This window comes from Scyliorhinus canicula, chromosome 1, assembly GCF_902713615.1.
Source record: "Scyliorhinus canicula chromosome 1, sScyCan1.1, whole genome shotgun sequence".
NCBI lineage: Eukaryota > Metazoa > Chordata > Chondrichthyes > Carcharhiniformes > Scyliorhinidae > Scyliorhinus > Scyliorhinus canicula.
In genome coordinates, this window is record NC_052146.1 from 125,869,548 (window position 1) to 126,012,217 (window position 142,670).

At 45.4% G+C, this 142,670-nt stretch overlaps 5 protein-coding genes across 10 annotated transcripts; 2 read left to right on the top strand and 3 right to left on the bottom strand.

The window, feature by feature from the left end:
• Positions 1-1,061: 1,061 nt before the first annotated feature.
• On the bottom strand, positions 1,062-20,590 carry tmem50a (transmembrane protein 50A). The gene is made up of 7 exons (XM_038799503.1): positions 20,463-20,590; positions 14,921-15,020; positions 7,356-7,468; positions 5,574-5,641; positions 2,847-2,939; positions 1,458-1,518; positions 1,062-1,325 (listed from the first exon to the last, which is right to left on the bottom strand). The coding sequence occupies exons 2-7, from the start codon at positions 15,017-15,019 to the stop codon at positions 1,280-1,282; spliced, it is 480 nt and encodes a 159-aa protein (XP_038655431.1). The 5' UTR covers position 15,020; positions 20,463-20,590; the 3' UTR covers positions 1,062-1,279.
• Positions 20,591-20,612: 22 nt separating this feature from the next.
• On the top strand, positions 20,613-22,049 carry snrpc (small nuclear ribonucleoprotein polypeptide C). The gene has a single exon (XM_038799487.1). It carries the CDS (start codon positions 20,665-20,667, stop codon positions 21,148-21,150), a length of 486 nt encoding a protein of 161 aa, XP_038655415.1. The 5' UTR covers positions 20,613-20,664; the 3' UTR covers positions 21,151-22,049.
• A 437-nt stretch (positions 22,050-22,486) lies between these two features.
• On the bottom strand, positions 22,487-42,285 carry mgst3b (microsomal glutathione S-transferase 3b). Its single transcript, XM_038799518.1, has 4 exons — positions 42,068-42,285; positions 26,364-26,486; positions 24,971-25,043; positions 22,487-23,519 (listed from the first exon to the last, which is right to left on the bottom strand). The coding sequence occupies exons 1-4, from the start codon at positions 42,221-42,223 to the stop codon at positions 23,419-23,421; spliced, it is 453 nt and encodes a 150-aa protein (XP_038655446.1). The 5' UTR covers positions 42,224-42,285; the 3' UTR covers positions 22,487-23,418.
• An 8,978-nt stretch (positions 42,286-51,263) lies between these two features.
• On the top strand, positions 51,264-61,059 carry rsrp1 (arginine/serine-rich protein 1). Of its 6 annotated transcripts, XR_005460954.1 has the most exons (7): positions 51,264-51,401; positions 52,759-52,811; positions 54,395-55,267; positions 56,104-56,252; positions 56,851-56,887; positions 59,183-59,890; positions 60,506-60,641. XR_005460954.1 is itself a non-coding variant. In XM_038799544.1 (6 exons), exons 1-5 carry the CDS (start codon positions 51,334-51,336, stop codon positions 59,231-59,233), a joined length of 1,194 nt encoding a protein of 397 aa, XP_038655472.1. In that variant the 5' UTR covers positions 51,264-51,333; the 3' UTR covers positions 59,234-59,235; positions 59,795-59,890. The 6 variants fall into 6 exon arrangements, 2 of the variants coding, with proteins under 2 accessions (XP_038655472.1, XP_038655457.1); XR_005460948.1 differs by lacking the exon at positions 56,851-56,887; XR_005460949.1 differs by lacking the exons at positions 56,851-56,887; positions 60,506-60,641 and having other exon boundaries at positions 59,183-59,638; positions 59,795-59,890.
• A 51,108-nt stretch (positions 61,060-112,167) lies between these two features.
• On the bottom strand, positions 112,168-126,942 carry syf2 (SYF2 pre-mRNA-splicing factor). The gene is given in 9 exon segments (XM_038782770.1): positions 112,168-113,037; positions 114,446-114,544; positions 117,891-117,981; positions 121,369-121,486; positions 122,587-122,610; positions 122,612-122,713; positions 125,142-125,206; positions 125,209-125,239; positions 126,925-126,942. Coding segments are annotated over 9 exon segments (714 nt in total). The 3' UTR covers positions 112,168-112,871.
• Between the last annotated feature and the right edge of the window lie 15,728 nt (positions 126,943-142,670).

Sequence of the window (142,670 nt, forward strand, 5' to 3'; positions counted from 1 at the left end):
AACGATGGGCTAGAGCAGAATAGAATCCCTACAGTGCAGAAGGAGGCTATTCAGCCCATCGAGTTTGCACCAACCCTCCGAAAGAGCACCTCAACCCTTGGCCCACTCCCCCGCCCTATCCCCATAACCCGCCCTAACCTTTAGACACTAAGGGGCAATTTAGCATGGCTAATCCACCTAACCTGCACATCTTTGGACTGTGGGAGGAAATCAGAGCACCTGGAGGAAACCACAGAGACACAGGGAGAACATGCCAACTCCATACAATCACCCAAGGTCGGAATTGAACCTGGGTCCCTGGCACTGAGACAGCAGTGCTAAACAGTATGCCACCGTGCCTGCACAATAGCTGCATCACTTAAATTCTCCAGTATACGCTGGATATTTGGATCGTCTCGCCAGCAGCATTGCAAAGGTTAATGCAGCAAACCAGTGGCGTCATTACTGCATTTACCAGTATGACGATGCCCTTATTTATCAGGTCAGAAAACTCCTCTAAGTGTCAGAAATGCCAAAAGATATTCATCGTTGTTTGTAGCTGAGTCAAGCAGTCACATGACCCCTCCAGGGTATTCATTCTTTGTCCTCTGAAGACATGAAGTGATCTCCTAAATGACCATGAAGCACCAGACTCTTGGAACCTTGCAGCTGGTCTTAGATCATAAAGATCTTTTCTTGGACCACGAGAAATGGGGTTATGCAGTCCACCAACCAATGCTACAAAGAATTAAGATTACAGGGCACAGAGATCATATCAGAGCCCACCAGAGGAGCAGTGCATGCACATACAACATATAGAGAATAATAATTGAGGACTGTGTGAAACTGTGCCCACACCTGGTCCTACTTCTTCATGTGTCCATGGAACAGCAAGTTTGCTGCATTGCGTGCAAGTTAGTTTTATAGAAATTATGGAACAAGTTCACATTGGGGAGATTGGTGACAAAATCTTGACATGGCTTGTCAGGAAATTCTGATCCATTTGTTTTAAAATAAAACGCTGTGATACTTCATCTACAATCCCCCATCATTTTGAATTCTGCTACGGCTAGGGGTAACAATTTTGTCTGTTCTATTTTATTTATGTCACTCATCCTGACAATGCCCATTAATAAAAAAAACACACATCAAAGTCAGATATGAGTGACAAGCTCCAAAAGAAAAGTTATAGAGTAGAGGCAGCATGTAAACTCAACAGCAAAAGTTATTAACGAATACAGCAAGACAGGTTGTATGAGAAAATACAAACTATGGTCAATACAATGCAATGCCTGGATATTTACTGCCACAGGTCTTCTGTACGTCCAAACTTGAAGACCAGACCCCTACATGAAAGAGAAATTTCATCAGTAAAGAAAGTTAAAAGGTTTGTACTTCAGTTGCTTAGAACTGTTTAGCATTTTAGTTTATCTTTACAAAAAATGTTTCAGAATACATTACCATTAATATATGCTTACCCAAAGAAGATAAATGCATTTTGGAAAAAGACAGCTATTCCAGGGTAAACATCTGGCTTTTCTAGAAAGGAGGAAAAAAGTCAAATCAAATTAACCATTAGCCCCTCACAGTAGATTTATTTGATATCGGATGATGGCAATGTTTCATTTTACTAAAAAAAAACTTGTATTTATACAACATTTTTTTACATTGTCAGGATGCCCCAAAGCACTTGACAATGGAACAAGTTACTTCAGAATTGTACGGAAGAATGAATGCTCTCCCCTGAAGCGGGTTTGGTGGCAGGGTGGCAGGTGGGGACCGCGGTGCCTTCTCGTCTCTGTTTTGTTTAAGTCTAGGGTGGAAAGGCTCGTAGAAAGCCTTCACACCTAATTGCGAATTACTTGCTCACTTAAGGGTCCCATCCCACTGCTGCTGGTATGGCAAATCTCTGTCGGATGAATACAAGAAGCCAGAAAAGCTCAAGTCTGCAAAAGCTTACAATTTCAGTTTCGGATGAAGAATAAATGTCAGTCATGATATGGAGCCAAGATGACACTTGGATAAATACACAAGAAAATAAATCTCTACTGTATTGATAAATAATGATGTTTTTTGGGTCTGCAAGAACTCAGTTTCCTCATCGTACCAAGACTAAGTTTAAATAAAAATACTCTTTCCCCCTTTTCAAAGTTACCATGAAGACAGTTAAGGGAAACCATTAAAATGCATTGCACTCAGAACTATCAAACAGAGATCAACGTGATTTAATGGCGAACATGGCAGCATGGTGGCACAGTGGTTTGCACTGCTGCCTCAGCGCCAGGGACCCGGGTTCAATACTGGCCTTGGGTGACTGTGTGGAATTTGCATGTTCTCCCCTTGGGCTTCCTCCAGGTGCTCCAGTTGCATCCCACAGTCCAAAGATGTGTGAGTTAGGTGGATTGGCCATGATAAAGTGCCCCTCAGTGTGGTTACGGGGATAGGGTGGGGGTTTGGACCCAAGTGGGGTGCTGTTTCAGAGAATTGGTGCAGATTCGATGGGACAAATGGCCTCCTTCTGCACTGTATGATTCTATGATGGTGAAGATTTTCTTTCTTGTCCTTGTATATTGTGTTGAAAATGTAAACCCTCTCCCATAATGTGTTTTCCAAAGTCCTGTATAGTACTCTTACTATAGTTACCCCAAAGTGCAATTTTAAAAAACATGCAAATATTGAATACTTAGGAAATAAACAAACAATGATGAAGTCCAATCTTAAATCTTTAACATTGACAGAAAGTGACCCAACAACACAAAAATTAGCAATAAGTCACAGCCAATTACTTGGGTTTCTGCATCAGTCAGGCATGGGAGTAAAGGGAGTTGCAAAAGGGCAGATCAGAGGAGTAACTTGTATTCACTTACGTGGCACAACATAACCACCAAAAAGGATCCACATGGATGCAATGAGAGATCCAAATGCCAACATAAAACCAATGAACAGCCAGATTCGAGCACCTGAAAAATAATTACTAATTAGGGCGTGCTGATAGTAAATCATCAGACTTTGATTAAAATATACAGTAGCAACTTCAAATTCACAGAATCACAGAAAAATACAGTGCAGAAAAGGCCCTTCGGCCCATCGGCTCTGCACCGATGCTGGTGACTAGTGGTGTGCCTCGGGGTCTGTGCTGGGACCACAACTTTTCACAATATACATTAATTTTCACAGTAACTTCATTGCAATGTTAATGTCAGCCTACATGTGACAATATTTTTAAAAAAGATTCATGATCTGGAAGAAGGAACTGAAGGCACTGTTGCTGAGTTTCCAGATGATACAAAGATCTGTAGAGGGACAGGTAGTATTGAGGAAGCAAGGGGGCTGCAGAAGGATTTAGACAGGCAAGGAGAGTGGGCAATGAAGTGGCAAATGAAATACAATGTGGAAAAGTGTGATGTTATGAATTTTGGAAGGAAGAATTTAGGCATAGCCTATTTTCTAAATGGGGAAATGCTTAGGAAATCAGAAGCACAAAGGGACTTGGGTGTCCTTGTTCACGATTCTCTTAAGGTTAATATGCAGGTTCAGTTGGCAGTTAGGAAGGCAAATGCAATATTAGTATTCATATCAAGAAGGCTAGAATACAAGACCAGAGGTGCACTTTTGAGGCTGTATAAGGTTCTGGTCAGACCCCATTCGGAGTATTGTGAGCAGTTTTGGGCCCCGATCTAAGGAAGGATGTGCTGGCCCTGGATAGGGTCCAGAGGAGGTTCACAAGAATTATCCCTAAAATGAACAGCTTGTCGTATGAGGAACGGTTGAGGACTCTGGGTCTGTACTCGTTGGAGCACAGAAAGATGAGGGGGGAATCTTATTGAAACTTACAGGATACTGTGAGGCCTGGATAGAGTGGACGTGAAGAGAATTTGTAGGAAAAACTAGAACCAGAGGACACAATCTCAGACTAAAGGGACGATCGTTTAAAACAGAGATGAGGAGGAACTTCTTCAGCCAGAGGGTGGTGAATCTATGGAACTCATTGCCACACAAGGCTATGGAGGCCAAATCACTGAGTGTCTTTAAGACAGAGATAGATAGGTTCTCAATTAATAAGGGGATCAGGGGTTATGGGGAGAAGGCAGGAGAATGGGGATGAAAAAATATCAGCCATGATTGAATGGCGGAGCAGACTCGATGGGGCGAGTCGCCTAATTCGGCTTCTATGTCTTATGAATCCCTGTCTTTATGAGGTGGGTTGCGAGGGGCTCAAGGACCCCTCCATTGGTAAGCTGTGGCATTGGGGGGGGGGGGGGGGGGGGGGAGAGATTTCAGATGCCATGGTGGGGGGTTCAGAGATCAGGGCCTGCACCGTCGAGCGGAGCTCGTTTATGCAGGAAATAGGACTAAGTGCGGCCTAGGCGGGGCATTCCTTGCCCAGAAATGAAGCACAGTCTAATTTAATAGCAGGAGTCTTCTTGCCGCTTCTAGCGCCAGGAAACACCTGGCTAAATGTGCCCAATATAGGACTCTTATTTCCATTAAATCGTGTCAATGGTTTTGTCAATTGTGTCAATACAAATAAGGATCCAAAGTGCATGTGTGTTCTATCCAGGGAAGTAGTAACAAATGAGGGGAAGAGGTGGTGGGTGAAAAATTGTTTGAAGTTGAGACCCAGAGTTAGTTATTAGCTGACAAATTAAAAAAAAGACAACACTGCTGTACCTGTGATACCTCGTTAAAAACACGCCAAAAACCCATGAGGCCGTCAGCCTTCTGGAGTAGCATCTCCCAGGAGTGCCTGGTACAGAGTAAAACAAGCATTTTGTTGCCTACATGTGCGAGGTTGGATGTACCATTTTCATAAAGATGAAGACGGCACAAAGGAACTGGCTGAAGTCTGCACCTGATATGTGCATTGCCCTCTCCTCCTTTGAACCTGATCCAAGTGAGATCTTGAGGAACAAGCAGGCTCCTCTTTCGCATTAAAGGTAAGCAAACGTGGTGTGGATCGTGATGGGTGGCCGGCTTGGGTCCCGAAGGTCGGATGGTTGGTAAACGTTTTCCTGGGAAAAACTTTTTGAAAAACACTGCTCTAATGGGCAGCAGATTCCAAAGAAAGATAGACATGGAAGCGCACACCTTCATTGGTTACAATCATGGTTGGGAGGTGATGCAGATGGGGGGAAATGATCAAACAATTTACCAACTTTTTGGGCGGCGCCGAGGACCCGGGTTCAATCTTGGCCCCGGGTCACTCTCCCTATGGAGTTTGCACGCCCGCCCCGTGTCTGCATGGGTTTCACCCCGACAACACAAAGACGTGCCGGGCAGGTGAATTGGCCATGCTAAATTGCCACTTAATTGGAAAAATTAAAAAATAAAATAAATAAATGTTAAAAAATTAAAACAATTGACCAACTTTTTAAACTTTATTTACTTTTTCATTTGTCTACCTAGAAATGGATTCTGTTAAAGCAGATATCAAACCAAGAGAATTCAGACAGACAACTTGGTTACAAGGAATCATAACCCATAAATTGGAATAGAAACAAAATGTCAAACAGCCAAGAACAAAAATAAACACAAAACCACCTCAGTGATCACTTAATTTCCTTCATATTACTGATTAGAATGAAAATAAATACCTGTCTGGCCCATACAACCTTCACTATAACCATCTCCACGGACCTGTCCATTTGAAACAGCGTTTATCCTAAAAAAAAGACATTTTCAAGTAAAGCTTCATTGCAGTATCAGTCTGCGGAGAGACAGTGGCTTAGTGGCAATGTCATTAATGCTCTGGTGTCATGGATTCAAAACCCACCACAGGAACTAGTGGAATTTAAATTCCATTGATAAAAATCTGGAATATAAAGCTAGTCACCATAATGGTGACCATAAAACTACCATCGATTGTCATTGAAACCCACCTAGTTCTCTAATGCCCTTCAGGGAAGGAAATCTCCTGTTCTTACCCAGTCTGACCTATATGTGACTCAAGACCCACAGCACTGAAAAATGGCCTGGCAAGCCATTCAGTTCAAGGGCAACTAGGGATGTGCAGCAAGCATTAGCCTCGTCAGTGACATCCACATCCCAAGAAAGAATACATTTTTAAAAAATGAATGACATTGAGAATTTATATAATTATATAGAGCTTTGGTGAGACGTCACCTGGAAAACTGTTTTCAGTTTTGGTGTCCTTACTTAAGGAGTGATATACTGGCCACAGAGGAAGTACATTAAAGGTCACCAAACTAATCCCTGGGATGGTGGGATTATCCTATGAGGAACAATGGAGGAGCCTGTATTTTCTGGAGTTTAGAAGAATGAGAGGTGATCTTACTGAAGCATACAAAGTTATTACAGGGCTCGACAGGTTAGATGCAAGAGGGATATTTCCCCTGGTTGGGGCGGGTCTAGAACCAGAGGACAGTCTCAGAATAAGAAGTAGCCATTTAGGACCTAGGTAGGAAGGAATGCCTTCAGTCAGAGGGTGGTGAATCTATAGAATTCTCTACCTCTGCGGGCTGGAGAGGTTCAATCGTCGAGTATGTTCAAAGTAGAGGTTGATAGATTTATAGATACAATGACTGCCAAGGGACATGGGGACAGTGTGGAAAGATGGCATTGAGGTAGAATATCAGCCATGATCTATTAAATGGCAGAGCAGGCTCGAGGGGACGAAAGGCCTACTCCTGCTCCTGACTGGAATGTCAGTCCTGGTGATGCAGACAATCTGAGCATGAAAATGTCAGATCAGGATCAAATAGACCACTGAGGTTTCAAACAGTCTGGTCAGCCCAGGAAAGTAGCCAAAGGTAGAATCGGCTTGTGTGGTAGGAGTTGCAGATAATGGTTTCGGTGTTTTCAATGTTTAATTGAATGGAGCTTTAGCCCATCCAGAATTGAATGATGGACAGCCAATATGACAACAAAATGATAGTGGGGAGGTTGAGAGAGGTGACAATGAGGTAGTGTTGTTATTATATGTCAGGAATCTAATGTCAAATTTATGGATTGAGTTCAACGAGAGGCAACATACAGATGAGAAATAGGCCAGGCCTAGGAAAGATACCTTCAGATCTCCAGAGGCAAAAAATGTGGAAAGAAAAGCCATTGCAAGGTATTCTCTGATTATGACTGACTAAAAATGGTACAGGTGAAGATCATTAGGATGAACAACAGAGAAGAGGCACGGAAGGAGGATAAATAGCAACTGGCTGAATAGTGGAGAAGAATGATGTGGGGGGGGGGGGGGGGGAGAAAGAGTGCACCATGTCAAAGTCAGTGGATGTTAAATGTAACTTTGATTAGGACCATTGCAGTTCTGTGGCAAAGGCAGAAGAGGGATTACAGGAAAGATAAGGGTGGATCTGGGTGAGGCCACACTATGTTCAAGACTGTGAAAGCTCACCTCTACTTACATGAGAAATGCAAGTGTTGCGATAACTCCACAGGCATGGTAGGAGTGGTTGAATTTGTCCATTTCAGGATACTTCACAGCAGCGTCAATGATAACCCACCAGCCTGTGAAAAACTAGAGAAATAAAATGCTTCAAAATTCCATAAGTGGATGGTTAAGTAAAACTGAATATCAAAATATCTTGGGATAATAAAGCAGAATAAGGCACAAAGAGAGTAAACCAACACAGAGAAGCTCTCAGATTAAATTCCTCCTTTATTCCAAGTTAGTTGCTTGAAGCCAAGGCAGCAATACCAATGTTACAATTTGCCTCAGTTGCAGAGGCTGGATTTATACAATGACCTCTATATGAAATATATATGTTCAATATTGGACAAGGATCGTATTAGGCTTCACTATGACCATCCCATTGTCGAACAGTCGGTGTTAAGGCTCACATATGAATATTAGCTTGAGTGACGTACTAGAGGTCACCCAGAATCTATGCAATTGTACACTGCAAGCTATTAATGTCTTCAGGAAGAAAGAGGGAAGTCATTTAAGGGTGGAGGCAAAGAAAGATTTTTAAAAATAAAATGTGGAGCGAGTAGGCTTCAAGCATTAGTCAACATACTGGACACTGAACTAACCCAGTAAACACCTTAGGTGCAATTCTCCCCCCCCCCCCCCCCCCCCCCCCCCCCCCCCGCCCCACGCCGGGTGGGAGAATCGCCAGGGCACCGGGCGAGTCCCGCCACGCCGCCCCGGCATTCGCACGCGATTCTCCCACCCCCCCCCCCAAAACGGCGCGCCAAGATTTACGGCAGGCCGCTCGGAGAATCGCCGCTCGCCATTTGTAACGGGCGAGCGGCGATTCTCCGGCACAGATGGGCCAAGCGGCCTGCCGAATACGACGGGTTCACTCCGGCGCCAACCACACCTGGTCGCTGCCGGCGTGAACAGCGCGCGAACGCTGCAGGGGCTGCCTGTGGGCGGGGGGGGGAGAAATCGAGCACTGGGGGGGGGGGGGGGGGGGGGGGGGGCGCTCAAAAGGAGTCTGGCCCAGCTTCCGGTGTGCACCATGGAGTGAGTGGTCACACACAAGGCAGCTCCTGCCTAAGGTTACAGAAAAGAGCTCTTTTTTAATCACTACGGGATGGAATTTTGATGAAAAGGCGTAGGTGAATGTTGGAGGAGTACTTTCCCCCAGGAATGGTATGTTTGTAACAGTGAAAGATTTGGCTGAAGCTGCAGCAAAGATAAAAGCCTCTTCCAGCATGCAGGCGGGGGAAGGGCGGGCTTAGAGGCCTCAAGCTGACTTGAGGGCTTTTATGAAAGCTGAATTCTAGCAGCAGATGGAACTGTGAAAATATCTCACCAAGGCCATTGAAGAAGCGGGCACGGGACTTCCGGATGCGGCGATGTGGACCTAAGCCGCACGTTCGGTAGCTCCCGCTACTTTTGGACTTTCGGGCTCTTTTAAGGGCCCGCAACGGCGCTGATTCGGCTTTTCCCCGGGTGGGAACGCAGCCACTGTGCTCAGCGGCCGGTGGATGGGCTGGACTAGAAGTGGAGCGGTCAAAAAGCCGACTTTGCAGCAGAAGAAGGTGCGAGGCAGAAAAAACAAGATGGCGGCGGGCGGGGAACCGGAGGCGTGGCAGCAGTGGGCGTGGGAGCAGCAGGAGCTGCTTCAGCGCTCCTTCAGGGAGCTAAAAGCTGAAATCCTGGAGCCATTTAAGGCCTTGCTGGACAAGCTCATGGCGACTCAGACCGCGGTGATTTAAAAGCTGCAGCAAAAGGCTTCGGAGAACGAGGACGAGCTCCTGGGCCTGGCGCTGAAGGTGGAGTCGCATGAGGCGCTTCACAAGAAATGGTTGGCAAGGATGGAGGAGATGGAGAACCGCTCCCGCCCGAAGAACCTGCGGTTTTTGGGCCTCCCGGAGGGGCTGGAAAGTTTGGATTTGGGGGCCTATGTGGTCCTGATGCTGAACTCGTTGATGGGCGCGGGGTCGTTCCGGGGACCCCTGGAGCTGGAGGGTGCCCATCAAGTGCTGCTGCGGAAGCCCAGGCCGAACGAGCCGCCCAGGGCGGTGCTGGTCCGCTTTCACCGCTTGGTCGACCGTGAGTGCGTGTTGAGATGGGCGAAGAAGGAAAGGAGCAACAGGTGGGAGAATGAGAACATTAGGATTTATCAGGACTGGAGCGCGGAAGTGGTGAAGTGAAGGGCTGGCTTCAAACGAGCGAAAGGAGTGCTTCATGGGAAGGGGGTGAAGTTTGGCCTGTTACAACCGGCTCGCCTCTGGGTCACTTACAAGGACCGCCAGCTCTACTCTGACTCTCCGAAGGAGGCCTGGGCTTTTGCCCAGGCAGAGAAATTGGACTCGAACTGAGGACTGGGGGGCTGGGGAAAGATGTACATTGTTTGGAGGCTCTGTCCTCCTTGGTATCCTTTTGCTTATATTGGCTGTGTTTGATGTTGCCTTTTCGTTGCTCTGAGTTTTCGTCTTTTGGGGCTGTTATTTATTTACCGTGGCGCTTTTTGGGGTTTTTTTCCACTGGTGGGGGTTGGGGAGCAGTTTGGGGTCCCGCTGGGTCATGTGCCCGTCTTTTTCCCGCGTGTTGGGTTGGGGGGCGGGGTTCGGGATGGAAGCGCAGGCTTTCTTCCCGCGCCGGAGGAGTTGGGGGCGGGGCCGGCACTGGGAAGGGGGATTGGTGGTTGTGTTGCATTGGGGGGGGGGGGGTCGTTGGTATGGCGGGAGTAGCAGGGGTCAGCAGGAGTCGGCTGACTTACGGAAGTACAATGTTAGGGGTAACGCAGCTGAGGGGGGCCCTAGCTTGGGGGTGGGGGGGGCTCGGGGGGGAGGAAGAAGGGGGGGGTACCGGGTTACTGCTGTAGGGGCTGTAAGGAAACAGCTGGTGAAGGGGGTGTTGGGAGGGGGGTCTGCCACCGTGGGGAATGGGCTTGGGGGGTTCCCTGGGCACGTGGTGGGTTGAGGGAGAGCTATGGCTGATCGGCGCGGATGGAGGGGGAGGACCCTCCAGATTCGGCTGGTCACATGGAACGTGAGGGGGCTCAATGGTCCGGTGAAGCGGTCCCGGGTCTTGGCACATTTGATGGGGCTGGGAGCGGATGTGGCTATGCTCCAGGAGACGCACCTCAAGGTTACGGATCAGGTGAGACTAAGAAAAGGCTGGGTGGGATAGGTGTTTCACTCGGGGCTCGATGCGAAGAACCGAGGGGTGGCAATCTTGGTCGATAAGAGCTTGTCGTTCGTTGCGTCCAATGTGGTGGCGGACAGTGCAGGTAGATATGTAATGGTGAGAGGTAGACTTCAGGGGGAGCGGGTGGTCCTGGTCAATGTGTACGCCCCCAACTGGGACGATGCGGGCTTCATGCGGCGAATGCTGGACCTGATCCCGGACCTGGAGACGGGGGTTTGATCCTGGGTGGAGACTTTAATACGGTGCTGGATCCGGCTCTGGATCGCTCGAAGTCTAGGACGGGCAAGAGACTGGCGGCGGCCTCAGTGCTGAGGGGGTTCATGGATCAGATGGGAGGGGTGGACCCTTGGAGGTTCTTGAAGCCGGGGAGTAGGGAGTTCTCCTTTTTCTCCCATGTTCACAAGGCTTACTCCCGGATTTACTTTTTTGTTCTCAGTAGGGCGCTAATCCCGAGAGTGGTGGGGGCGGAGTATTCGGCGATAGCCATATTTGACCATGCTCCACATTTGGTGGCTCTGGAGCTGGGGGAGGGGAAGGACCAGCGCCCGCTATGGAGGTTAGATGTGGGGTTTTGGCAGAGGAAGAAGTGTGTGGGCGGGTGGGTCCGTAGGGGCATAGAGGGGTATCTGGAAGCCATACACAACGGGGAGGTGCAAGTTGGGGTGGTTTGGGAAGCGCTGAAGGCAGTAGTCAGAGGGGAGCTGATATCCATTCGGGCGCACAGGGAGAGGGTGGAGAGGGCCGAGAGGGAGAGGCTGGTGGAGGAAATGGTAAGGGTGGATAGGAGATATGCGGATGCCCTGAAGGAGGGGCATTTGAGGAAGCGGCGCAATCTCCAAGCGGAGTTTGATATACTGACCACCCGGAAGGCGGAGGCGCAGTGGAGGAGGGCGCAGGGGGCGGTGTATGAGTATGGGGAGAAGGCAAGTCGGGTGCTGGCCTACCAGCTCCGGAAACGGGAGGCAGCGATAGAGATAGGGGGGTCACGGATGCAGGACAGAACTTGGTGCGGGGTGGCAAGGACATCAATGGGATGTTCAGATCCTTTTATGAGGGGCTGTACCGAGCGGTGCCCCCTAGGGAGGCAGGAGGGATGGACCGCTTTCTGGAGAGGCTGGAGTTCCCAAGAGTAGGGGATGAGCGGGTAGAGGGTCTGGGGGCCCAAATCGAGCTGGAGAAACTGATGGAGGCGCTGGGAAGTATGCAGACAGGGAAAGCGCTGGGACCTGATGGGTTCCCGGTGGAATTTACAAGAAGTTTTCGGATCTGTTGGGCCCGCTGCTTGTAAGGACCCTGAATGAGGCAAGGGAGGGGGGGGGGCTCTGCCCCCGACGATGTCCAGGGCAATTATTTCTTTGATCCTGAAGCGGGACAAAGACCCCCTTCAGTGTGGGTCTTACAGGCCGATTTCGCTCCTTAATGTGGATGTAAAGTTGTTGGCAAAGGTACTGTCCAGAAGGGTGGAAGATGTAGTCCCGACGGTTATCCATGAGGACCAAACAGGATTTGTAAAGGGGAGGCAACTGAATGCCAACGAACGGCGGCTCCTTAATGTTATGATGATGGCGCCGGCGGCTGCGGAGGCAGAAATAGTAGCATCAATGGATGCGGAGAAAGCTTTTGATAGGGTGGAGTGGAGTTACCTGTGGGAAGTGTTGAGGAGGTTTGGGTTTGGTGAGGGGTTCAGCAGCTGGGTGAGGTTGCTGTACAGCTCCCCGGTGGCGAGTGTGGTGACGAACGGGAGGAGGTCGGAGGACATTCGGTTTTCCAGGGGGACGAGGCAGGGGTGCCCCTTGTCTCCCCTGCTCTTCACGTTAGCGATTGAGCACCTAGCCATGGCACTGAGAGATTCGAAGAGTTGGAGGGGGATTGTGCGGGGGGGGGGGGACAGGAACGGGGGACACCGGCTGTCGTTGTACGCAGATGATCTACTGTTGTACATCGCGGATCCGGCTGAGGGGATGCCAGAGGTGTTGAAGATACTTGAGTACTTTTCGGGTTACAAGCCCAATGTGGGGAAAAGTGAGCTGTTTGTCCTGCACCTGGGGGATCAGGAGAGGGAGATAGGTGAGCTCCCGTTGAAGAGGGCTAAGAGGAGCTTTAGATATCTTGGGGTCCAGATAGCTAGGACCTGGGGGACCATGCACAGGCTTAACTTTTCGAGGCTGGTGGAGCAGATGGAGGAAGAATTCAGGAGGTGGGACGCGCTGCCGCTCTCGTTGGCGGGCAGGGTCCAGTCGATTAAGATGACGGTGCTCCCGAGGTTTTTGTTTCTTTTCCAGTGCCTCCCCATATTGATCCCAAAGGCTTTTTTCAAAAGCCTAAATAAGTCTATTCTCGGGTTCGTGTGGGCGCGGAAGGCCCCGAGAGTAAGGAGGGTATTCTTGGAGCGAAGAAAGGAGGTAGGAGGTTTGGCGTTACCCAACCTGTGTGGGTATTACTGGGCGGCGAATGTGGGGATGATTCGCAGGTGGGTGACGGAGGGGCAGGGTGGAAGAGATTGGAGGTGGCGTCCTGTGTGGTACGAGTCTGGAGGCTTTGGTGACGGCTCCACTTCCACTCCCCCCGACAAAGTACTCCACGAGTCCGGTAGTGGTGGCATCCCTCAAAATCTGGGGGCAGTGGAGGCGGCATGGGGGGAAGTGAAGGCCTCAGTCTGGGCCCCGATACGGGGCAATCACCGTTTTGCACCGGGGAGAATGATGGTGGATTTGGGAGTTGGCACAGGGCAGGCATCAGGCAGATTGGGGACGTCTTCCTTGATGGGAAGTTCGCGACTCTGGAGGAGCTGGAGGGGAGTGGAACCTCCCCCCTGGGCACGCTTTCAGGTATATGCAGATCAGGGCATTTGTTAAACGGCAGGTGGCAGAGTTTCCGCGGCTGCCGCCAAGGGGGGTGCAGGATAGGGTGCTCTCGGGGATGTGGGTCAGTAAGGGGAAGATCTCGGCAATTTATCAGTTGATGCAGGAGGAGAAGGAGGCCTCAGTAGAGGAGCTCAAGCGAAGTGGGAGGAAGAGCTAGGGGAAGAGATTGAGGATGAAACGTGGTCGGACGCCCTGGAGAGGGTGAACTCGTCCTCTTCTTGCACACGGCTCAGCTTAATTCAGCTGAAGGTGCTGCATAGGGCACACATGACAGGGGCCAGGATGACCCGGTTCTTTGGAGGGGAAGACAGGTGCGGGAGGTGTTCGGGAGGCCCAGCGAACCACACCCATATGTTTTGGGCATGTCCGGCCTTGGAGGGGTTTTGGAAGGGGGTGGCGGGGACTTTGTCTGAAGTGGTCGGGTCTAGGGTCAGGCCGGGCTGGGGGCTCGCGATTTTTGGGGTAGCTTCGGAGCCGGGAGTGCAGGAGGCGAGAGAGGCCGGCATTCTGGCCTTTGCGTCTCTAGTAGCCCGGCGCAGGATTCTGTTACAGCGGAGGGACACGCGGCCCCCGAGTTCGGGGGCCTGGTTCAACGACATGGCTGGGTTTATCAAGTTGGAGAAGGTTAAGTTTGCCCTGAGGGGATCGGTACAGGGGTTCTTTCGGCGGTGGCAGCCCTTTCTTGATTTCCTGGCGAAGGTGTAGAGGGTGGTCAGTCTCAGCAGCAAACTGGGAGGAGGGGGAAGGTACGGGGGGGTGGGTTCGGGGCTGGTTAAGGGGGTTTGTTTTTGCGACGGTGGGCTTGTTATTTTCTTCTTTTTTGCATTGTTGTTTGTTATTATTTATTATTCTGTTTTTGGGGGTGGGGGGAGTTATTTTCTTGTTTTGGTGTAGAACCACACCTTGTCTACTTTAACTGTGGGGAGAAAATTTGTTGTTGAAAAACATGAATAAAAATTATTTTTAAAAAAGGAGTCTGGCCCGCGATCGGTGCCCACCAATCGGCGGGCCGGCGTCTCTGAAGGACGCACTCCTTTCCTCCGCCGCCCCGCAAGATCACTCCTCCATTTCTTGCGGGGAGGACAGCAACCGCGCATGCGCCGGCCAACCTGCGGATGACGTCATTTACGCGGCGCCGCAATGACACGGCACCGCTCCTAGCCCCCTGGGGGTGGGAGAATAGGGGGCGAGAAGCGGCCTCCGACGCCGGAGTGGAACACTCCGGTTTTCACTCCGTCGCCGGCACTTAGTCTCCCGTTGGGAGAATCCCGCCCCTTGTGTTTTACTTCTAGCTCTACTCAGTTGTATCAACACAATCAGGTACATTAACTTCAGTGATAAAGGTGCTATTGAATTGTGGAATATAAACAGAATAATTTAAACAGAACAAGATGCTCGAGAGCTTGGTTACATCAAGTAATTAGTGCTTCTTCATTACATACAAATCTTGTACCTACTCTATTCCAAATGATCACTTCTATAACTTTGTAGGGATACATACCAACACGCCAGCAGCCATTGATGCAATGGCATTCCGTTTCTCACTCCAGTCAATGCATTCACATTCTGGACATCTGATGTTATCTAAAAATCCCGACATCCTATAAGCCAAAAAAAAAGACAAAGTCATAAACATCAATTTTTTCTTTTTAAAAGAAAACATACAGAGATGCAGACTTGAAGAAATTGCAGAATTAGAATGGTACAGCACAGAAGGTGCACATTCAGCCCCTCGAGCCTGTATTCATTCCTTTGAAGAGTAATCCAGTTAGAACCACTTCCTTGCTTTTCCCCATGTCACTGCAATCTTTTCACCTTTCAGCATATATCCAATTTCTTTCAGAAGGTTATTATTACATTTTTATTATCTTATTAGGCACTGCATCCCAAAATCTAACCACTTGCGCAAAAGCATTTTTACTCATGTCGCCTCTGGTTCTTTTGACAATTTTCTAAAATTGATGCCCTCTGATTACCAACCCTTCAACCATTGGACACACTTTATCTTCTCCATCTAAATCCTTAATAACTTATTTTTAAAAATACAGCTTTCAGCCTTCACTACTCAAAGAAGAACAGCCCAGCTTCTTTAGTTTAATCACTGAACTGTAATCACTGATTCCTGCGGCATTCTAGTACATATCTTTCGTAAGGTGTCCAAAGTTTCTGATCCTTTCTACACTATACTCCAGTTTGATTTGATTTATTGTCACATGTACCGTGAACAGTATTTTTCTGCGGCCGAGGGAACATAGACAGCACATACATAGTAGGCAAAGGAATAATCAACAGAGAACATTGACAAATGGTACATCGACAAACAGTGATTGGTTACAGTGCAGAACAAGGGGCCAAACAAAGCAAATACATGAGCAAGAGCAGTATAGGGCGTCGTGAATAGTGTTCTTACAGGGAACAGATCAGTTGGGGTAATCTAGTGTTTAAATAGATTTAGCACAACTTCCTGGCTTTTGTACCCTGTGCCTCTATTTATAAAGCCCAGGACCATATATATTTCATTAAGTTAATAAAGTAATTTGTAGTAAATAAAGTGATAACCCTTTGACAAAGGATTATCTGGACTCAAAACGTTAGCTTTTTTCTCTCCCTACAGATGCTGCCAGACCTGCTGAGATTTTCCAGCATTTTCTTTTTGGAAAGTAATTTGTAAAATTGATTGAGCCTCAATATATTAGATCTGAGGGAGAAGACAGAGGCTGAGATTTTCCACTCCCCTACAGCACAAAGTTTTAAATCAACAGGATGGCTGTCAATGTATTACCATGCTTTGGTAATTAAATTGTTAAACTAATTGCATTGTTAAAGACAGGCAATGTTCATTGGCTCAAACTCCCAAAAGAATATAAATCAACACAGCTAGGACAGTTAGCTGTATGAAGAATAAATTTGCTGAAGATAAAAGACAAGCTGCTGTATTATTCCTCCACCATAAACAATTACTGATCGGAATAAAGACCATATTAAATTGTGCTGAACTATTCAAAAGTAAACCTAACGACAAACAATAGGGAATATTTGGAATGATACAAAACCAGTATTGTCAATCCTTAATGATAAAAACTTGTGTAGTTAATCAACCAGGTCAAGAAATTAGGTAAGAGAGCACATCAAGCTCAATGAAAAAGGTGAACAAAAATGCAAGGAAAAGCAGAAGTCCAGCAGACTGGGAGAGTTATAAAAAGCAACATTAGGATATGAAAGATGTAGGAGACATAAAAAAAGAGAGTATGAAAAAAATTGTGAAGCTAAAAGCAACTTTTAAAAAACTATTCACAAAGAATGGTAAACGGGAATGTTGACAAAATTATAATGGAGAAGGAGAACATGCCAGACCATTTATTGATGAATACTTTATGTCCATTTTCACAGCAGAGGAAAAGGACAAATTACCAGTGACACAAAAAAATCCTAAAAACAATACAAGGGGTGCCACAGTGGCTAGACCAGTACCAGGGACCCGCGTTCAATTCCAGCCTTGGGTTACTGTTTGTCTGTGTGGAGTTTGCACATACTCCCAGTGTCTGGGAGATCCTCCAGGTGCTCTTGTTTCCTCCAGGTGCTCTTGTTTCCTCCCACAGTCCAAATATGTGCAGGTTAGGCAGATGGGCTATCCTATAAATTGTCCCTAGTGTCCAATGATGTTCAGATTAGGTGGGGTTATGGGGAGAGGGTGGGGGAACAGGCCCAGGGAAGGTGCTCTCTCAGAGGGTCAGTGTCGACTTGATGGGGTGAATGGCCTCCTTCGGCACTGTAGGGATTTTATGAGGAAGTTAATTAAAGGTTAAAAAAAGGTAGCTGGGAAAATAATTGGACTCAAGATAGACCATCACCCAGTACCCCAATTGTTTAGAGTAGATCATACCTGACTAATTGAACTGAATTTTTTTTTTAAAAAGAGGTTATGAGAATGCATATTGGAGTTTGTATATGGACTTCCAGAAGAAATTTGTTACGGCTCCATAAAATAAATTAGCAAGAATAAGTTCACATGGAATTGGAGATAATTTTGTGAGATAGGTTGTAAGATAGAAAACAAGAGTTAGGATGACAGGTCCACTTTCTGATTCGTGGGATGCTGCCAGATAGCGTTCTGTACTAGGGCCTTGGCTCTTCATACATTAATGACTTGAATAAAGGAAAGGAGTTGTGTATCCAAGCTTGGAGGTGACAATAAAGGGGCACAGTGAGAAGGGTGGATGTGAGGAGGAAGTTTCAAAGGGATGTACATTATGTAAGATGGAAGTGAATGTGCAGAATTGAGTTCAAAACAAACAATCATGTCTTCTGAATGATGACATATTTGAAGCAGTGGAGAAGTAAAGGGATTTAGGTGATCATGTATGTGAAATCATAAAGCCAATGCAGAAATCCAAAAAGTAAGAAGCTAGGACCAATAGAATGTTCAACTTGATTTCAAATTGAAAAAAGTTAAGTTTGAGTTATATAATCTTGACCAGATCAAACTTGGGCACTGAACCTCTTTAAAATGATTAAATACTTGATAGTGGAAAAAGGGTAGATCTTGAAAAACTGTTGGGGACATCCAGACTAAGAGAGCATAATCTTAAAATTAAAGCTAGACCATTTAGGAATAAAATCTGGAACTATCTTCCCACAAAGATTGTAGTGGATATCTGGAATTTGTTCTCCCCAAAACTTTGTGAATGCTGGGTCAATTGAAATAGGACTGATCTTTCAGTCATGTGTATTAACAAATAATGCCACTGCAGTATAAACAACCACAAAATGGAAAATATTACAGATGTAAATACTAAGATATTGTCTCACTGATGCATCATATTTTTAAAAAAAGAACTTGCACATCAAGTATCATAATGGCTAGCTGAATGACTATTGGGAAAGGAGCTATTCAGGGCCAAATTCTCTCCACAGCCCCAACTTAAATTCAGCCTACAGCATCTCCTTTCAATACCACAGCAGGCCATACAACTTGAAAAAAAGACAGAGAGGATAAAAGGAGATGGGGGAAGAGGGAAATAAAGGATAGGAAAAGTAGACAGGATAGAAGAAACAACAACAAACTTGCATTTAAATAGCATAATTAATATTGAAAAATATCTCAAGTATAGAACATAGAACAGTACAGCACAGAACAGGCCCTTCGGCCCTCGATGTTGTGCCAAGCATTGTCCGAAACCAAGATCAAGCTATCCCACTCCCTATCATTCTGGTGTGCTCCATGTGCCTATCCGATAACTGCTTGAAAGTTCCTAAAGTGTTCGAATCCACTATCACAGCAGGCAGTCCATTCCACACCCTATCCACTCTCTGAGCAAAGAACCTACCTCGGATATCCCTCCTTTATCTCCCACCCTGAATCTTATAGTTATGCCCCTTTGTAACTTCAGAAGCACTCAAAAATAGCCAAGGGGTAGGCGAAACCAAGAGGGATGGCCAAAACTCGGTAAGCACTGGGTTCGAAGGAGGACCTCAAAGGAGAGAGAAATGGAAGTAGCAAGATTTGGCAAATTCCACAGTCAAGAGCCCAAATAATAAAAGTACAGCCACCAATGGGTTGATAATGTACAAATGAAAGGAATCAGAGAATGGCTCCAGTGCTTGCAAGAGAGACTGTAGGACTGAAGTAGGTTACACAAATAGAAAAGCTCAAGGAAATGAAGGGGTTAAACACACATCAAACTTTTAAACTAGTGGTATTGGAAGACTGGAAGTCAATGTAGTCAAACAAAGACAGGAGTAGGGTGCTAGCAGTTTCTTCAATGAGCTAATTTGTATAGGAAGTATAGAATAAGGTGCTGGAGCGAATTGGAATAGTGAACATAGAACATATAGTGCCGAAGGAGGCTATTCAGCCCATCGAGTCTGCACCAACCCACTTAAGCCCTTACTTCCACCCTATCCCCGTAACCCAATAACCCCTCCTAACCTTTTTGGATACTAAGGGCAATTTAGCATGGCCAATCCACCTGGCCTGCACGTCTTTGGACTGTGGAAGGAAACTGGAGTACCCAGAGGAAACCCACGCAACATGGAGAGAACGTACAGACTCCGCACAGACAGTGACCCAGCGGGGAATTGAACCTGGGACCCTGCTGCTGTGAAGCCACAGTGCTATCCACTTGTGCTACCGTGCTGCCCAATTTGAAGAAATCTGGGACATGACAAAAACCACAGATGACGTTTTCTGTGACAGATGGGCTAAGGGAGGGATAGCTTGGTCATAACACAGAGAATGAGATCATAAACTCAGCTAAGGATTGGGCAGGATGTTAGGATTGTAGCAGTTGTGTTTCAGGAAGAGACAGAGGCCGAGGGGAAATCAGTGATAGGATATAGGGTTTAGTGGAAGGGATTTATGCTTTATGGTCAATTCAACAGGAGATCAACTGGTTGAGATTATAAAAATGAGTAGTTTAAATGCAGTAATGATTGCACAATAGTTTGGTGTCACTGAAGGAGTCAGAACAATTCTGGCATTCCAGCATATTTTTAAAGGTACGTACTGCACTTAAAATAAATCAATGCCAACTTCCTCCACTTTAAGCCAACACTCCTAATGTAGTGAAATAACTGCAACTTTAAATTAATGTAAACCATAAGTGTAGTCAATAAGAAAGGTTTACTATTTGCTTTAACGACTACCAGTACCCACTTGCCCATTCTTTGAAGAGGAGATAAATTAATGGCAACCACATCACTGGAGCATGTAAAAGTGGTCACCAAATTTTACTGAGACGCGCCTGAAAAGTGAAAGGCTAGGCCCTGCAGTATTCTCGGGATTTATAGTCCTGCAGGACTTCCCCCTCCTTCCCTCAGGCTGAAAATCCAGCCTCCAGAAAACTACATCTCCCACTCCGGAAGGGATGGATGTGCGCTTGCTCGCTGCACAGCTGCGTCGGCCCTTTAATTCGATAGCAACGGCTCAGTACATCACCCGTGCACAACAAGAACGGCTCGCACACCGTTTACTGAGAGAAACAGGGCGAAATGAACATTTCTACACTTAAGGGAGGCAACCGATCGAAGAAACGAATCCATACTTGCTCGGTCACCGATAAACACGACAGCAAAACAAAGCCCAATCCTCCCTCGGCAGCGAGCTGGGAATGCGCGTGCGCGCGCGCGCGCGGATCATCATGTGATCGTCCAGTGACGTCAGGGCGTGTGACGCACAACCGTGGGTCTATAAAAGGCGGGTGAGCAGACAGCGCATGCGCGCAGCCCCGTCGCGGAACCGACAAGATGCCCAAGTACTATTGCGATTACTGCGACACTTACCTGACGCACGACTCCCCGTCCGTCCGCAAGACCCACTGCGAGGGCCGCAAGCACAAGGAGAACGTGAAGGACTATTATCAGAAATGGATGGAGGAGCAGGCCCAGAGCCTCATCGATAAGACCACCGCCGCTTTCCGCCAGGGGAAGATCCCGCCCACCGCTCCCTTCCCGGCGCCCGCAGGCCCGCCTCCCGCCGGGGCCGCCATCCCGCCGCCGCCCGGCAATGTCGGCGTGCCTCCGCCGCGGCCTGCCATCCTGCCGGGGCCCCCGATGGGAGGGCCGCCCATGATGCCGATGATGGGCCCTGCCCCACCCGGGATGATGCTGGTCGGCCACGGGATGAGACCGCCGATTGGGGGCCCGATGCCCATGATGCCGGGGCCGATGATGGGGCCTCACCGGCCCATGATGGTGCCTTCCAGACCCGGATTAATTCGTTCGGGAAGATAAACGGTGACTTAAGGAGGGAGGTTTACTCAGTGCAACTTTTCATATCCCCCACGAAGCAGAGGAGGACAGGGTCGTCGTTTGAAGATCAGATTTGTAACTGTCTTTTTGTTAAGAAATTGCAGCAAGTCGCATGTTAGCCGCCATCTTCCTCACTTGGTGATTGTGAGCGGATTTCTGCTTGCCCTTCAGTGATACCAAATAGATTACTCTCTGAAATCTCCATTCATGTTTTAAAAAAAGGGAAACGTCCAGTTTGGAGAAAGTGAATCACTGATTCTGGGTTGCTCTAGATTTTGCAGAAAACAGACCGCTCCTGTAAAAATTTTCCCGACTTTCGGCGATTTGCTTCATTGTATTTGGCAGTTAAAATGCATTTTGGCTTTCTAATTGTCCATTTTTGAATTCTAACCTTCCCGTGCCACATGTCCTTATTTGGCTGGAAAGCAGATGGGTGGTTGGAAATCCCTTTTTTTTTTGCCGGTCTGAATATTTTATATCGAAAAGATCCCAAAGCCCACTGTTGTGGTTGACCCATTCGACTGTACAAAAGTATTGAGCTATAGCATGTGGGTTAAATTATATATAGAACTTATTATTTCTTTCTCGAGAATAGTTTTGGGTAACTGAACCAACCGGCTGAAAATCTTAACTTGAAAGTGCATTGATGTTGAACGTAACTCGTTTTGTTGCATTTTTTTGCAATCCTTTAAATTGGTGGTGCAAATAGTAACTTTTTTACATCTATGTAATAAATGTCATACTTTGGACATGTTTTGGTTTCTTTTGCTGTCTTATAAAGATTGTAATGAAATGCATGGGTCTGAAACTTGGTGTGTAATTTGAAGTGTTTTTAAATCCCTTCTCAGTTGAATAAAGCTGCATTGCCCCATTTATAATACTAGAAAGTGGGATATAATTTATGAAGGACAAGCTAAATTTTCATAATTTTGGGAAATTAGCAGCTTTAGCATTATCAAACCACCAATTAGTTTATTTACCAAAGTTTGTGCACGTGAACAGATAAGTGCAAAATGCAGTTCTTTTTTGAACCAAATTTGCTGATTATCATTTTGTCTTTTAACTTGGTATTATGAACTGTATGTAAACCAAAAAAATTGAGTTTTACAAGCCAATGTCTTGCTGCAGTTTGTGAAAGTGTCGGCCATTTGATTTACTTTTTATAATCAGCGTATAGTGTGAATTAAAAAGTAGCTTGTTAGTCTATAGATAGATGGATTGGGCTATACAGAAAAGTTTATTTAATGTGATTGCTTTCCTTTTGTGTGTAAAGGCATTGTTCTTTCCAAAGTGTAACTTTAAAAAATAATCCAAAACATTGTTGTTGCAATTATCTTTAATTAGAAATAGTGTAGCGAAACATTTGAAGCTACATCAAGAAGCACACAACCTCCCCCTCACAAAACAAAGTGAAAACTAATTATAGTAGGATCGTGATAACTGGCTTCATTAAGATTTCCATAGAAAACAAAACAAGACCAAATTATACCTCAAGGCATCATTATTTAATCTGAATCCAATTAATGGACAACTTTTAATAGTTTCTGAAAAATCTGATTTTAAAATCAGATGCTGAAAACGTACATGTCGATGAGTATTTCAATCTTTAAGAGGCAACTATAAATGTGTGGATATTCTGATGAAGCAACAACACCTTCCCCAACTTTTTCTTCCAAATGCTCGTCAGCCTGATGTACACTTTACCATGATCTGTTCAATTGATTTAATTTCAAGACATCATAATGCATACAGATGTTGAGATCAAATTGAAAACAGCTTGAAATATTGAGCACCCTTACAAATGGAAATGCACATAACTGAGGGGAAAATGTTGCCCTGAGTAAGATTAAAAATTCAAAATAAGCTACCAAGAATTACATATCCTTCACTGAAGTACGGACAATTCTAAGCTTATAGCAGAGGATGTAACAGCAAGTTGTCCAATTATTTATAAAAATGTTTGGAATGTAATTTTTCTACTGGAATTCTTTTATAATTGCAATGCATCATATTTTTTTTGTTCAATGGAACAGAAAACCGGTTTTGTCCCACAAAACACAATCAAATGGAATGCTAAACATTGAAGAGAACTCTCATCAATGGCTGACAATTGAACAAATAGCAGGAAGTGGCTAAGATAATACTTATTTCAAAATGGCTGAATATGTACAATATCTGAACTATTGCTATGTGGTCAGTCAGTTATTTTCCTACATCCATCATATTGATAGGAGGCATAATGGCTGTTTATCATGCTGAAATGAGGGTTCTAAAAGCAACAACTGTAGACAGAAAAATGACTCCCAGTAGACCAATGTATCCATAGGTACCATTCCGTCTTTTCTCTGGCACTGTGAAGAAGCAGAGATAACATAGCTGAACCAAAGTGCAAAATCAAAAACAAAACATGGTTTCACTGAGATAGCTAATACTACATGGAACATTTCTTTCTAATTTTATACAGTCTACTGAAGTTATCAAGTACAAATTTTGGACCATGTACAAGTGGGAGTTTTGTTGCTTGATAGAGAATGGTCCAGTGAACTTCATAGCTAGATTCTTTGTGTGAAGGACGCGAGGCTTCAGTACAATTTGGTGAATGTTTAGTGGGCAGAGGAAAAAAAACAGGACTGTGCAGCGATAAAAGAATTGAGCCGGAAAGGGAAACTGTGATATTTAGGTAGATTTTTTAAAAATTAGCACAAAAGTAACATACTAGCATTGCTGCCTACGGCGCTGAGGACCCGGGTTCGAATCCCGGCCCTGGGTCACTGTCCATGTGGAGTTTGCACGTTCTCCCCGTGTCTGTGTGGGTTTCGCCCCCACAACCCAAAGATGTGCAGGATAGGTAGATTGACCACTCTAAATTGCCCCTTAATTGGAAAAAATAATTGGGTATTCTAAATTTAAAAAAAAACAAAAGTAACATACTGAAAATACACAGCGGGTCAGCCAACATCTGTAAATAAATGAAATAGGTTACGACTTAGCTGTCACTGTTCATTGGCGAAGGGATAGCAATCAAGCGGACTGCGTTTTCCAGGATGGTGTCAAGCTTCGTGATGCTGCACTCATCCAGGCAAATGGAGAGTAATAATAATATTTTTTTTGTCACAAGTAGGCTTACTTAACACTGCAATGAAGTTACTGTGAAAAGCCCCTAGTCTCCATATTCCTGCCCCTTTTTTGGGTACACAAAGGTAGAATTCTGAATATCCAATTCACCTGACAAGCACACCTGGAGGAAACACACGCAGACACAGGGAGAACATGCAGACTCCGCACAGTGACCCAAGCGGTGAATTGAACCTGGGACCCTGGCGCTGTGAAGCAACAGTGCTACCCACTGTGCATTACACCCATGACTTGTGCCTTCTAGATTGTGGACAGGCTTTGGGGATTCAGGTGAGTGACTCTTTGCAAGATTCCTAGTCTTTGACATGCTCTGGCTGGTCCAGTTCAGTTTCTGGTCAATGGTAATCTCTCGGATGTTGATGGTGGAAAAAAACACCTTGCTTTATGTAGTGTATATAACAAAAAAGTTGACATGGCACTTTGAAAAGCTGTAATCAAAGAAAGATGGAGAGGTGAGGAAAAGCTTTGTTAAAGGTTTTAAGGAGGATCTCCCAAGGGGCAGATGGAAGAGTGGTTGTTCGTGGAAGGAATTCCAGAGTGGGATACAGAAATTAGTGTCTTTCCCATCAATATTATGGTACTTTAAAATAACATTGTTGAACACATTTATCTCAATTTTCTTAAGTATAAATTTGTAAACAAAAAAGGGAATTTCAATACTATGTACCTCCTGAGTAATATCCCCATGCATATGTAAATCGGCTGGTTACCCAGATGATACCAAGCACAGAAGCAGTGATCTGAAATGAAGTAAATTAGATTATTTCATTATATAGTGGGTGTATATGAACAAAAATTAAGTCACAATGAAGGATATAATTGAGATAAAAATCAATTGAAAATACTCAGCACGCTAGGCTTCATGTGCATGTCTAAAATCAATACTTTGTTATACAGGAAATGGCTGCTCAGTTTACACCAAAAGTCTCTACACCTCAAAAGCATGTACAGCATTTTGAGATGTTTCTAAGATATAGTTCAGTGTTATGCAAATAGTAGATTTTCTTGAATTTCTTTTTTTCTCATAAATCGGTACATAAATCCAAGAAGAAATTAAGGAGAAACATCTCTAACCAAAGAATGGTAATAATTTGTGTCAACCATCCCAATTTTACCCCTATCCTATCAGTTTTATTTTTCAGCAGAGAGATAAGGTGGTGCACAGTCAGACTTGACCATAGTCTGTGGGACAGAAAGTGTTGGTTTTAGTTGATTCTGGGGTGGGGGCAGCAACATTCCCTCTGCGAAGCAGAGGTATGCTGAGTTGAGTGATAGTACACAACTCATATTTATATTTTTAGCAAGCTGAAATTAATGTCAATCAGGTAATTGTTGAAGAACCAATTTTTGGCATCATTGCACATAAAAATCAAGTTGAATTATGTATTTTAAATGTAGTTATTTATGGAACCAAGACTGCTGGTTATAAAATCATGGATTTTACAGTCCTTTTGGATAAAAGGTGAAGAATGATCACACTTTCAGTAGCACAGAGTTATCTTACTGGCCAAACTTGCCATTTATCGGTCCAGGCAGCAGGCGACCAAGGGGGTCGTCTGGCCTGACTCTGCCCATTTTCCGCAGCCGGGTGTCCCTGGAGTGGGAGCATGCGGTGTTCACGGGCACACTCAAAGCCTTCGCGCTCGGTGGGTGCCGCAGGGGTTTGACTGCCTTATCGACCCTGATTTTCACACTTTGATTTGATGGGTTTTGTTAAGTTTTCGTTTTCCTTCTCGTTCGTTTTGACCCGTGCTCCGGTCATGTTTTGGAGCACTTCCCTTTTTTGTTTTTTCCATCAGTTACTTTGTGTTCTTTTCCTTAGTTTACACACCGAGCATCACGCCAGTACAACTGGCGGATGCCGGATTAACTCCTGCTACATGTAAATAAATATAGCCGGTCTTCACTTCAAAAAAAGTGCAAAAATGGAAAAACAAATTCTTTCTTTTTGGCCCTAAATTATAGTAGTTGGACCCTTAAAAAAAAAAAGGCAACATGGAAAAAGATAGCACATATTATTTATGACCGTCTATTGAGGCACAATGCCACTTCATGTTTACCGGATAGACAGCTCCAGCTATCAATTGGAAGATCAGCCATTGAGGGTATATCTCCAATGTGTTTAGATGTGCTCGTTGGATGCAGTTGAATATTAGGTCCTTATCACTGTACATGCTTGGATACTGGAATGGAATGCAATGTATTATTACAATGCAAATGAACGACTGCATGACTCAATTCCGGAACTTTTGTGAATGTTTCATCTTCAAAAATACATTGTTTAAAACTGTCAAAGGAAAATTAATCCCAAACATTCTTTGTTTGGCGAAACAGATTTAAGTATTCATTGCACGGTTCATGGACTAATGTATTTTAGTGGCCGATCGAACTGCCATGCCACTCCTTTTTACTTACCTAAGTTTAGAGCTGGACGTTTCTCGTCTGATCTTCCGTCCCAGGCCTGGGGAGAAATGTGCAGCACAGCAGCTCCAAAATCTTTTCAGTAAAGGGGTTTGTCCCCCACAGCAGTAGCTGCTGTGAACCAGTAAGTTTAAATAGCCCCAGCCACTTTTGACAGAGAAGGACTCTGGGTAGCTCAGTACCATAACCGAGGAGTGGTTTTAATACTTCCAACTTTTATGCTTGGAGTGATGGAACTATACAAAGTCTTTGATTTAAATTGGATGCTTCTAGGTGTAGGGTAATTGCCCACTGGAAGTTTAAACTTTGTCAATCCTTGCATGGGAGCTTTCAGTGGGGCTGTCCCCCAGCACATCTTCTAGGATACTTCATGGGTATGACGCCTGGACACGGGGAGTTCTGGGTTACTGCATCTTCCAATTTACCAATTACGAATTCAAGTAATATTTTCCAACTAAAATTCTCAATTCTAAAATTAATAATTCCTATTGTTATGATCCCCACCAAAATAACTAGATTTACTGAATGACCAGCAAAGAAGGAATACAAACAAGATTCCAGTCTGCAACTTTTACTTAACATGAATCTGAATCAATGTAAATTGAACACAAATTGACAAGTATGTATTGCCACTATTTCCTCAGAAAACCTGATAAAGAACATCTCCCTCCTGTAAATGTATGCTTTACTTGTTATCAGTTGTTTCATTATTCCTTTAAGACTAAGACTTGACAGATTTCTACATATAAGAACATCAATGGATATGGGGCTAGTGTGGGAAAATAGTGGGAAACTAGATCAGTCATTATCTCATTAAATGATGGAGCGAGCTTGAAAGGCTGAACCTTCTTAAGCAAATGATGCTTCAAATAAGATGGTAAATTTAACTTTAAATAGTCAATTCAACAAAGATGCATCTCACACAAGCATTTGCATCACGACAAATGTTACACAATATGCTGTTCTTCATGTAGGGCACGTCAGGAGTCATATCCTGCAACAGCTTTCACCTTTAAGTTTCACGGGTATGATTATCAGCAAGGCACAATTTTACAAACTCTCTCTCTCTAGTCACAACAGTCCAGATGGTGTAGCTTTCCAGAATTACTTTTCAACCAAGAGATAACACCTGTCTCAGAGTTTAGTCATCCCTTTCCAGGTTTTAGCTGATCATATGATTTACACTTCTCTCAGGAATTCTCTTTCCATCTCTGCTTTCTCTCTCTCTTTGCATCTGGGTCTTCAACCTCCAACTCATCTGCTTGTAGAGCTCCTTTGAGACTAGGGCTCTCAGCTGCTCCTTCCTGTTTGCACTGCTTCCAGATCAAAAGTCACCAGGTCACATGGACCAGTATTTCTTATGCAAGACAATTACAATTGATATGAACAGTTTAAATTCTGTGGACATTTTAAAGAAATTACAAAATCCTGAAATAATCATGGATTATGTTACCTTACCAAAAGGACCTGTCAGAAACTGTCAAAAATGTGTTGGCTTTATAAACAAAGTATCCACATTGCATATTAGCAGCTGCTAACTGATACTAAAAATTAGTTTGTCAATGTACAGAGATTATAGATAATCAATTCACAATTGAATTAATATTTTGGGATGTGTCTTAATTTAATTATTTCACACTATTAGGAAGACTTTGCAAGAATTTTTCACACTGCCACTTAGTCTCTTGATGGACTTTCACATTATGTGTCATTGTCACTTTGGAACACATAGTACCTTGAGATAGGACTACCATACCATGCAAAGACTGAAGAAATATAGTGGCGTAAACACTTTCTAAACTAATTTCTAGCTTAATTGTGTTGTGTGGAACTAACACTGCTGAATGAGATAGATTCAGAACAAACTTTGCTGCTCAAGTCTGGGCGTACATGAGAAGATGTGGGCTACCAGTAGCAACAGAATTGTATACCACCACAATTTGTTATCTCATGGCTCTATGCAAAATCTAATTCTGTTACCATCAAACCAGTAGATTAACCCTGATTTAACAAGCACGCAAAGTGCAGCATCAGGTGTATCTAAAAATGAGGTGTCAACCTGATGAAGCTACAATGCAGAATTACAGTTATGCTAAATAGTGAATGCAGCATGCAGTATTGACAGTGGTAAGCTATTGCACAATGAATTAATTGGATTACATCTCTTGAGGCCCTGCCACATTTATTCATGAACGGTGGTGAACAATTAACTAACGGGAGACTTCATGACTTTACCAATGCAAGTATGTCCAAAAAGCAGAACAACTCTAATCTGGCCAATTGTCAACCCATAAGCCTACTCGTGATCATGAGAAAACAATGGATGACATCATCCACAGTGCTATCAAGCAGAACCTATCAATCATCTGTTCAGTGACATTCAGTTTGTGTTTTGTCACAATCACTCAGCTCAATATCTCTCAGTCTAGGTGCAAACATGGACAGAAGAACTGAATTCCAAAGGTGAGATGAGAGTGACTGTCATTGGCATCAAGTTTTTATTTGAAACGTGTGACACCCAGGAGTCTTCATAAAATTGAAGTCAATGGGAATCAGGGTAAATTCTCAATGGCTAAAGTCATACCTAGCACAATGGAAGATGTTTGTGATTGTCGGAGGTCAATCATCTCAGCCTCAGGGCAGTGTCCTATGCCCAAACATCTTTAGCTGTTTTGTCAATGACTTCACCATTAGGTTAAATATGGAGGTGTTCACTGATCGTTGCAGTATTCAGTTCCATTTGTAACTTTTTTTTATAAAATGTTTTTCTAGGTTATCTCATTTTTATGTTACACATTTCAGTTGGTACGTTAAATTACTAGTGTGATGCCCGATATTTCCAGTCGAATTTTCTAAAAGATTTAAGGATAGGCTGGCGTTGTTGATGGTGGGAATGTTTGAGGATGCGATGGTCTTGCCACAAACAACGGGGCAAGTCTCCATCTCACTGTTGCTAAAGAAGGACAAGGATCCAGTGGAATGTGGGTCATTTACGCCCATTTCTCTGCTAAATGTCGATGCCAAGACACTAGTAACGGTGTTGGTGTTAAGGTTGGAGGTTGCCTCCCAAAGGTGATTGGGGAGGACCAGACGGGGTTCGTAAAGGGAAGACAGTTGTCCTCGAATGTGAGGAGGTTGTTGAACATGGTGTTTTCTCCGGCAGAGGGTAGGGAGCCGGAAGTGGTGGTGCCGTTGGATTCTCAGAGGGTGTTTGATTGGGTTAAGTGGAATTATTTGATGGTATTAGAGAAATTTGGGATTGGGCCGAAATTTGTGGCGTGGGTGCAGCTGCTTTATTTTGAGCCGATGGGGAGTGTACACACAAATAATATGAACTCAGGGTATTTTGCATTGCACCGGGGTACGAGGCAGGGATGCCCCATGTCCCCCCTTCTGTTTGCATTGTCTGTAGAGCCCTTGGCAATAGTGCTGAGGAGCTCGGGAATAGTGGGAGGGGTGGAACATAGGGTATCCTTGAATGCTGATAACTTGTATATTTTGGGGCCAACTCTTCAGTGGGGAGCATAATGGGGTTGATCCAGACATTTGGTACATTTTCAGGGTACAAATTGAATTTAGGGAAAACTGAGTATTTTGTGTTCTTCCCTCGGGGAGGGGAGCAGGGTTGCGGGGGCTGCCATTTCACCTGATGGCATCTCATTTTAAGTATTTGGGGTGCAGGTGGCCTGGGTTTGGGCAGGGCTTCAGAAGTTCAACTTCACTAGCTTGTTGGGGAAGATTTGCTGAGGTGGGACAATCTCCCTCTCATTGGGGGCTGGATGCAGGCAATAAAGATGAATGTTTTGCAGCGATTCCTGTTCTTGTTTCAATGCCTGTTGGTCTTTTTGCCGAAGTTGTTTTTTAGAGGGTGGATAGGTGGATAGGCTGATCTCCGTGTTTGTTTGGGTAGGGAAAGTGGCTACGATTAGAAAGGTGATACTGCAGGGGGATAGTAGGCAGCGGGGGGGGGGGGGGGGGGGGGTTGGCCTCCCAAATTTGTTGTATTATTATTCGGTGGCAAGTGCAGAGAAGGTTCGGAAGGATGGGTGAGGATAGAAGTGGGCTCTTGCAGGGGGTCGGGGTTGTGGGCGCTGACATCGATGGCACCAGGGAAGTATATGATGAGTCCAGTGATGGTGGCCACATTGAAGATCTGGAGGCAGTTTGGACAGCATTTTAGGTTGGGAGCTGGGTCGAGGGGGTTGGGGGAATGCCAATCGGGGGCAATCATGGATTCAAGCCGGGGAGGATGGATGCAAAGTTTTGGGGATGGGAAGAGAGGGGGATTAAGGAAATTAAGGATTTGTTTCTGGGAGGGCGACTTGCGATGTGGAGGAGTAGGACGAGAAGTTAGGGCTGGTGCTGGGTGAGAGCTTTAGGTATATGTAGGTGCGGGACTTTGAGAGGAAGGTCTTCCCCACCTTCCCGACAGCGCGTGCCTCCTCATTGTTGGAGATGGTGTTGTCAGCAGGGGGTTTAGAGAGGGGGTTGTCTCGGTGATTTACGGGAGGACCTTGGAGGAGGACAGAGTCCATGAAGAGGGTTAAGGCAAAGTGGGAGGAAGAGTTGGGGGTGGTGCTGAAGGAGGGTCTGTGGTGCGTGATATTGTGGAGGGTAAATGCTCGACATCATGTGTGAGGCTGGGACTGATACAGATGAAGGTAGTGTACAGAGTGCATCTTACAAAGACTAGGATGAGTTGGCTGTTCGAAGGGATGGAGGATGTCTGTGAATGATGTGGGAAGGGCCCTGTGAAACATGTACATATGTTTTGGTCCTGCCCGAAACTGGAAAGGTTTTGGGAGGATGGTGTTCAGCACCACCTCGGGGATTTTACGTGTGGACATGAAGTCCGGTCCCCGAGAAGCCATATTCGGAGTGTCGGACCAGCTGGAGCTGCAGGTGGGCGCGGGGACAGATGTTTTAGCCTTTACCTCGCTGATTGCTCATTGGCGGGTCTTGTTGGGGTGGAGGTCAACTTCTCCACCCTGTGCCTCGGCGTGGTAGGGGGACCTGCTGGAAATTCTGACCCTCGAAAAGGTGGTTTGCTCTAAGGGAGGCGCGTGATGGGTTCTACAATTGTTGGGGTTTGTTCATCATGCATTTTCAGGAGTTGGTTACCATTGACTGTTGGGGGGTGGGCTGGGGGGTTTTGTGAGTTTGTTCTGTATTGTAAAACTGTTGAAAATTTGTTGTATAAAAATACTTTAAAAACAAATTACCAGTGTCATAACTGCATATATCAAACAAAAGCAACTAAGGCAAAATTAAAATTACAAAAGAGAGATAGACCAAAGAGTGAGAAAAATAAAACACAAACAAACGAGGATCACTATAAATATTTATATCTACATGTTTTGCCTCCTCTCTGTGGCCGTGGGCCCCATTTGGCCAACCTGCCTCAGTTGCCCTGCCCTGCAACCTGCCTCAGTTGCCCTGCCTAGTGTTGGCCCCAGCGTGTATTGCTGCTCCCTCCAGTTCTCCGCTTTCCATTGGGCCTGTCCCCTGCGGCTATGGCCCTTGTGTCCCGTGATCTTGAGGAAGCCCTCTTCCAACCCCAAGGTGGCAAACAGGTCGGCCAGCCAGTCTGCAGCTTTGGGTGGTGCTGCTCGCCAACCGCGCAGGATTCTTTGGCGGGATGATTAGGGAGGCAAAGGTTCAAGGGTCGACCCTCCTCCCCATAAAGAGTTCTGACTGGTCTGATAACCCGAAGACTGCCACTTGTGGGCATGGCTCCACTCTCACCCCCACAACCTTGGACATCGTCTCGAAGAAGACTGTCCAGAACCCTGCAAGTCTGGGGCAAGCCCATAACATGTGGGTGTGGTTAGCTGTGCCTCCTTGGCACTGTCCCTTCTTCTAGTGTCGCTAGTCGATCGTCCAAGCAAAAGTCACTGTCAATGTTCCCCCCATTTCTGTCTCCACCTTTTAAAGATGGCATTCATTGTGGCTGGGGCGAACCTGTGATCGTTGCAGATGAGGGTCATGGTGTACATTTCGGTCAGGCCGAAGTGATGTCTTAGCTGGTTCCATGTCTGGAGCGTGGCTATTACTATTGGGCTTGTTGAGTGCTTGGCTGGCGGGGATGGGTGGGCTGTTGTGGCAAGGGCTCGGGGGGGACGCCCCAATGCAGGAGCTCACCTCCATACTTACCCATTCTGCTTCCGGCTCCCTTACCCATCCCCTTACTCTTTCTGCTGTGGCTGCCCAATGCTAGGTAGTGTTGCAGATTTGGGAGGGCCAGATCTCCCATGTTTCTTTTTCTTCGCAGGACTTTTTGGGGATCCTTGGATTCTTCCCTGACCCACAGAAATGCCTGCATCAGTTTTTCTACTGTGTTAAAAAAGGCCTTGGGAATGTAGATCGGTCTGGTTCTAAACATGAAGAGGAAACTGGGCAATACTTTCATCTTTATCGTCTGCATCCTCCCTGCCAAGGAGTGTGGGAGTGTGTCCACCTCTGCAGGTCCTTCTTTACTTCCTCCATCAGACTTGTCAGGTTCCATTTGTGGATCCGTGTTCAGTCGTGGTCAATTTGGATCCCCAGGTAGCAGTTTGAATGGCAGTCCCTCCAACTCTGCCCCTTTCCCTTGCAGGTTCACCGGGAATATTTCACTTTTGCTCAGGTTGAGTTTGTAGCCCGATAAGGTCCAAACTCTTTCAGCAGCATCATGGTGCCCTCCATGCTGCTTTGGGGGTCCAAGATGTAAAGGAGCAGGTCATCCGCACAGAGTGGGACTCTGACCTCTATTTCCTCTCTGGATCCCCTTCCAATTTTTTGCCGTTCTGAGGGCAATCGCCAGTGGCTCGGTTGCCAGGGTGAATAGAAGCATCCTGCCTTGTGCCCCGTGCAGCTGGAAGTATATAGAGCTGGTGGTGTTAGTCCGCATGTTTGCCATGGGAGCGCTGTACGGAAGTTTCACCCATGCAGTGAACCCTATCAGGTACTATCATTTGACTCTGTCGAAGGCCTTTTCTGCATCCAGGGGGATGATCACCTCTGGTGTTCTCTCCCCGGATGGGGTCATTATCACGCCCCTGATGTTCGATGTTAGCTGCCTACACTTAACAAAGCCCGTCTGGTCCTCTGCTACCACCTCTGGTACGCAGTTCCCCAGTCACTTAGCCAAGATCTTGGTCAGTATTTTAACATCTACATTGAGCAGCAAGATTGGTCTGTAGGATCCGCATTTGGTCTCATCTTTGTCTTTCTTGGGTATCAGTAAAATTGAGGCTTTTGCTAGCGTTGGGGGTAGGTTGCTAGTGAGTCTATGAACATCTCCCGCAGGTGCGGGGCCAGTGCTGCCGCGAATATTCTGTAGACGTCCGCCGGGAATCCATCGTGTCCTGTTGCCTTCCCCACCTGCATGGCGTTAATGCTCTCCATGACTTCTCCCAATTCTCATGGTACTTCCAGCCCCTGTTTCCTATCTTTCCCCACAACTGCCATGTCCAGTCAAAGATCTGCTTCATCCTCGAGACCCCTTCGCGGGGCTTGGAGGTGTATAGCCAGTAGAAGGCCTCAAAAGCTTTGTTGACCTTTTCCGGCTCGGCTACCAGTCTGCCGGTGTTGTTCCTAATTTGTGCTATTTTCAGCATGGTTGTCTGTTTCCTCAGCTGGTGAGCCAGCAGGCAGCTGGCTTTGTCTCCGTGTTTGTAAAAGGTCTCCCGTGCCTGGCGGAATTGGTGCACTGCCTTCCTCGTGGAGAGCAGGTCAAAATCCATTTGTAGCTTTATCCTCTCCACCAGAAACTCGATGGTCGGGGACTTGGAGTATCATCGGCCTACCTCTAGTATGGAGTCAACCAGTTGTTGCCTAGCCACCTTCCCCTGCCTGTCTCTATGCACTTTATAAACGATAATCTTGCCGCTATCCACAACCTTCAGCCCCTCCCAGAACGTAGAGGGTGAGACCTCCCCATTCTGGTTATAGTAATAGTTCCAGGTGACTATTCTAATGGGGAGGTTTCTTTCCCCTACTTCTTGCGGGATCAACCTTGTGTATGTGCGCCTGCACTCTGGGGTTTCCCTTTGTTCGAGGACCATCCAAGATGGCCGCGGTCACCGTCCTCACCATGAGGTTGGACCCCTGTGCTCTGGGGTGTCCTTTGTCCAGGGGCCACCCAACACGGCCTCCAGCTATGTGCATGCCGTGCGGGTGAGCCCCTGCATTCCGTGGTTTCCTTTTGAGGACCCTCCAAAGTGGCTGTCTGGTGCCATTTTGTTTCTTGTTGCCATGTGCAACCTGTTGTAGCCAGCCAGTCTCCTCCCACCTGTTTACTCCCCTGACTATACCCCATCGGTGGTGTATACCCCTTGTCGCCAGGCACACTCTTCCCCGGTGGGAGGTGCACTGCGGCCCCTCCCTCCCTCGTACTTCCTGGCACTAGCTTTCCTGCTAATGTGGTGGTCCCCCTCCTGGGGTCAGAGTAAGCCTACCCTTCACCCACTACTTTTGCTCCTTCCTTTTGTGCGTTTTAGCTCTCAGATTCAAAGTGAGCGATATAGTCCCATGCAAATTATCTTTTAGTATTTTAGTCTCTCCGGGTGACCTTTCCATCTTTGCCTCTGTTGCTGCCTTCCCAGTCTGTTCTCTTGGACGGATTTATCTGCGTCCGCAGGGGTTGTAAAGTAGTGCTCTCTGCCCTGGGAAGTGATCCATAATCTGGCTGGGTACAGCATCTCAAACTTCAGCCCACTTTTGAACAGCGCCACCTTTGCTCTGTTAAACTCCACCTGGCGCTTGGCCAGGTCTGCCCCAATGACCTGGTATTTCCGAATCTGGTGTCTCTCCCAGTTGCAGGTCTTTGTCTGCCTGGCCCAGCGCAGGATGCTTTCCCAGCCCCAGTGTTGGTGCGCCTTGGCGATTATGGCCCTCAGCTGCTCCCCGGCCCTGGTTTTCGGCCGGAGTGACCTGTGGGCTCTGTCTGTATCTGATGGGTTTGGGAAGCTGTCCCTTCGCACCAGATTTCCCAGCATCTGGGCCACATAGTCTGTGGGGTCCTGCCTTCGGCTCCCTCCAGCAGGCTCCCTATCCTCAGATTTTAGGATCCTGTGTTGCCACAAACCTCGCTATCTCTGCCTTTTCCAGCTCTTTGATGGTGTTCCCCTGGGCCTCTCATTGCCTCTCTGCCTTGTCCAGGTTCACCTGCATGGCGGCCAGAGCCTTACGACCACCAACTTGACCGCTGCCTTTACGTGGCCGTGATATCCTCTTTCATAGAATCAAAGAATATACAGTGCAGAAGGAGGCCATTCGGCCCATCAAGTCTGCACCCGCCCTTGGAAAGAGCACCCTACCTAACCCCACACCACCACCCTCTCCCCGTAACCCCACCTAACCTATTTGGACACTAAGGGCAATTTAGCATGGCTAATCCACTTAACCAGCACATCTTTGGACTGTGGGAGGAAACCGGAGTACCTGGAGGAAACTGCAGACACGGGGAGAAGGTGCAGACTCCGCACAGACAGTGACCCAAGCCGGGAATCGAACCTGGGATCCTGGAGCTGTGAAGCAGCAGTGCTAACCACTGTGCTGCCATGCCACCCTTTGAGCTCCCTGGTGAGGAACGTTTTCCATCCACCCTCCGGCGAGGGGGAGCTTTGTGTGCAGCTTATTGGTCCCTCTCTTTCGCGTGTGGCCGCTACACCTTGTGGGTCCACCTTCCCATTAATTCTCTAGCTATTATTCGGCATAGCTCTTTGTATTTTGATTGGAGAGGGTGAGAGGATGCTTTTTTTCCTGTTCTCGCGGGCTATTTTGGCTAAAAGAGTCTAATTTTGAATTCTTAGGAGGACAGCCACCTTTCATGCGTCTGCTCAGCACATCTCTTGTCACTGCAAGTCGCAACTTCTCAGATAATGAAGTAGTCTACTCACAGGCAGCAAGACCTAGGCACCTCTCTGCCTACGAGGCTTGGGCTGTTGATTGCCAAGTAACATTTTTCTTAAATATTGATTCCTGGGATGTGAGTGTCACTGGCAAGGCCAGCATATAGCGCCCATCCCCTAACTGCTCTTGGGCAGGTGGGGATGTGCTACCTTCTTGACCTGCTGCAGTCCATGTGGTGTTGGTATGCCCACAGTGCTGTTACGAAGCATTCCAGGTTTTTAACTCAAGGACAGTGAAGAAACAACTTTACAGTTCCAAATCAGGATGGTGTGTGGCCTGGAGAGGAACTTGCAGTATCAGGCAATGACCATTTCCAACAAGAGAGTGTTTAACCACTTTCCCTTGAAATTAAACAGCACTACCATTGCTGAATCTCCCACCATCAAGATTCTGGAGGTCACAATTGACCAGAAATGTAACTAGACCATCCATGTGAATAGGGCAGCACGGTAGCATTGTGGATAGCACAAATGCTTCACAGCTCCAGGGTCCCAGGTTTGAATCCCGGCTTGGGTCACTGTCTATGGAGTTTAATGCGGAAAAGTGTGAGGTGGTTCACTTTGGAAGGAGTAACAGGAATGCAGAGTACTGGGCTAATGGCAAGATTCTTGGTAGTGTAGATGAACAGAGAGATCTCGGCATCCAGATACATAAATCCCTGAAAGTTGCCACCCAGGTTAATAGGGCTGTTAAGAAGGCATATGGTGTGCTAGCCTTTATAAGCAGGGGGATTGAGTTTCGGAACCACAAGGTCATGCTGCAGCTGTACATAACTCTGGTGCGGCCGCACCTGGAGTACTGCGTGCAGTTCTGGTCACCACATTATAGGAAGGATGTGGAAGCTTTGGAAAGGGTTCAGAGGAGATTTACTAGGATGTTGCCTGGTATGGAGGGAAGGTCTTACGAGGAAAGGCTCAGGGAATTGAGGTTGTTTTCGTTAGAGAGGAGAAGGCTGAGAGGTGACTTAATAGAGACATATAAGATAGAGGGTTAGATAGGGTGGACAGTGAGAGTCTTTTTCCTCGGATGGTGATGACCAACACGAGGGGACATAGCTTTAAATTGAGGGGTGATAGATATAGGACAGATATCAGAGGCAGTTTCTTTACTCAGAGAGTAGTAGGGGTGTGGAACGCCCTGCCTGCAACAGTAGTAGACTCGCCAACTTTAAGGGCATTTAAGTGGTCACTGGATAGACATATGGATGAAAATGGAATAGTGTAGGTCAGATAGGCTTCAGATGGTTTCACAGGTCGGCGCAACATCGAGGGCCGAAGGGCCCGTACTGCGCTATAGTGTTCTATGCTCTATGTGGAGTCTGCACATCCTCCCCGTGTGTGCGTGGGTTTCCTCCGGGTGATCCAGTTTCCTCCCACAGTCCAAAGATGTGCAGGTTAGGTGGATTGGCCGTGATAAATTGCCCTTAGGGTCCAAATTGCCCTTAGTGTTAGGTGGGGTTACTGGGTTATGGGGATAGGGTGGAGGTATGGGCTTGGGTAGGGTGCTCTTTCCAAGAGCCGGTGCAGACTCGATGGGCCGAATGGCCTCCTTCTGCACTGTAAATTCTATGAAATCTATGAAATACTGTGTCTACAAGAGGAGATCAAAGGCTGTTTATCAATAACAATTAACTCACTTGCTTATTTTTTGTACAAGGCACAGTGGCTGATTATGGATTTATTCCTGGGCAGTTAGCTGCCTTATTATCAACAAGTATGCATTCAAATGTTGTGTGTCAATCAGAGGGTGCATTTCTTCACCTTAATTATCCTGATCACCCACTTTCACCTATTTTCCTTGTTCTTAATGATAGCTAGGTGAACAGAATTCCAATCCTCTTCCATTGACCCTTTACCTGCACATAGATTATTTTCCAATGAAACAGCAGTAATATGTTTTTCTGAATTATTTTGAAATTATCAACCCCGTAAATATTTTATCAAAAAATAGGTTTGCCAATGTTTTTTGCCATGAAGATTTTTTTCTGTCTGTAACTGGTTGAGCGGAGATCTGACAGAGGTGTCCTGTGACAGCTTTTTATAAGGCAGACAAATTAAAACTATTCCCATTATCTGATGATACAAGGTCTACGGGGCAGATTTATGGTTTGGGGCAAGAGATATAGGGAGGGATGTGAGCAAGAACTTTTTTTTTTAACACAGTGACCACCACAAGGGTAGTGGAAATGAGACGATCCATCAGTTCAAATGGAAATCGGATGGACATATGAGGGGAATAAGCATAGGGCTAAAGGGATCGAGCAGAAAAATGGGACTGGATAGCCCAATAGAGATCAGGTTGTGCCCAATAACCTCCCAATGTGCTATAATATGACTGACAGTGAAGAAAACCCACGTTCAGAACCTTGTGAAATAACTCACCGAAAAGTGTTCATTTAAAAAAAAATAACCAAATGCCTCAAAAAGAATGAGTACTCTGGGGCATGTCAGCCTAATGAAGGAGGAAGTGTTGGGTATCTTAAAATGTATTACGGTAGACAGGTCCTCTGGGCCGGATGTGGGAGGCAAGAGAGGAAATAGCTGCGGCCTCAACAGACATCTTTGACCAAGAGGCTCCAGAGGACTGGAGACTAGCCAGTTTAATAAGGGAAGTAGAAATAATCCACGGAATTAAAGGCCGGTGAGTCTAACGTCCGGGGGGGGGGGGGGGGGGGGGGGGGGGGGGGGGGGGGGGGGGTGTGAGGGAAGCAGCTGGAGAAGAGACTGAGGGACAGGATTTTTTCACATTTGGATGCAAATGGACTTGTTAGTGATAGGCAACATGATTTTGTGCGGGGAAGGTATGACTTACCAGCTTGATACAGTTTTTTGAGGAGATTACAAATTTAATTAGTGCCACAAGTAGGATAACATTAACATTGCAATATGTTATTGATGAGGAAAAGGCTGTGGATGTCATCAACATGGACTTTAGTAAGGCTTTTGAAAAGGGTCCCTCATGGCAGATGGTACAAAAGGTAAAAGCAAATTACTGCGGATGCTGGAATCTGAAATGAAAGGGAAAGTGCTGGAAAATCTCAGCAAGTCTGGCAGCATCTGTATGGAGAGAAAAGAGCTAACGTTTCGAGTCCGATGACTCTTTGTCAAAGCTAACAGACAGAGAAAGTGGGAAATATTTATACTGTGGAGTGAGAATGAAAGATGTGTCATAGCCACAGAAACCCAGGGAAACCGGGTGCTAATGGCCACAGATACTAAGGCGAAAGAGTGTTAATGGCAGTCCCCAGAGAGGACAAAAGATGTGAAAGGTCAAACAGCAGGGAAACTAACATCAGAGGATGAACTGTAGGTGTGGGGGGAGGGGAAGGGGGAAGCAAAGAGGAGAAAGGTGCAGGAAAGGTGGATAAGATTGGTGGGGGGGGGGGGGGAATTAAATGTATATTAAGAAAGAAAGAAATGGTAAAAGACAGTTAAAATGAAATGAAAACAAATGGGTCGAGGTGGGGCTGATCATCTGAAGTTGTTGAATTCGATGTTCAGGCCGGAAGGCTGTAGCGTGCCTAACCGGAAGATGAGATGTTGTTCCTCAGGATATTGTTGCAGCAGGCCAAGAACAGACATGTGGGCATGGGAGCTGGGTCTTTTGTTAAAATGGCAAGCAACAGGAAGGTCAGGATCCATGAAGTGGCAATGCAGGTGGATAAGGTGGTCAAGGAGGCATACGGCATGCTTACCTTCATCGGCCGGGGCATTGAGTACAAGAGTTGGAAGGTCATGTCACAGTTCTATAAAACTTTAGTTAGGCCACATTTGGAATATTGCGTGTAGTTCTGGATGTTTGGAGACAGCGCAAAGAAGGTACACCAGGATGTTGCCCAGTCTGGAAGGCGTTAGGTATGAGGAGAGGTTGAATAAACTTGGGATTGTTTTCGTTGGAAAGACGCAGGCTGAGTGGAGACCTGATTGAGGTCTGCAAAATTATGAGGTATAGACAGGATGAATAGTCAGAAGCTTTTTTCCCAGGGTGGACGACTCAATAACAAGGAAGCACAGGTTCAAGATGAGAAGTGGAAAGTTTAGGGGCGATGTGGGGGGAAAGTTTTTCAAGCAGAGGGTGGTGGGTGCCCGGAACACGTTGCTAGTGGAGGTGGTGGAGGCAGGCAAGATAGCAATGTGTCCAAGTTTGCAGACGACACTAAGATGAGTGGTAAAGCAAACCGTGCAGAGGATACTGGAAGTCTGCAGAGGGATTTGGATAGTTTAAGTGAATGGGCTAGGGTCTGGCAGATAGAATATAATGTTGACAAATGTGAGGTTATCCATTTTGGTAGGAATAACAGCAAAAGGGATTATTATTTAAATGATAAAATATTAAAACATGCTGCTGTGCAGAGGGACCTAAGTGTCCTAGTGCATGAGTCGCAAACAGTTGGTTTACAGGTGATTAAGAAGGCAAATGGAGTTTTGTCCTTCATTGCTGGAGGGATGGAATTTAAGACTAGGGAGGTTATGCTGCAACTGTATAAGGTGTTAGTATAATAATAATTGCCTACTGTCACAAGTAGGCTTCAATGAAGTTACTGTGAAAAGCCCCTAGTCGCCACATTCCAGCGCCTGTTCGGGGAGGCTGGTATGGGAAGGGCACACCTGGAGTATTGGGTTCAGTTTTGGTCTCCTTACCTGAGAAAGGACGTACTGGCGCTGGAGGATGTGCAGAGGAGATTCACTAGGTTAATCCCAGAGTTGAGAGGGTTGGATTACGAGGAGAGGTTGAGTAGACTGGGACTGTACTCGCTGGAAGTTTGAAGGATGTGGCGGTATCTTATAGAAACAGATAAAATTATGAAGGGAATAGATAGGATCGATGCGGGTAGGTTGTTTCCACTGGCGGGGGAAAGCAGAACTAGGGGGCATAGCCTCAAAATAAGGGGAAGTAGATTTAGGACTGAGTTTTGGAGGAACCTCTTCACCCAAAGGGTTGTGAATCTATGGAATTCCCTGCCCAGTGAAGCAGTTGAGGCGCCTTCATTAAATGTTTTCAAGATAGATAGTTTTTGAAGAATAAAGGAATAAAGGGTTATGGTGTTCGGGCGGGAAAGTGGAGCTTAGTTCACAAAAGATCAGCCATGATCTCAATGAATGGCGGAGCAGGCCCGAAGGGCCAGGTGGCCTAACCCTGCTCCTACTTCTTATGTGTAAGATGTATCCTGATAGGCACATGAACCAGAGGGGAATGGAGCAATAAGTTTGGGCAATAAGTAGTAGGTCTAAATAAGGAATCTGGATCGGCGCAGGCTTGGTGGGCTGGAGGGCCTGTTCCTGCGCCGTAATGTTCTTTGTTCAAAATAAGACAGGAGGAAGGGCATGAATGTGGAAGTGGTCACCTGGAATCCAGTCTCACTATAATAATTAGGGTCTAAAGCTGGTGAATGAGAGGAGGTCTTCGCTGATTGTGGAGGGAGTTTATTTCTCTCTCCCCCGTCCCTTACCTTGACATTGTATTTCTTCCTGGCAATGCCCACTTTCATTGCCAGGTAAGCCAGCATGACCCAGCTGTAGATAAATACCAGGATCACATAGCCGAAGTGCGGATGTATGGGGTGGAAAGGTTGGGGCAGAGGACTCTGCGGGGGAACGTATTGCATGAGAGGCGGTGGAGCCACGGCGCCTGACAGTGTGCCCCCTGGAGACGGCGGCGGCGGAGAGCGAGTCCTGGGGCCGCAGCCGGGGAGCCGCCAGCGCCCCCTCACTCTGCCAGCGGCATTGCAACTCCACATGCCACCTGGAGGAAAGATATGGGACATAGTCTTGACAGGCTCCGGAACATTGATGAGGGAAGTTACATGATAAAGCGGTAGTTTGTATGGACAGTGTGTTCGTGAAAGCTGGCCAAGAAAACAGGGCCCTGGAAATCTGCCTGAGCCGCCCGATCCAATGAAAGATACCGAAATGACCTCTGGGCACTCCAAAATAAAAAGAACAAAACGTGGTGAATCCTAGTTCAGAAGAAGGTTCATATTTGATTCAGAACATTAACTATGTCTCTTCACTGATGCTGCCAGACCTACCGAGTATTTCCAGCACTTTCTGTTTACTGAGTAGCAACATAGTAATAAGCACAATCAGGAGGGTTACTTAATTTTTCTACAGGCTCATTGCCATAAGCAATAGGCCCAGTCTTTTTCTGTTTACAAACAAAAAATACGTATATCTCTAATATTTAAAGGACACAGAATCATACAGGAACTTGGGCCGAGTGACATAGAGTGCGGTCTGCCTGGGATAGAGGCTTGGCTCTGGCTGATGTTGCTCTATTTATTTATCTCGGTGAACCACAAGCCTTTCCCTTATATCGATCAAATGACCACACAACCAGTTAGTTAGTTCAAAAGATGGTTTATTTACATACACAAGAGTTATCTCAACATGCAAACACAATATTTACTACGAGTTAAACTACACCTATCAGCTACAATAACGTATACTTAACTTCAGGGCGACCGGCACTGTGCAAATGGATTTATCTGGATTTCACATGGCTGGTTCGAAGAAAGTGGCTCTGTCTCTGCTGGGCTCATTCGTCAGGTAGCGATCGTTGGTCTTGAACTTAACTGGCTGTTCCTGCTGCAATTGGGCGGCACAGGCCGAATCCAAGAGAGACAACACATGGCTGTGCTCTCTTTTATCCCCCTGGGATTTTGCGCTCTTTGGGGGGGTCCTTAACCTTGGACCCAATAGTTCGACAGGGCTCTGATCACTCTCTTCGATTTTGGCCAATAAAGGGGTGGATGCCTTGGTACCTGTGCGGGTCCTTAACGGTCATTGACCTTGGCAGTTGTGCTTTCTGAGTAAGGGGAGTGGCGCCGATCAGTCTGTGGCTGTAACGGTTGCTTGATTGGAGTTCTATTGTCCTGGGAAAATGGGCAATTAAAATGTAAACGAGTGGGGGTTTCGGTCAGGTCTGGTTAGCTGTGTTTTGGATACAGATAGGCTGTGTATCTGTCTGAGTCCTGGGTTCGCCATAATTCCTATGGTTCTTTGCAGGTGGCCATTTTAGATGGCTACATTCCGTCCTTTTGATCCTGAACGCGAAGCGTGGTGGATCACACTATTGATCCCTGTTCATCCTTGGTGGACCGGTCACTCTTGGTCAAGGCAAGGTTCTACTCTACTCTGTCTTATGGTTTGGGACATTTACTTAATACTCCATTAATACATTCATAAATTAATTCATCTCTAATGGTTACTATAATTTAGGTCACTATAACATTTAATTTATCCGCACAGTTGATCTCTAGCTAACAGTATCCAAGCTACTCTCATGCTGCTAGTGAATATCAAAGAACTTATATATAGTACAAAATTTAAAACAGCAGCATCACTTAATCCTAATAAAGTTAAAGAGGTACATGGTTTATTTTTAGCAGCGATTGTTACATGAGTTCATTTTGTTGAATCCCAAAGAAGGGGGCTCGGACTGTATATATCGGGGAGCGGGAGGATTTTGCTCTCCATTTACGGAGTCGGAGTGTCTGAATGACACTGTAGATTATTGCAATTACTAGAAGGGCATCTACTATGTATGGAAAGGGGTTCCATTTAGCAATGTTTTTGCACTAGGTTGGGGTTTTGATGTCCTTATGTGTGGTGTAGTGTCCAGGCTGGTGGTGGCCTGTTGTGTGGTAGTGTTCGGGGTTGGTGTGGGGTTTGGAGCAAAAGTCAGTTGCGTGCGCAGTTGCAAAAGTCCAGTAATGATCCAAATACATGTCAGCTTGCTTCATCCTGTGTTGCCGGTTTTCTGTGTAATCCTGGTGGTGCAAGCCTAGTATCTGTCATTATCTTTGGTTAATATCTTGTTTTATTAGTCTTTCTCTCCTTACTCCAATTACCCGTTATGATTGTCACCATGTGTGACTCCCTCATTTTTTTCCTTTTGAAATACCATTTTGGAGAGACAAGAAATGCAAATTTTTAAAGTACAGAGACTCTCGCAGCTTGTGGTCGGACAATTTCTTCGACCAGTCTTTCTTTACTTGCAACCAGTGTGGTTGAGGCTTATCTTAACCAGCCGAATTTCAGGGCGGCCAGTTTTATAGATTTTCGTCCCAGGGCTCAGAGGTAAGTTCGCATGTGGCAGCATGTATAGCAGCAGTGGACAGCAACCAATTTTGTCATATGTGTAAATAGCATGTGGGGAACGACCAGGGTTTCTGCGGGAGTTAAAGGAAAGAAGGGGTGAGCGTACGGAACGTGGCAAAATACATTCTTTATACCACAACCAAAGAGAGAGTAGAGAAGGTGAACTAAGGCCTGCAAATGGCAATGCAGAGTGTAGCAAACCATTCCAGAGCGTATGAAGTGAAGGGAACATGAGGTGCGTGTGGGACGCTGCGGGAGAAGAATGGGTGGAATCCCCGGGTAGGGCGGGAGTTAGTGCCTTTGCTCCACTACCCGAGCTTAACTGACCGGATGAATTTGAGGTCCTCAGGTAGGCCTGGGATCAGTGCCGTGATTCCCTACCTGGGTGACCAGGGTGAACGGGAAGAGTTAGTAGTCGTGTGGAAACCTGTCATAAAGACTGGGAGAACAGTGATCTGTTTCCCAACAAATGTGTACCTTTAACTGACATTGGGATCTTACCATTATCTTCCTCACTCTTCCAGCAACATGTCCTGCTCGAATCAGAAGAGTTGTGTCGCGCGACATGAATTAAAACCATGTGGTAGAAGAAGAAGAAGGAAAAAGGTGGGCAGGCTCCATCAGCACTTTCGACACCTTAATACTTAGACGGCATCTCTTTTTCATCATCTGGACACCTCAGGGTTCTGCAACAAACAGTGTTGTAAAAGCATTACCGAAACAAGAGTCAGTATCTGAAGCATCACCATCTCCCGGTTGCCAGACTCATGTCTGCCGTTTCTGTGCCTTGGCCGCGTGAGCCGTCAGATGGTCCAAATCGTCGTGCCTTACTAGTCTGCAAGAGTTGTCGTGATGCCAAAGAGGGGCTTGTTTGTTGTGAGGTGTAGGGGGGGTGGGAATGGATGGCAAGTTACTTTGGTCGGGCGGTGGCTGGGGGAGGGCATATGGGCGTCAAAGATATCTAAGTCGTGGTTCCGGGAGCTGGGGTGACTGGGGGCAGAGAGATTGCGCCTGTATTCAGGGATAATAATCAATACGGGAGGCTCTCTCTGTCGTCGGAGTCAAGTTCAAGGTGAAAGTCTGTACCTGTGGGCAGAGACAGGTTCGGGTCTGTGGGCGTGGGATAAATGCCGGCATGGTTGGGGGAGGGTTGGCGTAGGGGTTGGACTAGGTTGTCGATGGGCGGGGCGTGATCATCTCCTATTGCCAGAGAGATGTGGTGGGAGTGGCTACATTGTGATCCATAGACTTTGAGTTGGTTGATGTGGAACCAACCAGTTTTACCGTTGGGGTACGTTATCTTGTACATGGAGGGGCTCACTCTGTCGGAAATGGAGTAGGGTCCTGCAAATTTGGGGGAGAGGAAAGAACTGGGGTTGTAAAGTGAAACCATTACTTGCTGTCCGACTGTGTACTCGACGGGGTGGACGGTTTTTCAAAGCAGGCTTCACTCTGCTTCCTTCTAGTGCCTAATCGGACAGCTGCAGTGAGTTGTGCCGCTTTAATGTTATCTGTAACCTGTTGGACTCCTTTTCCGTGGGTGAGGGCGGTTACTGTAGGGCTTGCCAGATCGAGATCTAATAAATATTCAATACCCTTCATGGGACGTCCTGTCATGAGAGTGTGGAGGGGGGGGGTGGGGGGGGGAAAACCTGTGGAACTGGAAACGGCGTTTCGAATAAACATGAGAACAAATGGGAGGACTGTGTCCTGCGTGGTATTGTTCTGTGCACCATCTTCCTAATGGTCGCTTTTAAAGTTTGATTCATTCTCTTGACAATGCCATTGAATTAGGGGTGATATGCTCTATGGAATTTCTGCCTGATCCCAAAAATTGTTAAACATTTTGCATGACTCTGCCGGTGAAGTGGGAACCTTAGTCTGCCTCAATGCTGTGGAGGAGACCCCAGCGTGTGAATATCTGTGGGTCAAAATCTTAGCGGTGGCCTTTGCTGCGTTTGTCCATGAGGGAAATACTTCTATCCATTTAGTAAAGGTGTTGATTACAACCAGCACGTATTTGAAACCGTTTCTGCAAGGGGGAAGGGGGCCAATGGAATCGATTTGCTAATTTTCCCGAGGGCCATTCACAGGTCGGATGTGACGTAATTGTCCTTTCTTTGAGTAACGTTCAGGATTGTTCTGAGCACAGATAAGGCAATTCTCGAGATAATGGGTTACATCGCTTTTTAAATCGGACCACCAACACAAAGGTCTTAAATGGGCAATGGTATTTTCTATCCCCTGATGTCCGTGTCCGTCATGAAATTGGTAAATGGGCTGGTTTTTGTCCTGGGTGGGGACCACATAAATTCCAATTTTTAAAACTATGCTGTCCTGTATAGTCAGTGCGTCCTTCCAATTATCATGGGGGGCAGGGAAGCTGCCGTCTAAAACCTGTTTGAGGGTGTCGTCTGCTTTTTGGGCTTGGGATAGAGCCTCAATACTGGTCTGGGAAACCTGGACTGAGTATCGGTTCGCTTGCGGGTGGCTGCCAGACGTGACCATGGTGTGATCCTGCTTTGGCTAAGGTGCCTGCCTTTACATTACCGGGTGGGGAGGAGCGATGGTGGCTTCTTACTTTAATGATACCGTATGTGCGATCTGAGGCTGTCTTGAGAATGTGCTTTAACAACGGGGCAGAGGGTAGGAGTTTTCAATCGGCTGAAACAAAACCTTGAGATTCCCACAGGGGCAGGAATTGTGTTAAACTATTGCACACATACAGGCTGTCCGAGTGTATGTCTGCGGGGGTTGGAAAAGAGTTGGGGTGCTGAATTACATAGGCTATGGCTGCGAGTTCTGCTGCTTGTGAACCTAGGTGGCCGGGCAATTTTAAAGAAATCTCTTCTAGTGGGCGTCCCTGCGTGTCTTCCACGTAAATTCCATAACCAGTAATTCTAACTCCATTTTCGATTGTGGAAGAACCGTCTACATAAATTTTTTAAGTATCCCCTGTGGCTTGGGAATCCTGTGTCTTACTGCCTGCTCGTGGGTGTCGTGACTTTGGGATAAAGGGTCCTGGGCGGCTACCTTGACTGGATCTCCTTTGTTATACCCGATGGCATCTAATATGGCTGTTTTAATTTCCTGTAGGGTTCCTTCTGCTACATTTTTGGGTTCTGGCAAAGCTGACCTTACGGACTGGCTAAGGCTCATAACTATTAGCTTTACTTCCTCCCTCCCATCTGGGCCGTACTTAACGTTTTGTTGGCACACCTCCTCAAAGAAGCTATGTGGGTCTGCGGTGGGCTGGAATGGAATAATTTCCATGCAAGTGTCTCTTAATTGGGTTATGGATAGTGGGGTGGTATAAACGATATCAGGCTCCTCCTGATCCGATGACCTGTGTTCTGTGGTAACCGGATTCATGGGGGTCGAGTTGTGAGTGGGGGTGTGTGCTGCCTGTGCAGTCGATGCTGCGGGTGCTTTTTTTTGGGGCGAGGGGTTCGATTTTGATTTCCCGTGTCCTCTACATATTTTTGGGCACTTTCGGTGCACTTTAACACTTCCCAATCGGGAGCATCTTCCTCATCTAAATCCTGCCCGAAAGTGTGCCTGAAGCCATTCTGTACTGAGAGTAGCGACTGTAACTTTTCTATCTTCTGTCGGCATTTAGCATGGTCAACGGTACTCTGCCTCTGTTCCTTAGTGGAGTTGTGGAGCACTCTCAAAGCTGCTTTTAAATCTGAGCATTTGCTAGTTAGCTGGGCGACCTGTTGTTCTGTTTCCTCTCTTACCAGGACTGCACGCTGTGTATCTTGGTAGGCTTTATCATACTGGGTCTGGAAGCTACTAAGGTGAACTGGACAAGATTGATGTGCGCGTTTTACATCGGCCATTTCCTTATCCTTAGCTGCTAACTGTTCCCGGAGTTGCTCAATTATCTTCACGCTTTTGTTATTGTTTCCCTCGTTCTTTTCTTCCTTCTCAATTAACTGTCTACGGAGCAACTTCACGACCTACTCTGTGCCTCGCAACTGTGCCAAATGGGACACAATTGCCATCCGCTTTCTGACTTTCCCTACATTTTTCCTGTGGACCTCGCTTAGGTTCTCCCACCAAGTCTGCACTATCTTTTCTGGACCTGACTCATCATTAGCTCAGAAATTCAACCAAAGAGGTGTTTCTTTCCCCTTTAAGTATTTCCTTAACTCTTCCTCCCATAAGGGGCATTGCTCTGCTCTGTTGGTCGCTGCGACCTCGGGTTCCTGCGGATTCATCAATCTTTCCATTGCTTTAGTGGCCATTACTTCTTTTATCTCTTTCTCTACTTTTAATTTGGACAGGGGAATAAGGCGGTGATTTGAACAGCGGGTATGGCTTAAACTATTTTCCGGCTCACAATCCCTCGATAGTTGGACACAATTCTAACGAGTTTACCTTAATCCTCCTGTTTGGTACGCATGCGGGTCAGTGCACACTTCCGAAATTCGGTTATATGGGACTTGCACTTGTGGTTCTTTCTCTTTCTCGCAATTGGATTCAAAGTTTGCGGGTTCTCTCGGAGTGACAAAGTCACTTCTAATCGAGTCCCGTCAGAGGTCACCAATAATGTTGCTCTATTTATTTATCTCGGTAAATCACAAGCCTTTGCCTTATATCAATCAAATGACCACGCAACCAGTTAGTTAGTTCAAAAGATGGTTTACTTACATACACAAGAGTTATCTCAACATGCAAACACAATATCTACTACGAGTTAAACTACATCTATCAGCTACAATAACCTATACTTAACTTCAGGGCGACCGGCACTGTGCAAATGGATAAAGACCTTTCTCTGGATTTCACTTGGCTGGTTCAAAGAAAGTGGCTCTGTCTCTGCTGGGCTCATCCATCAGGTAGCAATCGTTGGTCTTGAACTTAACTGGCTGTTCCTGCTGCAAGTGGGTGGCACAGGCCAGATCCAAGGGAGACAGAACACATGGCTGTGCTCTCTTTTATCCCCCTGGGATTTTGTGCTCTTTGGTGCGGTCCTTAACCTTGGACCCAATAGTTCGGCAGGGCTCTGATCACTCTCTTCGATTTTGGCCAATAAAGGGGTGGGTGCCTTGGTAGCTGGGCAGGTCCTTAGCGGTCATGACCTTCGGCAGTTGTGCTTTCTGAGTCAGGGGAGTGGCACCGATCAGTCTGTGGCTGTACCGGTTGCTTGATTGGAGTTCAATTGTCCTTGGAAAATGGGCCATTAAAATGTAAACGAGCGGGTGTTTTAGATACACATAGGCTGTGTATCTGTCTGAGTCCTGGGTTGGCTATAATTCCTATGGTCCTTTGCAGGTGGCCATCTTAGTTGGCTGCACTGAACTTTAAACATGGATTCTGGGGACAGACTTTCACTTACTTCATGGTTCCTGACACTGTCATAATGACTATTTCTGGAGTCCAAAAGGACAAAGTGGGAGTGCAATCAAGTAATGATTGCTCTTGTGTTATCTATCACATGTCATTTTAGCAGCTGATTTTATATTGCCTAATGTAAAGTAGCTTTTTGTGATTGTCTGTGTAAGGATTTGACTCCATATTAAGGAAGTAATATAATTGTTTCATGGCATTTAGGAGCCCGATAAGGTAAATGCTGATCCTGCAGAAGGGATGAGGGTTTTTTTTGGGAGAGATGGGTGATCATTGTGTTTTGAAAGGCAGAGACAGCACCGAGAGATAATAAGAGCAGCTAGAAACTCCTCGGGTGTCAGAATGTAAAATTCAAATAAAGTTATGAAAAAGTAATTTGGGTAATAATATTTATTTCCAAAAGATGCTGTTGATTAATTATTATCAATAGAAAATGTTGGCAACTCAGGCAAAGTGTTTAAGGTAAAGAATTCACAGCCAACACATTAACTGGTCCATTCTCTCCCCCAATGATGCTGACTGACCTCCTCAGTTTTTCCAGCATTTCTGTTTTAAATTTTTAATCTCAGATTTCTAGAAAAGCTCATGGTGGCACAGTGCTGCCTCACATTGCCAGGGACCCGGTTCAATTTTAGCCTTGGTTCATTGTCTGTGTGGAGTTTGCACTTTCTCCTCATGTTTGCAAGGATTTCCTCCTTCCTTCAATAGTCCAAAGATATGAAGGTTAGGTGGATTGGCTATACTAAATTGCCCCTTAGTGTCCAGTGATGTGTAGGGTGGGTTATGGAGTTGCGGGGTGGACTGGTGACTGCACATGTGTAGAGTGTTCATTCAAAGGGTGAAGGGTCAGTGCAAACACGATGGGCCGAATGGCTTCCTCCTGCATCTGAGGGATTTTACCAGCAGCTTTTGTCCCCGCTGCTATTTATTTGTTGATTCAGTCAGGAGTCTTACAACACCAGGTTAAAGTCCAACAGATTTGTTTCGAATATTTGTTGATTGACAGAAGCTTGGACCAATGGGGCGTCGAGTTGGCCAAGCGGGCGAGTCTGCGCTGTGACTGACAGCCCTATTGACCAATAAGAAGAGGCGCAGCCTCTATAGGCGGTGTTCTACAGGCCAATAGGGCGGGTGGCATCAAAATAAACCAATAAGAATACGGACTTTGTCCAAGAGCCAATGAAAGCGAAGTGAAGGCGGGCTCTGCCAGGCGGCCAGGTTATAAAAGGAGCGCGTCGATTCCGCCGCTTCTAGTGACAAGATGGTGATAACTGAAGGTAGTGGTAGAAATTTAGACTCGCTGAAGAATCAAGTTAGTGATTGTAATCGGTGAGTTTTGTCGAACACGAAGGACGCCGGCCGCGAAGACTGTTTAAAATTGAAAATGCTTTTTCTTTTGGGTGGGGGTGGGGTCCGATTTTATCAAATAATTTAAAGCCTTGGCTATGACGCACTGTTGACCAACTGACAAGAGGGCGATTGCGATTGTTTGGGCTGGGATCCAGGCTTTGGGTTGTCAGGCGAGAAAGTGGGTCTGGATCAGTGGGTTGGGTTGTAGACGGAGATCGTGTTCAAGTCAGTGGGTTGGGGTTGTCAGGATAGAGAGTGGGGTCAATGCCAAGGTGCACGTACGTGCCAGTTGAGAGTTTTCTTAGACTATCCTAATGAAAACAAGTTGCTAAAACATGAAAGTGCAGTGAGTTTAATCTGTTGCGTAGACTGTTGAAATGACATTGTCGACAACGGTAGTAATAATTTTCACTGTTAAGACTAGTTCTGCATGATAAGGGTGTTTATATTGCTGAGTAAGAAGTCTTACAACACCAGGTTAAAGTCCAACATGTTTGTTTTTTTAACACTAGCTTTCGGAGGTGAGGAAGGAGCCGTGCTCAGAAAGCTAGTGTTTGAAACAAACATGTTGGACTTTAACCTGGTGTTGTAAGACTTCTTACTGGGCTCACCCCAGTCCAACGCCAGCATCTCCACAACATGGCTATATTGCTAAGAGCCGAGCTGCTGACTCCTCACTGATTAGCAGCTCCTTCTCGGGTCCCTCCCTCTGACCAATTCTGGAGAATTTTCTAGAAAGTGACTCACTCACTGGTGACGATGGTGAAGCTGAATTAAATGCCTTTACTTCCTTTTGGTTTATGTTTAATAAGATAACTGATTGCATGAAAGCTGCAATGCCATAGCACTTTGTAGTTATTAAATCATAGTTGTAATCAAAAATAAATGAAAGGAGACCTGAAGGGTAATCACAAACTCGGTCAGATCGGAGAAGCGAGTGGTTTGGGGAATGTGAAGCTTAAATGGTTGAAGATATGAGGCAAAAGGAGGATAAGGTGCACCATGTGTACAGAGCTGGAGGAATGTGTTGGTGAAGAATGGGTAGAGTAGGATAAAGAAGGAATGGTGTGAGGCCATAATGGATTTTAAATTGAAGGTAACTTTTAATTTGGATGTTTTCATGGATCTGGATCTAATGTAGGCCAATGTGAGCAAGACTTGGTTCAGTTTGATGGGAGCAATGTCATTTTAATTTAACTAGTTTATTGAGGCTGTTGGATGTCTTGTGTTAAAACCTTTTTGTTCTTCTAATTGCTATAAATATAATGCAACTACTTACAGTTCTGAACTAAACTGCCCAAACTTCCCTTACAAAAATGTGTTTTTGTGTTAACAGACGAAATTCAGTTGGTTTCTCCCAGGAAACGATGCGAGAGATGCCCAGCTATGGTAAGTTCAATTTTCATTTTTTCAGTTGTATTTGGGAATTTGGTTCCACCATTCCATGATGCTGATGCTTGGTTTTTGGACTTCAGTACATTATTTTACGTGGTCAGAGATCTGTAATGCTTGGTGGTATGCTGATGGTAAGAGTTTGTGTAGAGGATGAGTTTAGTGTAAGTATTTCTAAAAGAGTCTCAGAGCCATTCGGATATCCCTTTGGAACTGCAAGGCGATACAAGAACTTTCCATTTTTTTTAATGCATCTAATAGATAACATGTTTGTGACTTCTAACTTTTGTGCTATTTATCCGATCGTTTAGAGAATGCTCTAAAAGTACTGCACTCCCAAAATAACACTTGTGTGGCTAATCTTCCTTGGCGCATGCATGGCGGAAGTAATAATACTGGTCAGTGCTAAAATGCCTTGTGTTTCTTGTCATCGGTATTCATACCTGTGACCCTGTGAATAATCATAGAATCCCGACAGTGCACAAAGGCCATTTGGCCCATCGAGTCTGCACTGATACTCTGAAAGAGCACCATTACCTTGGCCCACTCTGCCACCCTCGCCCCATAACCCTACATAAGCTTTGGGCTCAAAGGGGCAATGTAGCTTGGCCATCTTTGGACTCTGGAAGGAAACCGGAGCACCTGGAAGGAACCCATGCAGACATGGTAGAATGTGCAAACTCAACAGACAGTCACCAAAGGTTGGGATTGAATCTGGGTCCCTGGTGCTGTGAGGCAACAGTGCTAACCACTGTGCCACTGGTATATTTGCAGTGTTGTACTTTAGCAGCATTATATACCATTAAAACATGCAGCATCAGCTGAAGTGCATTTACTAGTCCTATTCAGATCAACGATAGGCATGAAGAATCCAGGCAAAATGGGACTTTCTTGATCCAAAATGTTCATTGGTGACTGGCTCAGGGTGACTTGTGCCATAGGAATTGGAGATGGATAAACAGGGTGACGTGTGCTATATAAACAATGTAAGGATCCCTTAATTCATTATAAGTTGAAACTATTCCATTAAAGGAATTTTGTCATTGTTGAAGGAATTTTCTCTCATTGCTTGTAGATGAGGGGTGAGTTAAGTGGATAGACAGGAGAAACTGAAGCTGAAATTGTTCTCCTCGGCACAGAAAGTTAAGTGGAGATATATTAAATGTGCTGGAAATTGGGAGTTTTGGCAGTGCAAATAATGTGAAACGGTTTCCTGTGGCAGTTGAGTCAATTACCAAGGGCACAATGAGTTGTGGTCTAGAATACACGACTTGGAAAGGGTGATGGAAGCAGATTCTACAGCAAATTTTAGAAGGAAATTGTGTATATATATGCAGTACTTGAAAATAAAACATGTGCAAGATTATGGGAAAAGAGTCAGGAAATAGAACCGATCGAAAACTCCTTCAAGGAGGCAGCCAGCATTAAACCACTGAATGCAACTTTGTGTAAAATAGCAACAGTTGAAATTCAGTTATTGCTATATTTAGATTCCTGTGTAATTCTGTTATGTTTTTAATATGACCAACAACTGGAGAATTGTGTTCACTGCCATGTGAATGTAATTATTGATCTTTTAGGTGAAACAAATATGCAACAAGGATCTGATAATGTTCTGAAATCCGATTCCGAAATGGAGCAGATGTCTGAGAAAGATGTTGAAATGGAATGGGGAATGGATGGATATGCACAGGAGCAGAAGACTGAAAATATAGCTACCGTTGTGAATAAATTAAGACTTTGTTCTCCTTGTCAGAAGACAGAAAAAAATGTGAGAAAATCACCTTCCAGAACAGTTGGCATCATGAAGTCTAAAATCGCCCGATCGAGCTCAGTGTCATCTTCAGGCAGTTCCCGGTCAGGCTCGGTATCATCTTCAAGTAGCATTCAATCAGGTTCAGTATCCTCTTCGGATAGTTCTCGATCAAGTTCATGTTCTTCAAGCAGTTCACGGTCAAGTTCAACATCTTCAGGTCCCTCCCGATCATGTTCAGTGTCCTCTGCAGGCAGCTCTCGATCATGTTCAGTGTCCTCTTCAGGCAGCTCCTGCTCCGGTTCAGAGCGGTATGGTTCAAGTTCGGATGAAATCTCTTTAACTTCAAGAGGCCGATGTGCTTCACTGAAGAGGCGATATGGAAGGCCCAGGCAAGCCTATTCAAGGTCCCGATCTAGGAGCTGGTCACGATCTTGTTCCCGAAGATCCAGATGTCGAATGCCTCATCAGCCATTGTGTAGATACAGGCCCAGATCCAGGTGCTACGTACCCTCTTCTAGATCATACCAAAGGTCCAGATCCAGCTTGAGGTGCAGAAGGTCCTGCTCAAGATCACGGTCTAGGTCTCCATCCAGATTTCAACGAAGTTACTATGGCTTTGCGTGCAGAACTCGAGCACCATCACACAGAAGAAGTCGGAGCAGATCGAGGGGCAGATCTATTCACTTAACACAAAAAGGTAAGATAGATTGAGAACAGAAAGTATTTTCTAAAAATTTGAGACACCAATAGGAGCAGGAGTAAGCTATTCGGCCCTTCAAGCCTGCATCGCCATTCATTATGATCATGCAAATTGTGGCGAGCCCAAGAGGTTGCTACATTTTGTCCTTTTTTAGATGCATGTTTCCCTCGAGCAAAAGGTCCAACCTGTACATAATTTTATGTACCATCACACACCACAAAGCCTCCTTTGGCTTTCAATGTTGAGAAGAAATGTACTGGTCATGTGTTATATCCAGAGCGCGATCGATTGAATGGCCACGCTGCACCTGAAAAGCAATGCGCCGTGGCGCAACGTGGTCAATGGAAACTGGGAGACTATGCTTGTGTGATCTACCCAGCTCTCGAGATCTAACGTGATCTTGCGTGACGTTACAATGTAGATCCCATCTTTTGTGGTTAGGAGCATTTTTTGGCAATTAAGTCTCTCTATATTATGCAGTTCTCCACGCCCTGGGATCTATCGCCTTTGACTCGGACGAGCGCCATTCAATACTGGTCTCCACAAATGGGGACTAGATGGAGTGACACTTGTGGGGGTCTCTCGGGGGATTGGAGGCCCCAAGATGCATGCCCTAGGTGCTAGCCTGGCACTGCCAAGATACCAGGTTGGTGTTTCTTTGCATAGTTGCGATCGGACCAGGGCTGCCCTGCGTGGGTGCTTGGTTTTTTGAAATTGGATCTCTAAAGTGGTAGTAATATTTCCCATCAGCACTTTATACTCATAATCCAAGTTTTTAAAAAGCTCAAGAGTTGCAACCTGAAATTGAGTAAATTCATTTTGTCTTCCACCAGAGAAAAAGAAGTTGCTTGAAATTGCAAAGGAAAATGCTGATAAATTATTGGGAAAGGGCAAAATGCATTTGCCTCCCAGTCTTCTCAAAAATGAGAAACCGTTTGAAGCTAAAACTAACAGTGATGCAGTGAAAGAACTGACCAGAAAGGTGGGTAATGAGCTCTGTATACTGTAATGAAATGTATTCTAACTACATGTCTAAATATTGAAGAAGATATTCTCTATCTTGACTTTTCCAACACATTCTGACTTGTACAATGAGCTCTATGATCTTTATTATAGTGGTTACTGTCAGTTTACTCACTCACTTGCAAACTGGTGTTCCTGCAGTGAGGTAGAATAAATTCCGTTTCCAGCTCAACTGCCTGTTGCATTGGTTCAACATCTAAATTACTCTTAAGAAAGAATTTGTTTCCAGTTGCACAACTGGGCAAGATAGTAACAGCAGAAACTATTCCATGCTGATTTATACTGGAAGAAAAGAGACTGTTGTGCTTTTTGCAACCTCAATATCCCGAAGTACTTTGTAGAGAATTAGTATTTTTTTGAAACGAAAGGGAAAATGCTGGAAAATCTCAGCAAGTCTGGCAGCATAGTATTTTTTGATGTGTCCTTTGCTGTTTGTAATATCAGAAATTGTAATTTATAGTAATTTAGCTCTACTGTAGCTTGTCAACATGTCATTCAAACACTTCCTATATAAACTAAAATTGGTTTGTGTGACTTGATCTATTTCTGTTTTATAGAAGCCTTGAAATGGACTGCACTTCTTGAAGATATGAGGTGGTATCTTTGTATCTGCGTATGTGCAGTGTTTGGGAGCAGTTTGGCCAATGTAGTATGATTTTAAAGAAATAATTGGCTTTCTAAATCTCCATGGGTGGGATTCTCTCTCCTCCCAGCCACGTGTTTCCCAGTGGTGGGAGGTGACACGTCTTTGGCTGCCGGCGGGATTTGTTGCTCCCACCGCTGCCACTGTCACTGAGAATTCCATTGAAGCCACTCCACGCTGCTGTGAAACCCGCAGGCGGTGGTGTGCTGCCGGCTGGACCAGAGAATCCTACTGCCAGTGAATGGCTGGAAAACTCTGGTCCATCTTATAAAAGAAACTGGGGCATTGTATATCTATCCAAATATTAAGTAGGAAAGCTCTTTAAGATCTTTGGTGAAATGTCACTATTCCAAATACATATTTTACCTCTCGGGCGGGCAATCCTGCAGTTGCCAGCCCACCATAAAATGTGGAAGGATTAACCAACCAACATAATCCACTTTTATTGCCCTCTCTTCTGTTTGTTATTTGGGTACAGAGGTTCTGTGATTGTTGTCCAGATAACTACTTCTAGAAATATGGTCAAAATGGAGAGTTAAGATGGATGGTGGAAGCTAGGTCTTCATCTTGCCACTCGGACGACAAAGCAGTACAGTATGTTGGTTCTTTTGATATACTACATTGACTTGTGAAGGAAACTTGTCATGGTGCATCTTTACTCTGGCCCTGATGAGGACAGTAGTGGCAAGTAAATCATTTCTCCACAGCCAATATACGTATACAGGACGATCATACTGTATATTATTGTCCAAAATGTAACTAATTACAGAGAATATAAAGCTCAAAAGTGATTCTGCCCAATTTGTCTGCTGGTGTTTATGCTCCATGAGGTTTCTCCTGTTCCATTTATTTTGTGTCTGTCTTTCAGCATATCCTTCTATTCCCTTTTCTGTAATGCACTCTTGTACATTTTCAAAACCGGTGTGCCTTAATCACTGATAGGAAATTCCATATTGCAGCCACTCAAGAGATTACTCCTTTTTTCTATTGAATTTAATAAGTCTTGTATTTATGGCTTTAATTTTGGATTCTTATAAGAAGCATTCTCTCGGTCTACTCTATACAATCCATTCATAATTTTTTTTTAAAAATCCTCTTATTAGGTCACTTCTAAGTCTTCTGGTGGGATGGGGTAAAGAAGTGTCATCTATTGCTCACCTGTATCCCTAGATCCTTTTGCTCTTCTACCCTGTTCAGTTTCTTACTTTCTATTTATCTTACCCGAGTACATAATCTTGCACTTATTAATTCTTTTGCCACTTAATTGCCCTGTCACCCAAATCACTTCTAGCCTGCCAAATTCTTCCTCCAGAGTTGGGAATTCAAGTTTAAAATGTGGGTTTTGTTGGAGCTATGTTCAAACAAAGCACAGTCTGCCTTTAAGTTGAGTAGGATTTGCCTACCTCTTTGTTCTAAGAAGGTCTGTCTCCACAACTTGGCATTGGATTGACCATTTAATTTTCACATTCTGTAATGGTATTTAAAGCAGAAAATTGAGTGCTCTTTTGAGGTTGTGATGCTATATTGAAGGTAGTATGGAGGGAACCTCATTTGAATGTGCCAATATTGCACTTAACTTTGGGAGTGCTGGTCTGATACTGGGTCCAAAAGCACACTTGCCACTCAAAGCAGAGGAACTCAAAACAAAATAACTTTTCCATGCTTTGCTAGAATTCAACATTTGACAGAGTTTAGTTCACAATCCATTGCCTATGGTTTGAAACAGTTCCTCGTACAAATTACTTGTGCAGTTAATAATAATAATCACTTATTGTCACAAGTAGGCTTCAATGAAGTTACTGTGAAAAACCCCTAGTCGCCACATTCCGCCGCCTGTTCAGGGAGGCCGGAACCTGCGCTGCTGGCCTTTTTCTGCATTACAAGCCAACTGTTTAGCCCACTGTGCTAAACCACCCCCGTGGCTCAGTTCTTGATCCTTGCTGCCTGAGTTTCAATTTCTTAGTTAATGTAAAAGTTATTATTTCTTTCACTTGCTCTTCCTGTTGAGGCATGAAGTCGACAAAGTCCCAGAGGACCATAGGCTGCTCTTTTTTTGATAGAGAGAGAAAAAAAACTGATGGACGGTGATGTAACCTGATGGTCACCGTCCCTCAGGTGAGGGGCATGAATCATCTTAGTTGAGGCATAAGGTTTGACTATATGCTGCTTTTGGGTTCAGTACTGGCCTTGCTTTACAGCTTTGTTCTAGGATTTTCTTGTCCTCATAACTTTTCACTGTGTTCCAGGAAGTTTTGAATATCAGATCTTTGCCGAAGAAGAGACCAACAGTTTTTTGAAGATAAGTTTATTGGCTTTTATAGCCTAGAATATACCTTATCAACACAGCTGTGTACAGTTCTATATTTGTAGTAGCAATTAATGTCACTGAAACTACACAGAAGCATTTTAACTCTGAAGTTGAAATTATCATTGGAATAACTAACTTGTTCAGTGGTAATTCATATTGATTTGACCCATTGATTACATTGAAGTAATTGGTGTCCGTTAAACTTTGATCAGTGGATCGGATATTCTAGAATTCTAACATTTCAAGTCCCATTCTTGTTTCCTTGGGTCAGCATGCTAAAATAAGGTTTGATGCATTCAAAACTGTTAATTGTATTGGTGCAAATTCACAGAAATGGTATGATGCCAAGCCACAAGGAACAATAGGAACTCTACTGCAGATTCTGCCACATCAGGTAGAACAATCGTGACATTTATTACTCAAAAGCCAGTGTTGTAATGTTGGGTCGACAAGTGCTTCATCCTGAAGAGATTGTCTGATTGTGGGTAACAGTTTACAGTGCATCGGTCACTTTAAGATTAACCTGTAGATTTTCTGTATTTTTGTGCAGGAATACAAAGAAACTGAAGAGGATGAACCAATTCAGAAATTACCAAGTGCCACTGTAAGGATGGACACAAATCACTGGATAGCTTTCAGTGTTAAAGTAAGTAAAATACATAAACAAAACATTGCATTCTAAGAGAGAAAAAGTTAACATTTCGAGTCCACGTGACTCTTCAGAGCTAAAGAGAAGAAATGTGATGGATTTTATATTGTAGAAGAAGGGGTGGAATGAAATAGGACAGTGGTAGGTGTGTGCTAGGACACAAGACCGTGTTAATGGCTGTTTAGGACTGTAGAAGGTGCTGGCAAAGGTAAAATAGCAGCATGTATGATTAGGAGAACAAAGGTCAGTGCCCAGCGAAGGCAAACTAAACAACAAGTGACAGTGGCCCTGTGGCAGAGGAGGACACTGTTATGTTGGGGCAAAAATCTATTTTGTATTTATTTTATTTTAAAAAAGGAATCCAGAAGGCTGTAATGTGCTTAACTAGAAGATGAGGCTTTGTTCCTCTCGTTTGCATGCAGGCAAACATGCACTGCTTGTTACTAGGGTGCAAAATGTAATACTGTATAACTTTCTGAAATGCCAACCTATGATCCAATTCTGCTTGGTATTGACCTAGAATGATAGTAATGTACTTATGGATTTAAATTAATACTCTGTTATGGTTGCTTTGGCAGCTGCTATCTATTTAATTGACTTTTTTTTTTGCAGAATACAGTGGCAAAACCATTGAATCAAAAAACTGCAAACACTTCTGCTGCTAAAGAGTCTCCTGAACACAAGCGGAAAGGGAGCCCTTATGGACAGTGGGTACTGGTTCATAATAACCACAAGAATGCTGATAAAACAAAAGCTTGTTGAGGACCTTTAAATGATGTGTTTATATTTTTGTATATGGGATAAATTATTCTGGCACCCTGACAACTGCATAGCTAGGCAGAATATTGTGATAGCACACTAGTTTCAGAAATGTGAGGCACTAGCTTTTAGCTTGATCCTAATTGGACTAAACGGCATGTGTGGTTACATCATGTGCTAACAAATATTTAGGCTGTGAATGTTTCATGCCCAATGAAATAATACTTTTGAAATATTTTGCCAATTTGCAGGTAAGATGCTGACTATTACCCAAGATTTCAGGTGGAACTTTATTCTTGTTTTGTAAATGTGAACTTTGATTATCCAGAATTCAATAAAGGTGATTTGTGAATTTTATTTGTTTTGATGGCTTGTAACTTTCAACAAAATAAAGGCTTATAGGAAAATAGCAGTGTGGATTTAGACAGTTACATTTTTACTGCTGTTTAATTTTGGAAAAATGAACAGTTTTTTAGGTTATTGCTCAAGTCATTGTGCTGAATTTTGGACCACTACTGAGTGAACAGTTGCTTCTTCTCTTGGAGGTTTCCAATCATTTATTTTGCACAAACCCATCCTATCATGTACAGTATCATTAAACATGTGTAGTGTGATCTTTTGTCTGAAATGTTACCAAATATTCACATTGGAGCCTGTGCTTTTTGCTGAACTTCCCTAGATTGAGGGGCTGGATAGTTTTGAGTTCCCTAACACATCAGATATACTGCAGCTCCTAATATGTGCCTGCCTTTATTGATTTCCAACTGACAGTACACTCTCTGCCTACATTATTCCCATCTAGAAATTTGAGTTTTTAAATATCTAGCTGGTAGCCAAGTTGATTCTGTATTGTCATGTCTCAAGCCTTTGATACCTTTCCTTAGATCACAATTTTACTTTTGTATTGTCAACAGTTAAAGGTATTCAAAACTGATACTATAAGCTTCATCTGTACTTAACACTACAGCAGCCACTGGGCTAGTTAACGTTCCACTAGGTGTTAATTTCTGAAGCTCTCCTATTTCTGTAGTCCTCCGAGATATTTAAGAAACTTCAGAGTGGTGGATAAACTTCAGAGTGGGTAGAACAGTGGCTAGCATTTTTGCTTCACAGTGCCAGAATCCCAGGTTTGATTCCTGGCTTGGGTCACTGTCTGTGTGGAGTCTGCATGATCTCCCTGTGTCTGTGTTGGTTTTCTCCAGGTGCTCCGGTTTCCTCCCACAAATCCCGAAAGATGTGCTGGTAGGTAATTTGGACATTCTGAATTCTCCCTCGGTGTACCCGAACAGGTGCTGGAATGTGGTGACTGGAGCTTTTCACAGTAACTTCAATGCAGTGTTAATGCAAAGCCTACTTGTGACTAAATATTATTATTAAAATAGAAAAAACCTATGTACGGGAATTCTGTGAGTGGGTGAAGGTATTCCTGAGGGGTGTTAATGGTTCAAGGAGAACTTGCTAACAAAATGCAAGCACTTGGGACGTGGCCATCGTGTAGGACACAATGGGTAGCACTGCTGTCTCACAGCACCAGGGACCCAGGTTCAATTCTGACTTCTTGTGACTGGAGTTTGCACATTCTCGCTCATGCCTGCGTGGGTTTCCACCAGGTGCTCTGGTTTCTTCCCACAGTCCAAAGATGTGCAGGTTAGGTGGATTGGCCATACCAAATTGCACCTAAGTGTCCAATGGTTAGGTGGGATTATAGGGATGGGGTGGGGATTGGATCTGTGAACGGTGGTTTTTCAAATGGTCAGTGTAGACTCAATGGGCTGAATGGCTTCCTTCTGCATATTAGGGATTCTGTGAAATCTCTATAACTGAAAAAGTGCTCTGATGGTTCCTGAAGAGAATCCTGTAAACGTACTGCTTGTGAAAACACACTATTCCAGTAAGAAGTTTTGGCACCAATAAAACAAAAAGTAGGCTTTACAGCCCCTCAAGCCTACTCTGCCATTCTGTAAGATCAACTCCCATTTTCCTGCATATTTTCCATAGCCATGACTCTTATTGTTCCAAATATAAAGCTTTAATATATTCAATGATTCAGCCTCCACAACTCTGGCAGTGTCTTCCATGCTGGCTCTCGCATCTCCAACTACATTCACCAACAATGCTATTAATTACAAAAGGAGCATCACAATATACCAGATCTAATGACATCACAGTTCTGATCTGGCCACGGTACAGAAACCACCCTTGTAAAGTCTCTTTGTGACTGATGATGAACCTTTTTGACCTGTTTCCAGCTTTCACCGTTTACTGTACCATCCTCTTCCAATGATACTGCCCCATTATCCAGCTGCTGGTAGTTTTATTAAATTGTGGTCAGAATAACCTGGAATCTTTCCTTCATACTAATGCTCTTATCTCTGCAGTTTCTCGTGAACCTATTCTTCGTCCTCTTCTATTTCTCAAATATGTGCTATCCCTTTGTGATATAGGTTTAATATGCATGTCAATGACACTTGGGTCCATCTTGTCACAACCTTAATCAGTTTCTGATTTGTCCAACTGCTTGTCTCACATTCAATATTAGATTTTCAGAAAGTTCCTGAACACAACTAAAGCCTTTGGGTGGTACGCACTATTGGGCGTAGAACTGCACGTCCGCTGAACATAGAGGCCAGCACTGGGTGCTTGACAGAACGCCTTGCTCCGGCGCCTCAAAAGCATGAATGCATTCCATGCTGCATGCACAGTAAACGCTGTTGGCATATCATGAACCAACCTTGTCATGGTATCCTCCGGGGCTCTGCCAGGAGGAATTACCACTGGTGAGATTAACTTGTGGTTTTAAAAATTGGGAAACCGGTGCGATGGCTGCTGAGGGAGACAGCAAAGGTATCTTGTGGTCCCAGAAGTGTGACTGCAGCCCTCCCTGCACCCCACCAACTTCCCACAACCAGGCGTCACTTGCTGGTGGGGCATCACACGGCCCAACCAAGGCAGTGTCCTGGGTGTCCCAGGTGTCGTGGTGCTACCCTGTTCTGCCTGCTGCCCATCAGATGCACCAAGGAGAGGAGGGAGGGTGTCTAAGGCGCTGCGGTGTTCCAGCCTCTCCTGCAGTGGTCACCGGCATGGGCAACATCACCTCCTCCCCCCCCCTCAGGGTGCCTGAAGGCCCCGGGATACTCCTTCGTTTGGGGTGCTGCCAGAGCCAGCTCCCAGGGCGGGGCTCCCCTGTAAGTCCTGGAGGCTCACTCTGTTCTCAATCAGGGTCTCGATGGTTGCAGCCATGGAACACGGGGACTGGGCCACATCCCTCTGGTACTGTGCCGCATCACTCTGTGACTGCCAGGAGTCCTCCAACTGCATCTGAAGGTGCTGGATGGTTGCTGACAACTCATGTGTCTTCATCTCCAGCATTGAGGGGGCCCCTGTTTCCAGAACCCCGAGACTTGTCTGGACAGCTGCTAGTCCCTGGGGTCGGACTGCAATCCAACCCCCTCTGCCCCCGTGGGGGTTCCTACCTTCATCAGATGTAACATTGCAAGTGTGTGGCGTGCACCAGACTGCCCCAGGAACCTCTTCACTAACATGCCCAACTGAGGTGAGTGTCTCTAGGATGGTGTTGGCGATATCCGTAACGGGAAGTCAGTGTCGTCCCCGGACTTGTGCTCCGGGAGTCATGGGTTGGGGGTTGGTGTCACTGTTCATTGCTGCCTCCTCACTGGAAGTGTCCTGGATTGTGGCTGGGGACACCAGAAGGGCCAACGACATTGCCAGGTGGTCCTGCAAGATACAAGACATGATGCATGGTTGGATCGCAGGTTGGGTGGTGGTGTGCGGGAAGTGGGATGGTGTCGAAGTGCTGGGGGGAGGCGGGGTGCTGCGGTTGGGATGGCGAGGGGGGAGGTTGGGGTGGTGTGGGGATTGTGCCACTCATGCCAGTCTGGCGTCAGCACTTAGTCTCTAAAATGGAGAATCCAGCCCATTGTCTTTGTCCCCCACCACAATTTCTGTTCCCTGTCCACCATTTCCATTCCTGGTAGCTGACAAAACCTGTACTTTACAAGCTATAGTCTGCATTGCCTATGGTTTAAAAGTCATGGGGCTGGATTCTCCGTAGTCCGACGCCAAAATCGTTATCGGCAGAGAAACGGGGCAGGCTCCGGTTTGACGCCGGTCTCGCTTGCTCCGCTCCTCCAAACTGGCATAATCGAGCCACGTGCCATTACAACATTCCACAACCCCTTTTTTCATACTCGTTGTTGTATGCTCTCCTTAGTTGTTGGAAATGGCTATTTGTTCTATAATTTATCAATAATTTAATCCGAGTTAACTCCATTAGTTCTAGCTAATAAGTCACGTTATCTTAAACTTTGGACAATGCCTTTCTTTAAACCATTTTTCTTATTTTGGTATCTTTACAGGAGTCCCATTCATTAAGACAGACTCAGCAATTACTGTTTCTGATACGGATTACAGCACTTTAATTTTCACACAGCAAATATTCCTACCAGCCTCCCCGGACAGGCGCCGGAATGTGGCGACTAGGGGCTTTTCACAGTAACTTCGTTGAAGCCTACTCGTGACAATAAGCGATTTTCTTTTCATTTCATATGGGAAATACAGAATTAACACAGTGACTTCCAAAGGAGCTACTGATTATTAATTACTTATCCTCCAGCTAGCAGACAAATTGAGGTAGTTCCCTTAAATTAAATCATGAGATTAGGAAGGGCCAGCATGCATTTCTAAACGGGTGATCATGTTTAACTAACTTGCTGGAGATTTTTGAGGAGATAAAAGGGTGGATGAGGGCAATGTTGTTAAGGTGGTATATATGGACTTTCAGAAGGCTCCTCGCAGATTGAGGCGCCATTTTGTCTGCCTGCCTTGATCTTTCCCCCCCTCCCATCCCCCCCCACCGCTTTAAGCATCCCGTCCCCCCACCCGGTTTCCAACCTTCCCCTCAACCTCGGGGAGGCTCCGGGGAACACCCCCTCACTCCCCTTGCACCTGGCAAGGACGTGATTGTTATCAGTGCCATGCTGGCACTGCGAGCATGGGAGTAGTATCTGGGCACCCTGTCATTGCAGGCTGGCACTAGGGTGACTGGGTGACACTGCCAGGCTGGCAGTGCCAGGGTGCCACCCTGCCTCGTCCCTGACGACCCAGGCATTTCTAATGGCCTGGGAGACTGCCCAGGTGGCATTATGACTGGTCCACATTTGTGGAAACCAGCACCAAACCGTGCCCTGGTGAGGTCTCCCAGACATGGCCACTAGGTCCTGGGGACCAGGAGAATCCCACAAATGCAAATTTAAATTAGGCTTATGGATCACGGCCAAGGATGGCGAGATCCAGATCGCAATATCTCGCGAGACTCTGATAAAGCTAGCGAGGCGTTTTGAGTGCATAAATCTCACGAGAGAACTTTCACGAGATTCAGCAGCCGCATCCAAACACCAAGTCGGGAGCAACGAGGCATTAAATTGCACCCATAACTTAAGTTAACCTGAAAATGTTTGGGTTACACTGAAATATAGAATCCAGATTTAGCCCAGAGTTTTCCTGGCCTACACTTCAGCGGGAGCAGAAGATCCCACCAATGTGACTGAAGATTTTAATCACTTCCTGGTCCTGCCGCAGGGAAACCATGGAGTGTGGTAGGGGCTGGAAAATTCCAACCTTAAAATACCCATACTTATTTACACCTTATCCATGCTTTTGTTGCCTTTAGACTTGATTATTCCCATGCTCTTTGGCTGGCTTCCCACCTTTTATCCTAAATAAACTTGTGCTCATCCAAAATCCCTACTCCGCATTATCTTTTATTTAGAAAATATTTTATTCAAGACATTTCCACATATACAAACAAAAAATCAGAAGAACAATAGAACAACCACACCCCACCTGACCCCTGACGCCAACCCCACCTCGCATCCCGCCTTCCCCATTTTGACCCCCTTACACAACCCCCTTGCTGACCCTTCAAACGTCCTTAAAGAAATCAATAAGTGGCTGCTATCGCCGGGTAAATCCCTCTGTCGATCCTCTCAAAGCGAGCTTGACCTTCTCCAGTCTCAGGAATTCTGCCAGCTCGCTCACCCACACTCGCCGCTTTCAGCGGCTCTGAGTACCGCCATCCAAGCAAAATCCGTCTCCGGGCTATCAGGAAGGCAAAGGCTAAAACATTGGCCTCTGTCACCCCCTGGACTGCTGGGTCTTCCGACACCACAAATATCACCATCTCTGGACTCAGAACCATCTCCACACCAATCACCTCGAATATCACTTCCGAGAAACCCTGCCACAACCCCCTCAAGTCTTGGACATGCCCAGAACAGGAGGACTTGATTCGTGGCCCACCCCGCGCACTGCCCGCACCTATCCTCTACCTCCGCAAAGAACCTACTTGCCCTTGCCACCATCATATAAGCCCTTTGCACCACTTTAAACTGGATGAGGCTTAACCTCGCAAATGATGAGGACGCGTTCTCCCTCGGCCCACGTCTCGGCCCCCACCTCCCTCGCAGCTCCTCCTCCCATTCACACTTAATATTCCCCGCCAGGGATCCCTCCCAATCCATTAGTTCCTTATAGATATCCAACACCTTCCCCTCCCCTAATTTGTCCTTCCACAGCACCTGGTCCTGCAACCCCAGGGGCAGCAGCCCAGGAAAGGACAGCACCTCCTTTCTTACGAAGTTCCTAACCTGCAGATACCTAAAGCTATTCCCCCTGGCAACTCACACACTTCCTGCAGATCCTCCAGCTCTGCAAATTTTCCCCCAATAAGCAAGTCACCAAAGTACTCGATCCCTGCCTGCCGACAGCCCCTTAAGCTCGCCTCCAGCTCCGCCGGCGCAAACCAATGGTTATTACAGATTGCCCAACTGAGGCACCCTCCAGCCCCAAATGCTGCCTCCACTGCCCCCACACCCTTAGGGCCGACACCACCACTGGGCTCGCGGAATGCCTGGCCGGCGAGAATGGTAAAGGCGCCAACAACAAAGTCCTCAAATATTACCCCTGCACAATGCCACCTCCACACCGCCCCCCCCCCCCCCCCCCACCAACCCCTCCCCCCACAGTCCATTTCCTTACCATAGCAATGTTTGGCACCCAATAATAGTTCATCATGTTCAACAACGCCAGCACATCCCCTTCCCCAAATCACACCCGCTCCAAGAAAGCACTTTGCACCTCTGGGTTCTTCCCCGTTGACACAAAGCTGGAGATCAGCCCATTGACCTTCCTTAAAAACCGATTTGGGAACAATGATTTGGAGGTTCTGAAATAGAAACAGAAACTTCGGTAGCACAGTCATTTTCACTGTCTGCACCGTGCTGCCAATGACAGTGGCAGCACATCCCACCTCTTAAAGCCCGCCTTCATCTGCTCCACCACCCCAGCCAAGTTCAGTTTATGCCAGTGCTTTTCAAACTTTTTTGCCCAGGAACCATTTTTGCCAACCAGCCATCCTCCAGGACCCACAGTGACCGACCTTCGCAACGCCCACTGGCCGACCTTTGCGACCCACGCCAGCTGACATTTGTGACCCATGCCTGTCGACCTTCGCGACCCACCATTTTCACTTACCTTTAATGCGATAGATGAGCCTGCTTGGTCTTCATGATGTCACTAGTTTTGTTATTCAATGTTGCATTTCTGATCATTTCTTCAGTTGATGATTTAAGGTCTCACAGCATCCATTAAAAAAATAAAGAGGTTTGTCCTCGAACCCATGTTTAGTCTTCAAATGTCTTTGAAGTTTTGAGGGTTTTAAACTTTCATTCGTCGGTGCTTCCGTGTATATAACACACATGAACTTTGAATCCCGATTTGCAGTGGCACAACGAATAACCCATAACCCAAGTAATCTTTATGTTGTTTTGTTCCTGTTTTCAGCTTCTTCATGAGTTGTTCACCAGAGGCCCAGGAGTTCTCACCAGCACTGCTGGCAGCTGCAAAATGGAGCAATTTCTCTCGCGCCCAGAATATATGATGCCAGTGTATGGGCATGACCTGCTCTCTGCTGAAACAAAACTGGCTCGGTATAGTGCGCTGATGTCAGGAGGAGGCGGTCCACCTCGCTGGGCTCCAGGCCTGCTCACAACTTGATCCGGCATGCATGCGTGAGATGGCCGGCAATCTCAAAAGTCCATCACTGCCGGCAGCTGGGCGTTCCTCCCACGATTGGGAACACCACGACTGAGAGCTGTGACCCTCCCGAAACCTGCCCGTGATCCACCCGCAGGGCGCGACCCTGAGTTTGAAAACCCCTGGTTTATGCAACTGCACCCAACTCTGCACCACCTGGAGACCCAAATACCTGAAACTCGCCCCCACCATCCTAAACAGAAACTCCCCGAGTCTCCTTTCCTGCCCTCTGGCCTCAATCGGGAACATCTCACTCTTTTCCCATATTCAATTTGTATCCCGAAAACTGGCCGAATATCCACAGGAACTCCATGATGTCTCTGATGCTGCCTACCTTGTCTGAAATATATAACAGTTCGTCCATGTACAATGAGGCCCCGTGTTCGACACCCACCCTCCTCGCTGCATCCCTCTCCAGTCCCCCAACGCGCTAAGCACGATTGCCAGTGGCTCTATCGCCAAGGTGAAAGGCAACGGGAAGAGCAGGCACACCTGCCTCGTGCTACGGTGCAGCCCGATGTACCCTGAACTCACTCGGTTTGTTTCCATGCTTGCAACCGCCACCCTATCCAACAACCAAACCCAATCCACAAACCCCTGCCCGAACCCAAACTGCGCCAACACCTCCAAATAATTCACCCACTCTACCTGATTGAAAGCCTTCTCAGCGTCCATCGCTACCACTACATCCACCCCCTGCCCCTCCAAAGGCATCATGATTATATTGAGTAGCCTCCCCACATTCGCCGACAACTGCCCTCCTTCACAATATTCATCTGATCGTCGCCAATCACCCCCAGGGCACAGTCCCCAATTTGCAATACCAACACGGTCGCCAGTGACTGACCGTCCACATTCAAAATCCAGGAGATGGAAGCCTGCAACAATGTAGGGGGCCGAGCTCCCTCCTGTCCCTTGCTTCATTTTCTGCCCTCACCAGCAGTGGCCCCAGGTCTGCCCCAAACCTTTTAGAAAACTCTACCGGAAACCTGTCTGGCCCTGGAGCCTTACCTGCCTGCATCGTCCCCATACCATCCATCACCTCCCTCAGCCCAAATGGGGCCCCCAATCTGTGAACCAGCCCCTCCTCCACTTTGGGGAAGCTCTAACCCATCCAGGAACCACCACATCCTCTCCTCCTCGGTCAGAGGCTCTGACTCGTAGAGCCTCCTATAAAATGCCTCGAACACCCAATTCACCCCCTCTGAGTCCATCACTACCATTATCATCCCTAACTCTACCAATCTCTCTTGCTGCGTCCTGCTTTTTCAACTGAAGGGCCAACGTTCTGCTCGCTTTCCCCCATACATACACTGGCCCTCTGCAGCTGCCCCACTGCCTTCCCTGTAGAAAGTAGTCCAAAATCCATCTGGAGCCTCTGCCTCTCCTTCAACAACTCTACCTCTGGTGTCCGAGTATCTCGTGTCCACCCTCAAAATTTCATCCACCAGCCTTGCCCTCTCCTCCCGCTCCGTATTCTTCCCATACACCCGAATTGATATGAACTCTCCCCTGACTACAGCCTCAAGTGCCTCCCACAGCATGGTGGCTGTGACCTCCCCTGTGTCATTCAGCTCCACATAGCACCGAATGGCAGCCCTAACCCGCTCACACACCTCTTCATCTGCCAGTAATCCCACATCCAGCCTCCTCTGCGGCCGTTGGGCCCACCCCTCGATCCACCCACAAATCCACCCAATGCAGCGCGGGGTCAAAAACCACAATCGCTGAATACTCCGAGTTGGCCATCCATGCCAGCAATGTCTTGTCCAACACAAAAAAAATCAATCTGGGAGTGTACCCGGTGCACATGGGAGAAGTATGAAAATTCTTTTGCCCTCGGCCTCCCAAACGTCCATGGGTCCAACCTCCCCAAGTTCTCCATAAACCCCCTAAGCTCCTTCGCCATCGCCGACACCCTCATGACTTGGGACTTGACTGGTACAAGCTCGGATCTATGTTAAATTCACCCCCATAATGAACCGATGTGAGTCCAAGTCCGGGATCTTTCCTAACACCCGCCTCCTAAAATCCATGTCATCCCAATTCTGGGCATAATCATTTACCGGAACCATCGGCATCTCCTCCAACTTCCCACTAACCATTACATAACTCCCCCACTGATCTGCCACAATATCCTTACCTCGAACGGAACACACTTATTAACCAACACCACCAACCCTCTCGTTTTCATATCCAGCTCCAAAAGAAACACCTGCCCAACCATCCCTTTTTCAGCCTCGCCATGTCCCCCAACTTCAGGTGCGTCTCCTGTAAAAATGCCACGTCCTACTTCAAATTCCTCAAATGCGTGAACACACGCAACCGTTTAACTTGCCTATTCAACCACCCCACACTCCACGTGACCAGCCTGGTCGGGGGGCTCCCTTCCCCTGTTGATCAGCCATATCCCTTTTTAGACCAGCCCCCAGCCTGCGTCATGCTACCCTCCAGGATGTCCACTACCATCGATCCCTTCCTAACTTGTAATACACCAACCACACCCATATCAGCAAACCCCCTTCCCCTCCCTCCGCCGCCCTCAAACAAATCACCCTCACACCAACCCCCCACTTCACTCCCGTTAACTTGCCCGCCCAGCTAGCATGGTGGACCCCACCCGAGGTCTCCAACCACCCTCCCTCCAGTTCCTCTCCTCCCCCCCCCCCCCGACCATCCCACCTGTCGACCCCTAAAGAGTTACTCCACATTATCTTAATGCATTCCAAATCTCATTCGCCCATCTTCACTAGCTCCCTGTCTGACATGGCCTCAATTTTAAAATCCTCATCCTTGTTTTCAGACCTCCTCATGGCTTTATCTGGTGTAGCCTTTTCCAGCCCTACAAGCCTTTAAGATCTCTGTCTTCCATCAATTTTGATTGCCCAAGAATCCCTGATTTAATTGCTCTACCATTGGCAGCTATGCTTTTAACATCCTTGGTACTGGGGATCCAAGCCAAACCTCTTTACAACTCTCCCGTTTTAAGACACTCTTTAAAAACTTTTTTCTTTGATCAAACATTTGGTCATTTTCCCTGATTTCACTGGTGTCCAAAATATTTTTTTGATAACGTCCTTGTTCAGTGCCTTGGGCCATTTAACTACTCTAAGTGCACTTTATAAATAATATGTTTCTGTGGACCTTTTCAATGTCTTCAAACCCATCATTAATGAAGATATTAATAGGCTAGGTGATAGCAGATGAGTTTGGCTTGCTACTATTCTGAGAAATATAAGTCCCTTATTTACTCTAATACATCTTGTAACTGATGTATACTAGCCAGAAAAATCATACATTTTGTCCATCCACTTCTAATGAGGTACAATAAAGCTGGCTGAACATTGATGAAAAGCTTTCCCTTGAAAATTAGAGCATTTTCCAATTTATTATAATCATAGAAACATAGTGTGGAGATGCCTGCGTTGGACTGGGGTGAGCACAGCAAGAAGTCTTACAACACCAGGTTAAAGTCCAACAGATTTGTTTCAAACACTAGCTTTCGGAGCACTGCTCCTTTCTCAGATGAATGAGGAAGGAGCAGTGCTCCGAAAGCTAGTGTTTGAAACAAACCTGTTGGACTTTAACCTGGTGTTGTAAAACTTCTTACTATAGAAACATAGAAAATAGGATCAGGGGACAGCCATTTGGCCCTTTGAGCCTGCTCCACCATTCATTATGATCATGGCTGATCATTCAACTCAATAGCCTAATCCCGCCTCTCCCCATATTTTTTGATCCCCTTCTCCCTATGTGCGATGTTCAATTGCTTCTTGAAAACATACAATAATTTGGTCTCAAATGCTTTCTGTGGTAGCAAATTCCAAAGGCCCGACCACTCTCTGGGTGAAGAAATTTCTCCTCATCTCTGTCCTAAATTGTCTACCCTGCTTCCTTAGACTGTGACCCCTGGTTCTGGACCCCCCCCCCCCCCCCCCCCCCCCCCTCCCCCACCAATACTCCAGGTGTGGCCTCACCAAGACCCTGTATAATTACAGCAATACAACCCTGCTCCTGTACTCAAATCCACTCGCAATGAAGACCAGAGTATTATTTGTCTTATTTACCTCCTGCTGCACCTGCATGCTTACTATCAGTGACTGGTGTATGAGGACAAAAAGGTCTCATTGCACATTCCGCTCCCCTAATTTATGGCCTTTCAGATAATAGTTTGCCTTCCCGTTTTTGATATCAAAGTGGATAACCTCACATTTATCCACATTATATTGCATCTGCCATGCATTTGCCCACTCATTCAACTTTCACATTCACATTATGCAACATCCAGCCTCATTCTTTTTGATATTCCTTCAGCTTGCAACGGGTTTGATATGTATGCTCCAGAGCCAATATTGTCAGTGACTTTTCACAGTAGTTTTTAGGCTTAGTTTTAAGAGACCCCAGTCCCCTTGTGCATAAAAGCACAACTGCACCCGAATAACATTGGTCTCAAATAGAATTCTAGTCACCTGCCTCATGAGGACACTTGAAGGAGCATGAGATTCCATCACTGTTCTCGAATGCCATTACTTTTCCTAACCCCTCACCCAGAGCCATTTTCAGTGTATTGACAAAAATACTTTCTGCGCATGCTGTCCTATCGTTATCACAGAGTCACAGAATAATACAATGCAGAAGAGGCCCTTCAGCCTGTTGAGTCTGTGCCGACATGTGAAAAACACCTGACCTGCCCACCTAATCCCATTTGCCAGCACTTGGCCCACAGCCCTTTTTACCGGAAGAAATTGCTTTATGTGTGTCAGAATTGGTATAAATAATAATAAGGATGTCTCAAGTATTATAACAGTACACGTCAAGGGAAAAACCAGCAGGCAAGGGGTTAAAATATTTTGAAGTCACCTGCACTGGAGATAATTCAATCATCTCACAGGGCATTAGTTTAAGAAAGGGGAACCACGTCATGGCTCCAGCTCATCTGTAAGGGATTCACTGTCCAGCCCAGTGCAGGGGATGAAAACACATTAACACCCCATCCAGAAGTTTAATATGTTGAACAGAATCCAAGAGATTGCAAAGAAGCGTTGTGTTAGCTGATCGTTTTCCCATTAAAGAAACCAGGAAATATGCATACTGATCACCTTGTATTGTACTGACCAAATTGATGATGTCAAATGCCTAATTGTAAATCTGAAAGAACTTTAAATATATATGCGTGTAATTCTGACTATGTTCAGAGCTGGCTTTTGCGAGCTAAGGATAGCAGCAAAACTTGCCTCTCCTGTGTGCACACAGCTATTCCGAAATAAACGCAACTTTTAAAATTCTACGCGGTCGAGAATAGACTCTGAGCTTTACTTCCCTCCAAAAGCCTTGAATTTTATGACGTGTTCATCCAGGTACTTTTTAATAATGTGAGGCAATCCGCCTCTACCACTCTCCCAGGAAGTGCAGTCCAGACCGTCATCACCCTCTGGGTAAAAAGGTTTCCCCTCAAATCCCCCATAAACCTCCTGCCCCTCACCTTGAACTTGTGTCCCCTCATAACTGACCCTTCAACAAGGGGAACTGCTGCTCTCTATCCACCCTGCCCATGCCCCTCATACATCTTAAACATTCGATCAGGTCGTCCCTCAGTCTTCCCTGCTTCAGCGGAAACAACCCAAGCCTATCCAACGTCTCTTCATAACTTAAATGTTCCATCCCAGCTAACATTCTGGTGAATCACCTCTTCACCCCCTCAGTGAAATGACATCCTTCCTATAACGTGGTGACCAGAATTGCACACAGTACTCCAGCTGTAGCCTCACCAAAGTTCTATCCAACTCCAACATGAACTCTCTGCTTTGTAACCGATGCCTCGATTGATATAGGCTTGTCCTATATGCCTTTTTCACCACCTTACTAACCTTCCCTTCTGCCTTCAGAGATCTATGGACAAACATTCCAAGGTCCCTCTGTTCCTCAGAACTTCCCAGTGTCATGCCATTCATTGAATATTTCCTTGTCACATTACTCCTTCCAAAGTGTATCACCTCACACTTTTCAGGATTAAATTCCATCTGCAACTTTTCTGCCCACTTGACCATCCCATCTATATATTCCTGTAACCCAAGACACTCAACCTCACTGTTAACCACCCAGCCAATCTTTCTGTCATCCGCAAACTTACCCGACACTGAACTGATCCTAGTTCGGCTAGGCTGTGCAAAATCCACTCTATGTTAACCTCTCCGTGTAGCACACTCTAATCCATGCACGGTAGGCAATTAGGTCAAATGTCAACTTAACACAGTGGTCTTTGTAGATTTTTGAACATGGCACCAAGTTGATTGGCTATTGACATAAGCCCAAAGGAACTCTCTTGGCAATGATTTGATAACAGAACTTGGCTCGTGGAAAAGCAATTTTAAATATTTTTGTGTTAGTTGCGAGCCTGTGGGGATGATCTTACCCACCAGTTTCTTCTCCCTCTTCTAGCTTTATCATAATCTATCTTTATAACATATCTTTATTTCCCTGACAAGGTTTCAAGCGCTGTTCTAATGGTTCTTTGCTTTTGCCTGACAGCTTGCCTTCACTTTGCAGTTCGTTAAGTAGGGCAGAGGTTAATAAACTAACTTCTATATGTTAATGACTTCAGTTGTGAAGAGAAGGAAATCATTTGGCTTTGAATTTGTCCTCTCAGCAGTCACAAAGACCAATACAAGTATCAGGGTTAGCAAGAAATGACTCTTTGTAGTTGGTTACATTATTAGCCCAATTGTCTCTAGGACATTGACCATCAGCTGCTCTGTCCTGACAGCCACCATTTGTCATGAGACTGTCTGTCACTGTGTACAAGGCACTTCAAAACTGCCCTCTTGATTAAGCAGATAACAGTGGCATTTTCAAACTGGATATCAAATAGATGCATGTTTTACTGAAAAGGAGGTTGTGCAGTATGACCACTAGATGGCAGCAACACATTATAATATAAATATCAAAGTACAACATCTGCAGTCACCTACCACTCACAATTTTGGTTACAAAATGTAATCTTTCATTTAAAAATTACAATTTGACAATGAGTATGGGACTACAATCAACTCATTGAAAGCACAAGTTTCAAATTGTTTTGTGTTCCTTCATTACACGGATGAACCTTTTAATGCCAGAGGACTGCCAAACTAAATTTTACTTAAGTTATTTTTTTAAAGTGCAGGCAATCTACCCATAATTTAATGTTTTGAATGAAAGATTGGCTCTGGGGTTCTCTTTCGCGATTTAGCTTGACAACTTGTTGTATAAACTCTTCATTTTTGTGTTGAACAAAATGTAAAGTTTCATTACCTGTTTTATGATTCCACTTATATTTTACCTTATCTTATCAGTGTGTTGAGTTCACAGAAGCAGCCACACGGGAAGCGTTGGGAACGAAAGGTTTATTTATGGAAGTCTGAAAATACTATGTATACATGTCCCAAATATCCCATGTCCCTGCGCCTAGCTCACACTTCTGTAGGCTTTTTATATTCTGGTTTCCTCTCCTGCTGATGAGAGAGTTCCCCCTCAGTGGGAAAGCCTAATCAGCCAGGCCCCGTATAGGTTAAAAAGCAGAGAATAATGTTTGTGGACATAATAAGGTAGGTTTTCACTTTTACTATCTGGGTATTAAGCCTAGGTCGAATGCAGAGGCAAATTGATTGGGGGGAATGGCACAGATCCCAGCCAATTTTCTTCCACTGAATTGCATAGAAGGAAAATTCAAGGTTTTAATTGTAAATGTGGAACCTTCATATGCGATTTACCTTTCTGTGATCGCTCAAGTGATGCCTAGGCCATACAGACAGAGAGGCAAATCCCATTGTAACAGCTTTGAGCCCATACGGTAGTGTGACTCTTCTGCTGTAAGGCACTGAGGGAAAGCTACACTGTCAGTGGTGCCATATTTCAAATGAACTTTCAAATCAGGAATAGCCTGTTCTCAGAAGCATGTAACAGATCTTATGGCACTGTTTGAACAAGGTTAGGAGAGTTCTCCCAATGTCCTGGCTAATATTGATCCCTCAACCAAAGTTACTGAAAAAAAACACATTATCTGGTGATTATTTTATTTCCGGTCTTGCTGTGCACAAGTCGGTTGCTGTATTTGATACAACAGTCGCTACATTTCAGAGAAAATTCTGAGGTCATGAAAGGTGAGAAGTAAATGTAAGTCTTTAAATGTACAGCTTTACCAAGTGATCAGGCAAATCTTTGAAGGGGGAGAAATACAAGATCACTGTGTATGCGTGGGTTCCCCCCCCCCCCCACACAACCCAAAGGTGTGCATGGTAGGTGGATTGACCACACTAAATTGCCCCTTAATTGGAAAATATGAATTGGACACGCTAAATTTATATAAAAAAAGAAATACAAGATGAGCCATAACCAACAACAAAAGGCTACAGAATTCAGTTCTATCACAACGTCTTAAAAACGATGATTTAACTTTGGTTGTAGGGTGTTGGTTACTGTTCGGTAGGCCTTAATGAAGTCTTTGTTAATTATTGTTAATTATTGTTAATTATATGTATTTATTAACTAGAACTATAGGAATGTTACAGCCATTCAGTCCGCCGTGTCTGTGCTGGCAAAGAAAAAAGAGAGAAGAAAAATAAAATAGCCACTCATTTTAATCTCACTTTCCAGCACTTGGTCCGTAGCCTTGTGGGTTACAGCACTTCAGGTGCAGGTCCAGGCACCGCTTAAATGTGTTGAGCATTTCGGCCTCAACCAACAATTCGTGAATTCCAGATACCAATCAAGCTCTGGGTGAAAAGACTTTTCCTCATGTCCTCTCTAATTCTTCTACCAATCACCCTCGATCTATGTCCCCTGGTAATTGACCTCTCAGATAGGGGAAACAGGTCTTTCCTGTCAACCCTGTCTAGGCCCCTCATTACTTTTTACATGTCAATCAGGTTACCCCTTAGCATCCTCTATTCTGAGGAAATCAACGACAGGAATCATGTGCATATATACAGGAAAGGGTTCAGGCTAGAAACTGTCTGCATGTTTGCTTGTGCACATGGCTCTTTTTTAAAAAATCATTCATGGAATGTGAGCATTGCTGGCTGGGCCAACATTTGTTGCCCATTCCTAATTACCCTTAAGCTGAGTGGCTTGTTCGTCCATTTCAGAGGGCATTTAAGAGTCAGTCACATTGTTAAATGTCAAACCAGGTAAGGATGGCAAATTTCCTCCCCGATAGGGTATTAGTGAACCTGATGGTTTTTACGATAATCATTTCATGGTTATTGTCATGTTCTGTAGACTGGCCGAAGTGAATGATGAACTACAGATCATCCAGTTAAAAAATTTATTATGAAACAACTGAATGATAAAGATAACTAGGAAAAAAAAAGCTACTAACACTAATTAACTGTTGTGGAGCGAGTGCAAAATATGTCTATCTTCCAACACGATCTCCTCCCAAATCCCCAGCCAGAGGGTCACGTGGTGGTGGGTTTACACTGCCACCTAATGGTCAGAGGTCATGTATAACATTAGGTACAGAATTGCTTTATGCATATCATCACATCCCCTTTCCTTTGGAAAATTAAATTATTCACATACATTAGATTGTTTTTTACATTTTACCATGATATGCATAACTATTTATATGTTTAGAAGTTTTACAGTCTTTCACAAGTTCAGTCTTTCTGGCTTGCGCCTTATCCTTGTAGACCTTCTCAGTTTCTGCTGAACTTGCAAAGGTACTTCATCTTCTTTAGTGTTTGTTGTTTATGTTTGATGTTCTTTGTGTATTAATGTATCATCCTCTTGTTGTATTTGTTCCGTAAGTTCTTCAGATGTTTTAGGACTGTTGCATGCTTCTTCTGATGGTTGCATCACAAATGGTTCCATACTTTGAGCAAAGCTTTTCTATTCCTTCTCAGGACTGCACCTTCATCTGTAACAATGAGATACGAGTTTGGACCTGCTTGTCAGTACCTTCACCTGTTTCGACTATCCATTGCCTTTGGAGTCTTCTAATCTCACCATGTCTTCTGGCTGCAAAGGTTGAAGTCTTTTGGCAGACTTATCATAGAATCTCTTCTGCTTCCTTTTTTGAAAGGTCAATTGACTTGCTTACGAGTGGCTCACGGGCTCATGAGGAAAGCAAGGTAAAGTCGTTCGCAGTTGCTTCTTCATCAGCATCTAAGCGGGCAAGAGCCCATTGACTAGTGGTACAGATCAGTAGCTGAGGAGCGCAAGATAGGTGTCATTGCGGCTGTCTAGTGCTTTCTTTAGGAGCTGCTTAATGATAGGCATGCTGTTTTCAGCCTTGCGTTCGACTGAGGGCAGTGTGGACTGGAAGTAACATGTTGGAAATTAAACTGCCACGCAAATTCAGTCTACTCATAGCAGTCAAAACAAGGACCAATATTGCTCATGACCACATTGGGAATGCTGTGGCGTGCAAAAATTCCTTTGACAATCTTAATGAAACATCGTGGTGTAGAATCCGACACCTACGCTATCTCCCCCAGGGAGTCAGAGAAATAGTCCATGACCAGAAGGAACTCCTTTCCATTTAAATGGAAAAGATCCATGCCAGCTGTCTGCCACGGAGTTGTGACTGTCTCGCCCATCTGCACAGGTTTCTTGCTCTGCCTATGCTGAAATATTTGGCGTGTTCGACAGTTATCCACCATCAGCTCAATGTCCCGGTTGATCCCAGGCCAATAGACTGCCTCCTTGGCTCTCCGCTTGCATTTTCCCATCCCCAAGTGGCCTTCATGCAGCTTCACGAGGATTATTGACCGAATCGCAATCCGCTGATTCCACAGCAAAAACCTATTAACGTCACTTAATTCTGCTCATATATTGTAGAAACTTTAACAGGATCCTTTGGGCCATCCTTCATGGACATACTTTCTCACTTTCTGCAGGATAGTGTATGTCCTCATCCAGCTGTAGCCGTTCCTCATTGAATCCATGTCAGCCACAGTACCCGGCGTGGACACCAACTGGAATACCGCTTTAAATTCATGATCATTCGCTGAATACTCGGTGACATCTCATCAAGGTTTTTTTTTTCTCATGGCGACTAGTGGCTGTGGTCAGTCTCCACAATGAAGGACGGAAGCCCACACAGATAATCAGAGAAATTTGTAAGCCAATTCATGGGCCTGAGGCATTCTTTTTCAATTTGTTCAGTGTCAGACATTGCCAGATCCTGCTGGAGTAGGACTGTCCCCAAACCATCCTGTGATGCATTTTTGTCTTTTTTGCTGGGTCAAAAAACATCAGAACTGGTGCCACGGTGAGCAAATCCTGCAGTGCCCGCCACTCTTGTTCATGGCTGCTGGACCACTGGAATGCAGCATCCTTCTTCATGGTCTCCCTCAGATGTGCCGTTTTGGCTGCCAAATTAGGAATGAATTCGCCCACAGAATTGTTCATGCCTGGCATTCTTAAAATGCTTTTTTTATCCTTAGGGAGTGGCATCTGCAGAATTGCCCTTATTTTGTCTTGATTGGACTGGACACCTTGTGCGAACAGCTTGGGTGAAATTCTCCGATCCCCCGTCGGGTCGGAGATTCACCAGGGGGCGGCGTGAATCCTGCCCCGCCGCTCCGACGCCGGCTGCCAAATTCTACGACGCTGTTTTTTTGGTGGGGCGGGGATCACTTCGCGCGGTCGGGGGCCGTTGGCAGTGCCCCCCCGGTGATTCTCCGGGCCCCGATGGGCCGAGCGGCCGCCCGTTTTCAGCCGGTCCCGTCGGTGTGAAATACGCAAGATCCATACCGGCGGGACCTGGCTCTGAGGGTGGCCTGCTGAGTCCTCCGGGGGGGGGGGGGGGGGGGGGGGGGCACGGTGGACTGGCACGCGTTCGGGGCACACCGATCTGCGGGTGGGCCTGTGCCATGGGGAACTCTTTCCCTCTGCGCCGGCCTCTGTAAAGCTCTGCCATTGCCGGCGTGGAGAATAAATCCCTGTGCATGCGCCAGAACACGCTGGTGCTCCTGTGCATGTGCGAACTTGCACCGTCCGGCGGAGGCATTTCGGCACCGGTTGGCGCGGCACCAACCACTCCAGCTCTAGCCTAGCCCTCGGAAGTGCAGAGGATTCTGTAGCTTCTGGGCAGCCCAACGCCGGAATGGTTCACGCCACTCTTTGGCGCCAGTATGGCCCGCCCGCCAGTTGGGGGAGAATCCTGGCCCGTGTCTCCCAGGAAGGTGATGCTGTGCACACTGACTTGACATTTTGCCCTGTTCAACTTCATACCGTTTTTCTTGGTACTTTTTAGGATGCTGAGAAACCACCAATCATGCTCTTCCCGGGTCAACCACCAAATAATTATGTCATCGAAATACATGCGAACCCCAGAATCCCTTCAACTATATGCTCCATGGCGCGATGAAAGATCTCTGAAGCCGAGATGATGCCAAATTGCATTCTTAAAAAGCAGTATCTCCCACAGGATGTGTTAAACATGCACAACTTTGTGCTCTCTTTATCTAGTTTAAGTTGCCAGAAGCCTACTGACGTGTGCAATTTGCTGAAACAGGTTGCTCCTGCCATTTCACACGTTAGCTCCTCCCTTTTTGATATAGGGTAGTGCTCCTTATTAATATTAAGTTTCAAATCCTTAGGATCCATGCAGATTCTTAACTTTACACAGACCATTGAATTAACCCAGTCAGTAGGCACTTTAATACGTTTAATGACACCCAAGACAGTCATGCTCTCAGCTCTGCCTTTAGTTTATCTCTTAATGGCGCTGGTACACGACTTGTTGCATTAATCACAGGCGACGCATGTTCCTTTAATTGAATCTTGCACGTGTATGGTAACATACCAAAATCTTGGAAAATTTCTGGGAAATCATTTAGTATGGAGCCTCTGAGGGATGAGGGCCTGTTGCAGCACTGTCTGCACTATAGACTCGGAGTAGCTGCAGCTACTCACACGCTTCTACTCCAATTAAAGACTCGCGATCCACTTCCACCACAGAGCATTTCAATTTGTGAATTTTGTTTTCTGGATTGACATCAAGCTCGGATACTCCAAACGACGAGATTTTATTATCATTGTAATCGCAGCTTTTTTACATTGGACAGGTTGATGAGGTTGGCCTCGCACCGGTGTCGAGCTTGTCTGTTATCACTGAGCCATTTATCCTTACTGGCACTGTCCATTTATCCTTATGATTATCTGCCTTCAATTCACTGTTGCTGTAAGATTGGTACAAATACATTGATATTTGTTATGACTTGAGTCTCCTTGTCTTTGCTGAAGATCATGTCTACAAAGAATGTGTCCTCTGGGCAACTTCACCAATAGCGCTGATGCTCTTTGTTTGTTCAGACCTTCCCTGGAATAACATTGGTTTGCAAAATGATTTCTGCCGTTACAGATGACCATGTTTTCCCATAAGCAGGGCATTGCCGTTTGCCACATCGTGGACATAAGTTGGAGGATCGGGTCGGCCACTCCAAATGGCTGTCTGCACTAGGAGCATGTGTCTTATTCAGCTGCATCACCACACTAATGGCGTCTTCCACCTCTTCTTCCTTCGAGCCAAAATGCCGGAGATTCAATGCGCTGATCTGTTTTGCTGCAAGCCTACTAGCGTGACACATTTGGATCGCACATTTGAGCTGCAGGTCTGTTTCCCACAGAAGCCGCTCATGCATTTTATCATTGGAGATCCCAAAAATTATTTGATCGCGTATCATTGATGACTGGAGTTTGCTGAAGTTGCACGACTGCGCCTTCAATCGCCTATCAGTGAGGAAGCCATCAAATTCCTCTCCCGCGTTCTGAGTGCGCGTCCGGAATATATAGCGCTCAAAGGTTTAATTTTTTTTAGGAAAGCAGAGTCGATCAAGTTGTTTAAGAACTTTGTCAAAGCTTTTGCTGTCAGCCTTTTTTTCAAAGACAAATGTGTTGAAAGTTTCAATTGCTTGGGGATCTGCTACAGTGAGCAGCAACGCGATACGCCTCTCATCGGGCTGTGTCTGCAAACTAAGGGCTGCAACATGGAGTTTAAACTATTGCTTAAGCACCCTCCAATTCTCATCTACGTTACTGGTAATCCAAAGCTGTTTAGGTACCTTGATGCCTTCCAACCCAGGCTTCGATGTTTTACCACGCATTGAGCATCATATGCCAGTAGCTTGCAAGGTTATTAGCAAAACGTGTTTTCTTTCTTCTCCTTCAAAGTTATCTTTAATGATTCGGATATTTTTATGCAGAATCTTCAAGTTCTTAGTAAAGCATCAATTCTGGTACCATGTCATGTTGTGTAGACTGGCTGAAGTGAATGATGAACTACAGAACATCTAGTTTAAATAATTTACTATGAAACAACTGCGTGATAAAGATAACTGGGATAAATAAAATAATAAACTACTAATACTCATTAATTATTGATGAGCTACTGCAAAATACATCTATCCTCCAACACCCCCTACTCCCCAGCATGGAGTGGTGGTTTACACTGCCACCTTGTGGTCAGAGGTCATGTATAACATTATGTACATAATTACTTTATGCATATCATCACAGTCATCATTAGACTTTTAATTCCAGATTATTATTGAATTCAATCACCATCTTCCTTGGTGGGATTTGAACCCGGATCCCCAGAGCATTAGGTCTCTAGATTACTAGTGACAATACCACTATACAACTCCCCTCTGATCAACACTAGACTGACTCCCCCAGGTGCAGGCATCTTTTCTCTTACATCACCGTGTGGGCAGTCCTGTATTCAGTCCCGTGAAACTCTGCATGTGCCAAGTCCTCAGACTGCAACTTCAGATGTTAATGTATCCTGGGCAAGATTCTCTGTCTTGCCAGCCCTGTTTTCCAGCATGGCGCGCCCCCACTAGCAGCGGGACCCTCCATTCCGGCAGCCAGTCAATGGAATTTCCCATTGTGGCCAGCCCATACCGTCGGGAAACCCGTGGGCCTGGGTGCGCTGCTGGCAAAGCAGAGGATCCTTTCGACGGAGAATCCCGCAGCCTATATTTACTTGAACAGAATAGACTGTGTTGGTATCTAAGTGGATTTACATGACCTTGATTTAAATCCAGACATTAAACGGAATCATTCTGGATTGAATTGAACCTGATTAGAGTTCTCACAGTTGGACAAAGATCTCTTGCTCTTTTACCAATAAATGTGATGATGGTTTGATGTTGGTTTTGGCTGCTGCACAGGAATCTGTCACAAGAGCCGTTTTTAATGTCTGTTCAACAATAGCAATTTGGTCCTTTGAACAAGTCCCTTCCTGATCCCTTGGTGAACAGGTGTGTTGTGGACCAGCCAAGATCAGTTTTTATATGAAAGTGCTAATCTCATGTGCTTTCTACTGAAAAAAACCCTAAAATTAGCTTAAGACCAAATAGATATTTCATGCCATTGGACTGAATGTTTTGCTTACATGTGAAGCCAAATTGCAATTTGGTAATTGAACTGTTAATACTATCCTTCTCTTCTTAAAGAGCTTTGGCTGCGAAAGGTACGATATTGAAATAAAAGAACATTGATGCAATTCACATTAATTTTTCAGAGGTTTAGATATTTTCCGACAAATTAAACCAACAACTATAGTAAGTAATGGAAATGCCTAAAGTACTTAGGAGTTAAGAGTTGTAGTAATGCAGTCCTCAAAGGATTATACAGGCTATTAGTTATAACCCTCTTTATCTTAACCTTATCTAAAGGTTAACCCTCATTGCCAGTTTTATGTATTATAGCATGCAAGCTGTCCTCAAAATGAGCGACACTATCTCTTTGAGACATTGTTTGCCATGATCGCCTGACATCAGTCATTTATTTATTAGAAATTAAGATGCTAAGTATAATTATTTTGTGCAGTTTAATTCCAACTCTCGACATATAAAAGATACCACCCCAAAAAAGATGGTGATATACCACTAAGCAGGCAATTACTCTCAGAGACGCCATAGAGTGGAGTGGTTTAACAAGGTTAGGGTTTAATGAATGTTGACAGGGACTTGGACAGAGTGAGCAAACTCTGAATGGCAACCAACTTACATTATAGCAATCCCTGTAACTGGTATTTGGTGCCTCTCCATCCAAAATGAAGTGAAGATGCAGAGTCTACCAAACACAGAAATAAACATATTTCACAGGATATCATGTTTTTGGAAAACATATCAACCAGCATCTAATTATTTACATTGTTTTTACCTGCTTGTAGCTTATTTGTATTAATCTTTTTTATATTAAGTTTTGGCTTAGTGGTACTACTTAAATCTGAATTGGATGGTTATGAAATGGCACTCTAGTATGAGTATATCATGTAGGCAAAAGCAGGAGGCCTCATGGTAGTGGACCATGAATTTCAGGTTTGAGTCCAGTACCAATACTTGTTGACTATGAAAGGAGCGTTCAACGCGATTCAATGGGCCTGTATTCAGCTCGGTAATTCTTCCACTACTTCCCCCCCATTATTCCTCAAAGAGTTAAAAAACTGTGGATGTGAAGATACACTTTAAAACAAGTAGGCCAACACTATGTCATGCACTGATGTACTCCGGGGGGGTGCTGTCATTTGGATGAGATATTAAACTGATGTCCTGTCTAAAGTGATGACTGCTGGAGGACATTAATACTGCTGCGATGTATGGGGTTGACATCATCACATACAGAGATCTGTTGCGGTTTGAGATAGAAAAGATCTTAGGTGAGAAACAACAAAGTTATGTCTGGTAGTAAAAACATGAAAATCAAGCGCTGCTTTGTGTGCCCAGTCAGTATTTGGAATGCATTTCAGAAATAAAAGCAAATGAGAAGTTGTATGCTGTGCCATTTTAAAACATAGTCAATCTGATGCGCCCAAATGCCATGACAATGCGCAACTTGACAAAGTAGTTAGGTTCAGAGTGCAACTTTTGAAAACAGGTTAGCCATGACATTGTATATGAATGTGTTCTTATTCAGTTTTTGTGTTTCTGGGTGTTTTCTATTATTTCAGTTAAGCGTTGCACACTTAAACTGATAAATCCACATCTGAAAGTGTGAGGGGTTGACATGCTCCCACCCCATTGCCAGCTCAGTCTTCATTCATCTACCAGGTGGGATTGACTGAGGACAGCTCTCCCCTCCTACTTTCTCTCCCTCTCCCATGTCCTGGCAGTCACATGCCTCAGCTTTTGCTTAGTACGTCCTCAGTTAATATAGCTGAGATCAAAGACTGAGTCTGTTCCAGCCTACTAATATTCAGTTGCACTACCCCACACCTGCATGGTTTACATTTTGAAAGCATAAGCATAAGAAATTCAAAGTGCTGTTGGCAACTATGTTACAGAAGGGGCTGTTTAGCACAGGGCTAAATTGCTGGCTTTGAAAGCAGACCAAGGCAGGCCAGCAGCACAGTTCGATTCCCGTATCAGCCTCCCCGAGCAGGCACTGGAATGTGGCGACTAGGGGCTTTTCACAGTAACTTCATTTGAAGCCTACTTGTGACAATATGCAATTTTCATTTCATTCATTTAATAGGGTCATGCTCCAATTCAGAAGCCATACATGAAGCTTGATAGATTGATTGAGTATAGTAATTACACTTGCAAGGAAATCAAAATACAGCGGACATTTTAACCATCCAGTTTTGAATCATACGATGCTTATGGATGATATATTTCCTGAAATTTCCTATCGGCAAACATGCTTACTGTGGAAGTGGTATCTCACATGTTTTCCCTTTATCTCCTCTTGTCCTTCTCCTCCACTTCCTTGCTGAGTGGCTATTCTGCACATGTGAGATGAAGCAGGCTATTTTATAAACATGTTATTAAATTCAATATATCCGTTACAAAGTTCCATTGAAAACACAGATGTTATGGCTTTTTGCCATGTTAAATGTGTCTACACCCACCCTGTATCATCTGAATATTACCCTTTCTCTTGTGTCAGTGTTGCTTGTGCTTGCGGCATGTTTTGGATATTGTAAAGATCGCTGATGGCAGTTCAATTAATTTCCTGTAAATTTATGCCTGGGTGAAGGTTTCCAGTTGTTGTCTGGCTGTAAGTTTGGCTTTATATTTAAGCACCTGAGTTTCAGTTGTAAGCATCTAGCTTTAATTTATTGAAGTACTGCGGAGAAATACAAAGAACCTCATCCAAATGTTGTTGCTTTCCTGCACTCGTGCTTTGCATTTGCAGCACTTGCATTCTCCTGAGCTTTTTGTTCCAAAGTCAAAATACTGCGGTTCACTCTTCTGTTTCTAAGGCCTAATCTGGTCCTAGTTTACTCCCACATTGTCCTTCACTCCCTACAATTTCCTGCTGCTGATAGTTTTGCAGTGAGTTATGGATGTATGTGCTAAATTCGGTTTTCAGAGTAGGACATGGTGCTGGGTGACCTGTCTTTGAGTGGATTGATTCAGAAGTTACACGTTGGCTTTACCTCAAGACTTAGCCATCTCCCGCTTTCTGTTTTGAATACTCTATCCACTCCTTTACCTGTTCTCCAGTACTTCTGTGTATCTAGCTCCTTGCACAACAGCAATCTATGGAACAACAAGTTTTTGCCAGGTCCAGTTTTGTTGCATTTAGAGTTTTGATCAACTTTGTTGTCAGATGCAGTTCTTAATTATCTTTCAGAGTTTAACAGGCATAAACAAGGGAACCTTATTCAAACAGTTGTCTTCCTTTTTAGGAACATGTTTCCTTTTGAGCTTCTGGGTAGTATTTTTATTGCAATACCATTTTTAAAAAAAAAATTAATTTTTTCCAATTAAGCGGCAATTTAGCGTGGCCAATCCACCTAGCCTGCACATCTTTGTGTTGTGGGGGCGAAACCCACGCAAACACGGGGAGAATGTGCAAACTCCACACGGACAGTGACCCAGAGCCGGGATCGAACCTGGGACCTCGGCGCCGTGAGGCTACAGGGCTAACCCAGTGAGCCACCGTGCTGCCCCGCAATAACATTTTTTATGACTATTTGTTGCACGTTTATTTGACACAGGTTTCATTTCAGGATTGTGATTTGGGTGCATGTAAATGTACGAAATTGTATTGGATGATGAAGAAAGGAGTTTTTTTTGTATTATTTTTCCTTTATGTGGCCACTATTTTGTGAGCAATTTAAAGTAGGCTTGCATCTAAATACACATTGTTGCAATTACACCTATGAGCAGTGCTGTTGATTTTTCACTCCATGTATTCAGGCCCACAGAGTAACAGGGCTGCCAATCGAACTATGGTTTCCTGGATTATAAGAACTTAAGAACTAGGAGCAGGAGTAGGCCATCCAGCCCATTGAGCCTTCTGTAAAATTATGGCTAATCTGATTGTGGTCCATCACTTCACTATCATGTCTGCCCAGTATGAAACTCTGCTCAGTCTCCCTGCCACACTATAGTCCATCTGCACCCATGCCTGGCAGTAAAATATAGTGTGCGTTAAATCACTGAAGTCAAGGCACAGTCCTTCAGCGCATACCATACACTGCCTGCAGATCTCAGAACCTGAAAAACCAACATTTATATAATTGCAGCAAAAGCCAATCCAGTTGATCGGCAACTAACCTAGAAGTACTATAGTACAATGATCCCTTTAAATAGTGCTGGTGGTCTGGCAGGGGTGGGGGAGTTCTCTATCTTACTGCCGAGCAAGTATTCAACAATGTGTGTTTATGAGATGGTGTTAGCATTGAGATCCAAATTGGCAGAATAGGCGTCAAATCATTTTACACAATTTGGCTCTCACCAAAATAGCATCTAGCCCAGAGGTCACATACAGTCCATCTGGGTTCTGAACGTGATCCATGAGAAATTGTGTTGATCGTTGCCCATGCGCAGGATTGCAACATTCCACTGATTTCAGTCCACATATTTTTTTCAGTATGACTGAAGTAGTTTGCACATAAAGCAAATGCAAGTGAAGTGAGGTGTGAGCTGGTTGCTCACAACATTGGCTGTGAGAGCCATGCGCTCACTCTGCACCCAAAGTGTAAATATATATTTACCATCTGAAGTTCTATCAATATATAAATGATTAATCATTCTCTATAACTCGTTATGATATATTTGGCGTGTATTACATGTATTTCATCTTATTCATGGGTAAATCTTTAGTCAACAAGCTTGATTTCAATCTTGCGGCCCACTGAGATGAAGGAGGTCCACTCATGCAGCCCACCCATGAGCCTAGGTCACCCATCACTGCTCTCGCTCCTTCAGTGTTGTTGCAGATGCACCCATGGAGGCAAATGGGGAGTATTCTACCTGGCTTGATCATTGTTGATGGAGAGGCTTTGTGAGGGTAGGAGGAGAATCACACAGTGTAGATAATGCAGAATCTGGCCTGTTCCTGTAGCCACAATTTTAGTTTGGCATACATTGACATAACTACAGAAAATAAAGAGAGTGGCGCCTGTAAATGGAGTCGAACAAAGGGATCTCAGAGTACAAATAGACCTATCACTAAAAAAATTGCATGACACATTAGTAAGGCCATAAAAAGAAAACCAAACACTAAGTTTATTTATCGAAGGATAGAGTTGAAAGAATAAGGAAGTTATGCTAAATCTGTATCAAAACTTGGTTAGATCACACCTGGATTACAGTGTGCAGCCTTGGTTGTCACATTACAAAAAGGATATAAAGGCTCTGGACACGGTGCGGAGATGATTTACAAGGATGATGCCAGAGATGTGTGTACATGAAAGGATAGGATTGACAGGCTGCATCTCTGTTCTCTTGAATCAAGAAGGTAGAGGAAGGACCTATTTGAGGTCTTTAAAATTATGAAAGGTTTTGATAGAATGGGTATGAAGAGAATGTTTCCTCTTGTGAGGAAGAGCATAACAGAGGCCATCAATGGAAGGTAGTCTCCAAGAAACAGTGAATTCAGAGGAAACCTATTTTTCCTAGGAGGCTTGTGAATATGAAACTTGCTCCCACAGGGAGAGGTGGATGCAAATAGTATGGATGCATTTAAGGGGAAGCAAGGCAAGCAGATAGGAAAGAAGGGAATAGAGGGTATGATTTAGTTGAGGAAAGATGGGAGGAGTTTTGAGTAGAACTTAACCACTGTCATGGAATCCTCGGTTGTAAGCGTTGACAAGTTAAATAACAGCACAGGGTCCCCCAGCTGAATCCTGTCCTGTGGTCACCTAACATTCCAAAAAAAAGTTAACATAGAACATAGAACAGTACAGCACAGAACAGGCCCTTCGGCCCTCAATGTTGTGCCGAGCATTGTCCGAAACCAAGATCAAGCTATCCCACTCCCTGTCATTCTGGTGTGCTCCATGTGCCTATCCAATAACCGCTTGAAAGTTCCTAAAGTGTCCGACTCCACTATCACAGCAGGCAGTCCATTCCACACCCTAACCACTCTCTGAATAAAGAACCTACCTCGGATATCCCTCCTATATCTCCCACCCTGAATCTTATAGTTATGCCCCCTTGTAACAACTACATCCACCCGAGGAAATAGTCTCTGAACGTTCACTCTATCTATCTCCCTCATCATCTTATAAACCTCTATTAAGTCACCTCTCATCCTCCTCCGCTCCAAAGAGAAAAGCCCTAGCTCCCTCAACCTTTCCTCATAAGACCTATCCTGCAAACCAGGCAGCATCCTGGTGAATCTCCTTTGCACCCTTTCCAATGCTTCCACATCCTTCCTATAATGAGGTGACCAGAACTGCACACAGTATTCCAAATGTGTGAGACCATTCACCCCATCATGTCTGTGCCAGCCAAAAAATAAAAATAAAAACTGACCGTGCATTCTCATCCCATCCTCCAGCAACTGGTCCGTAGCCTTGTTGGTCACAGCACTCTGGTTGCAGATCCAGACACATTTTAAATGAGTTGAAGGTTTCTGCCTCCACCCCAAAACCAGGAGGGAATTCCAGACATCCACCACTCTCTCAGTGAAGACATTTCCCTCATATCCCTCTAGCCCTTCTATCAATCATGTTAAATCTGTGCTCTATGGTAACTGATTTCTCCACTGGGGGAAACAGGTCTTTCTTGTCTACAATCACAGATATATATTTCCTAGCAGGTTACAGAATAATGATCAGGAATAGGGCCTAGTTTAGTCTTCAGCACTCCATTCCTGGGCTATTGAAGCTCTGGACATTATCACATTGCTGTTTGTGGGAGTTTGCTGTGTTAAATTGGCTGCCAAGTTTCCTGTCTTACAACAGTGCTTCAAAAATGTAGTTCATTGACTGTAAAGCACCTTGGCACATCTGGTAGTCATGAAAAGTGCCATATAAATGTACGTTTTTCTTTTCATTTCTTTTCATTTTATGAAACATTTGTGTAATGTCATGACATTTCTATTCAGCTATCACGGTGTGCATCTTTGCAATGAGAGATCATTGTCTAGGATTACAATTACTTCAGTCCCTAATCTGTGCATGCAGTGGAAGCACAACAGTAGCCTCCCTGCTCAAGGGATAGGGTATCAGTGGGAATTGTGCAGTGATTCCATAATGCACATCTGGTGAAAACAGGCACAGTTACTCTTCAAGATCATCAAAGTATCTACTAGCACTCACTGTGTAGCTCATGTAAGAGTAGCTTATTGGAAAGGATCCATATAACCATGCTCCTACGCAATCATTACCTTCAAAAACTGCACGGAGAAACTTAGGGTGCTAAAAACCTAGAATAGCAAGAAAACGATTTTTAGGGGTGATTTCTTCTGTGAGGTGTATTATATTTTTTTCCAATTAAGGGACAATTTAGCATGGCCAATCCATCTACACTGCACATCTTTGTGTTGTGGGGGTGAGGCCCATGCAGACAGGAGGAGAATGTGCAAACTCCACACGGACAGTGATCCAGGGCCGGGATCGAACCCGGGTCCTCGGCGCCGTGAGGCAGCAGTGCTAACCACTGCACCACCATGCCGCCCAGGTGTAGTCTTGTTAAACAGGTTGGTGATTTTGTTACATGTACTGAAGTGAATATTTCTCCTTTGCTTTTCTACCCAAAGCATGAGGAAACTTGATATATGTACCAGTTGTTGGACATCCCTGGAAAGACAGAACTGTGAATCAAACAATTTACACTTAAATTAAATATGCTTTTAGTTAATTATTTGCCTGAAGCAATTGATTTTGCAGGTCATAATTTATTGGACGTACAAGCGTAGAAGAGGAGTCATGGGATGGCCAGTCGTATAAGGCCTTAATTTGTCTTGGACATACTTGTCGATAGCAATCAAAACAGTTGGTCAGGAATTGGATGTCTTAAAAGTTTCATTTCTGGACTTTGGCATCCTGACCTTTCAGTGACAAATCATAGTGTCAGGTAACATGAACAGTCCTGATTTTCAATTTGTTCCCCTTGAGTCCTGCCAGGTAGATAATCAATAGCAAAATGTATAACAGAAACATAAATATTTAACTGTGACCAACAGTGCCGAATTATAGAGATTGGAGCATTATGCTCAGTGAAGCCATGTACTATTTGTAATTCTACAGGTGGAATGCATTCAATAAATTATTTCCTGGAACTATTTCATTTAAAAATGGGCACTAACAATGGCTACCATGGCTACCAAAGGTCAGGCGATGTTTAATTTCTATTTAAGCCTCCAGGAAATTCCAGATTAAATAACTACAGGTGGAATGCTCCACCCTTGAATGGACATACCAAGACAAAACACATCTCTTGATTTACACCTGGTTTTGCTTATGATCGACGTGAAACTCAAAGCTCTGCCATCATCTCTGAGCTTGATACATAACAAAGCTGCAAAAAACAGTATTCATAATTAGGTGGCTCCCAAACCATCCTGGGTGTACATTAAATGTTGATCATGTGGTCAAAACTGGCTTTGGCTCCCAAATTATTTATCCCAAGAACCAGGGAGAAATTGGCCAGTCTGCAAATAACACACCAAAAACAGCAACGACAGGGAAAGGCACTAACATTCATGCCCTTTAACAAGCATTTGACTTCTACATCATGATGTCTACAGCCTTCATTTACAGAGTCCACCAGCACAGTAACCTGACCTCCTTGTAAGAAAACTATAAGTAACCAAAGTTGTGATCTGCTGAAAAAGCCATCTCTTTGAGGAAATTGGAAAAATGCTGATATATGTATGGCTGCAGCTACTGCAACAATCTAGACTATCTTTTCAGGGTGAATTGTCTTCTTCAAAAGGCATGCATCAACATTTTTTCCAAGGGTAAGCCAAACACTTGGGGCGGGATTCTCCGACCCCCCGGGGGGGTCAGAGAATCACCCAGGGCCGGCATCAATCCCGCTCCTGCCTTGTCCCGAATTCTCCGCCCACCCCCCCCCCCCCCCCCCCCCCCCCCCCCCGAGATTTGGCGGGGGTGGGAATTGCGCTGTGCCCGTTGGTGGGCCCCCCGCACCAGTTGGCGGGCCCCCGTGGTGATTCACTGGCCCGCGATGGGCCGAAATCCCGCCGCTGACAGGCCTTTCCCGCCGGCGTGGAGTAAACCACCTACCTGACCGCCGGGATTGGTGGCGCGGGCAGGCTCCAGGGTCTTGGGGGGGGCACAGGACGATCTGACCCCGGGGGTTGCCCCCACGGTGGCCTGGCCCGTGATCGGAGCCCACCGATCGGCGGGTGGGCCTGTGCCATGGGGGCACTCTTTTTCTTCCGCCTCCGCTATGGCCTTCACCATGGCGGAGGCGGAAGAGACCCCCTCCACTGCGCATACGCCGGTATGATGTCAGCAGCCGCTGACGCTCCGGCGCATGTGCGGACTTACGCCGGCCGGCGAAGTCCTTTCTGCCCCAGCTGGCGTGGCGCCAAAGGCCATTCACGCCAGCTGGTGGAGTGGGAATCACTGGCCGCTAAAGGTGCGGAGAATTCCGCACATTTGGGGCGGTCCAACGCCGGAGTGGTTCACGCCACTCCGACACGCCGGGACGCCCCCGCCCTGCCGGGTAGGGGAGAATCCCGGCCATGGACTATGAACTATTCTTTTGTTTGAGACTTGGAAAAGTGCATTATCCTTTTGAACTGTAACTTTATCAAATGTATGTGTGTATGTGTGAGTGAGTGATGTCGTAGAACAAAGAACAAAGAAAATTACAGCACAGGAACAGGCCCTTCGACCCTCCCAGCCTGCGCCGATCCAGATCCTTTATCTAAACCTGTCCCCTAACAAAATACTTGGGATCGCAAATCCAAGTTTGTTCTTCCTCATTATTGGTTTATGAGGCATTTCCTTTTTTTTTATAAATGTTTTTTTATTCAGTTTTCATGTTTTACATTGAACAAATTACAAATTGTTAGAGAGAGAGGAAAAAAAAAGAACACGCAAAAATTAACATATATATTTACAGGTAAGCATCTTCGTAATAATAACTGTGGCCTCCCCCTTTAGCCGGCATACATATTTTACATTCCCCAATATGGCCGAGGCACATGTTTATTGGCATTTATTTAGTTTGGTTTTGGGGCCTTAGCTAGCCATCAACCCCCGTAATGAAACCCGTAGCCCCCCCCCCCCCCCCCCCCCCCCCCCCCCCCCCCCCGGCTACCTTCCCCCGATTCCCGTCCATTTTCCCTGATTCTTGGCCACCCGACTATTCTTCCTCTTGTACGTTGGCCACAAACAGGTCCCGGAACAGTTGCATGAATGGCTCCCACGTTCTGTGGAAGCCGTCGTCCGACCCTCGATGGCGAATTTGATTTTCCTCCATTTGGAGAGATTCCGAGAGGTCGGTCAGCCAGTCTGCAGCTCTGGGCGATGCTGCTGACCGCCAGCCAAACAGGATTCTACGGCGGGCGATCAGGGAGGCAAAGGGCATTTCCTAACTGACATTAGCAGAATATGATCTGGGTTTTGCAGCTGTAATGACAGCAAAACTGTTAGGATATTTTGACGTAATCGCTGTGGAATTGACAGCAACGTCTGGTGTTCGCTCCTGTGCAGTTAAACACAGAAATTAAAAACTTGCTGTCCATGACTCCCCACTCCTGCACAGAGCATGTTGTTGAAGTTTGTATACTGGAATCTTAGAAGTCACTAGATTTGACGCGACCTTCCACTTTTTACATTATTAGCCTCCGTCTTCTTCTTGCCACTTTATCATAGAATTTACAGTGCAGAAGGAGACCTTTAGGCCCATCGAGTCTGCACCGGCTCTTGTAAAGAGCACCCTACCCAAGGTCAACACCTCCACCCTATCCCCATAACCCAGTAACCCCACCCAACACTAAGGGCAATTTTGGACACTAAGGGCAATTTATCATGGCCAATCCACCTAACCTGCACATCTTTGTGACTGTGGGAGGAAATCGGAGCACCTGGAGGAAACCCACGCACACACGGGGAGGATGTGCAGACTCCACACAGACAGTGACCCAAGCCGGAATTGAACCTAGGACCCTGGAGCTGTGAAGCGATTGTGCTATCCACAATGCTACCGTGCTGCCCTTTGTTACACCTTCCCTCGTCACTGACCCATGCAGGTTCCGGCTTGAGAGAGAGTCGGGTATTGTGTGGTAGAAGGATTTGCTGGCTAAAAAAAAGCCTGACACAAACTGTGACATGAATGCACATTCTGACGCCCAGTTTTCCTATGAAGAGAGGAGAGCGGAACCAGGATGGTAAAACGAAAAGCAAAATATGGTGAGACTGAGAGTGCAGCCGAGAGATTGAGAACAGTGCACGAGGAGTGACAGTTGAGAGATTGACAGCAGTGCGCGACTGCAGTAAGTAGTCTGAGTGTTAGCTTGGAGTTCGGAGCTCCTGAGGTGACTCAGGATTCAATAGTGACACGGGGCAGCTGATTGGGTAAGTACAATTGCGTAAGTATTTACTATTTTTATTGCTTATAGTTTGTAAGGGAATCTTAGAAGTCACTAGACTTGACGTGACCTTCTACTTTTTACGCTATTAGCTTCCGTCTTCTTCTTGTCACTTTGTTACAGCTTCTGTAGTAACAAGGAATATGAAAGAAGGGCCGAAGAATAATTGATATTAATTGATTTTAAATATCTTCCAAAATGTTTAATTAAAAGGGGTAAATAATAGCAGATGAGCCGTGATGTGCTCGTAATGCTCTATGTGGGAAGCCGGGAACATTTTCAGCGCCTAGGACCACCATGTATCCAGGACGTGTCTCCAGCTCCAGCTCCTGGAAGCCTTGGATTTGCAGCTGGAGTTGCGGCTGGGGACACAGTGGAGAATCCGCAAGGCGGAGAGTATCATGGATTGCATGGATAGAGAGCTGGTCACATGATGGGCTAAGACACCACAGGCAGGAAGGGAAAAGGTGACCGTCAAGGCAGAGCAAGAGGACGAGGCAGTGCAGGAACCTCCCATTCCCCTGAAAAACAGATATACCACTTTGGATACTGTTGGGGGGAATGGCCTCTCAGGGGAAAGCAGCAACAGACAAATTTTGTGAACCCTGGTGTCCTCTGCTGCACAGGAGAGGAGTAAAACATGTGGGAATGAAGTAGTTATAGGGGATTTAATTGTAAGAGGAATAGATAGGCCATTCTGCGGCCGCAGACGAGACTCCAGGATAGCATGTTGCCTCACTGGTGCTGGGGTCAAGGATGTCTCAGAGTGACTACAGGACATTCTAGGGGGGGAGGGTGAACAACCAGTTGTCATGGTACACATTATTATAAACGACTTAGGTTAAAAAAGAGATGAGGTCCTAAAAGCAGAATATAGGGAGTTAGGAAGTAAGTTGAAAAGCAGGACCTCTAAGGTAATGATCTCAGGATTACTAATAGATTGCCATATGCTAGTCAGAGCAGGATATATTGGATGAATACGTGGCTGAAGAGATGCTTGAAGGGGAGGGGTCAGGTTCCTGGGGGCATTGGGATTGGTTCTGGGGAAGGTGGGACCAGTACAAACTAGACAGGTTACACCTGGGCAGGACTGGGACTAATGTCCGAGGGGGAGTATAGATGTCATAGAATTTACAGTGCAGAAGGAGGCCATTCGGCCATCGAGTCTGCACCGCTCTTGGAAAGAGCACCCTACCCAAGGTTAACAGCTCCACCCTATCCCCATAACCCAGTAACTCCACCCAACATAAGGGCAATTTTGGACACTAAGGGCAATTTATCATGGCCAATCCACCTAACCTGCACATCTTTGGACTGTGGGAGGAAACCGGAGCACCCGGAGGAAACCCACGCACACACGGGGAGGATGTGCAGACTCCACACAGACAGTGACCCAAGCCGGAATCGAACCTGGGACCCTGGAGCTGTGAAGCATTTGTGCTATCCACAATGCTACCGTGCTATATGCTAGAGTGGTTGGGGAGGGTTAAACTAAAATGGCAGGTGGATGGGATCTTATGCAAGGAGTCAGAGGAAGAGGAAACATGGACAAGAACAAGTGACAGAAGGGTGAAGAGGAAAAGTGATTGGCAAGAAATCAAGGGTCAGAATCAAAAATAGTGAAAAATAAAGCTAAGTGGAACAGGAATGTTAAAAAGATGAGACTTAAGGCTTTGTGCCTTAATGCGCAGAGCATTCGCAATAAAATGGATTAATTAATTGCTCCAATAGATGGAAATGGCATCGTCGGGATTAAGGAAACATGGCTGCAGAGTGGCCAGGGATGAGAACTGAACAGCCATGGATATTCATTATTTAGGATGGGACTGACACAAAAGAAAAAAGGGTGGTAGAGTTGCATTGCTAATTAAAGAGGAAATTAACACAACAGTGAGGCAGGCTATTAGCTCCACATTGAATCTGTGAAGGTAGAGCTGAGCAATACCAAGGGGCAACAACTGTTAGGAGCGGCTGTTTACAGATCACTGAACTATAGTGGGTGATGTTGGAATGTCAATAAACAGGAAATTAGGGACACCTGTGATAAAAGAACACCTGCAATTATTGGTGACTTTAATCTGCAAATCAAATTAGTCGCAATATTATTGAGGAGGAATTCCTGGAATGTACACAGGATAGTTTTTTTGGACCAATACGTTGAGGAACCAACTGGACAATTGGCCTTCCTAAACTGGGTATTGTGTAATGAGAAATTAATAATTGGGAATCTTGTTTTTACGAGGCCCCCTGGGTAAGAGCAACCATAATGTGATAGAATTCTTCATCATGATGGGACTAGGGTCCTTAAACTAAATAAGAAAATTACAATGGTAAGATGCGCAAGTTGGCTATGATGGATTGGGACGGTTACTTAAAGGGATAACGTGGATAGGCAATGGCAAACATCAAAGAGTGTATGGGGAACTGCCACAATTGTTCATTCCTGTTTGGCACAAAACATAAATGGAAAAGATGGCCAAACCATGGCTTACAAGGGAAATTGGAGGTAGTATTGAATCCAAGGAAGAGATAAAAAAAAGCTCAGATAAAACAGCAGACTTGAAGATTGGGAGCAATTTACAATTCAGTAAAGAGGGTAAAAGGATTCAAAAGGGAAACATAGAGTGTGAGAGTAAGCTTGCAGGAAACATAATAGGTGGCTGTAAAAGGTTCTATAGATATGTGCAGAGAAAAAGATTGAGCACCATGCTCACCGAGATGAGGGAAGAAATAAGAGATCCCCCCAGGGAAGGGACACCCAAACTAATTCACGGAAACCTCCGCCATACAAAGGATACCCAGGTACACCCTCACATCCCCATTCCCAACCACGGATACCGATTCCACCTCTGTCTGATCTCATAACAGACAAGGCACTCTATCATCTCCAACAGTACCGATAAACAGATAAAGGGAGAGGACCGTTGAAAGGAGAAAAGACAAACTCGACCCAAAGGTGGAGTCAGACAAAACCCAATCCTCCCCAGGATAACAAGACATCTGTACCGGCCAACAAAGGGCACAGTGGTTAGCACTGTTGCCTCGCAGCGCCAAGGGTCGTGATTCAATTCCCGTCTTTGGTGGCTGTCTGTGTGGAGTTTGCACTTTCGCCCTGTGCTTGCGTGGATTTCCTGTGCATACTCCCGTTTCCTCCCACAGTCCAAAGATGTGCAGGTTAGCTGGATTGACCATGCTAAATTGTCCCTTAGTGTCCAGAGATGTGCAGGTTAGGTGGGGTTATGGGGCTAGGGCAGGGCTGTGGGCCTAGGTAGGGTGCTCTTCAGATGGTCAGTGCAGACTCGATGGGGGAAAATATCCTCCCTCTGCAATGTAGGGATTCTATGGAAAAGCATGGATTCTTAAATCAAATACAAAAAACAAAAGAGAAGGTAAAATATACTCCACAATGGATTTGCTCTAACAGGAGGGGGGGGGGGGGGGGGGGGGGGGGGGGGGGATATCCTCAATCACAATAAGGGTGAACTAACCTTAGCAACCCCAATCTTCCACCCCTCTCCCCACTCCATCTCCACTCATCTTCCCATTAAACGAGACAGAAGGGCGAAGACAAAGAATACTCACCTCCCTCAACCATCAGGAATATAAGACACCATAAAACATGATTACTCTTCGGATTAAAACTACGCACAAATCCCATTTTATATATTCAACTGAACATGAATTTGCTAAATCAGGATAACCACTGTACAGGTCATCACACCCATAATACACGCTCCCTGTCGGAAAAAAAGACCACATCAATCAACAGGGAGCAATGTCCAGGATAACAACCAAATTGCAGGGCAGCCCTCAGGATAATGACATCTTCCTGGATGCCCAAAGAAAGCAAAAGCCAAGAATCATTGAGCACTCTCCAGAAACGTCCAAGGATTCCAATGATCAAAGCATGAGGCACCATTACTTCCACTATGCCATCTCACCAACACCCAGGCGAACCACAGACTAGGCCACAGCCGGAGGGATGACTTGGCTCCAACCACTCACAATGAGCATCAGGAACAGGACAACACAGAACCAGCAATTGGTAGGCCAAACCAATCTCCAGCCTCGAAGACAGGATACGATGCGCCCTCCAAATCTGAAACGCCCAGTTTCCAAATCAAGATCACCAAAAGATGGCAGTCAATCTTCAAACTCACTCGGAACTCTTCCACCAACCTCTCGCCAGGGACCAGACTCAATGGTGTACCCCGTCGGTCCACTTCTTCTTCTCCCCGACATGTCAGGATGGACAACAAGCCATACAACAGGAACTCAAAACGAATGGAGATGAGCCTTCACCAGAGGAAGTGCTCTGTCCAGTCCACGAGCCTCCTAATGCGCCTCCACCGCTTCCATAAAGTACCCTGCAATTCTTGGAAATGATACTTGACGGCCTGTATCTCAGAGTCAAGACATCTTCATTGGCTGTCATCATTTGATGCATACGCACTGCCAAGGCAGGAGTCTGTTCATAGCAACTGCACCAATGAAAGCAAGGCCCCACCCCAGCCTACTCCAACCGCCATGGACCACCGTATCCACCTGCATTGCCACTTTCATGGAACTATGGACCTGAACACCCAAACCCTTTGTATTTCAACGCTCCTAAGAGTTCTGCCATTTACTGTATAATTCACACCTGAATTTGACCTTCCAAAATGCATCACTTCGCATTGTATGGATTGAACTCCATCTGCCATTCTCTGCGCAACTCTGCAATCTATCTATATTCTGCTGTATTCTCTGACAGTCCCCGTCGCTATTGTAACTCCACGTATCTTAATATCATCTGCAAACTTGCTAATCAAACCATCTACATTTTCCTCCAGTATGTTAAATATATATTACAAACAACAGTGGTCCCAGCACTGATCCCTGTGGAACACCACTAGTTACAAATCTCCATTCTGAAAAATTCACTTCCACTGCTACTCTCTGTCTCCTCTTGCCAAGCTAGTTCTTTTTCTATCGAGCTAACACGCCCCAAATCCTTTGCGACTTTACCCTTGTACCAGTCTACCATGAAGGATCTTGTCAAACGATTTACGAAAGTCCACGTAGACACATCCACAGCCTTTCCTTCATCAATTAATTTCGTTACCTCCGGCAAAAAAAAATCTGGTAAGGCATGACCTTTCCCGCACAAAACCATGTTGCCTATCAGTAACAGTCCACTTGTTTCCAAATGTGAAGAAATCCTGTCCCTCTGTATGTTCTACAACAGCTTCCCCACCACTGATGCCAGGCTCACCGGCCAATAATTGCTGGATTATCCCTGCTTCCCCTTCTGAAAACAAAGTGACAACATTGTCCATTCTCCAGTCCTCTGGAACCTCGCCTGTGGTCAAGATGATGCAGGATATCTGTGAAGGCAAATATCTTTTGCCTCCACACCAACCTGGATATATCCAAATGGCCCAGGGAACATGTCTACCTCAATTGCATTTTAAGATATCCAACACTTCTTTCTTCGTTACGCTTACATGTCCTAGAGTATCCAGTAAGAAGTCTTACAACACCAGTTTAAAGGTCCAACAGGTTTGTTCAAACACGAGCTTTCGGAGCACGGCTCCTTCTTCAGGTGAAGAAGGAGCCGTGCTCCGAAAGCTCGTGTTTGAAACAAACCTGTTGGACTTTAACCTGGATTCACCTGAAGAAGGAGCCGTGCTCCGAAAGCTCATGTTTGAAACAAACCTGTTGGACTTTAACCTGGTGTTGTAAGACTTCTTACTGTGCTCACCCCAGTCCAACGCCGGCATCTCCACATCATGGCTAGAGTATCCACACACCCATTCCCAACTCAACATCCATCATGCCCCTCTCCTTACTGAATACCGATGCCAAGTACTCATTAAGGAGCTCCCCTCTTCCTCTGACTCCACGCATAACTTCCCTCCTTTGTCCTTTGGTGGATCTACTCTTTCCGAGTTACCCTTTGCTCCTTATATATGTATAGTCCCGACCGGGCTGAAATGCAATTAAAAAAGGTGTCTGGGAACTGAGGTTTATGCTTGTTAGGTGCACTGTACATTCTGCGTTCTCCTCAGTGTACCCGAACAGTGCGCCAGAGTGTAGTGAGCTGGGGATTTTCACAGTAACTTCATTGCAGTGTTAATGTAAGCCTACTTGTGACACTAAAAAATATTATTATTACATTAATATTATTATAAAAGGCCTTGGGATTTTCCTTGACCTTGTTTGTCAATGTTGTGGAGATGCCGGTGTTGGACTGGGGTGAGCACAGTAAGAAGTCTTACAACACCAGGTTAAAGTCCAACAGTTTGTTTTAAACACTAGCTTTCAGAGCGCAGCTCCTTCTTCAGGTGAGGAACCATCTTCCTTTAAAAAATCTCCTTCCATCTTCATTCATCTGAGGAAGGAGCAGTGCTCCGAAGCTAGTGTTTGAAACAAACATGTTGGACTTTAACCTGGTGTTGTAAGACTTCTTACTGTATTCTTTGCCAATTACATTTCAAGGCTCCTTTAGTCCATCTAACTCCCTGTTTGAGATTGTTCCTACTTTCTCTATATTCTTCAAAAGCTTGTCTATTTTTAGTTGCCTCGACCTTCTATATGCTTCCTTTTCTTATTGCTTAGACCCAAAATTTTCACTGTCATCCATGGGTCCTTAATCCTGCCATTTTTTGCCTTCATTTTTGCAGGGATATGCCTGTCCTGCACTCTAATCAACTGTTTTTGAAAAGACTAGCACACATCAAATGTGGATTTACCCTCAAACAGCTGCTCCCAATCCATATTCTCCAGCTCTTGCTGAATTCTGTTATTGTTAGCTTTCCCCGAATTTAACACACTCACTTGAGGACCTCTCCTGTCCTTATCCGTGAGTATTTGAAAACTTACGGAATTATGATCACTATTCCAAAAATGTTCCCTACTGAAGCTTTGGTCACTTGGCCGGGCTCATTCCCCAATACCAGGTCCAGTAAGGTCCCCTCCCTGGTTTGACTATCATATACTGTTTCAAAATCCCTCCTGGACACACCTAACAAGTTGCTCTCCATCCAAACCCCTGGCACTAACTCCAGTCAATATAGGGGAAATTAAAATCACCCACCACACCAACCCACCTATCTGTACGTCTTTCAGAATCTGACTACATATAGAATCATAGAATTTACAGTGCAGAAGGAGGCCATTTGGCCCATTGAGTCTGCATCGGCCCTTGGAAAGAGCACCCTACTTAAACCCACGCCTCCACCCTATCCCCGTAACCCAGTAGCCCCATCTAAACTTTTTTGGACAGTAAGGGAAATTTAGCATGGCCAATCCACCTAACCTGCACATCTTTGGACTGTGGGAGGAAACCGGAGTACTTGGAGAAAACCCACGCAGACATGGGAGAACGTGCAGACTCCGCACATACAGTGACCCAAGTCGGAAATCGAACCTGGGATCCTGGAGCTGTGAAGCAACTGTGCTAAGCACTGTGCTACCGGTGCTGCCCACGGTATCTGTTCATCTGTATCCCTCTGGCTGATGGTAGGCCTATATACAACCCCAATATTGAGATTGCATCCTTCCTATTTGTGAGCTCTACCTATAATGCCTCACTGCAGGGATCTCTCTAAGATATCCTTCCTCGGCACAGCTGTGATATGTTCCCTAACTAGTAATGCAACTCCCCCATCCTTTCTGCTATCCCAAATTAAAAGATGAGTTGAGTTGTAGTCCGCGAAAAGACAGCTGCACACACATTTGCATCATGTGACCACACCCGAATGCAATTTTACAATTGGTTGGCAGAGACCGATTGCCAGACAGCCTTTACGTTTGACCTTGATCCAGGGCGGGTTGAACTGATCGGGCTAAAATGCGATTTTAAAAAGATGTCTGGGAACTGAGGTTTATGCTTGAATGCGCTGCCGGGTCACTCTTTGCATAGTTTTTTCCAATGCAGTTTTGTTTTTTCATGTCTGTAGATCTCTGAGGCAGCTTTGCAGTGGCTGTCCCACTGAGGAGCACCTGCCCTTTTCTCAGCACCCGCCCTCCCTGGCAGAGCTAGGCCTTTCACATCACACATTGCATGCTGGCAGCCTCATTATTGGCGTGCCCAATGTTGAAATGATGTTCCAAGAACGACTGTGGCTTGTAGCCTGCTTCCAGGTTGGCTGAGTGCATATACCCAACGGACAAAAGATTCATAGAACATAGAACAGTACAGAACAGGCCCTTCGGCCCTCAATGTTGTGCCGGAGCAATGATCACCCTACTTAAACCCACGTAACCCGTATACCCGTAACCCAACAATCCCCCCATTAACCTTACACTACGGGCAATTTAGCATGGCCAATCCACCTAACCCGCACATCTTTGGACTGTGGGAGGAAACCGGAGCACCCGGAGGAAACCCACGCACACACGGGGAGGACGTGCAGACTCCACACAGACAGTGACCCAGCCGGGAATCGAACCTGGGACCCTGGAGCTGTGAAGCATTGATGCTAACCACCATGCTACCGTGAGGCCCCGTTCATGCAATGTTTTTACCTGAGTCCGGAACCAACAGTCTAATTGTATATTCCTTCAGAGGTTAACAAACTGAAACTGTTGCAAGGTGATCGTTTTACTAGAAACGAGGACTTCCACAATGGGAGAAGGCACGCTGAAATGAATTAGTCCTATCGGCACCAAGACAGGAGTTCCAATGTTTCCAGTAGTACGTGTAGATAGGGGCCAGGTAATTTACCTCTGCCTGTTACTACCTATTGTGTGGTAAACAAATATAGACTGCTTGCGTTCAGTTCCCTACGGCAAGATTACAGGTTCTTGCAGTTTTGGGTAAGGTCATGTGACACACATTCCACTTCCTCTCCTGGATTTTGGACAAAGGATGTATTTTTCCAGGCCTGGAATTTTGAGGAATTTAATAGCCGGGGTCCCTTTTGTCTTTGCAGACAGACTCCTCACTGTAATCAGAGCTCTAACTTGGAAATGTAAAGGGCAATGGTGCATTTGTTTCGAATTAGATTTTCAGTAGTCATGGAAGCCATTAGCACCCCTTTAAAAGTAACGACTTCCTTGCTGGTTTCTGAAGGTGAGATATTCATTCCTCTGGTATAACCCACGGCTAGCCAGGCAAGTCAGGGTAAAGCCTTTGTCCAGTTTAAAATAAATAATTTTATAAAATAGCTAAGTTGGCTTAGTTATATAGTCTTTACTTCCTGTCTTCAGGATGGGACAAGGGACACTAGAGATTCCCTAATGCTGAGGTCAGAATTAAATTAACATCGAGAAAGGTCAAATTCAAACCAGAGATTGTTAAACCTTTGTGGGCAGCTTTTTGAACGGTCAATATTGGAGTACCATCACTATTGGCCATGAAATCTTGGACCATTTCTTACTAGTTAGAAATTTCACATCACTGGGACATATTTTTAACATAGGTACGTGAAGATGGTTGGCGTTTCTGGAGGCTAGTCATCTCAGCCCAAGCATATCGCTGCAAGGGTTCCTCAGGGCTGTTTCATAGTCCTGTTCTTCTCATGTTTCCCTCCAACGTAAGTTCAGGGATGTTTGTTGACGATTACACAATATTCAATACTATTTATTCATATAATTCTATTCACATATTCATATACTTCTATTCAAACAGTCTGTATCAGCATGCATCAGGGCAACATTCAGGCTTACTTGCTAAGGAGCAAGTAACATTTGCACCACATAATGCCAGGCAATTACCCTGTTCAAAAAGAGAGAATCGGACAATCTGTCCATGATACTCAACTGTATTTCCATTAAATACTTCCCTTCAACATCCCAGGGTCAGCATTAACCAGAAATATGCCATATCAATACTGTGGCTACAAAAGCAGGTCAGAGATTGGGAATTCTATGGCAAATAACCCACCCTCATGCCTCCGCAAAGACTGTCACAAGACTTAACTCAGATTGTGATGGCTTACTTTCCACTTGCCTGGATGTGTGTAGCTCCAACAACACTCAAAACGGTTGACACCATCCAGGAGAAAGCAGCCTACTTAATTGGCACCACATGCAGCACTTTAAATTTTCACTCTCGTCACCACTGGAGTAGAGACAGCAGTGTGTACCATCTACAAAATGCACTGCAGTAACCTGCCAAGACTCCTTTGACAGCATCTTGCAAATGCAAGCACCCACAAGGTAAAGTCGCCATAGTCCCAGATGATCGTAGCCTGCTTTTCCCCTTTTGGGTGGAGAGCTGACTGGTGGTGATTTAACCTGAGGATCACACCTCAGGCAAGGGGTAAGGTTGAGAAGGTGGGGCCTCATGAATAACCTCCACCCTACCACCTAGAACAAAGGTTAGCAACCTATGGCTCAAGTAACGTGTCTGAATAACATCTCAATTGTAGCTCCCAACCAGTTTTCATTTCATTAAAAAAATCTCTTGTAGAGAATGCCAACTCAAAAGAACCAGAAGATAACCTTCAATTCCCACCGGGAAAATAGTATTATTTTGATTGGGGCAGCATGGTGGCGTAGTGGTTAGCACTGCTGCCTCAGTGCTGAGATCCCGGGCGCGATTCTCCGCACCCGCGGAAAATCGCAAAGTTGGCCATGAAAACGGCCGAGTTTTGCGAAGGCCCGACACGACCCATTACCCGAGGTATTCACGTCCGGGAAATGGGCTAGGAACGGGGCCACGTCAATCACGTGCGCGATGACGCCGGAACGCGGCGACGCTACGGACACGCCCACGTGACGCCGCCCGACGCCGTAAAAAGGCGCGGGCGAGCACAGAAACTGTAGGCCAAGATGTCGGAGCTGAGGAGAGCAGCCCCGCGGTTTGTGGAGGCTGATGTGGAGATGCTGCTCGAATCAATCGAGCAGAGGAGGGGCATCATCTGCCCACGTAGAGGGCATCGCCACCCTGCCAGCGCGGTGCGCCAGGCCTGGCGTGAGGTTGCTGCTGCCGTCAGCGCTGTGGGGCAGACCCCTCGTTCAGCTGACCAGTGTCGGAAGAAGATGCACGACCTCACCAGGGCTGCCAGGGTAAGTGCCAAGTGGGTGCCCCCGGGTCACAACCATCCCTCCCCCCCCTTTACTTAATCACCCACCTCCCCCCTGGCATGGGGGGTGGAGGGGATTGTGGCAGAGTGAGTTGAGGGTGGTTCACAAAGTTGTCACAGACCCAGTGCTCTGGCCCCCATGGGAGATGCAATCGTCTTATTACAACTTGACCCCCAAACTGTACCAGTATCTGAACGGACTGCTGATACCTGCCGTATTGTAATAATCTACCTATGCCCCCTCCCCCAACAGGACAAGACCGCTCACAACACCCGTGAGCGGAACAAGACGGGAGGGGGTTCGCCCATCCTGCGGCCCCTCACCACTTTTGAGCAGAGGGCCCTGGACCTTGTTGGCGGATCTGCTACTCGGGAGATCGCGGATGGACCTTGTTGGTGGATCTGCTACTCGGGAGCTGCAACAAGTGAGACAACCCTGCATGACAAACACCCCCCCCTCCCCCATCCTCTGTCCCTTCACACACCCTGCCCATTGGGATATCTCCCCCTTCCTCTGTCCCTTCACACACCCTGCCCACTGGGACATCACCCCCATCCTCTGTCCCATCACACACCCTGCCCCCTGGGATACCTCCCCATCCTCTGTCCCTTCACACACCCTGCCCACTGGGACACCTCCCCCATCCTCTGTCCCTTCACACACCCTGCCCACTGGGATACCTCCCCCATCCTCTGTCCCTTCACACTCTGCCACTGGGACAGTCCAGCGCGCCGGTCCGAGCGTCTCTAAATAACCCGTTTCATTCTCTTCCTGGGACGTGATGCCGAGACGACCAGGGCCGTCTGGCTCCAGACGGACACAGGCATCTGCCCCCACCTCACCTGGGGCCGCACGACAGAGGGTGCCTGATCAGCGGGGAGTCCCATCGTCCTCAACAGAATCTGTGGAGCAGGACGCCCAGAGGGCGGCGACACCGCTAGATAAAGAAATGGCCTGCGAACGCCCTGCGGCCTCTCAGCGGGCCGATGACATCGAGGAGGCGTCCACCCAAGATGACCTCGAGATTGCGGCACAGCTATCTCCCACACCATCCACCATCCCAGAGACACTCACCCCGGCTGGCCTATTTACTGATGAGGCTCCTAGGTCACAGTCTGGGTCGCACATTACAGCTGAGCAGGTACAAGCAGGTGGAGGTCGAAGCAGCCGAGGGCCCGGACTGGCGGAGGACAGGCTAGGCCCAGCATGCAGCTGGCTCCCAGACGTTTTCAGAGTTCCTGGACTTTCTCAACCCACCCGCACAGCCGATGCATCAAGAAACCCAGGGACACAATGACGGGATGAGGGCTGTCTTCCAGACCTCTGCAGACGCTGTTAGAGGAGTCGAACCGCGGTCCATGAGCAGGGAGTGGTGCCGCTCATGGCAGAGACCCAGGCCGACACCGCACGGTGGCATCCGCGGTGGAGGCAATGGGTGAAACGGTTTTTGGCCATGGGTCAGGTTATGCAAGACGTTGGGCTTCACGTGCAGGCGTCATCCTCGGCCCTGGACAGGGTTGCCCTCTCACAGGCAGCAATGCGCCAGAGCCAAAACGACATTGCTGGCGCGCTGCGGGCCTTGGCCGAGTCTCAGCAGGTCATGGCCCAGTCGCAGCAGTCAGTCGCGGAGAGCATCAACCGCCTGACACACGTGCTGGATGGCGTCGTGCACTCACAGGTTGAGGTCGCACAGTCCCTGGCGGGAATGTCTAACTCCCTGGACTCCGTCTCTGCAAACCTTCGGATCCTGGTGGATACCGTTGCAGGCCTCCAGGATTGGCAGCGCCAGGTGTCGTGACGGGGCACCTCCCCGCTCACACCTCTGTCCCAAAGTGAGGCCCGGGGGCCACCGGGCTCCCCGAGGGAGGAGGAGGTTTCGGGGCCCGTCCCATTAACTCCATCACGGGGACGTCCCGGAATTCTCGGCCTCCCCCCGTCCCATCCCTGGTGCATCGGGTGGGCAGCAGGCAGAGCAGGGTGGCACAACGTCACCCGAGACACCCGCAGAGCAGCCTGGCCCATCAAGGCCGGGTCGCCCCAGGAAACGCTTGCCGAAGGAGAAACAAGTCGAAGGGGGCAATTCGCAGCAGTCCTCCTCTACTCCTGCTGTATCATCTGGGGAATCACTTAGACGTAGTGGTAGGGCCCGTAAGGCAACTAAGATAGACACTGAGTAAGTTGGCACGGGTGAAGGGCACAGTTTAGTTGTAGGGGCTAGGGCACCTGTAAATGTTTGTTCACATTAAACGCACTGTTCCACCTTACTTGTAATACCGTGTGATTGTTCCACAGCCACAGGATTCGTGATGGTGACCGAGTGTCGCTGGGGTTGACGAGCGGTGAAACTTCGGTGCCGGGTGTGCAGTCCCCCCCCCCCAACCCCCTTCCACAGCTAGCCCACGCGGGCACGTGATAGAGTGTCCGTGACAATCTCAGCGGCCACCAAGGTGGATGGTTCAGCTATTGCCATGGGTCAGACTCTCTCTAACGATTCTGAGCTCACAGCTCTTCGCAGAGCAGGCTGTCATCATTCCACATGGCACTGATCCCACCCGCTGACACAGCCATCGATGTTGTACCATATCGTCTGGACCCAGTGGTAAGGGTGATGTCTAAGTGGAGCAGTGTACACTGAGAGGGGGTGGGGGGGGGTTGTGGTGGTGGCAGTTGTGTGTTGACCCTCTGCATGACTAGCGATGCAGGTGGTGGTTTGGTGTTCAGCGGGGACGTCACATGCGACGCGTGAACTGTGCTGCCAACAAGGCGTCGCGTGCCCGCCGTCCTCGCCGGGTCCATCGTGCCGCCTCCTGGACATCACCAGCACCTGGGTCGTGTCTGCGTGCTGCGCCCGCCACTCCGTCAGCCTCCTCCTCCTCCTCTGTGCTGGCACCAATGCCACTGGCACCACTGCCACTGGCTTCTCCCTCCGCCTCCTGCAGCAGGTCATCTCCCCTCTGCATCGTGATGTTGTGCAGTGCACAGCAGACCACAACAATGCGAGCGACCCTGTCGGCCTGGTACTGCAGGGCCCCTCCAGAGCGGTCCAGGCACCTGAATCTCATCTTCAGGAGGCCAAGGCAGCGCTCCACCACACCCCTGGTTGCTGCATGGGCCTCATTGTATCGTGTTTCCGCATTGGTCTCAGGCCTCCGTATAGGCGTCATCAGCCAAGACCTCAGCGGATAACCCCTGTCGCCTAGCAACCAGCCCCTCAGCTGGGGGGGACATCCCTCAAACATCGCAGGGATGTACGACTGCGCCAGTATGTAGGAGTCATGCACACTCCCTGGGAACCTTGCACAGACGTTCATGATCCTCATGTGGGGGTCGCATACCACCTGGACATTAATGGAGTATGTCCCCCTTCTGTTTGTGAACACCTCCCTGTCCCTGCAGGCGGGCGCATGGGGACGTGAACACAATCGATTGCCCGCTGCACCATCGGTATCCCGGCCACGCTGGCAAATCCACGAGCTCGTGAGTCTTGACTTGCTCGGTCCTCGGGAAAGGTGATGTAGCGGTCCGCGATGGCATAGAGGGCATCGGTCACATCCCTTATACACCTGTGGACCGATGACTGGAGATCCGGAGAGGTCCCCGCTCGGAGACTGGAAGGAGCCGGTCGCATGGAAGTTAGAGCGACCGTCACCTTGATGGCAACCGGGATTGCGTGTCCTCCCCCCGTTCCACGTGGGGCGAGGTGTGCCACGAGGTCACAGATATGTATCACTGTCCGCCTACTCAGCCGGAGTCTCCTCCTGCAGGTGATGTCCGTCATTGTTAGGAAAGAGATCTGGGCACGGGTACACTCTCGGCCTTGGTCGTCGCCTCTGGTGCCGTGGCTGCACCCTCACTCTCTCCTCCTCCCCCTCCTCCTCCTCGTCCCCCCCCATGCTGCTCGACGACTGGCAACTCCTCGGCCCTTCCCTCTGCTGCTGCAGCTGGCCCTGCATCCACTGCGGGTTGTGGCTGTGGATGCTGCTGCATCTCCAAATGCAGTGCAGCAGCCCCAACCATGTGCGAACATAGCCGTTCTGTTCACAGACATTGTGCTAACCTGCAGAAGGGTGGTGGGGGGCAGAGAAACGGGACATGTTAGACGGAGGTTAGTCGACACCTCGGCAGCCGCCTGCCACGGGATACCTGTGTGTCCCGGTGGCTGGTCGCGCTGCTTGACCACGCGGGCAGCCTAACCCCTGGTCACTTTCTGCATCCAACGGGCAGTTAACTACGTCCTCTTCACCGGTGCGTCAGTGGCCTGTGTCCGTAAGCCACAGGGCAACCAGTGGCTGTGTACTCGTGACCGGCACGCCATGGCATGGTGGCAGACATTTTGTAACCGGGGTTGGACGGGTCACTCGCTCACTCTCTCCCTACCCCCCCACTACCACTCCCCCCCCTCCGTCTCCCCCACTCCCCCCTCCGTCTCCCCCACTCCCCCCTCCGTCTCCCCCACCCGTCTCCCCCACTCCCCCCCGCTCTGGACCCCCTCCCGTTCTCGCCCCCCTAGGTTTGATCCCGGCTCTGGGTCAGTGTGTGTGGAGTTTGCACATTCTTCCCGTGCCTGCGTAGGTTTCGCCCCCACAACCCAAAGATGTGCGGTAGGTGGATTGGCCATGCTAAATTGCCCCTTAATTGTGAAAAATGAATTGTGTACTCTAAAATTATAACAAAAAATGTATTTTGATAAATTTTATGGATTATGTTTTTAAAAAATTGAGCGTACCCAATTATTTTTTTCCAATTAAGGGGCAATGTAGTGTGGCCAATCCACCTACCCTGCACATCTTTGGGTTGTGGGGGCAAAACGTATGCAAACACTGGGAGAATGTGCAAACATCACACGGTCAGTGACCAGAGCCCGGATTAAACCTGGGGTCTCGGTGCCGTGAGGCAGCAGTGCTAACCACTGCACTGCCCCTTTTCATGGATTCTTAACAGAAGTAACACCCTTCTTGAAATAATTAGTTGTGTGCCTACAAATTGTGCCTACAAGATATATTCTTAGGTTCAAGAATTAGGTTTAATGGTTGCAATATTAATGTTTCTAATGTAGCTGAAAAACAATATATTTATCTAAATATTATAAGCTATTTTGTACAAGAAACTTGGGCTGGAAAATTGTCACAAAATTAACAAAAAATTTAATTTATTACAAACTTTATTATAAAAACATGAAAGTATAAAGCATTCTATCATTTTTATAAGCACATTGCTTATTGATGCTTCATTCGGAGAAGAAAATTGATTTGATGCTGAATTTTTTTTTGTGTGGCCGTGAACAGTTTCTATTTCGAGCAGATTTCTCAAAAAAAGCTCATAATAAAAAAGGCTGCCAAATCCTAACCTCGAAGGACAAGGAAGCACACTTGTGGGAACACTATCACGTGCAAGTTACATAACTTGGAAATATATCGCCGCTCATTCAGTCATTGGTTCAAAATCCTGGAAATGGCCCTCCCCAGTAGCACTACCCATACCACATGGACTATTTTGGTTTAACTCACCATCACATTTTCAAGGACAATTAGGGATGGGATGGCCTTCCCATGAATGTATAAAGGAAAAAGTCTCTTCCAAGGAATATGTATGGGTAATTAATTTCGAACCTTTTCAAAATGTGAAAACAGTTTAGCAACAGAAAGACATTTAATGTGAAATTTATTTTATTTAGACAACTTGTCATACATTATTACAGGATATTTACAGATAATAAATCGTACAGAAAAATGCTCTAACAGCAGCAAAGATCAGTGTCTAGTAATGATTATTTGTTATCTGATGAAAATATTCACAAGAAACTATACAACGTGTAACCAACTTGCAATATCAACAAGAAGTCATTATCTTGCATTTGTATTCATGTATGTTTTGCAAACGTTTGGAATTAATAGTTTGACTAATGGAGGCAAGCTTTGTTCCACAGTATATCTTAAATCGTCATGAAAGTCTGAACTATAACCATAAGACATTAATCAAAAGTTATACAAAACTTCCTTTTGAATAATGAATAGATAACAAGTACAAAAGTCAAACAATATTAATTGCTCAATACTCCTAGCCAAAAGTCAGAAACTCTGCATGGCTCCCAAAGGAGACATTATAAGTGAGGCCCCTGCATGGAGGCATGATGGTCCAGGCAAGATACTTTATAAACCTTAGTAGTCACCTGGAAAGCATATGCCAGTAAACGATGAATGAGTTTTCTGTTAAGAGAGAATCCATGAGTGATGATCATTGCATCAAATATTTAGCAACATTGGTTAAAAGGTTGAATTTACACAGCAGTACAAGTTACAAGGCTTATCACAACCTCTGCATATGATAGGCCATTTGAATGTTCAAGGAAAAGTTAGACTGCAGTTCCTCTTTCCAAATTCTGCTTGATCTCTGCAGTGTATTTTCCATAGAATCGTTCTGCCTTCTTGTTGAAATTGGCATTTCTCTCATTAATGTAGTCAATGTCAGCGTCATCATTGTAACGGCGAACGCCTGCTGTATTGGCACGCTTCTCAATTCTGAAAAAAAAATTACATTTGTGCTACTAACAATAATAAAACAAAGCTAAATTTACCAAAATTTGTCCAGGAGAGATTTTTGGTTACCTATATTAATTTGAAAGATATATGTACGAACATACAGATCAAGAACAGAAGCAGGTCATTTGACCTCATGAGTCTGCTCCATTTAATAAGATCACAGTTGAATCTGTTTGTGTTTTGAATTCCACATTCCCATTACTCCTGATGCCCTTGCCAAAGAAGAATATATACACTTAAAAATATTCAATCACCCCATTTCCATCACCTTATGAGGCGAACAGTTCCAAAGTGCACAACCCTCTTTAAAAAATTATCTTCATTTCTATACAATTGATGCTAACATGGCTAAGACTGTGTTTTGGTTGAATGATGTGTATTTACAGACAATACTACTTCATTAATTACTAATTTTGCTAAATACATTCGACATATATAGGAAATGGAACTCTTAGCACCTCACTGGAATACAGTTTCTTCAATGGCTCCCAAAGGAGACATTATAAGTGAGGCCCTATGCTCAGAAATACTGGAATTGTGCAACATGTCTGACTGCTTTGTATTCTGGCAGCCTGGTTAGCCCCTGAAGCGTTTTCATTCAATGGCTGTAATTAGAACTTTACAGGGGAAAATTCATTAGAGTGGGGGATGGGGGTGAGGAGTACTTTCAGAGAAGTACTCTTCTAAAAAAGACTGTAAAAGAACAACCTTATTTGTTCCAGTTCAGTAACACCCTTACGGAGACCCACTGTGTTGGGTTTCCTGGCCGGAAAGACTTGCTTGCATAATGCATTCAACGGATTTGTTTCTGACAGCTGTCACTGAAGCAAGATGAGGAATTAGCTTCTTCCAGAGCTCGGGATGCCAATCCTGGCACTGGGAAACAACTCTAACATTCAGTACCAGCCAACATCCCCATAGGACCTGTCCAGAAATTTGATGCACATTCCTCACCAATCCGCAGATCAGAACACTTGCAAATTGGGAGTCTTCCAGGACAACAGAAACAGATCAGGTATGCTAACTAATTATAAATACAACAGACGCTAATCCCTGGCAGCACTTCAGAAAACATTTTTAAAGTGCAAACTATTATAGGACACACCTGGAATTATCTAGTAATTGCTCAAGTGTACAATCACATCTGTTTAATGCTCCAATAAGGCACCACAAACTGATTAGTGCTCAAGATAATAGTTAAACACTTTAAGCAGCACTCCCCAGCAGTTCGCAGCACAACACTAATACAACAACACAATAACCATTAGTCTATATCAGTTGTGTATGCTGATTTCCTGTCCTTCCAGTTCTGCAAAATGAACTAATGTTGCAATACGTCGATTTACAAACACATAATAGGCAACATAGCATTAAAAAACACACTCACTGTTTTTCAACATCTGCCACCAGCCTGTCCACGCCTGCTTTGGATGGAACATGGTTGCCATGCATCAGACTGTTTGCAGTTGCATAGAACTCCTCTCCACTGTTGGTAAGATATACAAAAACAAGTCCTCTTAGCATAGGTAGAAAGATATTTTTAAGCCCAATAATAATAGAATAATTGCTCTCAGTAATGCCACTGTGATGTCAATAGAGGTTTTTTGGGAAGCCTAACAATCCAAATGCAATGTGAAGAAGTTCATGTGAGAAAGGGAAAGTGCATTCTAAAAAGTAAATCTTAGCCATCATCGGATTTATTCAGTAGTAGCAGTGACCCACAAAACATTTGCAATAAAATTTGGTACCTTTCTTGCAACAGTACTTCTTTAAATACAGGATTTCTAGTTATTCTTTCCTCAAAGACTTTACAGAAGCAAAGCTTCCCATTCTGAGAAAACTTCATAAAGCTGTCCATAAGAACAGGTCTAGGAATATTAATCCAAATGTTAATCAAAAATCTGGCCATATGAGTATGATCTTGTTACTGTCATAGAACATGAAAGGAAAATTGGAAACTGTTTTCCTCCCCGAGTTGTAAACACAGGCTTATATTTGAGGGGCTCAATATATTTGAGGAATGAACATCTCTACTTCCATGAAATCTGCTTGTTATAATTTCAGTATCTATTATTGAAGAAAATGATTTATTATTCAAGTTTCATATCAAGATTATAAACTGCACTTCCCTTGAATCAAGGTTTACATGGTGGTATGTCCAATTGGAATTAGACTGTAAATAAACTCTGGAAGGTATAGATTGTTATCATGTCTTCAGGGCAGCATGGTAGCACAGTGGGGTAACACTGTTGCTTGACAGCTCCAGGGTCCCAGGTTCCGGCTTGGGTCACTGTCTGTGTAGAGTCTGCACGTTCTCCCCATGTCTGCATGCGTTTCCTCCGTATGGTCCGGTTTCCTCCCACAAGTCCCGAAAGACGTGCTGTTAGGTAATTTGGACATTCTGAATTCTCTCTCTGTGTACCCGAACAGGTGCCGGAATGTGGTGACTAGGGGCTTTCACAGTAACTCACTGCAGTGTTAATGTAAGCTACGTGACAATAAAGCCATTTTGCCACACTTAACTAATCTCAATGAATTCCTCCAACTCTCCCATCTCCACCACGTCATTCCACTCTTGCCACCCCTGTGCCATTCCTTCCATGCCTTCCCCTCTCATGTCCTTCCACCCATCTCATGCAATTCCCTCCATCCCGAGCCATTCAATTCCTCTCGACATCCCCATTCCACCCATCAATCCCATCACAACGCTCAAAGAATCCATCTCTTCAGCTAAAGCAATTTTGTTGCCATGTTTCCTGTATCTTCTGCTTTTCTTTCTCCACCAACACCCAACGCCTCCAACTGTTCGCAGCTGCATGTATGCCATGTGTTCCAGTTCTCCGAGTGCGCCAGAAGGATTAATAAATGCACCCCTTAAACTGACCAATGAAAACAGTTTGAACAGGAAAAACTGATTTATCATAGATGAGATTTTCCGACATTTGTGGTGGCACCAAGGATCCAGGCTTTGATGTGATGCACTACAATCAAACAGGCTATCGTATTCACTTTCAAGGTGCATGTTAAGATGACCCACTGGGAAAAGTACAGAGCGCTGTTGGCACCTATGGATGGTACTCCAAACAGGAGACAGCACCTTTCAGACTATTTGAAATCACAATGTAAGCAAGTTATAGTTTTAATATTAATCTAAAGAACTATAGTGCCAAGGCTAAGACCAACAATTCAGAAGGTCTTCTGGGAAGAATTCCATGAATTATAGTGGGCTACTTCGAAAGGTTTTTGTAGTCCAGTCTGGCTGCAGATTTGTTTGCTTTGTGTCCAGCGTTTAGATAACAACAAATTTGACTTGATGAGAATTACTTTGAAATTTATTTTGAAGTAAAGTCAATGGGTCGGGAAACATTGCGTTGTTCATTTTCTGGGTAAGTTATTGCTTTTAAAAATGCTTATGCTATTTAAAGGTTCTTAGGAGAAATCATTTGTTGCATCACTTAGACCACCTGCTTGGACCATCTGTAATACCATATTGCTCTACACATTCCTCAGTCCATCTTCAGTTGAAATCCTCACCAATGCTTCTGTCACCAGTTTGGCTACTTTAATACTCTCTTCACTGACCTCCAACCTCCTAAACGTCAGCTCATTCGAAGTTTTGATGCCTGCATTAACTCACACCATGTCCCATTCACTCATCAACCCTGTGTTTGCTGACCTATGCTGCCTCAAGGCTTGGCAAACGCCTCCAAATTTGATATCTCCATCCTTGTGTTCAATCCCCTTCATGGACTTTCCCTTCACTTCGTATCTCCTAATGCTCTGTGTTCCCCCATTCTGGTCTCCTGCACATCCCTGATTTATCACTCAACCACTGACAGCCTAGGTCCAGACTCTGGAATTCCCTCCTTGAACTGCTTTTAAGACACTCCATAAAACCTAGCTCCTTTGACCAAGTCGTAATAATGGTGTTATGATGTTGCATTCAGTGGTGAAGCAAGGTTGCTCACCGCCAAAGTTGAAGAAGGCTTCCGACAAAAACTTTGTGGATCTCTGTGCCATGGACTTCCCCATTCCGGATGACAGTTCAAATCTGGTGCCAAGGGGAATTTCCAGCATGAGCAGCAGAGATGTGTGCCAAAGGAATTAGTTGTCAATCACATGGAGTTATCCCACAGACAGCAAACCAGGAAGTTAAAAGCACTTACTTTCCTTCACTTTTATGTTTTAATAGCAACATTTAAAAAAAGTGGATTTAGATAGCAGCTAAAATATCAATATAAATAAAACATTACATTATTTTAAAATGTTTTTCACATAAGAAGAATGTCATTCCACAAACAGCAATTGCTTTTCACAGTCAGTGACAGTCTTTAGCAGTAACATGAAGTTAGTGCACCATTACAACCCCAGTTCCAACTCATTCAACAAGCTGCATCTTTTTTGGTGTTTTGTTTACAGCAAGAATAATAGTGTACAAAGTTCTGGTCACACATATCCCACGGAGAGTAGTCTGAGGTTCTTCAACTGCACATCCTCGAAAGAAGCACAACATTTGGTGGCGTAATGACAACAGACTTTACAGTTGTGCCATCATTACCACCACAAAATCTGGGCCATTATCTTATGTGGCTTGTGACATGTTTATTCTGATAATACTCCTGTGAGCACCTGGGAATGTTAAACATGCTATTTAAAGGGAAGTTGCCTTAAAAAATGAAGCGGATAGACCTGAGTGCCATCAATTAAAACTCCCCATGGAATACTTTTGTGGTCTTATACTGATAGGTATTTTCTTTATTACACCAGCAGTTTTCTCCCCAGTCAGGGAATAGGATGAAGATCAGAAGGTACAGTTTTAAAAGTAAACTCACACATCATCCTTCTGCTTCTGATAGTCCTCCATGTCTGGTTTAATCTGCTTCACTAATCTCTGATACTGGCGGAACTGAGCTGCTGCAAAGTCTGAACAAAAAAAATAAATAAGCAGCTTAGCATTAAGAGTTACAAACCTCGTTCACAACTGAACATAGCCTGTGATAAGGTAATTAAAGAAAAACTTTACAGGATCACACATGATTCTTTGTTTTCGAATGAAAATGTCCTATCCTGATAAAAAGCCTCAAAAAGCTCAATTAGTGATCTTAAAATTCTATGTTTTACAATAAGAGAACACATAAAAAGTGGGGCACAATTAAGATGAATTTGACAATCATTTTTGTGAGTTTGATAAAATAAGTGACTGTTTAGGGCCACTTCTGCACATGACATTGAACCAAATGTCCCCGCGTGGCTGAATGTCAGATCTGCTGACATATCCTTGAATATCACTTTAACTGGTTGCCTCCAAGACCATTTCAGGTGGCACACACAATGTTGATATATCAATAGAGTGTGTCATGAGGTGTAGGATATCTATATCTGCAATTTTAAACAAAGTAAATTCTTGATTTCAAAGAAAGATGCTTAGTTGAATCTAGGGATATTCCAAGAGGGACAACTCTGGGAGGAAGGGAGTTCCACCAATCTGGGGTCCGATGCTATGTAAATCCCTCCTTAAACCTTTCCACCTCACTTTTTCCTTTAAGGCATTCTGTAACAAGCAGCTCTTTGACCAAGCTTTTACCTGCCCTAATATTTCCTTGTGCAGCTCAGTGTCATATTTTGTTTAATAATGTCTCTGTAAAGTGCTTTGGGACATTTCATTACAGTAAAGGTGGCTTATAAATAGAAGTAGTTGTTGAAGTCATGCTGGAGATCCTTCTGATACAGATCATGGCAGTTGTTTATGAGGTAGCAAAGGCACAGGATTAGGTACAGGTTTGTTGCCTGCACTCTTAGTTCATGAATGAGGCTTGGAGAATTTTGAGCTGCATAATAGATCTAATATAGGTAGCAAATCAGGCCTTCCATTATTCCAGCAGAAAAAATATTTTAATAATTAGGATGCTTAACGACTTTCTGTGGAGTGGTTGAGCCATACAAACCAGAAACATCCCAGGTTACATCCTCAGTCTGTGCTGAGTTCACTGATCTCAATCAATGTGCGGTAGGAGGTGAAATTTTTAAAAAGTCATAGACTTTCTACTTCTAATTGCTACCCAGTGCCCCTATTTGATGCACACATGTAGGTGTCTTGGGGAAGGAAAAATGACATGGGTGAGGTACCAGAGGGAGTCATGAAAGTGATGTCAGTTAAAGCGAAAAAAAGCCTTCAGCAGACAACTACAACAATGATATTTTTTAAACCTCCTGCCTTTGATGTGTATTTAATCAATTTTAAACAGTAAAATAACTTACAACTGCAGGAGCCAATAACATGCTTCTGGGCTGTGTTTGGAAAGCAAAGGTTATTTAAAGGGATTTACATTTGTACTGGTAAACATTAGACATAAGGTATAGTTTTATGTGTGCTTAATTTAACGTTTCTGTACCTGAAAGGGCAAAACATAGTTAGATTCATGCTGGGACAAGGGGTTTGTGTGTGTGTGGGGGTTGGTTATGTTCCAACTGATTTTCTATTGTGCTGAGAAAGGGTACGGCATGAAGAATAACTAAAAGGCATAAGCATGTGGCTGTGCTGCTTAGCAACTGGGGCCTTGTAAGGTAGAGAAGCTTTTAAGTTTTTAGTATAGCTAACTTGATTGCATTTGGAAACAGGTAGTGAGAGAGAAGGCAGATGTCACAGCTCTGCAAGAAGCAGTTGGTTCAGAAGACTAAAGCGAGAACATTTATCTCACCTTGCTAGAAGGCCATACTATGCAGTAATGGTTAAGAAAACAAGTAGAGATCTGAAGGGCAACTAGTTAACAAAATTAGTGAAATGAAGAAAAGCTTCCAAGAAGTCGGAGGTTAAAGGTACTAGAACGGAGCATTATTCAGTCAAGACAGACACAGCTGAGAAGGCTCAGGTGCCAGAAAGATGTCCGAGGTGATTTCAGGTTTGAGAGATTTTACTACAGCCTGTGGAATGTGCGTTGTCTGTGTCGAGTCTGCATGTTCTCCCAGTGTCTGCCTGGGTTTCCTCCGGGTGCTCCGGTTTCCTCCCAACATTTCCGAAACACATGCTGTTAGGCAATTTGGACATTCTGAATTCTCCCTCTGTGTACAGGCGCCAGAATGTGGCGACTAGGGGCTTTTCACAGTAACTTCATTGCAGTGTTAATGTAAGCCTACTTATGACAATAAAGATTATTTTTTAAAAATCATTGGCAGGATCTCGGATTTGTGTATAAACGTTTAAGACCAAAGGAAACTTAAAAGGGATGGTATAAATCCTGGACTGGATTTACTGTTAAAGTGGAACGGAAACTTTGTTTAAAAGTGTTATTTGGAAAACCTGCCTGGATTTCGGATGGTTTTTCTTGTGGTTAAAACTATTACCGACCCTGTAACTATTCCTCCATATTTTATAAAAAAATAAAAGTTACAGTCTTTGAGCCAGGGTTCAATTCTGGGATCCAGCTATAACATCAACTGGGACGTAATAGCTGCAACAATGCTTTCCAATCTGATCCTTTGGAATATGCTGCCTAGAAAAGGTGGGCAAGAATGTGCAGCCACAATTCCAACTGCTTATTACAGTAGTCCCCTTTTATAACGCGGGTGTTGGGGTCCAAGACAGGGGGGCAGGGGGAGAGATCAGACCCACGTAGACTCACAATGGGAAGCGCATGCATAGATTTTTAAATAAATTTAAACCCCCATCGTGGATCTAATTAAAACAAGCACTGGCTTGCATTTTTAAAAACAACTTAAAAGTTGGATTGGAGGGAGAGAGCAGCCGCAGTGTCAATTTCAGCGGCCGGCTCACTTTGATCCGGAGAGGGAAGCTGCTCTCTCACTGAAACAATCAGCCGGCCGCTGAAGTTGACACTGCCGGCTGCTCTCAGTCCCTCCAATCAGCCGGCAGTGTCAATTTCAGCGGCCGGCTGCTCTCACTCCCTCCAATCATCCGGCAGTGTCAATTTCAGCGGCCGGCTGATTGTTTCAGTGAGAGAGCAGCTTCCCTCTCCGGATCAAAGTGAGCCGGCCGCTGAAATTGACACTGCCCGGCTGATGGGAGGGAGAGAGCAGCCGGGCAGTGTCAATTTCAGCGGCCGGCTCACTTTGATCCGGAGAGGGAAGCTGACAGTTGGGGTCCATAAGCCCCCCCCCGCCGTATATCGTGAACCGCGGTATTGCGGAGCGCGGTATAACGGGGGACTACTGTATACCACTCCATAAGAGTGACAGAACAAGACTGGATAAAATCAAAGCAATTTTAAGGTGATATTAATAACAGACAGATAGTTTCACAATTTAAGTTTCCTTTATTTTGAGCAGTGAGCAGCCTTTAAAGTGATCAAGTACCTGAGAATCCTGGATCTGAATTTTTCTTTTTTTTCTTTCGTTCCCATCGTTCCGCATCATCAGCACTGATTTCCAATAGCTTAACTCGTTCATAATCTTCTCCTTTTTCCAGACACTCCTACAAGGTTAAGCAAGAAATACACATGGGAATCACTGCTCCAGAACTATAATACATAATAACTTCAGGCTCAGGCATTTTTTAGTATATCAAGAACCAAACAAACCAGCAGCAACAAAAATTAGTTTTACATAAGAGTTAAGATATGGATTTATCATTCTTTGTTATGAAAATAAAGGACAACGGACCCTCTGTCTAACTGATTCCATGATGCAAATTTTATACTCCTATTTTTAATACAATCTTATTTGCAGTATGACTTGGTATCAAACCAAGAACAAGGGTGCATTCTGGAACAAGCTCAACTGTGGTATTTCAGTAGCTAAATACAACCCTCAGTACTAATTTCTATTGTGTGGAGATGCCGGCATTGGACTGGAGTGAGCACGGTAAGAAGTCTTACAACACCAGATTAAACTCCAACAGGTTTGTTTCGAATCACTAGCTTTCAGAGCGCTGCTCCTTCCTCAGGTGAATGAAGAGGTAGGTTCCAGAAACATATATAGACAAAGTCAATGACGCAAGACGTTACTTTTCCCTGAGTATGCCAGCATTCATGTTGCCAACAATGGTGACTTGCTCTGAACTTTTGAGATATTGTTTTTTTATAAATTTAGAGTACCCAATTATTTTTTCATAATTTAATGATAAAATTGAGAAAATTGCTGGAGACTGAGGTGTTTATATCACAAAGGGACCTGTTATTCAGAATTTAAAAAAAATCTTCGGCCCATTGAGTCTGCTCTTAGAAAGAACACCCTACTTCAGCCCCACACCTCCACCCTATTCCTGTAACCCACCCTAACCTTTTTTGGACACTAAGGGGCAATTTATCATGGCCAATCCACTTAACCTGCACATCTTTGGACTGTGGGAGGAAACCAGAGAAACCCAAGCAGACATGGGGAGAACGTGCAAACTCCGCCCAGACAGCGACCCATACCAGGAATCAAACCTGGGACCCCTGGAGCTGTGAAGCAACAGTGGTAACACTGCGCTACCATGCCGCCCATATCCTTAGCCTCCTATTTAAGAATTTCACCAAAGGATTCAACAGTTCAGACTTTGAGCAAGTCGTAAGCTTAAAATATTGTGGATACCTTTTTTTTCTCTTCCACCTTTAGCATCCCATTCCAATCGTGCTTTTTTGGACTCCCAGTTATTTGGTAGTTTCAGGATCCTGTCCTCCTCTGTCACAGCTTGGTGATTCAATTTCCGAGATTCATTCTGTGAATAATAAACGATGCCTTTTATTGTTTGGATCACGATTCTGAGAATTCTCAAAAAGCTTTGCATAGTGGTGGAACCTTGACACCTTTAGAATGTTTAAGAGGACTAGTTCAGATATTCACACTTAAAAAGGGAGTAGCATCACAATCTGATGAGAAGACTTGAGCTCAGTTGCAGCAGAAGGCTCCCAGGAGAACAGAAACGCTTTAGTGATGTCGCCAAAGCATCCCTGAAAAGGTCATAAATCCCCACTGGCTCATTGGAGACCCTGTCTTGTGACCGATCAAAACTAAGAAGGTTCAATTGGGAAAGCACCGAACATACAGAGAGACTTCGGAGGAACATGCAGACGCGAAGTTGAAGATTCAGAGAGATCATGCAAAACTCTGAAACTGTCTCATCTGCCTGATCCTCCAAGCACCACCTGTACTGCATGCGGGTGGCAAATTCTGCAGGTAACACAATGGACTTATCAACATCTCAGAACCCACCAAACTGGAGCGGACCTAAGTGATCATTGATTCCGAGGGGCTACCTAAGAAGAGACAAGCATAACCTGAAACGGGGCGTTTCTATAGCAACAGATTGCTACAATTTGTATCGCCTAATATCAAACAGTAAAATTAATAAAACTGTTAAGCACTAATGCTGGTCCTATTGACTCTTGTTGTGCACAATTAAATACAACAGTAGGGAATTAGATTAAAGAAATAAATTGGACCTACAATCTTATATTCAGGATCCAATTATTATGGGATATAAAGTTGGGTAAGTGAATGTTTTTTGAAGCAATAAACAACCCACCATTGTATGATTTCCAGTTTTTTTCATGGGAGCTCTCAATTTAAAAAGGCAAGAGTCTGATTAATCCAGTAGCATTTGAATTCTTACATGTGTTGTACTGAGGCACAGAAATAACAGTGTCAAGAGTCCAAATAATTTAATGCAACTTTTAAGCTTACACAGCTTGTATTACCTACCAACAGCTAGGCAGTAATATTTGCTCAAACCCTTTGCTGACTGCCCAAAGACTTTAGATCTGCAGTCATATTACCAAAAGAAACCCAAAACATTTAAATTAGCAACATCTCAGAACCCACCAAACTGGAGCGGACCTAAGTCATCATTGATTCCGAGGGACTACCTAAGATGAGACAATCCCACACTCCTCCCAAGTCCAACGAAAATCGACACAGTGCAGATTGTTTAGGGATATCTCCTACTAACAAACATGTAATCTTTAATACTTGTGCTAAGCATCAATCAACAACAGCGCATGGACTGTTAGAATGGTTGACTAAGATTAAGTATATTTATTATAACAAGTTAAAAGGAATGGTTGAAATGATCCCAATAGAACTTGATCAGACCAAAAAGTGAATTTTACATATAAAATCGAAAATTGCTGAAAAAAAGAGATGTTACCAAAGCTTTTTGTCTTGCACTTATCAGGAAACTAAGGAAATTCGGCATGTCCACATTAACCCTTACAAACTTTTACAGATGCACCATAGAAAGCATCCTATCTGGCTGCCATCACAGCCTGGTATGGCAACTGCTCGGCCCAGGACCGCAAGAAACTTCAGAGAGTCGTGAACACCCGCCCAGTCCATCACACGAACCTGCCTCCCATCCAGTGACTCCATCTACACTCCCGCTGCCTGGGGAAAGCAGGCAGCATAATCAAAGACCCCTCCCATCCAGCTTACTCACTCTTCAACTTCTTCCATCGGGCAGGAAATACAGAAGTCTGAGAACATGCACGACAGACTCGAAAACAGCTTCTTCCCCGTGGTTACCAGACTCCTAACTGACCCTCTTATGGACTTACCCATTCACACTCACCCTGTATGCTTCATCCGATGCCGGTGCTTATGTGGTTACATTGTATACCTTGTGTTGCCCTATTATGTATTTTCTTTTGGTCCCTTTTCTTCCCATGTACTTAATGATCTGCTCGCAGAAAAATACTTTTCACTGTATATCGGTACACGTGACAATAAACAAATCCAATCCAATCCAGGACAAAGGGAATGTCAAATTTCAAAATATCACAACAATTTATACTACAGTATGAAAGGGTGTTAATTGACTGGCAAGTCGACTCGGATTGGCGGAGGCATTGCCATGGAGAAAGCAATAGGGAACAATGTGTTATTTGCAAACAAGAGGTATGTGTTCAAGCTTTGCACCTTTTAGTATTTCCCAGGAGCTTCGCAAGCCTATAGTCCCTATTGCCTTTTATACTACCAAACGATTGTGTATATAAAATTGACTTCATTCATAAGGGTGCTTTGCTTATTGGCTTGTTGTATTGGTTTGATACGTTTGCTAACTACTGGTCACTTCTCCCGTTAAGAAGGCACTACCCTCACCCGAGTGAAATAACAAGACATTCAAGATAACATAGCCATTAATTTCTCACTCGCTTAAGATGGAGATCTCGGAATCTCTTCAGTCTTTCCTCCCGTTTCTGTGCTGCTGAATCCCAGCCTCGCCACTGCTACAAGGGTTGTCCTGGATCTGTAATATCAAAACGAAACAAAATTCTGGCAGAAATGTAAATGCTTTTAAAACATGATAGTTTCCAAATGTTGGCCAAATTCACCAAGAAAGTAAATGGGGACTTCAGCAGAAAGTTCTTTACCCAGAGTGGGGAGAATGTGGAACTGGGTGAAGCAAATAGTATCGATACATTCGAGAGGAACTTGACAAGCATATATGAAGAAGGAAACAGAGGACTATGATGATAGATTAGGGAGATGAGAAGAGGCTCAAGTACAGCATGAATGCTAGCAATGTAGTTGGCAGAATTATTTGTTTATGTGCTTTATATCTTATGTGGTTTGAAGCAGAAAAAACTTGAACAATCTGCTGAAGGGTGGTTATAGATCGCAGGTTCTGAGCGAGGGCAGGACGCTCAGTCGATGAGACCAGAGGCAAGCAAATGCAAAGAGCAGACGTTTACAAAAATATTAGGAAAAAGGTTCATGTGGCTATGGGGTCTGTGACACCTTCAGGAGTGAATCCAGAATATCAGAGTTGACTCTGGTCTCAAGGATGAAAGGTTACAAAAGAACATAAACAGGACAAGAGGCTATGGGCCAAGTGCTGGAAAATGGTATTCGGTAGGCGGGCCCAGATGTCGGTGCAGACTCGATGGGCCGAAGGGCCTCTTTGCATTGTATTAATCTGTGATTCTGTGAGGTGATACAGACCCTCGACCCAACTCTGCCACTCAATAGGATCGCGGCTAATCTTCAACCTCAACTTCACTTTCTTGTCAGATCCCCTAATTCGACTGACAATCTACTAATTTCAGCATTTGAAAATAATTAACCGAGCATCCATAGCCCTCTGAGGCTCAAAGATTCATAATCCTCAATGAAGAAATTTCCCCTGCACCTGCAAGTACACAGCTGGCACTCAACTCTGCTTTGTTATAATAATACTTAGTAGTATCACATGTAGGCTTACATTAACACAGCAATGAAGTTACTGTGAAAATGCCCGAGTTGCCACACTCCGGCGCCTGTTTGGCTACACCGAGAATGTTCAATTCACTTAACAAGCACGTTTTTCGGGACTAGTGGGAGGAAACTGGAGCACCTGGAGGAAGCCCACGCAGAGAGACTCCGCACGGACAGTGACCCAAGCCAGACATCGAACAACCCAGGTCCATGGCGTTGTGAGGCAACAGTGCTAACCACGCTACCCACGCCGCTGTAACAAATGGAAGTTGTTGCTGAGCAGGACGATGAGGGTCAGAGAAGGACTATGAGAGTCAGAGTATCTGATTCCATTATTATAGAAAGATTTTATGTCCAATGGAAGCAGCTCACCTATGACCAACCTGTTGTAAAACTGCGAAAATCGGTAATATACAGACAGGGACATGGAAAAAATATTTTATTCTGTATCCAATGTCAGCCTGGCCTCTTTACTGGATGCTACAATTAACTGAAGCTCCTTCTAACCCATTCTGACTGGCTCTCAGTTATTCCCTCATCAGAATAAATCATGTTTTTGTAAACATGGGCCAATTCATTGGGCCTGAAGATTTCCCTCTGTAATTGGCACACGCCGCTAAAACGCTTCTCCTTCACCCTCCCGCCACTCGGGCTCAACTTTATTTTCATGCCCGGACGCACCCAGAGCTCGGTTGACCTGTGCGCTCGATCCACTCACACAGGCCTTTCGCTGCTCACCTCGCAAACCGCCGCCATCTTAGCTTCGCCCCGAAAAGGGCTGCGCGGAAATTACGCAACAATCTGGCGTTGTCATTCAGCCGCCGTGATTACGTCATCGGAGCGCCAGGTCGGTGGAGACGAGCGTTGCCATGGCAGTCCCAGCTAGATTTCCTCCGCATTGGCTCGAGCAGGCGGACTGAGGGGATCGACCCCAGGCCAGGACGACCCTTCCAAGGCCTGGGGGAAGTTTGGTGCTGCCGCCGCAGGGTACAAATATCTGACCCTCTTCGGTTTCTCCTCCAAACCACTGTGGCAGTTCCTGCCTGGCGGCAGGAGGAGGTCTCCAACAGTCGACAATCTGAAAATCTCGTCAAATAGGCTATAATATTGGGGGAATTAAATTCAGTGTCGGGAATTATAACATCATGCGGAATCAACAATGCTCCAAGTCCATCAGTACCCAGTTGCACAATGTCTGAAGTTACTAACGCATGCAGTTATTTAGGAATCCACTTACAAATTAATTGAAAGCTGGAATATACAAACGGGTAGCACAGTGTGCGTTGCTTCACAGCTCCAGGGTCCCAGGTTCGATTCCCACTTGGGTCACTCTGTATGGAGTCTGCACATTCTCCCCGTGTCTGCATGAGTTTCCTCCGGTTTCCTCCCACAAGTCCCAAAACATATGCTGTCAGGTGAATTGGATATTCTGAATTCTCCCACCCAGATGGTAGTGGTCGTGGGTTTGGAAGGTGATGTCTGAGAAAGTTTGGTGAGCTACTGCTGTGCATCTTGTAGATGGTACACATGGCTGCCACTGTTTGTCGGTGGTGGAGGGCTTGAATGTTTGTGGAAGGGGAAGCAATCAAGCGGGCTTATTCGTCCTGGATGGGGTTGAGCTTCTTGAGTGTTATTGGAGCTGCATTCATCCAGGAAAGTGGAGAGCATTCTATTGCATTCCTGTGCCTTGTAGATGATGTGGAGATGCCGGCGTTGGACTGGGGTGAGCACAGTAAGAAGTCTTACAACACCAGGTTAAAGTCCAACAGGTTTGTTTCAAACACGAGCTTCGGAGCACGGCTCCTGAAGAAGGAGCCGTGCTCCGAAAGCTCGTGTTTGAAACAAACCTGTTGGACTTTAACCTGGTGTTGTAAGACTTCTTACTTGTAGATGATGGACAGGCTTGGGTGGGTGGGGGGTCAGGGTGAGTTACTCGCTGTAGGATTCCTCATCTTTGATGTGCCCTGGTAACCACAGTACTAATGTGCTAGTCCAATTCAGTTTATGATCAATGGTAACCCCAGGATGTTGATTGTGGGGGATTCAGCAATGGTAATGCCATTGAATGTCAAGGGGTGATGGTTAGATCCTCTCTTGTACAAGATGGTCATTGCCTGGCACTTGTGTGGCGTCAATGTAACTTTAATGCTTGCACAAAAACGTTCAACCAACCCATTCGTTGTTGGTTGATATGGAACTGACTTGATATGGTGTATACCGTTCCCTTTCAAGTAGTCCTCAAACTCCTTCAAAATAAATTCTGTACCATTATCACTGACTATCTGCTCTGGTGTTTCAAATCTTGTGAATACATTATCTAGTTTTTCAATAGTATGCTCAGTTGTTGTTGACTTCATTAACGTAACTTCTGAGCATTTTGAGTGCGCGCCCACAATCACTAAGAACATGTGACCCTCCAATGGACCAGCATCATTGATATGTATTCTCTGCCATGGTTGAGTCGGCCATTCCCACTGATGTAATGGTTGATGGGTGGTGGAGTGTTCCTTAGTTTTTGCACAAGAGTGGCATTGCCCAACTTTATCTTCAATTTGAGCATCTAATCCTGGCCACCAAAAATAACCGCAGGTCAATTCCTTAATTCTCACCACACCACGATATCTCACGCAGTTGGTCAAGGACTATGTAAGCACAGGGATAATCACACGGATTCCCAACAATAGAACTCCATTCTTCTGTCAGCTCAAGTCTTTGAGTGATGTAGGTCTTGAGGTCTGGATTTTTCCTCTGAACGTCTGACAGTGTTTCTTTTTGGACTAAGTCCATCACCTTCTCCAGCACTGGATTGGTTCTTGTATATTTTGAACTTGAGATGAAGTCATAGTTATACTATCCACGAGCGAGAAATACAAAATATTGACAAAATGTGCTTCAGGATCATGCTTGACTTGTTACGGCAATTGTGATAAAGCATCTGTATTTGCATACTGCTCTGAGTTTTGATACTGGATATCATAAGTGTGTGCCACCAATATCCATGACCATCTTTGCAATCTACTAGCTGCAAAAGAAGGTATGCCTTTATACGGCCCAAAGATTGTAGTCAAAGGTAGATTATCTGTTCTATGATCCGTCAAAAGGGTAAAATGACGCCCATAAAGGTAATGGCGAAACCTTCTTACACCAAAAATGATGCTCAAAACTTATTTGTCTAGCTGAGCGTAATTCATGTCTGCGCTAGTGAGCGTGCTTGAAGCAAATGCTATCAGTCAATCCTCTCCTATAGGTATGACGTGTGAGATGACTGCACCACAGGGTGAGGCATCACAAGCAAATTGCAATTTAATCTTGAGATTATGACTTCTCTGATTTCTGTAAAGCTTCTTTCACTTCATTATATGCATTTTTGCATTCTTCTGACCAGTGCTATGCCTGTTTGACAGATAGCAATGTGTGTAAAAGCTTCAATTGTGTTGTGCAATTTGGCACAAATTTACCATAATAGTTGACAAATCTTAAAAACAACCTTCATAGAATCTCTGTAGTGCAGAAGGAGACCACCTAATAGTTCTAGGGATGTAGAGGAAAGGATGGCGAAGATGATTCTGGAAAAGAGCGAAAGTAACAGGGTAGTTGTTATGGAGACTTTAACTTTCCAAATATTGACTGGAAAAGATATAGTTCGAGTACATTGGATGGGTCATTCTTTGTACAATGTGTGCAGGAGGGTTTCCTGACACAATATGTTGACAGGCCAACAAGAGGCGAGGCCACATTGGATTTGGTTTTGGGTAATGAACCAGGCCAGGTGTTAGAGCTGGAGGTAGGTGAGCACTTTGGAAACAGGGACCACAATTCGGTGACCTTTACATAGTGATGGAAAGGGATAAGTATACCCCGCAGGGCAAGAGTTATAGCTGGGGGAAGGGCAATTATGATGCCATTAGACATGACTTAGGATGTGTTGGTTGGAGAAGTAGGCTGCAAGGGTTGGGCACACTGGATATGTGGAGCTTGTTCAAGGAACAGCTATTGCATGTTCTTGATAAGTACGTACCAGTCAGGCAGGGAGGAAGGGGTCGAGCGAGGGAACCGTGGTTTACCAAAGAAGTGGAATCTCTTGTTAAGAGGAAGAAGGAGGCCTATGTGAAGATGAGGCGTGAAGTTTCAGTTGGGGCGCTTGATAGTTACAAGGAAGCGAGGAAGGATCTAAAGAGAGAGCTGAGACGAGCAAGGAGGGGACATGAGAAGTCTTTGGCAGGTAGGATCAAGGAAAACCCAAAAGCTTTCTATAGGTATGTCAGGAATAAAAGAATGACTAGGGTAAGAGTAGGGCCAGTCAAGGACAGTGGTGGGAAGTTGTGTGTGGAGGCTGAGGAGATAAGCGAGATACTAAATGAATACTTTTCGTCAGTATTCACTCAAGAAAAAGATAATATTGTGGAGGGAGAATGCTGAGACCCAGGCTATTAGAATAGATGGCATTGAGGTGCGTAGGGAAGAAGTGTTGGCAATTCTGGACAAGGTGAAAATAGATAAGTCCCCGGGGCCAGATGGGATTTATCCTAGGATTCTCTGGGAAGCCAGGGAAGAGATTGCTGAGCCTTTGGCTTTGATTTTTAGGTCATCATTGGCTACGGGAATAGTGCCAGAGGACTGGAGGATAGCAAATGTGGTCCCTTTGTTCAAGAAGGGGAGTAGAGATAACCCCGGTAACTATAGGCCGGTGAGCCTAACGTCTGTGGTGGGTAAAGTCTTGGAGAGGATTATAAAAGATACAATTTATAATCATCTAGATAGGAATAATATGATTAGGGACAGTCAGCATGGTTTTGTGAAGGGTAGGTCATGCCTCACAAACCTTATCGAGTTCTTTGAGAAGGTGACTGAACAGGTAGACGAGGGTAGAGCAGTTGATGTGGTGTATATGGATTTCAGTAAAGCGTTTGATAAGGTTCCCCACGGTCGTCTATTGCAGAAAATACGGAGGCTGGGGATTGAGGGTGATTTAGAGATGTGGATCAGAAATTGGCTAGTTGAAAGAAGACAGAGAGTGGTAGTTGATGGGAAATGTTCAGAATGGAGTTCAGTTACAAGTGGCGTACCATAAGGATCTGTTCTGGGGCCGTTGCTGTTTGTCATTTTTATAAATGACCTAGAGGAGGGCGCAGAAGGATGGGTGAGTAAATTTGCAGACGACACTAAAGTCGGTGGAGTTGTAGACAGTGCGGAAGGATGTTGCAGGTTACAGAGGGACATAGATAAGCTGCAGAGCTGGGCTGAGAGGTGGCAAATGGAGTTTAATGTGGAGAAGTGTGAGGTGATTCACTTTGGAAAGAATAACAGAAATGCGGAATATTTGGCTAATGGTAAAATTCTTGGTAGTGTGGATGAGCAGAGGGATCTCGGTGTCCATGTACATAGATCCCTGAAAGTTGCCACCCAGGTTGATAGGGTTGTGAAGAAGGCCTATGGTGTGTTGGCCTTTATTGGTAGAGGGATTGAGTTCCGGAGCCATGAGGTCATGTTGCAGTTGTACAAAACTCTAGTACGGCCGCATTTGGAGTATTGCGTACAGTTCTGGTCGCCTCATTATAGGAAGGACGTGGAAGCTTTGGAACGGGTGCAGAGGAGATTTACCAGGATGTTGCCTGGTATGGAGGGAAAATCTTATGAGGAAAGGCTGATGGACTTGAGGTTGTTTTCGTTAGAGAGAAGAAGGTTAAGAGGTGACTTAATAGAGGCATACAAAATGATCAGAGGGTTAGATAGGGTGGACAGCGAGAGCCTTCTCCCGCGGATGGAGGTGGCTAGCACGAGGGGACATAGCCTTAAATTGAGGGGTAATAGATATAGGACAGAGGTCAGAGGTGGGTTTTTTACGCAAAGAGTGGTGAGGCCGTGGAATGCCCTACCTGCAACAGTAGTGAACTCGCCAACATTGAGGGCATTTAAAAATTTATTGGATAAGCATATGGATGATAAGGGCATAGTGTAGGTTAGATGGTCTTTAGATTTTTTCCATGTCGGTGCAACATCGAGGGCCGAAGGGCCTGTACTGCGCTGTATCGTTCTATGTTCTATGTTCTATTCAGCCCATTCAGTCTGCACAGGCCCTCTGAAAGAACACCCGACCTAGTGTTATGGGCCAGGGTTTAGAGAATGCCAAAATGTATCATGGAGTTCACCTGACCCACAACTTTTAATAGGTTGTGATATTGGGAGCACATGGCCCACTCTACAGGTGTGGTACAGCAGAAATGGAAAAGTATTTTTTAAAGCAAAACAATGTTTATTCTATGAACTCAAGTTAACCTTTTAAAACATACAGTGAACATCTTAGCAACCATCAATTCAAATATAACCCCCAAAGAGTACAACACTAAGTAATCCTTAAGCTGTCCTTTTAACCTCCATAATACGTTTTAAAAAAAACTTTTAAACAGAAGCACATCAGGTTAAAGTCACTACTGAGAGCAGTTATAAGTTTTAAATCACCAAAGGATCGATTTACAGTCTTTAGATTACAGAGAGAGAGACTCACACATCTTCTGGCTGTGACTGCAGCTATCCAGCTCTGAAAATGAAACTAAAACACACCCTGCAGCAAAAAACCTAAAACAAAAGTAAAAAGCTGAGACAGCCCAGCTCCACCCACTACCTGACATCACTGCAGTAATAAACACCCATTCATAAAGGTACTCTCACTACAGATATTTATATACACATCCAATTTTAAACACCAATTTCTTAAACGTACTCTCATATGACACTAGGCACACTCTCCCACCCTATCCATGTAACCCCATCTAACCTACAAGGCTTTTGGTCATGAAGGGGCAATTTAGCATGGCCAATGCACCTCACCTGAAAATCTTTTGACCGTTGGAGGAAACTGGAACATTCAGAGGAAACATTCAGGTTTGCACTGGAGTGCTGAGCTTGTGGCATTTGAGTGCTAAGTGAGTGTTTGGTGACTGAGGGAGTATACGGGTTCATTTTTATTTAAAGTCTAGTATTTCTTTTATTTAGTTAATTAACTTAAAAGTTGCTGTTTGGTCTATAAGAAGGTGAATTTTGAATCAGCTTTAAACAAGTTTCTACTTGGACTTACTTGCAGCTGGAGCTTGTTAATTAGTTAATTGCATTAGGCCAGTTTTCAGAAGCTAGAGTCACAGTATAAATAGGAGCTAGTTACAGTGCAGACTTTGCTTGCACTGGAGTGCTGAGCTTGTGGCATTTGAGTGCTACAGTGAGAGTTTGGTGACTGAGGGAGTGCTGATCTTGTGACATTTGAGTGCTACAGTGAGAGTTTGGTGACTGAGGGAGTGCTGAGCTTGTGGCATTTGAGTGCTACAGTGAGAGTTTGGCGACTGAGGGAGTTTGGTGAGGAGGGAGTAAGGTGCTCCTTATATTTCATTTCCTATATTTATCAAAGAGCGTGAAGGGAGCCAGGAGTTTAGAGTACAGCTGACTGGAAGCAGAGTCGGAGGGCGGAGGTCCAGTTGATCCACGGGGCAGCTAATTCTGTAAAGTAAGAGGGGATGGAGGCTAGGGCAGTTGCATGCTCCTCCTGTAGGATGTGGGTGGTGAGGGAAACCACTGGTGTCCCCGCTGACTATACCTGCGGGAAGTGCACCCAACTCCAGCTCCTCAGAGACCGTGTTAAGGTACTGGAGCTGGAGCTGGATGAACTTCGGAACATCCGGGAGGCAGAGGGGGTTATCGAGAAGAGTTACAGGGAGGTAGCCACACCAAAGGTACTGGACAAGAGTAGCTGGGTTACAGTCAGGGGAAAGAAAACTAACAGGCAGACAGTTCAGGGATCCTTCGTGGCCGTTCCCCTTCAAAACAAGTATACCGTTTTGGATGCTGTTGGGGGGGGATGACCTACCGGGGAAGGCCCCAGCGGCCAGGTCTCTGGCACTGAGTCTGGCTCTGGGGCTCAGAAGGGAAGGGGGGAGCATAGAAAAGCAATAGTAATAGGAGATTCAATGGTTAGGGGAATAGATAGGAGATTCTGTGGTCGCGAGCGAGACTCCCGAAAGGTATGTTGCCTCCTGGGTGCCAGGGATGTCTCGGATCGTGTCTTCAGGATCCTGAAGGGGGAGGGTGAGAAGCCTGAAGTCGTGGTGCACATTGGTACCAACGACGTAGGGTAGGAAAAAGGGTGTGGAGGTAATAAACAAGTTTAGGGAGTTAGGCTGGAAGTTAAAGGCCAGGACAGACAGAGTTGTCATCTCTGGTTTGTTGCCGTGCCACGTGATAGCGAGCTAGGAATAGGGAGAGAGTGCAGTTGAACACGTGGCTGCAGGAATGGTGTCGGAGGGAGGGCTTCAGGTATTTGGATAATTGGAGCGCATTCTGGGAAGGTGGACCTGTACAAGCAGACGGGTTGCATCTGAACCAGAGGGGCACCAACATCCTGGGGGGAGTTTTCTAGTACTCCTCGGGAGGGTTTAAACTAATTTGGCAGGGGAATGGGAACCGATCTGTATCCAGCAACTAAGAGGCCGATAGTCAGGACGCCAAAGCACTAGTGATGCAGTGGGGAAGGTAACACTGACAAAGGAGAAGTACTTGCAGGCAAGGAGATGGGGTTGAAGTGTGGTACTTTAATGCAGAAGCATCAGGAATAAGGTGGGTGAACTTAAGGCATGGGATTCGGTACTTGGGGACTACTATGTGGTGGCCATCACGGAACTTGTGATAGAAAGGGGGCAGAAATGGTTGTTTGAGGTCCCTGGTTATAGATGGTTTCACAAGATTAGGGAGGATGGTAAAAGTGGTGGTGGTGGGGGGGGGGGGGGGGGGGGGGGGGGTGGGCATTGTTAATTAGAGATAGTATAACAGCTGCAGAAGGCAGTTCGAGGGGATATGCCTACTGAGGTAATATGGGTTGAAGTCAGAAATAGGAAAGGAGCAGTCACCTTGTTTGGGTTTTCTATAGGGCCCCCCCAATAGCAGCAGAGATGTGGAGGAACAGATTGGGAAACAGATTTTGGAAAGGTGCAGAAGTCACAGGGTAGTAGTCATGGGTGACTTCAACTTCCCAAACATTGAGTGGAAACTCTTTAGAACAAATAGTTTGGATGGGGTGGTGTTTGTGCAGTGTGTCCAGGAAGCTTTTCTAACACCGTATGTAGATTGTCCGACCAGAGGGGAGGCCATATTGGATTTAGTACTTGGTAATGAACCAGGGCAGGTGACAGATTTGTTAGTGGGGAGCATTTTGGAGGTAGTGACCACAATTCTGTGACTTTCACTTTAGTTATGGAGAGGGAGAGGTGCGTGCAACAGGGCAAGGTTTATAATTGGGGGAAGGGTAAATACAATGCTGTCAGACAAGAATTGAAGTGCAGAAGTTGGGAACATAGCTGTCAGGGGAAGGACACAAGTGAAATGTGGACTTGTTCAAGGAACAGGTACTGCGTGTCTTTGATATGTATGTCCCTGTCAGGCAGGGAATAGAGGGTCGAGTAAGGGAACCATGATTGACAAGAGAGGTTGAATGTCTTGTTAAGAGGAAGAAGGAGACTTAGTAAGGCTGAAGAAACAAGGTTCAGACAGGGCGCTGGAGGGATACAAGTTGCCAGGAGGGAACTGAAGAAAGGGATTAGGAGAGCTAAGAGAGGGCATGAAAAATCTTTGGCAGGTAGGATCAAGGAAAACCCCAATGCCTTTTACACAAATGTGAGAAATATGAGAATGACTAGAGAGAGGGTAGGTCCGATCAAGGACAGTAGCGGGAGATTGTGTATTGAGTCTGAAGAGATAGGAGAGGTCTTGAACAAGTATTTTTCTTCAGTATTTACAAACGAGAGGGGCCATATTGTTGGAGAGGACAGTGTGAAACAGACTGATAAGCTCGAGGAGATACTTGTCAGGAAGAAGATGAGTTGCGCGTTTTTGAAAAACTTGAGGATAGACAAGTCCCCTGGGCCTGACGGGATATATCCAAGGATTCTATGGGAAGCAGAAATGAAATTGCAGAGCCGTTGGCAATGATCTTTTTGTCCTCGCTGTCAACAGGGGTGGTACCAGAAGATTGGAGAGTGGCGAATGTTGTGCCCCTGTTCAAAAAAGGGAATAGGGATAACCCTGGGAATTACAGCCAGTTAGTCTTACTTCGGTGGTAGGCAAATGAAGGAAAGGGTACTGAGGGATAGGATTTCTGAGCATCTGGAAAGGCACTGCTTGATTAGGGATAGTCAGCACGGATTTGTGAGGGGTAGGGTCTTGCCTTACAAGTCTTATTGACTTCTTTGAGGAGGTGACCAAGCATGTGGATGAAGGTAAAGCAGTGGATGTAGTGTACATGGATTTTAGTAAGGCATTTGATAAGGTTCCCTATTGTAGGCTTGTGCAGAAAGTAAGGAGGCATGGGAGAGTGGGAAATTTGGCCAGTTGGATAACAAACTGGCTAACCGATAGAAGACAGAGAGTGGTGGTGGATGGCAAATATTCAGCCTGGAGCCCAGTTATCAGTGGCGTACCCCAGGGATCAGTTCTGGGTCCTCTGCTGTTTGTGATTTTCATTAACGACTTGGATGAGGGAGTTAAAGGGTGGGTCAGTAAATTTGCAGATGATACGAAGATTGGTGGAGTTGTGGATAGTGAGGAGGGCTGTTGTCGGCTTCAAAGAGACATAGATAGAATGCAGAGCTGGGCTGAGAAGTGGCAGATGGAGTTTAACCCTGACAAGTGTGCGGTTGTCCATTTTGGAAGGACAAATATGAATACGGAATACAGGGTTCTTGGCAATGTGGAGGAGCAGAGAGATCTTGGGGTCTATGTTCATAGATCTTTGAAAGTTGCCACTCAAGTGGATAGAGCTGTGAAGAAGGCCTATGGTGTGCTAGCGTTCATTAGCAGAGGGATTTAATTTAAGAGCCGTGAGGTCATGATGCAGCTGTACAAAACCTTGGTCAGGCCACATTTGGAGTACTGTGTGCAGTTCTGGTCGCCTCATTTTAGGAAGGATGTGGAAGCTTTGGAAAAGGTGCAAAGGAGATTTACCAGGATGTTGCCTGGAATGGAGAGTAGGTCATACGAGGAAAGGTTGAGGGTGCTAGGCCTTTTCTCATTAGAACGGAGAAGGATGAGGGGCGACTTGATAGAGGGTTTAGAAGATGATTAGGGGAATAGATAGAGTAGACAGTCAGAGACTTTTTCCCCGGGTGGAACACACCATTACAAGGGGACATAAATTTAAGATAAATGGTGGAAGATATAGAGGGGATGTCAGAGGTAGGTTCTTACCCAGGAGAGTAGTGGGGGCATGGAATGCACTGCCTGTGTAAGTAGTTGAGTCGGAAACGTTAGGGACCTTCAAGCGCTATTGGATAGGTACATGGATTAGGGTAGAATAATGGAGTGTAGGTTAACTTCTTAAGGGCAGCACAGTAGCATTGTGGATAGCACAATTGCTTCACAGCTCCAGGGTCCCAAGTTCGATTTCGACTTGGGTCACTGTCTGTGTGGAGTCTGCACATCCTCCCCGTGACTGCGTGGTTTCCTCCGGGTACTCCGGTTTCCTCCCACAGTCCAAAGATGTGCAGGTTGGGTGGATTGGCCATGAAAAATTGTCCAAAATTCTATGATTAACCTAGGACAAAAGTTCGGCGCAACATCGTAGGCCGAAGGGCCTGTTCTGTGCTGTATTTCTCTAAAAAAAAAACCCACGTAGACATGGGGAGAAGGTACAGACTCCACACATTTTAAAGCCAGAATTGAACCCGGGTCCCTGGCGTTGTGAGGCAGCAGTGCTAACCACTGTGCCACTATGCCGCACTACCTTAATTGTGTAACATTTTGAGGACGCAGTGCTTCTAATATTGCTATCGTTCTCTTCGGCTCTTTGTGTAAACCATCTTTGTCGATAATATGACTAAGGTCATTTACGGATGACTTGAAAAAGTCACATCTGTCCTTCTTAACCCTCTGGTTGTGGTTCTGTAACTGCTTCAGGGTAGCTTCCAAATTTGTCAAGTGTTCCTGTTCACTCGAACCGGTATGTCATCTAAAAAACATTGCATTCATTCAACCCACTTCAAATTTCATCCATGGATCTTTGGAAAAGTGGAGGCGCAGATGTTATTCCAAAAGGAAATCTGTTGTCCAGAAATTCCAGCAAACAAGTCTTCAATCAGCAGCAGTGGATAATGATCTATGCAAAAAAACTGGGTTGAAACTAGTTTTAAATTCTCCACAAATTCTCACTGAGCCATCCTGTTTTAATACGAATAGTGTTTCCCAATTGTAGCAACAGGTTTATTATTCCTGTCCTTACTAATCTGTCTAGGTCTGCTTCAACTTTAGATCTTACGGTGTATGGTATGATTCTAGCTTTGAGACATTTGGGTGTGCTGTCTGGTTTGAATTTTATGTGTATCTCAACTCCAGTCATAGGGCCTCGTGAATCTTCAAAGATCTTAATAAATCTAATCTAATCTTCTTCAGAAGTTGTTGTAAGCTGCTCTTTGAATCCACTAATTGATTGACTGTTTCACAATTAAGCCTAATCTTAGTCAACCATGCTCTGCCAAATAGAGCAGGAAAGTTTTGATGGACAACATGAAGAGGCAATTTTTCCGTCTGTCCATTGTACTTCTACTTTCACTGTAATGCACCCCGTATAATGGTACAATCTCCAATGTACATCCTTAGAATGATATTTAATTGTTTTAAAGGCAGGTGAGTCATTTTCATGATAAATTGTCTCAGGTATTAGCGATACTGCTGCGCCCATATCCACTTCCATTTTAATTTCATAACCGTCAAGTTTTGGATATGCCCTAAAAACATTGTTGATCACCCTGCATTGACAAAATATCAAGCTTAAGCTCATGCAGTAGCTCAGTTTCACTGTCTTTTGAGTGACCTTGAGCTTCATCCACTAATTTGTACACAAGACTAGATTGGTTACTTGTGTTTTTCTTCTTGCACCTTCTTATTGTAGAAGTTTTCTGAGCCCAATACGCCTTGGCAATATGGCCCTTCATGCCACAGTTCTTACGCATATTCAACTTACTCCAGCATTTCCTCGCTGAGTGTCCAACTTGTGTACAATGGTGACGTGGTTGCACTTTTGCAGCCCTGTTCCTTGAGGTATCCATTTTTTGCATCATAGATATCATAGAACTTACAATGCAGAAGGAGGCCATTCGGCCCATCGAGTCTGCACCGGCTCTTGGAAAGAGCACCCTACCCAAGGTCAACACCTACACCTTATCCCCATAACCCAGTAACCCCACCCAACACTAAGGGCAATTTTGGACACTAAGGGCAATTTATCATGGCCAATCCACCTAACCTGCAAATCTTTGGACTGTGGGAGGAAACCAGAGCACCCGGAGGAAACCCACGCACACACGGGGAGGATGTGCAGACTCCACACAGACAGTGACCCAAGCCGGAATCGAACCTGGGACCCTGGAGCTGTGAAGCAATTGTGCTATCCACAAGGCTACCGTGCTGCCCCAATCACTCCAGCTTCACTCCAGCTCCTATCTGTGAAGCTTCTCTCGTTGCAAGCTCCATAGATGTGGCAACTGCCTCATCAACATTTTGAAATGAATCACTTACCAATGAATTGAAATGAATTCCCGTAACCAGCCTCCCCGAATAGGCGCCGGAATGTGGCGACTAGGGGCTTTTCACAGTAACTTCATTGAAGCCTACTCATGACAATAAGTGAATTTCATTCATTTCATACAGTAAGCAGCTTCCTCTGAATAGGTTCACTGCGGAGTCCACAAACCGGCCTTTCTGGATGAGTATCGTCAAGTTTTTACCAAATTCACAATGTCGAGCTAATTATCTTAAAGATGCTACAAACTGTAAAATGGTTTCACCTTGTTCCTAATTACAGCAGTGGAACTAAAATATTTCTGTGATCAGTAACGGTTTAGGAGCAAAATGCCCCTCTAAGATTTTCATTAATTCACTCTAGGACCTGTCATCAGGTTTTGCTGGGTGAACTAGATTCTGTAGCAGCATAAACATTTTACAGTGAATTGAGCTGCGAAATGTTACAACCTTTAGGTCCTCCGGTGTCTGATTAGCTACTAAAAACAATTGGAATCTTTCCTCATACGAATTCCAAGTTTCATGATCCTCATCAAACCAGTTCATGCCACCCATATGTCCTGCCAATTTTGGATCCCGGCTCCTAGGGCCGACACATCCTCCCTTCCGACTGTGTTGGAACGTACGGCACAAACAATCTCTTGACAAGGAATGAGGAAATATTTCCCCTTTATGCCTGAGTATTTCGACTTTTCGTCCGAGTAGTGGCGCGTGCAGAGTCGGCAGCCTTCAAAATCCCCATTCCCTGCAGCTCTGTAGCTTTGCCACATGTGTGGTTCTTGCAGCCCAAACCCTACTCACTTCAACACAAGCAAGTCTTCCCTGACTTGGTCTTCGCACTCACTGTTACTGTAAATAACTTTTGTTGAACAACCTTCACACCGGCGGCGGCAGCGTTTTGCCCGACATCTGTGTGTGCGCGAGTCCGGTGCCGCGAAGCTACCATTGTTTCCAATGTCGTTCCACAGTTAGTCGACAAAAGATATTCTCTGTCTCAATCCTCGTTGCCAGTTTCTCTCCTGTTATACTTCTTTGTTGCTGCAAAGAGAACAGGTATGGAGATGCCCACACTCCGGATTCTTGTAAAACATGATGAGAAGTTTATTAAGAGATGTTGCTCATAATGATGATCTGCCAAACTATCTGTGAAGCTTCTCTTGTTGCAAGCTCCATAGATGGGGCAGCACGGTAGCATTGTGGATAGTGCAATCGCTTCACAGCTCCAGGGTCTCAGGTTCGATTGCGGCTTGGGTCACTGTCTGTGCGGAGTCTGCACATCCTCCCCGTGTGTGCGTGGTTTTCCTCCGGGTGCTCCGGTTTCCTCCCACAGTCCAAAGATGTGCAGGTTAGGTGGATTGGCCATGATAAATTGCCCTTAGTGTTGGGTGGGGTTACTGGGTTATGGGGCTAGGGTGGAGGTGTTGACCTTGGGTAGGGTGCTCTTTTCAGGTGCCGGTGCAGACTCGATGGGCCGAATGGCCTCCTTCTGCACTGTAAATTCTATGTCTATGTCTATGTGGCAACTGCTATGGTGATGCATAACCAAGTTTTTGAGTTGGATCTCCATCACTCTCCAACTACAACTGCCCAACTTCCACAAGGAGGGTAATGTTTAGCTGTAAATGGGTCCCAAGTGGCTACACCATACTCTTAAGTGTGGTCTAACCAATGTTTGTTTTGTTACAACTAATTGTTCACAAGATTCCAGCATCTCAAATTTGATCATATTGCTGGGCTGGCACAGAACCAAAGAAAAGTTTCGAATGAACAATTATTTTTATTCTTTCATTGGATGTGGGCGTTGCTGGCTGGGACAGCATTTATTACCCATCCCTAATTGTCCTTGAACTGAGGTTGGCAAGGCCATTTCAGAGGACAGTTAAGAGTCAACCACATTGCTGGTGAGTCTGGAGTCACATGTAGGCCAAACTAGGTAAGGACAACAGATTTCCCTCCCTAAAGTGAACCAGATGTTTTTTTAAAGACAATCGTTTATGGACCTTTAATTCCAGATTTTTATTGAATTCAATTTTCACCATCTAACCGGGGGTCCCCAGAGCATTACCCTGGGTCTCTGGATTACTAGTCCAGCGATAATACCACTGTGCCACTGCCTTCCCTAATGAATGAACTCTAAGAAATACATTAAAGAGAAAAGTGACCGAGCTTGAAGAGGTCCACCCCACATGCTTTCTTTACTGCTCCTTCTCCTCCCCCCAAGAACTATTAAGGATTTGAACTATCTTCCACAAACCTTGATCTTGATATCTTCTAAGGATTAATTTATGGAATATGTGTTGGACTGTTTAATTAAAATGACCATCAACGACACTCATTGTTACCTCCTGTGAAAATTACCTGGTGGAAGACTGTAGAGGAAAACCTTGGCAATTACTCAAGTGCAGAGCTTGATTCTCATTGCCCAAGTTGCCCTGTACTGCAGATACCAGAAATCTGATATAAAACCAGTTAGAGATTTGCTCTGGCAGCATCTGTGAAGTTCTGATGGAAGGTCAGCAACGTTAACTGTGTTTCTGTCTCCTCAGGTGACTTCTTGGCCGCTGTGTATTTCAGTAGCTTGTTCTGTTTTTATTTATTATAGAAGTCTATGTGCTTCAGAGTGTCTGAGATTCATGGTCACCACTTCATTTTCAACCATTCGGCTCCCTAAATTTCAGCAACAGTAGATTCAAACTCATTATGTTAATGGTAAAACTGTCCTGAATTTAGTTCGACTGGGAGGACAACTTAAAACTGCAGCTGTAAACAAAATAATATTCCAAAATTTGTTTTGCACCAGTGATGATTTGAGAAATAGCTCCCCTTTATGAGGATTGTTCCACTAATTCTGTCTTTCAAGCCAAAAATTATTATTGGAGAACGATAGCAGTCTTAAATATGAAAATAAAGTAGTTATACAGGCTTGTCCTGCG

What these genes read in the sequence shown, in the direction of transcription:
- tmem50a (XM_038799503.1), bottom strand. Translation starts at nt 15,019, where the DNA reads ATGTCGGGATTTTTAGATAACATCAGATGTCCAGAATGTGAATGCATT. An exon ending in CAATGGCTGCTGGCGTGTTG is followed by an intron (nt 7,469 to 14,920) that starts GTATGTATCCCT and finishes TTATTTCTCTAG; the next exon opens with TTTTTCACAGGCTGGTGGGT. An exon ending in TGGTGGTTATGTTGTGCCAC is followed by an intron (nt 1,519 to 2,846) that starts GTAAGTGAATAC and finishes CCTCCTTTCTAG; the next exon opens with AAAAGCCAGATGTTTACCCT.
- snrpc (XM_038799487.1), top strand. Translation starts at nt 20,665, where the DNA reads ATGCCCAAGTACTATTGCGATTACTGCGACACTTACCTGACGCACGAC.
- mgst3b (XM_038799518.1), bottom strand. Translation starts at nt 42,223, where the DNA reads ATGCAATACGTTCCCCCGCAGAGTCCTCTGCCCCAACCTTTCCACCCC. An exon ending in GGAAGAAATACAATGTCAAG is followed by an intron (nt 26,487 to 42,067) that starts GTAAGGGACGGG and finishes ATTCCATTCCAG; the next exon opens with TATCCAAGCATGTACAGTGA. An exon ending in ATGGGGATATTACTCAGGAG is followed by an intron (nt 23,520 to 24,970) that starts GTACATAGTATT and finishes GCTTCTTCACAG; the next exon opens with TGCCAGAGAAAAGACGGAAT.
- rsrp1 (XM_038799529.1), top strand. Translation starts at nt 51,334, where the DNA reads ATGGTGATAACTGAAGGTAGTGGTAGAAATTTAGACTCGCTGAAGAAT. An exon ending in GCGAGAGATGCCCAGCTATG is followed by an intron (nt 52,812 to 54,394) that starts GTAAGTTCAATT and finishes TTGATCTTTTAG; the next exon opens with GTGAAACAAATATGCAACAA. An exon ending in TGAAAGAACTGACCAGAAAG is followed by an intron (nt 56,253 to 59,794) that starts GTGGGTAATGAG and finishes ATTTTTGTGCAG; the next exon opens with GAATACAAAGAAACTGAAGA.